The following is a 144,179-nucleotide window of genomic DNA, read 5'->3' on the forward strand; positions in this document are numbered from 1 at the left end:
GTTTGTCAACATAATTTTCAATGCTGACATTGATGCAGCCTTATAAAAATTTAGGCTGGGTCTGTGGTGTTAAACCCTGAAAAGTATGCACATTTCTGTACAAACATTTGTGAACTACTTTTCGGTGGTGTTGGGCAATGTTCCCCCTGATGGTACTCAAAAACATTCAGAGCCGAAATGGATTTGTGCAGGAAATGATGACCAAAATGCTGGTAACAGTACAATTTCTCATAGTCTGATGAACCCTCTAACATTTCATTATTAGAAAATGCAGCAGATTTCTTTAAATCAGACAACATGTTTTTTACGGTAAACAGCCTTTACAACGAAACTTTTACAACGCACTACCATTACAACGCGGTCATTACAACGCAAACCATTACAACGCATTGCACTGGGGGGTGCTCTAGGATAGGGAATACATTTAATTTTCTATCCAACACCTTCCCTGGTGTCCACGGGGACTGGAGTTGGAATATAAAATTAAACTTTTCACTATCCAGCCCCTCTAAGCGCTATGCGTTGTAAAGGTATGCGATGTAAAAACCACGTTGTAAAGGCAGGCGTTGTAATAGCCTGCGTTGTAACGTCATACATCCGTTTTTTACTGTTTCAGTGTCCCAGTCATCAGAAAATGAACTAGAGGTAATAAAATCACTTAATGAGATTTTAAATACATGATTGATTTTTTTAAGTTTGGTCAGTCCGAAAATGTTGAAATAAACCTTGTCCCGTACTATACCATTGGGTATTTGAACAGCTGTAATGTTTACTGATAACAAGTCTCTTAGTTCACAATGTGATGATGGATGTGGCTTCAGGAGGATGTTGACCTTTTGGGCGGTGGAACCTTGTTGAAGAAAGTGTCCATTGATAAGCATACTAAAAGTCAATACTATGCCTAGCTAGAAAATAAAAAAAACAATATCCCATAAATTACCCAGAGTTCAATCCAAGGTGATACCATGTATGTCTTTTCAAGAAAGAGAAGAAAGTTATTTAATTCTTGCTTGAATGGTGTTTTGGCTGGGGTCATTTCCAGCTCGCTTGGATCCAGAGAAAACATATCAAAGTTAATGAAATTGTAGGAATTGTATCGGGATTTAGTTGAAATGTTATTTTCCTCTTGACGAGGCATGTTGATGTAGACGTCTGTATTCAGTCTAATTGCAACTTGTGAATTATTCTGATTTTCAATTTGAATTTGAATGTCTGGTTCAAGTGGAACAGTTCCTTAGCATTGTTGCCTAGTCCTTCATTCCTTACAGGTGGCTCTTCAAATGTGAAGAGTCTTTCTGTTTGAACTTCTTGGATTGTAGCTAGAGGAGGGCATCTGCTACAGTGGGGTCCACTAGGCCTACTGTTTATTATCGGCCACATAGTGTGGTCTTATTAAGTCGATTTAGACAAATATTTTCTCCTTTTTTCCGGCAAGAGGCGGGAGCAGCACATTTCTTGTTCCGTGTACTGCAGGTTGTCTGTAAGAAGGTCCAAATTCCTTTTTTCTCTCTGACCAGATCAACAACTTTTGGGATCCAGACAGGTCTTGCTGTGGCTACCTTGATTTCCTCAGTGGCAATCTGCTTTAGATGGACATTGCTTTGTTTTGTCCTGGATTCATTTAGATCCTGTAAAACAGCCAAACAATCGTAGCTATCAAATGGTTGTTCAACCGCCACTGCACCTTCACAATCAAGATCTGGTACCCACATTTGTGTCCCAAAGAGGACCTCATATGAAGTGACACCCCTTAGAGAGCTTCTTGGCTGGTTGATTAATGCCCGATGTACCCCATAAAGGTGTGTGATCCAACTACCGCCCTTGCCTAATAACCTAGCTGTTAAAGATTGCTGTAAGTCCCAGTTTTTCCCTCCACAACCAGATTTCCCGCTGGATGGTTAGGATATGAGAACCGCAATGCTATGCCCATTCCTTTCATGGCCTCTTTGTAAACCCGCGAGTCAGAGTGTAACGTGCTAACTGCGTATGTACAGATAAAGACTCGCAAATCTTTAATAACGGTTCGAGCGTCAGCAGAATGCTGAGGCCATACCCATAGGAATCTCAACCATGAATCCACTGCTACCATGATAAACCTGTAAGCCCCGTCCATTTGCAAGGGGCCGCAGTGGTCCAGGTACACACATGCAAGAGGTTTGTGTGACTTTAGTAATGGCGTCAGTGCCGGGCGTACAAAGGTGGAGCCTTTCATCTTCTGGCAGATGTCACATTTCAAGACATAGTCTTTAGTTTGCTTAGTTAAACCTGGCCACCAATAGCACTGTTTCAGTAAAACAATAGTTGTTGTAACGCCTGTGTGCGCAGAGCTCAAACCCTTGTGTGCAGCTATTATTAAACCCTGCCTACGATCCATATATGGTATTACTCTATCCCTCACTCCAGGAATCTGAGCATATGGAATGTTTTGTGCATCTAACTTGTAGGAGTATTAGAGTGGACATTTTTTAGGTACTGCTGTGCTGCCTTGCCTTTGCGTGATGCGAGGACAGCTTCCATTATATCTCCATCTATTCTCATTTTTTACAGATGCTGTGCGAACAGCTCCCTTTGCTGCTTCATCAGCCAATGAATTTCCTTCAATGTGAACGCCATCATGTTGATGTCTCAGTGTATGGATCAAGTGAGTCCTCAGTAGCCCGGATTTCAATTCCGCTACCTGTTCCCATAGCATTTTGTGTTTAATTGTGCCACCTTTTGCGTCTTTAAACACATTTTTTCCCAATGCTATAGGGATTTATTGTAAGACTGTACACCGTAAAAAGAATGACACACGATTAGTGTAGGGAATTCTTGATCCGTATTTACAAATGCCAGTAAAAGTGCTTTTAATTCTGCCCACTGAGCTGTGTAGTCTCCTAGAGATTGCGTTTTTGTGCAACTAGGATGCAATTTGCCATCACACATGCGACCTTTAACGATAGCACACGCTGAAAAGTATTGCTGCTTACTTCCTATGGCCGGTTGCGCAGATCCATCAGTATAAATAATATATTCATACTGATCTAGAGGCAAGATTTCATTTGGTAGAGGATATTCTTGTTCATATTGCAGGAATGCTTGTGTTTTTAAACTTGAATAAAATCTGTATTCAACGTCTGTTGCAGTAATAGAATTAGCCCATTGTATCCATCTTGGATGTAACGCTTTCGCATTTGTGGTCCTGGCGTTTGTAATGGCTTCTAAAGCCGGTACCAGAGTTACGACAATACTGCGTTTCCCCTGAGCCAGTGCTCTTTCTCTTGCTAGAGCAGTCTGAACTGCTGTCAGGATTTTTTCTGTTGAAGTGAAACACATTCCTGCATTTGTGCACCGGTGTGATTCGTAAGCAATTGGTACAGTTTCTCTTTCATGCAAGATTAAATAAGTGTACCCGCATTGACCTGCGATTATTTGGATCACTAAGTGGCATACGTTTACACGTGTTTGTAAATGTTTGGAAGCAACAATTTCTTCCTGGAGTAATCGAAGAATATCAGTATGTTCTTGTGTCCAATCTCTGGCTGAAAAGTCAGGTTTTGTTAAGTCATAGAAAGGTTTTACCCTTTGTGTGTAATCTAAAATGTATGTCCTGCCGAAGTTTAGGAATCCAAGTATTGATTGTACATTTTTTCAAGATTTTGGAAGCTGGAGCAGCGCATAATTTTCTAAAATGTTAGCTGCCAGACTTTTGCCTTCACTTGACAGCTGATATTCCAAACATAGGACATTGAGGTGGGCTATTTTCGATCTTTTAAAGTTGAATTTGTAGCCTTCTGTGGCAAATCCTATAGTAATGGTGCTTACCTTGTTCAAGTGCCTCTCTTAGTTGTTGTCTGCCAGATAAGTATCATACACATAGGACAACACTTCTTTATCAAATTTTTGCAGTAACTATGTTATTCTTGCTGAAAATACACCTGGGCTGTTTTTATACCCTTGTGCTAGATGACAAAATTGTCGTTGGTACCCTAACGCACTGAATGCGGTCAGATACCTGCTTTCAGGATCTATATTTTGGCAGAAAAATCCATTTGAGATATCAAGTGTGTTTTTGTATTTTTTTAGCACAATGTTATTCATTAATGCGCCACTATGGGCATTTTGGACAAAAAGTGTCTTTATGCATGAGTTTAAATGTCTATAGTCTAAAACTAGACGATATGTATTTTCGGGTTTAGCGATTGGAAACAAAGGATTGTTTGTTGGAGAGGTATATTTTTCAATTACCCCCTGGTATTCAAGTTGATCTAAGATCTCCCTGACCTCTTTTTTAGCTTCTAGGTTTATTGGATTTGCCTCTGAGCTTTAGGTGAAACCTTTAACGGGATCACGTGGTAGGTTGAGTTCTCATTCCACCCTGCATGATTTTTGTAGAATTTGGGCTTCTGCCCACTCCTGTGCATCTGTATGTTTAAGGTGAACGGGAATGTGGTTGGAAAATGCAGGAAAAATTATACTTTCTCCCCTGGGGAACTCCATTACAAATGCAGGCGGCCAATTTTGTTCTGCTATCAGGGTGTCATAACCAGATGATAAGTTCTTCCAAAAAGACCTTTTACTTTCCTGGGCTTTTCCCCCTCCAACCAGAGTGTTATTTCATATAAATTATGTGGGACGCTCACCCTGGTGTCTGGTGTTTCCACTGTGATGTAATCAATCAACTCCGCTGTCACCAGAAGTTCCATCAGGTTCAGACGAGCTATTGTTACTTCTGCCGTACTGTCTAGCATTGTCAGAGCCCATTCCCCATTCAGAAGTTGTGTCCTCAAAATTCTGGGCATGTCTGATTTTCAGACCAGCAACTTTCGTTTTCTTAAATTGAGGTTTTCTATTTTGCTTATCTTCTTTTTTATAAGTAAAGTCTTGAGCACGCTGTTTGTCTCTGGACTGTGTGCGCTCCTCTCTACTTTCTGATCGTCCTTCCCTTTCGCAGCTTTTCTTCGAGCCCTGAAAGGAATGAGAGTAACGTGTATCAGTATCCTGATACCTGTCAGGTTTCCTAATGTTATTCTTATTCCTAAGGTTTTACCTCTTTTCAGAGTGCTCCTGTGGGGAGACCTACCTCGGTATTGAGATCTCCTATCTTTAGAATTTTCTTTTTTATTACCCCGCTTCTTTTTAGAAAAAGTAGGTATCTGCTTAGAAGTGTCCTTTTCGGGACTGCTCTGTAGTTGAGGTTTTAAAGCTCTTCCCTCCAAACTATCTCTGCCTTGTTCTGCATACGCAGTTTCAATTATTTCAAGTAGTTCAACCTCCTGAATTAATGGGCCGACCTCCCTTAGGCATTGGCGGATTGCCTCTGATGCTGCTTCTCCTTTATTATTAGTTAGTATTATGGCTGATACCTGGTTTTAGTTATTTAATAACTTCATCCCTAAGTTTAGGGCGAGTTCTGCTCCGTAGTCATTTTGTATTTGTTTTCATACATCTGGTATTACTGATAATGAAGAAATACCATGAGTTCCGGTATATATGGCAGCAAAAACTGTACCCCAAGAGGTTCAATCATCTAACTGTGATTTAATCCCCATAGGCAAACAGTTTGTTAACATTCTGGGTTTTTCAAATGGTGTTGTATTTGGGAATACTGCTTCTAACTGGGTTATTTCCAGAGCAACCCAGAAAGGAATTGTTCACTTTTTGTGAGCACTTTGCCCATTACCGCTTATAATGTTTGTGGAGTCATTTTAGAACTAGTTCTCTGTGTAAGAGCTGCAGTAGGTGTAATTACTGTAGGTTGGACCGCTAGTGTCCTTAAGACGAAGTGTGTCATGATTCTGTAGAGTTTTATCAACTCTTTCATTTGAACAAGCATTTCATCACATGGCATTGTGTCTATGTCTGGATGTGGTACATAGGTCGCTAATATCAGCCATATTGCTCCTAGTATTCCTAAAGGACCAAGCCTTGCTCTTGTTCTTGTTTGGGGTAGGGCGCCATTAAACCAGAAAATATGTTCCTGGAAAGTAAGCGGAATCTCAATCTCTGCAAATACGCGTTTGACACCCATTAATCGATGATCTAATGTGGAACCCCCTAATTCTGAACAATAGCGCATTATTGGTGTTACAGTCTTATACCTGTAATATACGTAGTCCCTCGTTACATCCAGGACCTTATAAGATGGCCGCCACACTCACTTTGAGCTTTGATCCATTTGCGCATGTGCCGACATTCCATTTCTGGCGCACACGCTTCTTAGTTACCGTCTATGTCGGCGTCCCATACTGAATACCACTACTTACCCCGTTGATGCCCTATCTCTTGTTTTTTACAGTTAGTCCAAGTATCAATTCGGGCGACCGGCATCGATATCTGAATGGGTTTCAACCCTTAACCCTCGATGCCTCTCTTGCTACTTAGCTTGAATTATCGAAATTGTGGTGAGTTTGCCCATATCCTCTTACCTTCACGGTGTATGGCCCGAGTACATAAATTCAATATACTCACCCATGCTTTAACCATATTGCAGGATTCATATTCATTGTTCCTGCTCCCTTTACAAGCATATCATTATTTGGTAAGCATTTCCACTTACCACCTAATGTAGGTGACAGTGTAGTCACTCTAGTCACTGCATACTGATTTACTCATGTATATCCCCATTAGGTACTCCTCCTTCTGTCCGGATATACTCTAGAAATAGATGCCTTGAGTTGACAATGTATTCCCTTGCCATACTGACACTTTCCCCTCATTAGTCCCTAGAAACGTTGTTCTGAAGAGACCCCTTATTGAGTGAGGGTCAAAACGTCATCGACACTACTAAAAGAGAGAGTCTGATTAATTCGTTATCCAATATGTACAACTCGTCCTTTTAACTTTTACCAATACCCTGTTCTCCCGCTTGTCACTTTTTACTTAGTACTCACCACGTTAGGTTTGGTCGCTTCACTACGGCTCACAAATCACTCTAATGTACAGATAATGTAAACTTTCTATTTTTTTTGTGTAAGGAAGTACATCTGTGGTAATTATTGTGACTACAGAATAACATATTCTCACTTTGGCTGAAGTGAGAACCACTTTGACTAATTGTTGTATTGGGCTTTTTGAGGAATTCTCCCATGATATTGTGTAATGTTTATACTTTGTTTCAAGTATTTCTACTGTGACCTAGTTGGGAAGGTTGGACTTAGAATTATATGCCTTTTATTAATTTGAGCGAGTTATTTCAGCTTGCATACTCTATATATATATTACCTACTGGCGGTTGCCAGTAGGTAGTTATAGTTAGGATTTTTTTCAATGCAAAATCCCAACATTCTATTGGGAATAATTTTGGCGCCGGTTGAGCAATCTGCCTGAAAATTTCCTCAAATTTGCCTCGCGGCTCTATGGCCCTTCCTTAAAGATTTGGTGCGGATTCGTCAAGCGGGGGCCAAGATAAAAGGGGGGTCCCAAAACGTGTTTTCCCCATGTTAATTTCCATAGGGCGGTCGACCTCACTTTTAGCCCGAACGGCTGAATGGATTTCCACCAAACTTGGCAAAATTGTACGGACTGGTAGCCCGATGTGCCTTTGCTATGTCTCAAGATATGTGCTCCAGTGGATTTTGAGTAATTTAGGTTCCAAAAAATATATATATCTATGGCCGCGCTCCGGTATGCGCACCGGGGAGCTCTTCGGGCGCGCTACGCGACTTGCGCACGGAAAGCTGATTGGCTCTCGGGTGTCTGTAAACATTCGAAACAGTCCGGAGCGGCCGCCATCTTGTGTCTCGGTAAGATCGAGACACAAGAGGAGGCAAAAACAAAGGGGAAAATGACCAAAAGGGGGCAGAGTAGACCCCCCTTGATCCCCTAGGTTTGATGTGGGGGCCATAAAAGGGCCCCACGGGACAAAAAACTATTTTTTTTCAATTTATGCGGGGGAGCGCCCGGTACGCGCACCGGGGAGCGGACCAAGGGGGGCGTACCATGGGGGAAAAAGAATGACAGAGTTTTTAAAAAATGTAGCCTTTTTTTATAAATTGGAGGTAGTTCTAAAAAGAACTGGTTTTTTTTCTTCTTTTTGTTGTTTTATATTTTTTTAATGTTTTGTGAACATTTTGTACTTTTTTGGCTTTTATGAACTATTTTATATTTTTTTGGTTATTTTTAGGGGGAGAAACAAAAAGCAGAGAATTCAAAATGGCTCAACTGGAGCAAAAAAAAATCATGAAAAAATTAGGGTTTTTTGGGGCAATTGTGGTTGTCACCAGCAAGGAGGATGAGCTTTATGCTCTGTTCACCACAGGAGATGGTCTTACCACAAAAAATACATGTGATTCTGAATTCCCCAAACCGTGGTTGTATGCAAGGTATCGTCTCCCTTGTCTCTGATCCCGATGGAGTGGGTTGCTTTCTTTTGGAGGTGGTGGTTGAAGATTGGGGAGGGTTACTGGCCAGTTCTCTCATCTCTGCAGCAGAGTAGTTTTTCGGATGCTTGCGCTGCATGTGTCTAATCATGGTATTATTACCAAAAGAATATTTTTTGTTTGGGTTACCCCTTGAAAGTTCCATGCCACAGATTAGGCAAGTCACCTTGGGCGCATTGACTTTCTTCTTGCCCTCTGGTATAGAAAAAAACTCCCAGACAATGTGCTGCCTTGGTTTGTATGGGGTATTGTCTTCTTGCAGCCATCTTCTCCCCTCCTCCTCTTCCTCTTCCTCCTCCTCCTCTTCTTGACCACCAATGTAATGTTGCGATGGTCCTCTTGGTGGTGGTGGCTGAGATGCTCCAGCTGCTGCTGCTATTGTAGCCATTTTAAAGTACAAAATATTTCACAAACATGTTCAAACAGGTCTTCCTCAGTCAAAGGACAAAGTCAGAATAAGGAAAAAAGGTGGGGTCTTTCATCATTTGGAAGAAAAAACTGTCCTGAACCAATGAAAAGTGTTATTTTCAGGTCACATGACCCGGGCTTTCATCATTATGAAACCAAAACTGTTCTGCACCAATAAAAAGTGTTATTTTCAGGTCACATGACCCGACGTGCTTACGCGACGCGCCCCCGGGCGCACCCGGGGTCGCGCCCCGGGTCGCGTCGCGTAAGCACGTCGGATGTTTACGTTGCGCGATCGTATTCGCTCGAGTGCTTCCGGGTGCGCTTACGCCATGCGTATCACGCGGACGCGGCTACGCGATACGTCACGATCATGTTTTCATTTGCGGCAATAACGCTAACGGGACGCTAACCGGTGCGCGCCCCGGGGCGCGTCGAATAACTGCGCTTTCCGGTGCCCACACCAGGGCGCGCACCGGGAGCGAACCAAGGTAAAAAAAATATATATATATATATATTATATAAGTATACAATATAGGATTCATTATAAAAAAATATTACATTTCAGAGGTTTGAGGCTCTATATATAGTTAGGAGTTAGAATTTAAAAAACCTTTGAAATTCACTGAAAAAACCATAGGTTTCACACCAGTTATAGTTAGGAATTAGCATTTATAAAACCTATGAAATTCACTGAAAAAACCACAGGTTTCACACCAGTTATAGTTAGGAATTAGCATTTAAAAAACCTATGAAATTCACTGAAAAAACCATAGGTTTCACACCAGTTATAGTTAGGAATTAGCATTTTACAAAACCTATTAAATTCACTGAAAAAAACATAGGTTTCACACCAGTTATAATTAGCAGGAAGTTTTACTTGCATAAAACCATTGAAATTCCCATGTTATAGTTAGTTGGACTCACTATAACTTGTCATGAGTGATGTAATATGTGATGTCATCAGCAGTGCATTGCACACGCAAGTTATAGTGAGTCCAACTAACTATAACGTGGGAATTTCAATGGTTTTATGTGAGTAAAACTTCCTGCTAACTATAACTGGTGTGAAACCTATCTTTTTTCAGTGAATTTAATAGGTTTTTTAAATGCGAATTCCTAACTATAACTGGTGTGAAACCTATGGTTTTTTCAGTGAACATATATATATATATATATATATATATATATATATATATATATATATATATATATATATATATATATATATATATATATATATATATATATATATATATATATGTGTGTGTTTTTTGTGAACATTGTATTTTTTGCTCAATGCAAAACTCAGCTCACAAGCACATATGGGTAGCTCTTGTTCTTTGAAATACTAGGACATAATAGGGCAGGGGAATTAAAACTACCTCTAAGTCAAAGGTGCAGAAAGATGCTTCTTTAAGTAGTAGTCATGTTTGCAGAATGGTGGAAAAAGGATCCTGGGCCTCCGACCAGCACTCAGGATTTCTGCTGCATAGGACTTAGAGGAGGTACCAAAAGGGCTTCTTGGCCCCCAAAGTGGCTCAGGAGTAAATTGGACTTCATCCCATCTCGTAGTCTGCCAGGAGGTGCGTTTGCAGAGTGGTGGAGAAAGTGGGGCATGTCCTCCTTACACGTTTTAGCAATCCTACTATGTTGGACTTACTGCAGTTAACAAGAGTGGTAGATGGCCCCCAACTACAACCTTGGGGGCCACCTACCCCTCCTATTACCTCCAGTAAGTCCCACACAACAGGACAGCTAAGTTCTCATAGCAGGCCACGCCCCCTTTGCCCACCACTCCGCAAACAAGCTCTCTGGCATGCTCTTGGATGGGGATTTAAGTCCCCTTCACTGCTGGGGCTCCTAAAGGGGCCAACTAGCATACGTCTTCCCTCCAGTAAGCCCCACACAGTGGGATTGCTGAAAGGTGGACAAAGGCCATGCCCCCTTGTCCCACCACTCTGCAAACACGCCTCCTGGCACGTTCTGAGTTGGTGTATAAACTCCCCTTCATTCCTAAGGGTCCCTGGAGGTTAACTAGCCCACCGAGTACCGGCAGTTAGTGCCAGACACCTGGATTGCTGAGAGTGGTCTGAGGCCACTCCCCCTTTTTACACCACTCTGCAAATGTGGCTCCTGGTGCACTGATGCTTGGGGGATGCAATCCACTTGTGTCCTGAGGTCAGTTTTACCGAGTCACAAGATGGCTGTCAACACTTCCTGGTTTGGAGTGTTGGCAGCCAATCAGAGTGAAGCTCATGCCCGGGAGGGTTCGCGACTCCTCTCCGGAACTACTGAATGGATTTACACCATTTAACAAATAGGTCACTTTCTGGACCAAGACCTACCTTTTTGCCAAATTTGGTTTAATTCCATTCAGCAGTTCGGGCTCTAGCCATGTCTAAAGTTCCTATGGAAACTAACATGGAGAAAACACGTTTTGGAACCCCACTTTTTTCTCAGCCCCCGCTTGATGAATCACCCCAAAACTTTCAAGACAAGAGCTGACTGGAAAGTCCCATTAGTTTAAAAAAAAATGTGATGATTTCTCAAACAACACCAAAGATATTGGCAAATTAAAAACACTTTTCCTATGGTAAATACATTCTAACTATAACTACCTACTGGCGACCGCCAGTAGGTAATATATATTTATATACAAACAGATATATGTGTTTGTGTGTTTATATGACTATATATTTATATATAGCATTAAAGATTAATGGGATTTACCTATTTTACAAATTTATTACATGGAGGCACTGGTAGTTATGACAACAGGTGGGAGGGGCATTGAGAGTGGGATTGGTATCTGAGGTCTATGTCAGATCACCTGGGACTTTCCAGGGTATTTCGAGGTGTGTATTGGTATATACCACTGTGCCAAGGCAAGTGGGAATGTGCATGGGCATGCAGAGCTATGTCTAGGTATTTGATGTGGTACTTTGCTTACAATTTTCTGGTATATGATGGGTTTTTAGCTGTCAAAGAGATGACTGCAACTGTGATAAATCATAGCAGTGGCCATGTTACTATAAAGACCTTTATCTGTTTTCACAACTTTTGTTTAATTCATCTAGCAGTTCGGGGTTAATCTTGCACTTATTGTAGGCTTTTCTTTTTACTTTGGTTATGTCACTTCCGGTTATGTCATATAGCCAAAGGTCATGTGACACTACTGCCTGTGATATCATCGGGGTCAATGTCCATGTCATGTCACTCCTGCTACCCTTGGCATTTCAGGGAATCAACATACACAAGCCCTTTCCACCTTCACTTCTATTTCTCACACTAGAGTAATCTGGCCGTATCTTTTCTTCTTTCAATAAATGTCACACCTACAGACCACCCTTTGACATTGAATCCCTCTACCTAACTTAAGAGACAATGGTCAGCTAAGAGGATGGGAAAAGCATGGAGGGACGCCCTTTATGACCTGTCGGCAAACTGAAAATGTCTCCACATACTCCCTTTAGAACAGTTCCCCTTCTAGTCTTAAAGATCTTATGCTGATAAACAACTGGAAAATTGTCTATATTATTAGACCATTTTTAGAATAGCAAAAGAAGAAAAACTGATAGATCACATATGTGCTCATCATATTAAAATGTGTATGCACCAATTAATCTTCTGTTTTTCAAACAAGCTATGGTGGGAATGATACAGAAATACAATACTCTATACTTTGAAGCATTGACAACAATATTTCAAGGACAGGGACTATGAATGGGTATAAAATTTGTAAGAAGTACCACACCTGCTTTTAAAACAGATGGCCTGATTTAAAGCTTGGCTGAGTAAATTACACCACTGCCCTAGTGGAAGGACCACACGCCAGATTTATGAAATTTCGCCAGGCAGGCTTTCATTTATAAAAGTATTGCCATGACTCGCTGTGACAGCAGTTCCTTTCATTGCATTGTATTCCCTGCTACGTGGGTGCATCAGCAGGATACACCCCAGTAGCACAGAGTATTCATTTTTCTTTCCAGAAGAAAATCCTGAAACAGGACTTTCTTTTTGAAAAGAAAAAATATAATGCATCTGTAATAAAGCTGGTACACTGGATGAAGTTCAACAGATGTAGATTTATTTTCAAGTCTTTTAGGTATCTGACATAATAACATCCTATCCACACAGCACCAGCAGCAACTGTCCTCTGAGAATTATCAGGACACTTGAACAAAGAACCTTTTAGAGCAGAACACAATGACTCACAGGTCATTGCACACCTTACACCTTCACACTAGAAGACCAAAGAAAAAGATCAGAAAGAAGAAAAGAGTTGAGAGAGAAAGAAAGAGAGAAATCAAGGAACAAAATAACATCCACGAAGAACATAATCATGCAGTTTCACCGGAATCTTTCCAATGTGAGAACTCCTTCGCAAATCAGGTAATACTTTGGAACGATCACTCGATTCAGAGTGAATTTTGCCATGCATGGGAGCAATTCTGTTCAATTTCCAGGTACGGCCATCTTCCAACTTAACAGCATTCTGATTATTTTTTTTTGCCACGTAAGGAGAAGAGAATTTAGAGACTCCAGCACACCTCTGCGGAAGACGTACACACACCCTGTCTCCTACTTTCACCCAAACGTGAGTGACATCGTGCCTTGCATCAAAATACTCTTTCCTTTTTGCAATCTTTAATTTTTGCCCTGCCTGCCAGGACGCAACATCAGGACCCACATCAGAGGAAACAATGCCATGAACTGGAATAGGACACACATCCACATCAACACTCCCTCTTTTGTCTCTCATTTATGCGTGGAACATCATGGTATTGGGCTTCCGCACACGATATAGCTCAAAGGGAACTTTATTTGTGGGAGAATGAGGGGTGAGATGGTAGATGGTTACTCGTTCCACCACCTCAGACTTCCAGTCTATATTTTGAGCTTTGGCTAGTTGGATGGATTCTTTTAACACTCGGTTAAACCTTTCCACCATCCCATTGGTCTTGGGTTGGTAGAGAGCGCATTGCTTCTGTTTTACCCCCTTTTTAGATAAAGACTCCTCCATCTCTTGAGACCAGTTGAACTCCATTGTCGCTAAGAAGACAGTCAGGGAATCCCTCTCTAATTCACTCCGTAGATCATTGACTTGAACAACCTTGGATGGTCCAGATGTATTAAGAAGATCAAGGGATGATGAACACAGATTTTCTTTCAACACAATACATGGCTCTCCACCAGGAATTAACATGACTCCGAGATCTGCTTTGTAAACCCAACTTATTATGCTGTCACCACTGGAAGAGATGTAGATTTTCCCAGAAGTTAGTTTATTCTTGTATTCTATGTCACCCTCGAGGTATCCAAACAACTTGATAGGTTGCCCACCATGAGAAAGCAGCATAATGTCAGGCTTGAATACCTTCACCTTACCCAATAAGGTTGAGTCATAAAAACACTTAGGCACTAGAGTTATCTTTGCCCTGGAGTCAAGGAGCATTTTAACTGGATGACCATTTATTTGGACACTTTCAATTGGATTTTTGCACTTGTTCAAAGAAGCTTGAGCCAAGACTTCTCCAAAATGTAACTCATCCGGGTCGGAGTCAGACTCATTTTGAATCCACACATCCTTCACCCGCTTGTTCTTCTTGAATTTACACACTCTTCAAGCTTTTGCTACATGACCAACTCTACCACATTTAAGACATTTAGCATTCAAAACAGGGCAGGACTTATCATTGGCCAAATGACTAGGACTATCACAGCGGTAACATTTCCCAGTAAAAGTTTTTTTAGACCATGAAGACTGAGATTCATTTTGCTTAAATGTCTTAGATTGGGACTTGTTTTGCTTAAATGTTTTTGGGCTTAGTTAAAACTTGCACTTTATCATTAGTTGTGCTAAGAGTGCCATTTTCTTTTTTCATGACTTCCACTCAAGCAAGAGAATGTTCAATGCTTTTAGCAATTAGAATGACTTCATCAAGTTTTGGATCATCCTTTTGCCACAGATCATTTTTCACCTTTTCAATTGCACAACCTAGCATAAATTGATCACGTATGCGTTCTTCAAGTGCGCCTTCAAACTTACAAGTGAAAGTCTGCTTGCGCAAATGAGTAACATAAACCTCATCGGACTCTTTAGGTTGTTGTTGACGTTTCCCAAAGTGATAACGTTTAAGGATAGTGCTGACCTTGAGGAGATAATGTTTGTCAAGTTTCATCAAGCAGATTTCAAATTCATTGAGGCTGTTGGATTCAGTGTCATCAAGGTCAGGTAGATGTTCAAAAACGTCTTGCCCGTGGGGGCCTAGGCAGTGTAAAAGTAAAGCTGACTTCCGTTCTGTTGTATCTTAGTAATGATGTCATTGTCTCATGGTCACTGTGCTCACTGGATTCCAGAGTGTGGAATCCAGGGAGCAGATCAGAGATGCACAGTTACTGAGGAAGTTGGTCCTTGAATGCTCCTGGGGTTGTTGATCAAATAAACTACTTTCCTACTACCTAAAACCACTGTCTCCAAGTCATTTCAGTGGCCACGAGGATGGGATCCAGTTAAAGAAGAAGATTTGACTTGGATTGAAGATTTCCTGATTTTAAATGAAGATCTTCCTACAAACAGAAGATTTCTCCACACAACCCCAGGAAGCCTGAACATTTATAAAAGTTTCAAGGTACCTTTATTATACGTTGTCGTTTTGAAACGAATAGACCTTTGTTTTGCACCTAATTTTGGATTTTTTTTATTGAAATTATTTAAATCCAATTTTTGAACTGTTTTTGGCATGTCTACATAACGTGTAGCATCGTAATTTTAATGCCATTTAATTACGGAGGATAGTCTTCTCCTTTATCACCTTAAAGAACTTCAATACTGTGTAAAAGATGCTGTCGTCATCACCTTGAGGATCTCAACACTGTTGTTTATTTTGAATGATGCCACCACATTAACAACTACGATTTACTTACTTCGTTTCTTCTTTTAAAAAATGCCGCTGTATTGATTCCTGTCTTCGCGCACACATCACGCTGTCACATCAGCGCGTCCAGCATCAATCATCGTGTCATCACGTTGCTGCATCATCACGTTTGACGCTCCACGTCTGACGCTTCAGTAGCGGCCATCTTGAATAACCATAGCAACTGATGCTATTTCAATCGCGCAAGCAATTCAGACGTCGGACATAAACAAACAAAGTTATTTTCACTCGTCGGACTCAATTTTCTTCGGCAAGTCTACAATTTATTACTTCTTAAAGCATAACCTAATATAATTAAACGTTTTTCAGTAAACAGTTCATCTTTATACACATTTTTCTACAAGGTGAACCTTGTACATGAGATTAACTTTAAACAACAGTGTATATTTAATGAATTAAATGCTGACAACAGTTCTTCAAGCAAATACCAGCTATTGACAACGGTGACTACATTAATTATTTTAGTTTATTATTTACAAACTACTTTGACAACGGTGACTACTTTAATTGTTTTAATTTATTATTTTCAATCCACTTACAAAGTATTATTCTAATATTTACAATTTTAATTTAGTCATTATGGATGTTTCATCTTCTGTAGTTGCTCCTCCCAAGTTCTTGCAGTCTCCTGGTCCTCCTTCTATGAATTGGGAAGATTGGTCAGAATCCTTTGAGACTTATTTAGAGGCCATAGGTGGCGATGTATTTTTACCCTCTAGAAAATTAGCATTACTTAAACACAATTTAGGCGTTGAAGGCAGAAAAGTTTTAAAAACTTTACCTGTAACAAATCGTGTTGTTTCAACGGTTATTGATAATGATGAGACAAGTGAAACTAGTGAAACCAGTTCTAATGATACAGCTATTGATGTATTTTCTGATGCTTTAAAAGCATTAGAAGAAAACTATGGGAAGAAAACGAGTATTGTAGTTGAAAGACACAAATTTTTCTCTAGAGCACAACTAGCTGGTGAAAATGTGCAACAATATGTGGCATGTTTAAGAACCTTAGCCATTACCTGTAAGTTCAAAGACCTACACGAAGAAATAATAAGAGATCAGTTTATAAATAGAATTAAAAACATCAAAATTCAAGAACGTTTACTTGAGCTAAAAAATCCATCTCTACAAAAAACTCTTGACACTGCTAGGAAAATGGAGAATACATCCCATTATGTCAAAGAGTTAAGTTCTAAAGATGAATCCAGTAATGTTAATGCTGTATCTACAGGGTATAGAAAATCTGAGTATAAAAGCGATAACAAGGAAGTTAAACCTAGTTTTTCTAAAAATAAATCTAGTGTTACCAAAAGAATTTGTTACAGATGTGGTAGTCAGAAACACACTGCTGATTTTATTAAATGTCCTGCTAGTAAAGTTACATGCATTAAATGCAAAAAAATTGGTCATTTTGCCAAATGGTGTAGAACTGGCGATTACAGTAATTGGAAGCGTTCTGTAAACCTTGTGGAATCTCATCTTGACAGTGATGAAGAAGTATTTGATGGCAATGAGAATGATATTGAAGTGATGATGTTGCAAGATGATTTTGTCAATGATATCTCAGAAGATTATTGTCCCCCTAAATGTGAAGTTCTGATAAATGATGTCTATATGATGCTCTGGGCAGATTCATGTTCGCCGTACACCATCATTGATAAAAACATGTGGGAGAATGGAAACAAGTACACCTTAATAACAGCTGATGCACGACCCAAAGGTTACTGTGGTGTTAGATTACCTGTTGTGGGCTATTTTAATGCCAAAGTAACTTTCAAAGGTAGATCATGTTCAACAAAAGTTTATGTTGTCGAACAAGGACGTGCTTTATTGAGTTGGAAAGATCTTAAAAAAATGGGTTTAGTACTTAATCCCAATCATCCTGACCAAGTAGTTTTAGCTGACGACTATCTCGAACATGTATTAGTAACTGATGAAAATTCATCTTCTAAATGGGAATCTGTTTTTCCCAAATTGTTTAGCAAGGAGCTAGGTTGTTTAACCAAATTCGAACACAAGATCATTTTAAAAGCAGACAATATTCCGTCTGTCCATAAAGTAAGAAATGTACCATTCGCTTTACGCAATCCTTTGAAGGATGAATTAAATAGATTGTGTGATGCCAAGGTAATAGAACCTATTGAAGCTTCAAATTGGCTTAGTCCCATCGTTTTGGCTTGCAAACCCAATGGAAAAATTAGGATGTGTGTGGACCTGAGGGACTTGAATAAAAATATATGGGTTGATAGATATCCGCTGCCACACATCAATGAAATGATTTCAAGCATTAAAGATGCCATGTATTTCTCGTCGATTGATTTGTCAAATGCGTACCATCAAATCAAATTACATGCTGACTCCAGGCATTTAACATCTTTCATTACACCTGAGGGTGCCTTTCAATATCTCAGAATGCCATTCGGATTGGCATCTGCATCCTCAGTTTTTCAGAGAGTCATGTGCAGTATTCTAAAGGGTGTATTGAATGTGAGAATTTTTCAAGACGATGTTCTTATTTGGGGGAAAGATGTACCTTCTCATGATCAAGCAGGTCACGGTGTGCTGCAGAAGTTACAAGATGCTGGCCTAACTGTATGTGGTGAAAAGTGCAAATTTGGAATGAAAGAAATTGATTATCTAGGTCACACTATTTCCAACGAAGGGGTTAAACCTAAAATGAAATTATTAGATGCTATTGAAAAAGCTCCCCACCCCATTAATAAGGATCAGTTACGATCATTTTTGGGACTTGCGGAATACTATTCTAAGTTTGTCCCTAACTTTGCTGACAAGGTGTATAATTTAAGATTACTAATGAAAAAAGGCGTTTCTTTTGCATGGTCAACTTTGTGTCAACAGGCTTTTGAGAACATCAAAAAAGACATTACTAAAGCTGTAGCTCTTAAACCTTATGACCCTAATCATATCTCTATAATTGTTGTGGACTCAAGTGCTTATGGTTTAGGTGCTGTCCTCATGCAAAAGCACAATGGCGCTGAACGAATTATAGCGTTTGCATCTCGCACTCTTAAGGGCGCTGAACCTTCATACTCCGTAATTGAAAAGGAGGCTTTAGCATGTTGGTGGGGCGTAGACCATTTTAAAACTTTTATTTGGGGCACTTGTTTCGAATTAAGAACAGATCACCGTCCTCTTATTGACATCTTCACAACAAAAGGTGCTTCAAGAGCCACTCCCAGAATAGCGAAATGGTTATATAGATTACAGGGGTACAATTTTCAAATAAATTATGTTCCTGGGCATAAAAACATTAATGCAGACTGCTTATCACGTCTTCCCTTGCCATGTGATAAAGATGATACCTCTGAGGATAAAGATGAATGGTTAGTTGCCAGCATCGAAGAATCTTGTAATAATGCAATCAGTGAACAAGAATGGGTTCAAGCTGTGACTGATGACACTTTACTACAACAAATCATTAATAATTTACATGTTGGAGTAGATCTGTCATCCTTGGATAAGTCCATTTTGGCCGATTTTAAGATGGTTTGGCCAGAATTATCTTTTTATGATGGCATTCTTAGGAGGGGCGACAGATTAGTTGTACCTGCACTTCTGCGTGACAAACTATTGAGTCTATTACACGAAGGACATAGTGGAATGACTAGCATGAAGAAGAGAGCTAGGAATGATTTTTGGTGGGCTGGAATGGACAAGGACATAGACAGGTGCGTTAGGAATTGTCTAGCATGTATGTCTAGTGACAAATCCCACAAATCACAAGAAACCACTATTTCGGCAACTCCTTTTCCTGAAAAGCCTTGGGATAAGGTTGCTATTGATATTTGTGGTCCATTCCATGTCAAAGGAATAGAAGATAAGTTTGCAATTGTCTTAATGGATTTTCACTCTAAATGGCCTGAAGTGGCTTTTGTAAAGGTCATCAAATCTTTCAACATTATCGAATTTTGCGAAGGCATTTTCCGAAGAGAAGGGTACCCTAGCACTATTTTATCAGATAATGGCCCGCAATTTGTAGCCGAGGAGTTTTCCGCTTATCTTAAAAAAGTGGGAGTAAAACACATTACCACCTCTGTATATAATCCTAGAGAAAATGGTTTAATAGAAAGATTCAACCGGGTGTTGAAGGAATGCATCCAACTCGCTAGCAACAATAATGATAACTGTAAGGATGCTGTCAAGGAAATGTTATGGTGTTACAGAAATACTCCCCACACAGCCACTGGAATATCTCCGTTTTCTTTGTTAAAAGGGCGTGAGGCTGGATCTAAAGTTAAACCTGTATGGATGTCTAAAAATATTTCAAAAGTGATGGATGGTAAGAACCTTGCATCTAAGGTTCGACTATATCAAAATAAATATGTTCAAAATCACAATTCAAAGATCAATCGCAAGGGCAATGCATTTAGGGTTGGTGACTGGGTACGCTCCCAATTAATGAGCAATCGGAAACCTGGTTCCTCTAAATGGTCTAAACCTAAACAGATAATCTGTGTAACCGGCAACATAGTGAAGTTAGATGATGGTAAACAGTGGAATGTAAGGAGCATTACAAGATGTAATGACCTAGAGTGCAAACAAATGAGTGGTCTGGTAGACAGTTCTCCAAAAACATCTGCGGAAAAAGGAGATGATGTACCCATTTCTATGTCTGTATCTTCTAGGCCTAAGTGTAAACCTGTTTGGATGAAGGATTACATCTGTCCTTGATTATGTATTGCTGGTATGCTTCGGTATGTAATGTGTTCTTTGTTTTTGTTGTTAGTTTTATTATTTTATAGAAAGGGAGATATGTTGTATCTTAGTAATGATGTCATTGTCTCATGGTCACTGTGCTCACTGGATTCCAGAGTGTGGAATCCAGGGAGCAGATCAGAGATGCACAGTTACTGAGGAAGTTGGTCCTTGAATGCTCCTGGGGTTGTTGATCAAATAAACTACTTTCCTACTACCTAAAACCACTGTCTCCAAGTCATTTCACGTTCTGCACTTAATGACACTCCGCACACCCTAGCGTAATTGAGGAAGACCGTCTTCCATTTTGACCAGCGGATGGAAGGCTCACCTGGATTTGATAGAAAGAAGGGTGGAGGAGTGAGATTTTGCATTTTAGCGAAATATGTGTGAGTTGCCGAAGAAAGTAGAATGATGAAAACACATTAGGAATGACTGTGTTTGAGACAGTAATTTTAATCGCGGAGGTAGATATGAAATGGTGTACCCCTCACCGTGAGGCTAAATAAGTAAAATAGGCTGTACCTGTCAGCATGTAAAAGCTGTTAAATTTGAGAAATAAATATAATCACAATTAGAAATGTATGTAGGAGACAGGCAGTATGGCAAGCTGTGCCCATCAGCATGAAATACAAGGTAAGTATAAGTAGGGTGTCATAATTGAAATGCTTTGCCCATCAGAGTAAGAAAGGGCGTGTTGAAATGTATTTAATTGCTTTGTCCATCAGCATGAGAAGAACTTGTTATAATTTTAATAAATAAAGTAACTGAGAAATAGGCTGTACCCATCAGCGTTAGATGCGTGTGGTCACAACAAAAATAAAGAATGTGTCCATGAGTGTGAAAAAATCCTCATTAAAATTTAAACAAGGCTGTGCCCATCAGCATAAAACTAGCTTGTAATATATATTTAAAAGGTGCTATGCCCATCAGCATGCAGGGGTCACTTTTCCAGAACATGAAGGAAAGTAAAACAAAGCGAGAGGAAACACCAACAATAATTTGTTTTAAACTGGATGTGGAAAGCGTAGCTGTTACTGCAGGAGCTCAATGACAAGCAACACGCTGTGCTTGAAATTGGACCGTAGTGAAGTGAAGGGGCATAGAGTCTTGTTTCGTAAATATCTCCCAGAGTTTATACAAGACTCCGGTTAGCACAGAAGCCGGTAGAAGATTAAAGAAGTTGACTCACTGCGCTGTATTTTTGAACTTGGTGAGAGCAGCATCAAGTGTTGCTTAGCAACACTCTCAGAAAGTGTAGACATGCTTCCTGAAAGACAACGTCAGGCGCTGCTTGCGTAAAGAAGCGTTAGAATTGTTGGTGTTGATCCAGCGCCCCTAATGGAAAACTGTCTCAATAACATTGCTCATCTTCACAATACTCACCATTAATCATGAATCTCTACTAAGGCCCATAAACTGAAGAGACAATTCTGAGCGACTGAATCATGTGACCTAATTAAACACACTAGTCATAAACTATTTACAAAGATATATACATCTGCAATTTATTAAACATCACCATGGTTTTTATTCTGACGTCATTTAATTAAGTCACTAAGGCGAATGGATCTAATAATGATAACTAGACCATGAATAAACAAGACCAGCTTGTCATTTCAAAAATCTAATTTTTATTAACTTTATTATATTCAAGGAAAGAGCAATCTTTATTTAGAAATCATTATTATATTAGCAATATGAAAGCATCATTCAAGGAAGGCACATTAGTCTGACATTTTTAAAGGGTAAATCATTCAGCATGAATTAAAGCAAAATAAAGTTTCCATTGCCTAAATTCTATTTCCCTAACTAAACTCACTTCACCTAAAAGAAATAATCAATAAGTCGCCTGTCCTTACGTGCACCTGTAGTCCAACAGCACGTCACTCTGGAATCGGGAAGCAAGAGCCCCCTCCTGCCTGAAGGGTCAGACTTTATACCTTTCTAACTGACTAATCTACTAAGAAAATGTCCCTTTTCATTGACAACTGCGTTCCCATTGGCTGACAAATGTCGGACCATTTATGTCATCATTGCTTTCAAACCAAGAACGGGCTCTTCTTTAGCCCTATTGTTCATAAAACTTTGCTTCCTCTGGATTGTTGCAATATCAATGTTCATCCGAGTAACAGTCTCATAGCTTACTCACATTGGTAATCCTGCCGTTTCCTGTCCTTGAGTAGAACACCATGAGCTCAATATGCACGTCTTCATTTCATAGTAATTTCTTTCAATGTGGTAAAACTTTCCACATCATATGCGTGCAAGGCTTCTCGCTGGACAGGCTTCATAAACGCCATCTTTTGCGAAGGCCCAAAAGACCTCTCAGGGAACTAGTATTTAAACAAACACAAGACAGTAATTAATTAGAGAATTGAGACCCATTCTGTTACCCACCCCTCTTCTAAATATTAACCAAGTTAATTATGTTAACTAGCTGAAGCACAAAAAGGCAGCAATATAAAAACGTTCTTCTTTTGAGGCCATCAGGATTCTCCACGAGCCTTTGCCACAGAAAAGACACAACAAAACACTTTGCACATAAATAATAAAGCACATGCCATTAATTAAACAGCCACATGTAATACTGACAAAACAAAAGACAAGGTTAGTTTATTATTTTCCACGTACTTGCAAGTGCAACATAAAAGCTTATTAATCCCGTGTGTAATGTATGCAACTTTAAAACTAAGTTGATTAGTTAATCAACCCATACCATTAGTACTATTATCATGTTATGGAAGTTTAACTTTGCGAGTTTAAATCTCACTCCATCAACTCCCTCATCTGGTGATTTTACAATCACCAAACCACACCCAAAATTTTAATGAAAAATGTTATCTATATCGACCATGCTTTGAACATCACTGTATTAGTATTTCTAAACCTTTGATTCAGCAGTCTGTCTGATACTCTCATATTGTGCTCTACGCATCTCTTCTAATTCTATCTACTTCTCTTGCTCTTCTCTGAGCTTATAAATTCTCTTCTTTTCCTTCACTTATTTCTTTCTCTTATGTATCATGCAACTAATTTTTAGTAAAAGTGTCATTACAACTATAACTATTACAGGATAAAGCATTTTACCAATGATTGAGCTACCAATCTCATGAAACTAATTTCTGATTGCTGCAAATCTTTTACTCAAACGTTCTGAAAAATCATCTTCTTCTTGGGGTTCTATTTCTGAGTGTAATTCTGTAATAATCATCTCTATGTTTTGACTCTTATCTGGGATATATGTGCAGCAATGCTGCACATGCAAAATCCCACAAACTCCTCCCTCTTTTGCTAGAAGAATGTCAAGGGCAAGACGGTTTTGCATAACCATCAAGCGCATGGCAATAAACTCTGTATCAACTAATCTAAAACCACTTGCAGTATCTGTTGACAATCTGTCCACAATTGTAGACACCTTTCGAATTTTATTTGCATTCAGAGTTATTCCTACCATAGGTATGATTGCACCAAATATGTCTCCCAAAATTTCTGTAAAACATTCCCTCTTGTATCTATTCAGGTGTTTGCCAATTTCAAATGAACCTTCTGAATTTCTGTCTATGTGAAAAATCTTTGGAAAAACTAAACCAATATAACAAGTCCCGTACCAGTGGTCAGGAATCCTGAAGTAAGCTTTATTCCCACAAACAAAATAAATTCCAGGAAAAATTGGATCTTTCCCACCTTTAAATCCCCACTCTCCAAGGATGCTATAAGTGTCTTCACATTGACTAGCTCCCACAAAATAATTATCAAATTGAGTGTTGTCTCTCCTTATGCACAATTTTCCACTAACATGGTTATCTATATGTATAGCCGATCTTCATTTCTGCCATTCAGCTTTTCATCCTCACTCTGCCAAAACTTAGACTTAGTTTGTTTCAGCATTTCATTCCTTTTGTAAATCGCTCTTCTCTCCTCAACCATGTTTAAGAGAGACTTCGCCTCTGCTCTCTATTTACATGTTAAACTGTTTCTAAATGCATATTCATATGTCAGTTCATTAGTTACTATGAAAAATTCCCTCAGCTGCTTAGCATGTTTTAGTTTATTCAAGCTATTATCAATTTTTAAATTTGCAAAAAGTTCGTCATAGTCTGAGTAATAATACTCCAGTTGTCCAGTTTTATAAAACAAACTAGCTATTACACTACAAGTAAAACCATAAGTGAGGGGCAGCATATTATATGTGACCCCTTCTGAACCAGAAGCAGGACGTTTTACACAGATAGAACAATCCTTAACATTCATCACCATAACATATTAAGTTAAAAGCCTAGAAAAGGTATTACTTGAAAAATCACCAACAGATCTATCTTGGTGGATCTCTGGTTTGTGCTCAATGACTCTAATAGTCTTACTCATTACATCATGAATAACCTGTTTAGATTCAACTTTACTAGTCATGTTAACTTTGTACATCTCCTTATCAATCCCAAATGGGAAAATGACAGCTAATATTAGCCAAACTAAAATTATTAGAATCACACAAATAGAAGACATTTTACAACATCTCCTAAAAATGGAACATCTTGAATTATTGTTAGACCTAGGCATCTTTTACTTGAGACAAGAGCCTTTCAGAAAAAACAAAAACAAAAATTTTAAATTTTAAAATCACTAAATATACCCCCCTATTTTCTTTGTTTTTTATTTTAAAATCCACTAACAGCTTTTCTTCGACCTTTCGTCTTACATCAACGTGTTTAACCAGCTAACACAATTTCTTCGAACTTGTGTCACCTAACACATTTTCTCCGACCTTATGTCACTTAACAGCCTAAACCAAATATGAAAACAATTTTAATCTTTGTCACTTGTGTCATCTACTTCTTCTTGGCTACTACTGCTAATTTCTACCACTGGTGTATTATAATGTAAGTCCACTCAGGGGACTTGTACTTCTCATTAGGTTTTAACACTCTCTTTGCTCTACTGCTAATAACTTCTATTTTCTTTCCTGCTTGACTTTTCTTTTCTAAATCACTTTTCTGACTCGAAATTTTGTCAACCTGTTCTTTTGATTTATTCACAAATTTGAATTTTAGGCCCTCATTTTCATTTGGCCAATTATCTCCTTTTCTAAAGACTTTCTTCTTAGGCTCACATTGATTGCACTCAGCTTTCCACGCTCTTTTTCTGAATTCTTTTATTTGAGATTCTTCGTCACTTTCATCAGTTTCACTGTCAGAAATCTGAATTCTAGATCTAGGTACTTCTTTACTCGGCAGCTTCACTCTGTTAGGAACATCATCCTTATAGCTGGTACTCGGTAATTCGTCTTCTTCTTCTTCTTTAATTACTTCCAAACCACCAGTTTCAGAATTTTTGTCCCTTCTTCCAGAGCTTTCAATCTGCTTTTCAAAACTCTCCTGATCTCGATTCACTTCAGACTCTTTTTTTGTTTCTTTTTCTAGTAGATTTTCTTCTTTGTCAGAATCTACTACTACAATTTCTAGATCACTTCCATTCAATGCCTCATTCGCATTTGAATCTTCCAGATGTCGACTTTCTTGTCGATCTTCAGGATCTGGATTTCTTTCAGGTTCTTCTTCAGAATCTGAATCAGTTGTTGTGTCACTTTCTTCGTCAGGATTCTCAGGTGGTGGTACTCGAATAGTATGGCTCGTATGTATCCACCTTTTCAGACCTTTACATTTGACTGCATTTGTTGTGACAAGAATTACCTGTCTTGCTTTCTGCCACCTGGGTACTAGACAATTTCTCCTCCGATGAACCTTTGTCCTCACCCAGTCTCCTGGCAAAAGATCATGAGCCTGTTCCTTGTCCCTTGTAAGTACTTCAGTTCCTACATGATGGAACACAGAAGTCACTATGTCAGACAGGTTTTTACAGTAATCCATAATTGCACTGTCATTAATGCTAAGCACTTTACCTACTGGAACAAAAGCTTGTCTCATTACTCTGCCCATCAATATTTCATGAGGGCTTAAACCAGTTTTTCTATCTGGGGTACTTATCAGAGACATTGAGACAGTGGAAGTGCATCAGTCCACTGCATTCCTGTAGCCAAGCACATTTTAGCAAGCCTATTCTTGATTGTACCATTGACTTGCTCAACAACACCTGACGCTTCTTGTCTGTAAGAACAGTGCAGCTTTTGTTTTATACCAAGTGCTTCACAAATCATTTGCAACAACCTGTTTTCAAAATGAGTGCCGCAATCTGTCTCGACCGTCACTGGAAATCCATACCTAGGTATTATCTCCCTCAAAAGTAATTTTGCCACAGTAACTGAATCATTATGGCGAGTCGGAAATGCTTCCACCCATCTTGAAAACAGACAGATGAGCACAAGGACATATCTTAGTCTATTGTGTGGAGGCATATCAATGAAATCCATTTGCAACCTGGTGAAAGGACCACCCACCCGTCCTATGGTTACCAAGCTTACAACTGTCTTCCTGTTTGGATTGATCTGTTGACAGATCAAACACCTCTGGCAAAAGGACTCTGCAATAATTCTGAATTTTGGGTTAAACCATGTCTGCCTAAAGAGCCTAACCATTGAATCTCTGCCTAAATGTCCTGGACCATGATACATTCTGGCCATGTCAGCAATCATGCAGTTTGGCATTACTGGTCTGTCATCTTTGTAAACCCAAATGCCATCTTCCTCTCGCTGTCTGCAACCTGCTTTTAACCATGTGTCTTTTTCCTCATCATCTGCCTCATCTTGTAAATCTTTTACTCCTTGCCATGTATCAACTACAGATGTTAGCATACGTGAGTTCAAAACATGTTCATCATTTTTCTCCCGATTAATGAACATATTATTTTTCGCCCAGAACTTCGCAATTTCGTCTGCGTATGCATTACCCTTTGTCATATAATCGTTACCTTTTTGATGAGCTGTACATTTTACTACAGCAATTTTCTCTGGCAACTGAATGCCATCAATCAACCTTCTGATCAATTTTGCGTTCCTGATAGGTGTTCCCGCAGAGGTTAAATAACCCCTTTGAGACCAGAGCTGGCCATAGTCATGGACTACGCCATACCCATACTGACTTTCAGTCACTATGGTAATTTTCAATCCGGTTGCACCTTCACAAGCACGAATTAAAGCAATCAATTCCGCTATTTGAGCTGAACGAATTCCTTTAAGAAGAGAGTCTTCCACCACATCTGCAACTGTACAGACAGAATATGCTGCACTCAGAACACCCTGTTCCGACCTCAAGCATGAGCCATCAACAAAGTAAAACAAAATCAGACTCAGGCAAAGGAACATCTTTTATGTCCTGTCTAGGTTTGGTGCAGTATTCTAAAACATCCAGACACTCATGATCGACATCATTCTCATTTCTGATCTCTGTCACAGTACCCTCAGGCAACAATGTGGAAGGATTTAAATTCACACATCTTGCAATGGATACATTATCTGATCCCAGAATAATGTTTTCATATTTAGTCATCTGTTAAATGTTGAGTCTTGCTTCTGGTAAGAAGAATCTCAACTGAATGGGGAACATACACTTTTACAGGAAACCCCATTATTATCACTTCACTTTGTTCCAGACTCACACTGGTTGCAGCCACTGCTTTTAAGCAACCTGGCAATGCTTTCGCAACAGGGTCAAGAACTGCTGAGAAATAAGCAATTGGCTTTGTCATTTTTCCATGCCTCTGAATCAAAACTGATAATGCACATCCTTCCCTTTCACTGCAATACAGCTCAAATTCTTTTTCGTAGTCCGCCATTCCCAATGCTGAAGCTTCACACAAACTTCTTTTTAAAAGCTCAAAAGCCTCTAATTCTGTTTCTGTTAAGGTAATTGGGTCTTTTATGTCTGCTTTTGTCAGTCTCTGTAATGGTTTCGCAATTACCAAAAAACCACTAATCCATTGACGACACTAACCTACCATTCCTAGAAACATTCTGACTTGTCTCTGTGTTTTTGGAGGTTGCATTGCTTGAATCATTTTTATTCTTTCAATCGTTACTTGTCTAATTCCTTTTGCAATTCTGTGACCAAGATATTTTACTTCCTGTTTACAAAACTGTAATTTTGCAGGTGACACTTTATGTCCCTCATCTGCCAAATGATTCAAAAGAGTAATGGTATCTGTCACACAATTGTCTCGTGTTTTTGCAGCAACAAGGAGGTCATCAATGTATTGCACTAATTTCGATTTACCAGGCAAATCTAAATTTTCCAGGGATTTCTTTAACAACAGATTAAAAATAGATGGACTCTCTGTATACCTTTGAGGGATACGACACCAAGCTAATATACACTCTTGGAACCTGAACGCAAAAATTTGTTGGCTCTCTGGATGCAATGGAACAGTAAAGAATGCATTGCTTAGATCTTTAACTGTATACCATTCTGCATCATGCGGAATCTGGTAAAGAATTACCGCCAGGTTTGGTACAACCGGGCAACATGGAACAACTATTTGATTAACCTTTCTCAGGTCCTGAACAATTCGGTAAGTTTCGTTTGGCTTTTTGATTCCCATAATCAATGAATTACATGGGCTGCTCTCAATTTCTTTCAAAACACCTTGCTTTATACATTTTTCAATTACTGGTATGACACCCTCAATTGTCTCTGCCTTCATTTTATACTGAGGAATGTTTGGATAATCCGCTCCCTGTTTCACTGTAATTTGTACTGGGTCTACATGTTTCATCAAACCCATTTCGTCTCCAGAAAAATCCCATATTTTAGAATTGACTGTTTCTTTTAATTCTACAGGTAAATCTTTTTTGTCAAAAGCAGGAAATAATTTACTTTCTTCTGCTTCAACCCTTAACATTGTTAATTTATATAGGCCATCCTCCTCTTCTGGAGTCTGATGCTCAATGCCATCAGGTGAACAATATATTTTGCAATGCATCTTACAAAGGATGTCCCTCCCTAACAAGTTTACAGGACTGCTGTCACAGACTATAAATCTGTGTTTATCTTTAAATTTGCCAATTTCAACTTTAACTGGTTCTGTTAAATCTATTTAATCTGTTGATTAGCTACGCCAACTACTTGGATTGTGTCACCAGAGAGAGGCAGGTTTTCTATTTCCACTGATCTAACAGTAGAACGGGTAGCACCAGTGTCCACAAGAAAAGTGATTTCTACATCATTCACTTTACCATTAACAAATGGACCGGACTAATCTACCTCAAGAGTGGCTCCAAGCACACACTCTTCCGCCTCTCTCAGGCACCGTCATAAGTAATCATCAGACTCATTCCCATCCTTTTCTTTCAACCAATATTGTTGGGAAACATTCGACACATTCACTCTTGGTGATCTGTTTACCTGTTCACCTCTGCAGAATCCTGTTTCAGAATTGTATCTCTGCGTATTAACACAATTTGGGAGAGGCGGTTGTGGAATCTGACTCTGCTGATTCACTAACTGTCGCTGTAGCTGTTGCTGCTGATTTATTTCATTTAACTGTCACTGTAGCTGTTGCTGCTGATTTATCTCATTCTGCATCTGTGGAATTAATGATGTATTTTTGAAATTTCTGCGCGGATTTTTACACTCATGCTTCCAGTGTCCAATTTCGCCGCAATTAAAACATGGGAGTTTCTGCTTAAGTTCCTCAATATTACCTGTTAACTTTGGTTTGTTAAAATGACCCTTAAATTTCCCTTGATTCTTGTTAACATTTTTATTTTCAAAAGTTGCAATTTGTTGTTCAGCCACTTTCACCTGTGCCCACATTGCTTTTTCTTTCAGCTTTTTCTGCTTAGCATCTATCTCATCACTGCAATATTTTGCTTTTCTCAGGATGTCATCAACTGAAAGTGATTGCCAACCAACTATTCCTGATCTGATCATTTCACCAATTTCAGGTTTCAGGCCATATACAAATCTGTATATAAAATGGCTCATATATTTCTCACTCAGCTTCTCATAACCACTGTATTGTTTAAATACCTGCAGTAATCTTTCATAGAAGGAATGTACTGATTCTTTTGGCTCCTGATTTGTTCTGTCATTTTTACCCCAATCTACTTCTTTTGTTTTTCAACCACACAATCACTTTATCATACAGGTTTGTAACATCAGGTGAAGGTGCACCTGTTACTTTATCTTGGGCAGGTTCTTCTTTGGGCCAATCTATAGACATTTTACATTCTGTCCAAAGATCTGAAGGCACGACAATGTCAAAGAACCCATCAAGATCAATCCACAGAACTTTTGAGACCTTAATACATCTCTTTACCTGTTGATACCATTCCACTGGTTTTTCTCTCAATCTGGGAAAATCATTTGTAAACAACAAAATATCCTGCCTTGTCCATGGAACATGAACATACCGTCCGCCAGTTATTTCTCTCATGGGAAACTCAGTTGCGACTTCTCCTCTTTCTCTTTTTTCTTCCTCTCTTTTCTTTGTCCATTTCACTCTCCATTTCAATAATTCACCTAGTCTTTTTAGAAACACTATTAATTCTTTTACATGAGTTATCCTTCCTGTGGTGTTCATGTTCTCAATATCCTTTTCAGAGAAATCCACCCTGTAATGTTTCTGCAAATTTTTCTGTCTACTTAAATCTACTTCTAATTCAGCAGCCATTTCTTCTAAAAGATCATGTTTGTTTTTCGTTTTCCATTGTATGCTTTTGCAAATGAACAACAATTCATCATCCTGATATAATTTTAAACTGTCAGGTCCAATGGTGCCAATAATTAATTCCTCCAAATCCGCTTTCAGTTTTGCAACATCAAGTAATTTAAATTCTGGTGGCTGTGGGGTTCGGGATGAATCTATTTTACTTATGCTCTTTTCTGGTGATCCAGAATCAGAACATGCAACAGATGGGGTTTGATCATTTGAAAAGTTTTGATTAAAAGTTAAATCTGGCATTCTTTTCTCTCGGTTAATTTCTGATAAATCTGAATAACATTTTTCAGCTACTTTCTGAATTTCTGCGTTTAAAGGGACAGTTATACCTGAATGTCTAATTTCTTTTTGATTGAAGACTGGAACAACAGGTCCAATAGTTACTGGTACCGTTACTGCTTCCATGCCTTTAGTTAACTGTTGTATTAACTCTTCTTTAGATCGGAGGTATTCTGAAATATCCTGAATATCCTCAAGTCTTCCTGTTCTTTTTATCTCTCTTGGGATTTCAGTTCCCTGAACTGGAGTTTCAGTATAATTTCTACTTTCTCCAGATGTACTAGAATTAGTTCTTGTTCCTATTCTTTCAGAAAATTTTACATTATTCGGATTTAATCTATATGGGGACTCATCATCAATTTCTCCAGGAGGAACACTTGGAGAAGTTCCTTGAGGAATTATCGGGGTAGACCATGAACAAACTGGTTGATAGGGTGGCGGGTGTTTGTCTTTGTAATATAAATCTCTTCTAAAACTGAATCTTCCGCTTCACTATCTCCAGCATTATTATTTTCTAAGCAGCATTCTTTTGACTTGTTTCCTCTCTAAATCTTGCTGGGTACAAACTATCACACATATCTGCTTTTCTCCAACGTCGCATTCTATCTTCATGAGTCTCTTGATTAATGTTCATTCTAGTGCCTCTTGTTACACCTCTGTTTTCTCGTTCTAACTCAAACATTTCATCCTCCCATTCAGCTAAAGCCTCAAATTGTGTAGGTCTGGGTTTTGGTACGAGAGACATCATTTTTTCTCTCAAGTTTTTCATTACTTTCATATTAAATGTCCCGTCTTCCGGCCAAGCCAGAACACCATCATCTTTAGTGTATTCCATCCAATTTTCTATCCAAAGGCAAGTATGATAACCAAATTCGCCTTCCATATAGGCTGCAGGTGTTTTATACTTATGAAGTAATTTTCCACCTCGCGTTTCAATTTTCTTGTCCCTTTTGAAAATATTTTTTCATTTCTGAAACCATGAAGGCTTCTTTTCATCATACATATAATAATAATAACTCATTTTAAACAAATCCGCTTAATTCAAGATCGTGAATATTTTCTTGTTGTTCCGCTATTTCAGCCAACCCGTGTGCGAAACTCACCAACAAGCCAATCAGGTTAAGTCACGTCACTACTCTGTTCGGCCAATAGAATTACTGAATTTCAGAATGAGCCAATTAGGTACAAGCCTACCAAGTCACATGAGCCAATCAGTGCGCGAATACTGTGACGTATGCTAGCCAATCATAGCGCAAACCCTGTGACGTATGCTGCCGCTGCAGCTTCACTGTCTCCGTTCCACTCCTTGAACTGACCCCTCCTTTACAAAATATTTTCACAGCGCCATATGGCTGAGATACCCGCCACCCCCTCTCAACACGATCCCAAAAGGAGGGAAACCGGAAACAGTTCTTAAAGTTTTTGGATGTGGGAGGGAGTGACCCTCCCGCGGCCGTATTTATTAAAACAAAAAATTAAACATTAAACGTTTCATGTTATGTACAATTTCATTATCACATTGCGATGTTTGGCTAATCTTAACATATTCTCTAATACAGAGGTTCTCCTAGCCGAACTAGCATCCTACAAAAAACATTCTCTATAAACATTGAAATTGTACATCCTAACGTTTAAGGGCCAACGGCAAGGTCATAACCGGTGTCAAGATCCCTAACCAGACTTACCCCTCCCACTTGGGAAGGGCGACAGCACAGAGGCTTACCTCAAGTGCAACTACTAACAATTTCCCTTGACTTGTCGGGGGCACTTAAGACTCGACGCCATTTAAAGGTCGTTCGAATACTTGTGTGTGGTATCTAGAAGGTATCGTGGACCTCCCCCCACCCCACACAACTTACCGCATCTGCCGTCGCAGATGACACTGGCCCCGGGAAATTCCTCAGGAGGGGGCTGTAACCCCTCCTACACAGGAAGGGGCCTTGACCGCCTTTCCTTGACTTCCGGCGACCCGCCCTTAGACGGGACCGCCTCCCCATTGAGGGGCCAATGGCCACCTCCCCCGAGCGCTCCCATCCGTGTTGGGTGACGCCCACTCATAGGGATCTACCAATTAGTGCTCACCGATCATGACCTTACCGCCTACCAAAACATAAATACGACGATTCTTACTCGAACCTATGACAACATTGGTCGCTACGACCGAAAGAGCATGCTTAAAATGCAACACTACATCAAGTCATTTTAATCGTAACAACCTAAACGATATTCACCATACTTTATTAAGATAGACAACAAAACTGAAACTTTCACAACCTGTAAACGAAAACAGCAAAAACATACTTAGAAAATTCACTTTATTGCACAACAACTTGCTGTCCTCAGGGGCTGGTGGGTGGGTCAAAATTGGCTCTTCGTTCTGTCCCGAGCTCACGTGTAGCGAGGAGGTGCAGCTTCGGAGCACAAGAACAAGAGGACGTCTTCTGGTCTTGCGTCTCTTTTTATCCGTCTTCAGGGCGGGCGTAAACCCGCCCCTGCCCGTCCCGTGGGCGGGGCTGGTTACGTCGGTGTCTAGGCCAGCCCACTCTAGAGCGGGAAAAAGCGCGCCCCGGCTACGCCGCTTCGGGCATACCAGCCGAGACGCGCCTCCCGCCAAAAAATGGCTTCCCGGGGGGATCGAGGCACTCCGCCATACGTTCGGGGGGACCGAGTGGTCGCCCCTTTCCATATGGCTGAGATACCCGCCACCCCCTCTCAACACGATCCCAAAAGGAGGGAAACCGGAAACAGTTCTTAAAGTTTTTGGATGTGGGAGGGAGTGACCCTCCCGCGGCCGTATTTATTAAAACAAAAAATTAAACATTAAACGTTTCATGTTATGTACAATTTCATTATCACATTGCGATGTTTGGCTAATCTTAACATATTCTCTAATACAGAGGTTCTCCTAGCCGAACTAGCATCCTACAAAAAACATTCTCTATAAACATTGAAATTGTACATCCTAACGTTTAAGGGCCAACGGCAAGGTCATAACCGGTGTCAAGATCCCTAACCAGACTTACCCCTCCCACTTGGGAAGGGCGACAGCACAGAGGCTTACCTCAAGTGCAACTACTAACAATTTCCCTTGACTTGTCGGGGGCACTTAAGACTCGACGCCATTTAAAGGTCGTTCGAATACTTGTGTGTGGTATCTAGAAGGTATCGTGGACCTCCCCCCACCCCACACAACTTACCGCATCTGCCGTCGCAGATGACACTGGCCCCGGGAAATTCCTCAGGAGGGGGCTGTAACCCCTCCTACACAGGAAGGGGCCTTGACCGCCTTTCCTTGACTTCCGGCGACCCGCCCTTAGACGGGACCGCCTCCCCATTGAGGGGCCAATGGCCACCTCCCCCGAGCGCTCCCATCCGTGTTGGGTGACGCCCACTCATAGGGATCTACCAATTAGTGCTCACCGATCATGACCTTACCGCCACAGGTCCGGATAGTTGACCGGCTATCCGGACCCCCCACAAAACTCCTACCTAAAGGTCATGTTTTAACGATTTTAACCAAGCTAGGAAGTCTCCTATGAGTAACTCATTGCCCACCCTCGACAAATGCACACCATCCCTCAAATACATACTGTCATCATTAATACAACTATGTGAGATCGAATGCAATGTCTTGGAACGGAACAACCTACTCACTTTGTTATTCAATTTTTTAACGGAATGATTCAAAGCAGGGATCGAGATAGCCCCCCGCCACACTTTTCGTGGGATCATATGAGACCACGCAATTACACACCCCGGAACTCTCCTTGCTAACCAACTTACCGTGGAAAGCATAGCTTCCAGGAGAAGTCGTCTACCGGTGGTGACTAAATCATTGCCCCCCAAATGTACTATGACTATGGACGGCGGTGACCTCATCCGCTCTAACAAACCCTCAAAGAATGCTTGAAACTGGTCAATACAGAGACCGCCCCTTCCGTGGAAGGACACTCTATACCCGTATTCACCAGGTACGTGAATCATATCACCTGCTTTGAATACGTCTGCGGCCCGTCTCACGTATGAGTGGCCTACGACCCACACCTCCTTTCTCTCAGCCGGTGATGTGTGACCGCTGGCCTGGTGTTGGGTCAACTGCACAGTCCGCCCTGCCACGCAGGCTTGCGCAACTGAAAACAAACAAAAGACAAGAAGCGTGAGTACATGATTACAGCTTCACAACATGTGCAATCGCACGTACCTCTTATAACAATTGGAGGACCAACGCCCCACACGTTTCACTTGTTCTACATTAAGACCCCTGGCTGTAGCTTCAGTGGCAGCCCCTATACGAAAGGAATGGGTCCCAAATTCACCCGGGTCCAAGCCCGCTGCGGCAATGGCCATTGCAAGCACCCGCTGAAACTGAAACCTCGTCAGCGGGGTGGCGTCTATATGCCTCAACAATGTCCCCCCCCATGATGCCACCCTTCGTGCTAGGTAATCTTCTAAGCACTGTACCGGACACATGGATGACTCGGGAATCCTGCGAATGATCGTGCAGTCCCCCCTCCCATCTTGGTCAGACTTGGACCTGGGAAAGGAGACAACCATCGCATCACCCCTGATCTGAACATGTTCCCTGCACAAGCCCCCCGATACATCCTGTTTGTTCCTTGCAACTAGCTCACTAACTCTCATAGCCCCGTGAAATGCCAGCGTAAATGCAGTCCGGAACAAACAGGCCTCGAAAGGGGACGAGCATGTGCTAGGGAGTGTGGCCAGTAACTGGGACAATCTATCAAAACCTATCGGTCGTCTTATGTCCACTCTGCGACCCTCAAGACGTTGCCACCCACGCAGCGCTTTCTGTACTGTAAAAGACGCTGTGGGGTCCAGGATGCCATGGGCCCTGGCAACAAAGGAAATGGCGGCACGATGCCTTTGGGCCGTAGCCACCGATTTCCCAGCCTTACGTAAGGACATCAGAAAAAGTACTACCCACTCTTCCTGACCCCACAGTCCCCCTCTCTCTGCCCCTAAAAAGGCTAAATAGGCCTGAAACGCCCCTTCATATGCCTTCCTTGTCCTGGGTGCTAGACTCTCTCCCACGAGGTGACGAAGTTCGGGGCACCGAGAGACCAGAGAGCTTCGGGGAAGGGTGCCGGCTCTGGGTCCGCTGAAGGAAGGAAACCCGAGAAAGCCTGCATGTGAAAACGAGACAGTGCATCAGCAGCCTGATTCAACACCCCTGGGACATGTTTAGCTCTGAATATCACGTTCAGTTGCATACAGAGTAGGACAATTTCCTTAAGCAGCCTCAAAATCAATTTACAACGGGCTGCCTGACTATTGATGCATTCTACCACGGTCATATTGTCGGACCAGAACACAACAGAATGATCTCTGAACCCTTCCGGCCAGGTTCTCAGGGCCACCAGAATGGGAAAAAGTTCCAGGAAGGCAATATTACTCGTCAGCCCTTTTTCGTGCCACCATAGGGGCCACCTTTGTGCCGACCATTTTGTGCCGAAAATGGCGCCAAAGCCTATGCTTCCTGCTGAATCTGTCCATAGCCCAAGCTCTTCGGAGGACACGGCTGGCTTGTTCCAGACGACTCGGCCATTGAAGTCCGCCAGAAATGCTAACCAAATCCGCATGTCCTGGCGAACCTCGGCCGATAACCTCGTGCGATGATGACCCTCTTTTAGGCCAACCATCGCTTGAGCAATTGAGCGGGAAAAGGGGCGAGCCATTGGGATCACCCTCAAGGCAAAGTTCAACTTTCCCACTAATTGTTGCAACTGATGTAGCGTAACCTTGGATACATGTAAACATAATTGGAGGGCTGCCCTGAATTTCAAGATTTTGCTAGCTGGTAAACGGAAACACCCCTCCCTTGAGTCCAACTCGATCCCCAAAAACTCGAGGCAAGTCGTGGGACCCATGGTTTTACCCGGTGCCAATGGTACGCCAAAATGACCCATCAACACACAGAATTCAGCTAAGGCCTGGGCACATGCGGGATTTCCGGCGGGGCCAAGGAACAAAAAGTCGTCAAGGTAATGCATTACATTTCGGTAACCCGTTTTCGTAGTGAACACCCATTGCAGGAAAGTACTGAATTGCTCAAAGTAAGCACATGATATAGAGCATCCCATTGGCATACACCTATCCATGTAGAATGACCCCTGGAACCCGAATCCTAGCAGACGCTGATCGTCTGGGTGTACCGGGAGCAACCGGAACGCTGACTCGATGTCTGATTTCGCCATCAGCGTCCCGGGCCCCAGGCGATTCAAGATGGCTACTGCCTCATCAAACGATGCGTATCGCACCGAACAAACTTCTGGGTCAATTGCTTCGTTCACCGAAAGCCCATGGGGAGCAGACAGATTATGGATCAAACGGAACTCACCTGGGTCCTTCTTGGGGACCACCCCTAACGGAGAACAAACGAAATCTGGTACCGGGGGTACACTAAACGGGCCGGCGACCCGACCCCGGCTAACCTCTTTCTGGATTTTTTCTTGCACTACAGATGTATGTTGGAAAACGGAAAGTTGGTTTTTGCACATCCCTACACCCTGAAAGTCCCCCACCGGGATGCGGAAACCATGTGTAAAACCGTTCCGCAGCACCCCGGCAGAAGTCCGATCCGGGTAGTTGCTGAGCCAGGGAATCATTGCCAGGGTATCAATCGGGGTTGGTAAAGGCGCCCCTCGGCCTAGCTTAGACCTGTTTGGCGCCTCCCTTACCCCCATTCTCACTCGATCTGGCTCTGCACGATGACTCAGGATGGGATGATCCACACGTACTACATTCGTGTTTGAATTTACACGACCCCGGAGGCCTGGTACACTTCCCCTTGTTGAAATTAAAACAGAAACCCTTTCTCCCTGTATTGCCCGCGGGCCTCGACTGGTCGTCGGTGCTCGTACTTGGTCGAAAGGGTGTCCCCACATTTTGGCGGGAGTAGTCAACAACATTGCTCCCGACCAATGGCATTCTTAACATCCCCGATTCCTTCATTTTATCCCATGTTAGAGAATCGTAACAATCCCAAGTCAAACTCTTGTTATGTTCCTTTTCTTTCCTGAACAGATGTCGTAACAAAACCAATGGTTACCCTGATACGTTGTCGAGTAACCCATAATCCGTGATTGATAAACGGGAAACTCAGGGAGCAACTCGGGCTTACGTTCCCCCAAAATCGATGTAAAAATACCCCATGCATTGCCCCAATTGCTAATGTTCTCATTTACCTTAAAGGCGGCCATCTTTGCGCGCCAAACACTCGGATGCATTAAGTCCTTCTGACTTTTCACATGCTCCACATCATAATGATCAACAAGCAAGGAAAAAATATTCACGTATTCCCCTGCCCAGATCTTTTCCTTTATGGCTAAAGGCACATGTTGTCCCAATCTCTCTCTACGAGAGGGTGCTGACTCGTCCCTTGCAATCGGCAATGGCCGCTTACCTGAACTGGACGCAGCTTCTGCCGCTTGCGGCTTGTCTATCCCCGCCAATGGCGCAGCCACTCTAGCTGCCTCTCTCTTCTCACGAAGCCCTTTTATCAGCGCCTGTGCCTCGGCAGTCGTGGCGCCATCACTACTATCCCCCAACCAAGCTGCTAGCTGTGCCGCCAGCTCGGGGGGCATGTCATCCTTGGGTGACGGGGTGACGACAACGGGGATTGGAATTCCCTCCATTGGAACTGGGGTCGGCGCCTCGAGCGGTGCGGAGGGAACCGGGGCGTCTCCTCCGGCTGGAACCCTTTTCGGTCTCTTAGGTCTACCCCCAGCCGGCGCCGGGCCCGAACCCTCCTCCCCGTCTCGCTCCGCCAACCGTTTCTTTATCTCGGACACTTCCTTGCAAAGGTTCCGCACCATCTGGTCGGTCGACATTTTCTTCAGGACTTTCTTCGGCATCTCTCCGAGGAAGTATCTGGAAGACAAAGAAAAAGATCAAAACGCTCAAAATTGGCTCTTCGTTCTGTCCCGAGCTCACGTGTAGCGAGGAGGTGCAGCTTCGGAGCACAAGAACAAGAGGACGTCTTCTGGTCTTGCGTCTCTTTTTATCCGTCTTCAGGGCGGGCGTAAACCCGCCCCTGCCCGTCCCGTGGGCGGGGCTGGTTACGTCGGTGTCTAGGCCAGCCCACTCTAGAGCGGGAAAAAGCGCGCCCCGGCTACGCCGCTTCGGGCATACCAGCCGAGACGCGCCTCCCGCCAAAAAATGGCTTCCCGGGGGGATCGAGGCACTCCGCCATACGTTCGGGGGGACCGAGTGGTCGCCCCTTTCCATATTATTTACAAATCTTTCAATGGAATACAGTTAGTAACTTCACATAAAACAAATCATTTGCCTGTTTCGCTACAATAAAAGAGATAGTTTTTCAAACAAACAAGTATCCCTTCGCGTGAAATAGACAACGCTATTTTCAAAGAATATTTAAATTAGCCTTGTTCTACCCTTCTTGCACACAAGCAATCAAACGGAAAGAATCCCTAACCATTCATACATTAAATTTTTTGTAGGACTTTAACCCGCCAAGAAAAATCCTCACTTGTCAATAAGAATAGACAACGCTACCTTACCCTTCCCTCGAGCTTAGATAAATTCTACTACTCTTTTCGCAGTGAGTTTTAAATCAGGACAGTTGTCCCTATACTCGAAAGCTAGAATTTCATAGACAATCCTCACTATACATTCAACCTATCACGGCTAAGGTCCCTAAACTTGTGCGGTACGTCCACAACACTTGTGATATATGTTATAATACCACTTTTGAAACAGAACAAATGCACAGTGTAACCTCACTTGTCACACTTAACTCTTTGCCGGCAAACCAGGAATTTTCACACTACTGGAAAAAACCTTTCGACTACTTGTAACATCTGAACAAACTTAACATGTTTTAGACATGTATCCTATGTATCATGTAGCATGTCAGTTACCATAGTAACCTGCTCTGTTACCAAGTAATTGATCCAGCACCCCTAATGTAAAACTGTCTCAATAACACTGCTCATCTTCACAATACTCACCATTAATCATGAATCTCTACTAAGGCCCATAAACTGAAAAGACAATTTTGAGCGACTGAATCATGTGACCTAATTAAACATACTAGTCATAAACTATTTACAAAGATATATACATCTGCAGTTTATTAAACATCACCATGGTTTTTATTCTGACTTCATTTAATTAAGTCACTAAGGCGAATGGATCTAATAATGAGAACTTGCCCATGAATAAACAAGACCAGCTTGTCATTTCAAAAATCTAATTTTTATTAACTTTATTATATTCAAGGAAAGAGCAATCTTTATTCAGAAATCATTATTATATTAGCAATATGAAAGCATCATTCAAGGAAGGCACATTAGTCTGACATTTTTAAAGGGTAAATCATTCAGCATGAATTAAAGCAAAATAAAGTTTCCATTGCCTAAATTCTATTTCCCTAACTAAACTCACTTCACCTAAAGAAATAATCAATAAGTCACCTGTCCTTACGTGCACCTGTAGTCCAACAGCATGTCACTCTGGAATCGGGAAGCAAGAGCCCCCTCCTGCCCGAAGGGTCAGACTTTATACCTTTCTAACTGACTAATCTACTAAGAAAATGTCACTTTTCATTGACAACTGCATTCCCATTGGCTGACAAATGTCGGACCATTTATGCATCATTTCTTTCAAACCAAGAACCGGCTCTTCTTTAGCCCTATTGTTCATAAAACTTTGCTTCCTGGGGATTGTTGCAATATCAATGTTCATCCGAGTAACAGTCTCATAGCTTCCTCACCTTGGCAATCCTGCCGTTTCCTGTCCTTGAATAGAACACCATGAGCTCAATATGCACATCTTCATTTCATAGTAATTTCTTTCACTGTGGTAAAACTTTCCACATCATATGCGTGCAAGGCTCCTCTCTGGACAGGTTTCATAAACGCCATCTTTTGCGAAGGCCCAAAAGACCTCTCAGGGAACTAGTATTTAAACAAACACAAGACAGTAATTAATTAGAGAATTGAGACCCATTCTGTTACCCACCCCTCTTCTAAATATTAACCAAGTTAATTATGTTAACTAGCTGAAGCACAAAAAGGCAGCAATATAAAAACCTTCTTCTTTTGAGGCCATCAGGATTCTCCACGAGCCTTTGCCACAGAAAAGACACAACAAAACACTTTGCACATAAATAATAAAGCACATGCCATTAATTAAACAGCCACATTTAATACTGACAAAACAAAAGACAAGGTTAGTTTATTATTTTCCACGTACTTGCAAGTGCAACATAAAAGCATATTAATCCTGCGTGTAATGTATGCAACTTTAAAAGTAAGTTGATTAGTTAATCAACCCATACCATTAGTACTATTATCATGTTAAGGAACTTTAACTTTGCGAGTTTAAATCCCGCTCCATCAGTGTCATCAAGGAATAGCCGAGAGTATGCGCGAGGCAAAATAAGCTCGAGGATTCCTCGTGAGAAAACGGTGATTAAGTAAGTCTTTACATTTTGAAACTAAATCGCTGATAAATCTTGCAGTCAGAAGAAGAAATAGTTCACAGTACCTTCGTCTTGAATGAAGATGAAACAAGCAATCTTCCGACAAGGACGTCTTGATTGAGTAGATAAAGATCAGGAAACAATGCAGCTGAGGGTTCGGCTCAGGATTATCACCAGTGTGATAAAGCTGGTACACCGGATGGAGTTTAACAGATGTAGATTTATTTAAAGTCTTTTAGGGATCTAACATAATAACGTCCAATCCACAAGCTCCAGCAACAACTGACCTGTGAGAATTCCCAGGACACTTGAACACAGAGAAAAACTCTAGAACAAAGAACCTTTTAGAGCAGCAAACAATGACACGCAGGTTATTACAGCTTCCCTCGCTAGGGGCGTTTTCTCCCATGGTGAGGGCAGCATCATAATGATTATCCAGTTCCTTACCGCCAGTAAGAAACACTAAAAAATGACAAAGTGTCTGCTCTTCCAAATTGGGTGGGCAGATCATGTAGCCATTTCCTCAATGTCCCTTACTCCCCAGGGCCGTTGGAGAGGATGAATAACACCAGAGACAGAGTATTCTCCTCCATGATTAACTGTATGGTCTGCTGCATGTATACCAGCACCGTAAAAGTATGCTTGAATAAGTAAAAATAGCAGGATTGATAAACTAATTAATTTAACATGTTTAATTACTAATTACCTTATATTTTTAACAAAGTTGTTCTTAAAATTAAAGACGAAACTTAGTATTTCTATTGACTTCATAGTAATGAGCCATAGCAATATAAAAAGAGGTGCAAAAGATTCATGTAATGTGCTATATGACTGAAACTTTCAATATATGTGCGTAACATTATTAGAAATTTATAATCCTAGGAACGATTTTATTTGAGTGATTTTTAGGAATAGTTTGCATGTAGATACTTTTTGAAATTGTGGTAGTGGGTCATAACTGGAATTGAACATTTCTGTATAAAAATCATTGGCAATATTACAATTATTGCAAAATATAAAAAAGTGTACCCCCCTACAATGGCAGGCTTAGGAACGGGGATAAGAACAACACAATGCTTTTGTTATGCTGGGCCCCAGAGCACGGATCTCTCCCCATTTAAAGAATTTACACTGGCTTCCCATTCGTCACAGAATTCAGTTCAAGGCTCTGACATTGGCCTTTAGGGCTTTACATGGCACTGGCGCACATTACATTAGGAGACGAGTGACCTTTTACATTTCTGGAAGAAATTTAAGATCGTCCCAACAACATCTGATGAGGGTGCCTAAATTGCCACGCTCTAGCGGAGGCGGTTGTTCCTTTCAAGTACTGGTAGCACATCTTTGGAATAAGCTACCTATCACAATTAGACAATTGACTGATGTATGGCTTTTTAGGAAACATCTCAAAACCTGGTTATTCCAGGAACAATTTAACCTGAGAGTCAGTCCTGAAATCGGTAGCGTTTTGTTCCTCTTAGCGCCGGGACACTCTATTGAGTAGCTGTGTGCTTTACAAATATGCAATAACATAACATAACAAAAAAGGTCATACTACCCTGATTTACTTGTCACACTGGAAAAATTGAATTGTGAAAAGGTCTGGATCAATTTAAAATTTTGTTTTCTGAGAGTTAAACATTTTTTACATCATTTGAATATGGTTTTTCTTCTATTATGATAGACAAAATGCATGCATTTGTTTAAAAACTAGACCATATCACTTCAAAATACAACATAACCCCATGATCTCTCCTGAACCTTACTCCATTCCCACAAACCCTTCATTCCACATCCCATACATTCAATACCAGAAAACTCGTGTCCACAATACACCAGTTAAATTTGATTTTGTTTTCTTCTTTCGGTGTGTAGGCCCAGACTGGACTCATCAACAGTCAATGCACGTTTCGGTGTATATCCATATATTTTCAACCACCTTCTTCAGAACAGTATTAGCTTAACCTTTATGCATGTTTCATCAGTAGAACAAACGGGGAAATTCCCTTTAGTTTATGATTTGAAAACATAAGTCCATTTATTAGTCCAGAGATCAGAAGGAATGGATGATCTCAATCACTCTAGATTTCTCGAGCTCAATGGGCGCGCACTTTTACTTCTCTTCAGAGTAACCTTCACCTCGGTTACCAACTTCAAGTCCCATACATCAAAATACAAACTGCCTTCACTTTAAATCACTGGCTGAGATCCAGCCAGTTATGAGGCATCCTACTTCTTGAGTGTTGGCAAGAGTTACCAATATTTTTCTTTTCACGCTGCATCCAAGGGCGTCCACATCTAAATCACGCTTCCAATGGCTTTCAAAGATAAAAATATTACAAGCATTCTCATATACGATATGTTTGAAACATTGCAATATGCTTGAGGTAATGTCACAAAATAGGAAATGCTAACTTTTAAAAGTATTGAAGTGCCTTTTCCTTACGCTGAATTATGTCCGGTACAGGCAATCCGGGTAGGTGATCTACTGTGGTCCTACGGCTGGACATGACTGCACAATTTGAGTTGTGAAATGAAATGAAGGTAAATTTGTAGAGTGCAAATTGCTGCCCAGAGGCGTCCAAGTGCTAGGAAGTAACAGAGGAGACCTCGTAGATTGGCTAGCAGAGAATTAGTGGGGAGAGTTGAATAGGAATGTCTTTAACTGCTTGCGGAATGAAGAGAGGTTGGGGTTGGCTTTAAGATGTAGGGGGAGAGTGTTCCAGGTCTTGGAGGCATTGTAGGAGAACGTCCTACCGCCAGTCCTAGTCTTTTTTATTCTTGGGGCCATAGCCATAAAAGTCTGGCTTGAGCGGAGGTTTCTGTTGTGTTGGTAATGGGTGACTAAGTCACGAGTAATCGTAGGACCTGTGTCCCAGAAGGCCTGATGGGCAATGCACATGGCCTTGAAGAGGATTCTCTTGTCTTAAGTGATATACCGAACTGGATGAGGCGCCGCTATGCCTGATAGAAGGAGGTCATCAAACAGCACTACTGGAGAGATTTATCGTTGTGTTTTCTTTGATAGTTAGCTATTAGCTGCACCATTGAGTGTAAATAGATGTAGTTTTTATTAGGTCCTCAAGAATTGCCATGTTGTTGAGCAACCACTAGGCAAGAAACATGTTGACCCCACAGGATGAGCATAGCTTCAACTGAACCCTCATGTCAGGGGAGCTGCCACTCTACATGTTTTTAATAAGGTAGATTACCAACCTGAATACAAATATTATTTGGAAAATCTTTTTTAACGCACTCACTGCACTTCACGGTATCTACACTTGCACGGGCCACACACCCCACACTTCATCATACGGCTAAGGAACGAAAGATCTCCGAAAAAGAGCCCCTTTTGCGGGTGCCCATCGGGTATTGCACCGCCAACCCGACGAAGAGCAGGTCCAATTGATGAAGCATGACACCTAGCTTGCTGGGTGTGTGAGGACCCTAGCTTTGCCACAGCGGGATCCCGTCTGAATCCCCCTTCCTTCTAGCACATCCACGCCACCACCATTTCCTTGTTGGTGGAAGGTCCCTTTACTTCTAATATACTAGGCACCACTTTTAGAGGAACAGCATCTACATTTGCTTAAATGAATTATTGCATAGCTTTGTGTAATGAACTTTTGTTACATTTTCCCAAATGTTGCTTTATCTGTTCTGTTTATACAACATTCTTTATTCAACAAGACATTTTTTGTAGTACTTCATTGTGTGTGAATTGGTGAGTTCTAAACCTCTCGAAATAATCCATGAAGAGAAACAAAGTAAATAAGTTCTTTGTCAACGAACCTGTGAGGACAGAATGGACATTCGTTTCTCATGAACAACATGGGAAAATATGTCGGAGTATCAATTTTGTACCTGGTGAATGGAAGAATGGTCACATGACGGTCAGACCATCGTAGGGTTTCAACTGATGTCCCAAATGGATGATTAGGAGTATAAAAAGTGAGCATAGGAGGTGGAGGGTCCCCTTCATTTTGTCATCTCTCCTTTGCCAGCTGCCTACTGGATTATCTTTACATGCCCCTTGCCTTCTTTTTTCGGATGTATGACATTACAACGCATGCTTTTACCACGCATGCTTTTACAACATAAGTATTACAACCCAAACCTTTACAATGCATAGAGCTTTGGGGTGCTGGATAGTGAATAGTTTAATTTACTATTCCAACTCCAGTCCCCGTGGACACTAGGGAAGGTGTTGGATAGTAAATTAAATCTATTCCCTATCCTAGAGCGCCCCCCATCGCAATGCGTTGTAATGTTTTGCGTTGTAATAGTTGCGTTGTAAAGGCACTGCATGGTAAAAGTTACGTTGTAAAGGATGTTTCCCTCTTTTTTCCTTTGCTGGTTGATTTGGAGAGACCAGTCCTGATCTTTCCTAATTATTCTTCCAATCCCCTTGCCCATCCCATGGACTTTTCGTTAGTGGACTTTAGCTTGATCCCTTTGCCCATGCCAGAAGAAATTTTGTTCACCATCCTTCTGCCTCTGTTGGTGGTAGGAATCTCTAACTCTGAAACATTCTCTTATGGATTCTTTTATTTAGCAATAGGTTTACTTTGACTAAATGTGAGGTTTTATACTACGAGCTGTAAGACTCTTGAGAGAGTTACTTAAAATGACAATTATATGCATCGATTTTGGATCTTTAATACGATAGCCAAAATATCTAAATGTATCTGAGTCTTTTATTATGTCTTAATGTTCTTTCTAAATGCATGATAGAGAGAGTCATATATTATTTTCAGAACACCAGGTTGTTTTGCTCTTATTCTGTGTAGCTACAGCTCTTGGTTTGTATACTTCTTGTCAGACTGAACTTCTTTAGAACGTTGGGTCTTCCAATTGCAATACACTATTTCTATAGCATGGTTCTGATGGTAGTGTATTTGAACTTGATCTCCAATTTGTGAGTTGGCTACCACATTTTGGTCCCCATTGGGTGGCCAACAGTGGCACATACTGATTCCCCCTCAGTACGACAAATAAAGGTTCATCTGAGGACCAATGCCTCTGAGCATGAATTATAGAATTTGAGTGAAGTGGCTAAGTCTGAAACGTATTGTATGGGCCGTGTGAAAAAAAAAGTGCTATCACTGTAACAGCGTCAAAGGGAGGCAATTCATGGGTAGTACATGGGCGTTCCCATGCAACCACCTATGCTTTTTTATGCAAAACTCTATCTGTCAATAACTTGAGTCTGAGTTTTGCATAAAAAAATAACACCACTTGAAAGAAGGCATCAAAAGGAGAAATATTTTCATTTCTCCTTTCTTTTCCAACTTTGTATATCTGCTGCACTGTACAGCACACATAAAAATTAGGAACAGTTTTAAAACTGGTCTAGGCATAGTATTTTGTACTAGAAGGGAACCCTACCAGTACAAAACCTACGCTAGACTCATGCTATGGCACTGGCTCTAGGGAGAGAGGAGGAGACAGCTACATCTCTGTAGATATGGGGCTCTCCTGCTCTCTCCTTATTTATTCATTTTTAAGGTTTTATATAGCGCTGGCTAGAGCCAGAGGTATCAGAGAACTTTACAAGAGCAGGAGAAATGCAAATATCAATGTAAACAATAGTTACTTGCAAAATGCAATCAAGAATATGTGAATCTCCATTGAATTAGGAGAAAGGCAAAAATCTTAGGATTCTAAGGTTATATACAGTTAAATAAAATAAGGGAGGTACAACCTAGGAGCACACAATAAAATATAACAAGGAAACATTTGTAGTGGTAAGAGGGGAGGGGTAACTGAAAGAAGGTCAAGACAAGGTATTCAAAAGCAGGGGAGAATTCCAAAAGAAACTTACAGCAATGTAGTGAGAGCTGACAGAATACATGAGACACCAAGGAGAGCAAGGGCAGGAGTAAGTAATAGGGAGAACACAGGGAAAACGAAAGGTCAACAGGTTAGCAGAAAGAAGACCGATACGGGTGATCCAAGGATAACAGGATCTGAAAGAATTATGGACTCCAGTAAATATTGAGAATATGGTTTTAGGTCTCTTTTGAAGCCAAGGTAGGAGGGGTTACATCGAAGATCCATCGGAAGGGCATTACAAATGCTAGGCGCATTTCTTGAGAAGGAGCAAATCTGGGTGGATTTCATTTTTTGTAGCGGGGGAACAAGGGGAAGAGCATTGGAGCTTCTCATCAGTCTTGCACAGCCCGCTCTTTTGAGTTTATTTGTTAAGTAAATCAGTGATTGAGAGTGAAGAGCTTTATTCGTGATAAACGCAGTCTTTTAGATGCATCTTCCTTCAATGGAGAGCCATTTAAGGGATTTGAGGGAAGGCGAGATGTGCTCAAACATTTGCAGTCGGTAATAAGCCTGGCAGCCATGTTGAGTGTGGCTCTGAGGGGGGCCAGGTGAACTTTAGGGGCTCCAGTGAGAATAGCTTTGCCATAATCAAGTTTAGAGAGGACTCGTGATTGAACTCCCACTTGAAGTCGTCTTGAGGGATGAAGGGTTTGATTTTAAAAGTTTTGTCCAGGGTGAAACCTAGGGGTTTTGCCGAGTTGGATAGAGTGAGCGAACAGTTGAGGGCGTTGAGGTTGGAGATCCAGCCTTGGATAGGGAGACGGTTGCTTATAGGGGAGAATAGAATGATTTCGATTTTCTTAGGGTTCAATTTAGGATGGTTGGAGTAAAACCAGGCTTGAATCTTGCTCAGAGTGTTGTTAAGATGAAGGACATCGCTGTGTGAATTGATTTTGTAGTATAGGCAGGTGTCATCCGCATAAAGGTGATAATTGATCCCGGCTTGTTTCAGAATAATAATAATGGGTTCCATGAAGAGGCTGAAGAGAGAGGGGGAGAGAATTGAGCCCTGGGCGATACCCAGGGAGACAGGGGTAGGACTGGAGAGGCAGGTGTTGATTTTTATTTGTTGTGTTCGGTGTTGGAGGTAGAAAGTGAACCAGTTAAGGACAGTGCCATAGAGGCCAGAGCAAGACTTGAGAGAGTCCAGTAAGGATGAATGATTGACTGTGGGGCATGGCTTAGCTGGCTGCAGAGATGGCCACCCCATCGGAGCCAGCCTGCTGCCCAGCCTCTCCTGACCCCGGTGAGTCGCGTTGTTGCAGGAGCATCCAGCGGAGGGGTAGGGGGCATGCCGCTACACCACCAGACCTGGGCCTTCCTGTTCTCTATTAGGTACCCACTGATGCCACTCGGGCCCATCACTTCCAGTTGCCTCCGCAGGCCCCACGACCAGGGTGGCGTGCTACCCGCATCTTGCCGCTGCCTTTGCCCCCACGGGCGCGGACTCCTCGCAGCACTTCTGATTTATCACCACAGGGGCTGGGGTCCATGTGGCTACCTCCTACCCACCCGCCGCCACCGCACGGCGCACCTGGCTTGCAATGCTGGCACTTCTCCACCTCTAAGGCATGTGGACCTGCAGTGCGGCCTTCATAACCCATCACCTCATGTGGTGGTGCTCACGGACCCTCATCGGCTCGTGCCTCAGTGAGTGACCCACATCTCCTTGTACTGCCACCATCTGCTTCCCGCCCCATATAGCCTCCCATGCTAGGTGCTGCTACCATTGCCTGCTGATGTTCTTTGAACTGCAGGCCTCACCTGGAGTAGCCACGCACATCTCCGCCATTTCGCCGGATGTTTCAAACTGCCGGGGGGACCGTGACTCACTGCAGCTTTCCTGTGCGAGCCTCAACCTGTGGCCCAGAACCGTTGGCCGGCTCTCCACCCTCATCAGTTTCCTTCCTAGGGCTTCTACTTGCCGCACTGCCCAATCCATCTCCCAAGGCCACAGTCTCTTCTACCACCATCTGCCTCGCCTTGTGCTGCTGCCCCACCTTTCTTGACTCTCAACGGCTCCGTCTATACAACTGTGCCTGATCATGGGGAAAGCTGACCCCAAACAACCCAAGCTTGCCTTCGATAAACGCCAGCAAACACGTCCAGATGAGCGGTCACTAACGTGCGCGAGTCAGCCCCCCATATTGATGTTGGCTCGACCAGAGAGGATGACTTGAAGGTCTTCATGCTGGATGTGAAAACCACAGTCACTGGCACTGCCACCCAACTCGATCACCTATCAGCCCGACTGGACACTGTTAAGGCCCGGGTTGACTCGCTTGAATCAGGTTGAGGCAAGAGTCTCGGATGCCAAGGACGCAGCGACACAAGACCATCACAGGTTTCTACAGATGGACAAGTTTCTTGAGTTGATCAAGAACAAGAACAAGGATTTGGAGGTGCACTCCCGTAGGAGCAACCTTCGCTTCACGGGAGTGCTCAAATCCTCCAACATCTCTAAAATGGAAGTCTTTGTGGAGCAGCTCATCCATGATCTATTTGGCGATGTTCTCTCCCCCGTTTTCATTGTTGAGCAAGCTCACCGCTCTCTTGGCCCGCGATCTGCTCCTGGCCTGCTGGTTCGCCCCATCATTGCCAAGCTGCTAAACTTTAGGGACTGAGATGCTGTTCTTCGTGCGGCCAGGGAGAAGGGGGAAATCCATCATCAGGGGAACTCCCTTGCACTTTTTCCTGACTACACAATGGCGGTGCAGAGACTCTAAAGTGCATATTTTAATGACGCCGAAGGCTGCATTGACCTATTCGAAGAAATTTGACCAGGCACAACGCTCTTCTTAATCCGGCTCCCAGGCTGTTGTCGATGGCAACCTGAGTGATAATGACTGACTCCTACCTCTGCTATTGTGTCATTGCAATCTATGCTTTCTGGTGTAATGCTGCCTTCCATGGCTGCCTTCTACTCTGCCCCAGTTACTGCATGTGTCCCTTCTCTCCACTGTTGCGCTCCTGCTCGTTGTCCATGGTCATGGGGCTACTCACCGCTCCTGCAGTACTGGCCTCCTCTTTACTTCCTCTCACCCATGACCTCCTCTAGCTCCCATTTCAGGTTTCTCGCTACACCATTTGCTTTTTTACATCTGGCCCCGGCCTCTGAGGTTCCCCCCACTGTCCTCCTGAGATCAAATTTGCTGTCCGCCATAACCCACGGCTTGGCCACCCTGTCTCAATGGCAGGGGTGTACGCCGGGCAAAACCATGCCTCCACTGGATACTTCCCTTCCCGGTCACTGAGTTTCCCTTTCCCAGTTGTGGTTCCCTCAGGTGGGTGGGGTTCTCTGGGTTTGTTACCTCCTCCCGAGGACTTGTTGTTTGTTTTACTTTCTGTTTTTCCTGTAACACGAAATCTGCTACATCACGTTTTACACTGCACTTCCCATTTTCACTGCTCATGGTCCCCATTGCACATCTGTTCCTATCTGTCATTCACTCCCCTGGCACAGTGAAATGACGGACACCACTCTTTGGATTTGGAAAGTCTGCGGTCTCAATGACCACCGCAAGGCCCGCCTGGTACATGCCCACCTTATTCGGCTAAGGTTGGCATTTGTTTTCTTCAAGCGACCCATATGCTGCCCACCACCTCCTCCAGGCTTCTCTCTAGACATTGGGGTGAAATCTACTCCTCCTTCTATTCCAACTATTCTCGTGGGGTGTCCATCCTAATGCGCAAAGAGCTCTCCTGACACACTTCTCAGGTGATCGCAGATCACAGAGGCACTTTGTCATCCTGCGCAGCACTCTTCTGACCCAACCACTGATCCTCGCGGAGCTATACGGTCCCAATTCCGATGACCCTGAATTCTTCGTGCAGGTTTGGCAGCACATTTCTTTTCTGGGTCAGGCCGCGCTCCTTAGGGCAGGGGGGGAATTTTAACATTACACTATCAGCCATTCTTGACCGCTCTGGGCCACATGCTCTCCACCCACGTGCAATCTCTCTTCTGCACTTCATACTCACCGATAACTCAATGTTTGATACGTGGTGGCACACCCGCCCCAAGGCACGTGAGGGCACATGCATGACAGGCTCCCAGGATTGCTGGTCCTGCTTGGACCTCTGGATCACTACGCTGGACGCCTTTGTGTGGCTTACCTCGGTAAAACACATGGCGCGCACCCTTTCCGACCACGCTCCCGTTCGCCTTTCTATACAACTCCCTCACTTCCTGCGGCGCATGTTATCTTGGCGGCTGCCCCCAATGCGCTCCAGTATTTGGTATTTTGTGATGAGATTCAAACCGCAATCACGAACTACTTTGACCTCAATGTTCGCTCTATCGACTCCCCTTCCACACTCTGGGAGGGTTTTAAGGTAGTGATCCAAGGGGAATGCATCTCCAAGCAATTTGGTGTGCTATGCTCTATTCGCTGCACTCTTGACAGGTTGGAGGGGGAGATCAAGGCTTTGGACTCCAAGCCTTCTCTTGGCCCTAACCCTGACACTCTTGCGAAGCTCCGGGGTACACTCACTTATTTCAATGACGAGGCCAATAGGGAGCTCTCCTTCTTGGGCAGAGAGGCGAGGGCGTGCCGCTTCGGTGAGAGGGATCGTCCTAGCAAGACTCTGCCCAATGTCATATGACAGCCCCACCCGGCCTCTCATATTACTGCACTCCAGGACAGAGGTCCGGACAGAGCTGCTTCTCCTGAGTTAGTAATGGCTCATCACACTTTATTCCCAACTCTAAACAGCTGGGGCCGTGCCCCCGAGTGACATTCTTGATCAATATTTTGATACGCTTCAGCTCCTCTGGCTGGAAAACAGCCACCAGTAATACCTCGACAAACCTTACTCCAAGGAGGAGATCCTGGCTGCCATCAACAACCTGGTGGGGGACAAGGCCCCCGGTTCTGACTGTTTGCTAGCGTCCTTTTTTAAGGCTTTTGCACCCCTTCTTCGCCCTCACCTCACTGCTATGAAGAACAAATTGTTTGAGTGCGATCAATTCCCTCCCACGCGCTGCAAGGCCTTGCTAACCCTTCTTCTGAAGCCGGACAAGCCCCTGAGCTCCGCAACTCTTATGTTCCTCTGTCTCTCATTAATACTGATGACAAGATCTTTGCTAAATTGCTAGCCTCCCACTTTTCCCTCTCATGCCACTAATCGCTCTCCCAGACCACTCCTGCTTCATCCCCGGCCGCACTACGTCACATAATCTCCAGACCATATTTTTTATAGGTAGCTAGGAAAATGGTGCCTTCCCAAACGTGTATTATTATCCCTGAGTATCATTGGATGGTGCATACAGGAAGGGGTTAACCCTAAGCCCCTTAATTAAAGACCAAAGGTCTTAAGACTATGAAGACGAGCCAGTACACACGTCTTGAAAGTATTGAAAGTATTGCAACAAAGTAAATACTCTATCTATTGATGATTCAGAAAGCACTTAGACATTACATGTGCATAACTTCTTTAATGCAATAAACAATCATCATTTGCCTTTTGTTCTTCTTTTATTCTTGAAAAATTGCCCAGCCAACACGTGCTTCGTATGGGTGAGTTACCCTAGACTTCCTCAGGGCTTACGGCAACTAATCTATTGCCATCCTCTACATAGTCCACCCCATGCTCAGGATGAGTTATATGTGTGGCCCTAGTTGGTGGAACCCCCAGTAGTCTTCTTAACACCCTGTTTTGCTGACCTTGAAGGGGAAATCGTTATGTCAATTATAATAGCACACAAAGTACAGGAACTAAACTAGATAGGGTGGACGTTAGGATTCACACAGGTGGCAAAGTTGTAGTGTAGTTCCTATTTTCCCTATAGGCCCTGCGCATTGGAATAACATAAACAGCAGTGTAGACGTAGGACTGCGGTCTTCTAGGTCTCTACTAACTATGTTAGACTTAATTTAGGTTTGCGCCAGCTAGCTCAGAGGTCACTGGAAACTTTCTTGACTGAATAGGAAGTGATCAGCTTCCCTGGCTCAGACAAGAAGGGATTCAGCTTCCGACAACCGCATAAACATGACAACTTTGCTCCTCAGAATAAGAGTCAATCTCTAGAGTCGTGTGAAACAATAGACAGCTATTTCACTCATTCAGTTGTGCAGATTTTACTTTCACCAGGATGCAGAGAATAGAGAGACGGGCGTTTTTCAATAAAAGATATTATTTATTGAGCAGTCTTCCTTCTCATGCAAGAGAAATGAATTGCCACAATTGCAAGACTTGTTATTATGAAAAGTGCGTACAGTAAAAGGAGTATTACGAAATAATACTGTTAAAGCATTGATATGGTTTCTTAGCCATAAGATGGTTAAAATGAATAAAATATATACATTCATATATACATTGGCTAACGACCTCAACTGGTGCTTCTAACTACGCCTACCCCAGTGTACCTGACCTAAGCCTAATACATGGGAGGGAGTAAGTAGCAGTTTAAGTTAAGTTGGTTTTGCCAAGAGTTTGTTTCAAGAATTCTCTCTAAGGGTTTAGTCAGCACCGTACCTCTGGAATAGAATGCAGGAGGTCTGGTATCTCCTCTCAGGACCCGATATCCCAGTTACCCGCAAGGGTAGGCTGGAAACGCCAGAGCTGGATTTTCTCAGCAGGAGCAAAGACAGCGTGTTTCTCTGCACGTCAAGGAGGAGGGGCAGCGTCCGTGGGCTTCTCGCATCTGCTGGGCTCTGCAAGGGACAGCTGTTCTGCTCCAGTATTCACCACCACCGTGTGCTTGCTTAAGGCCACGTTGGTATATTTATACCTGAAAGGTGCCAAGTTTGACGTAAGTTTTTGGACATAAGACATCAATAAAGATGTCACTAAGAACTGGTCGTTCTTACAGTGCTAGCAGGAGTTCTATTACTAATCAAAACAAAGCAAGCGGGGCTTTCCCAGGTTGCTGGGGGGTTTGAGATGTCGAAAGAACTCGGTGTGTTATCTAGGAATCTAAGGAAGTGGCTTCTGCTGTGTCATGGACTGTTATGAGCTGCAGAGACGAGTTACTGAAATATGGCTCTGATAGTTTATGCCATTATAGGGATATGTATTGATTATAGCTGTATAGGGGCATGAGGTCACAATATTGATCGGGGTCCTAGATAGAACACAACACCCACTCCACGAATTTATGTCCATCATATTACTAAAAACTAAAGCAATGAGAAGCATGTGTATTCCTACCCACCCCAAAATAAATTTTGCATTTGAAATGGTGTATATGAAATACATGGAAATGAATTGGTACTGTACGTTATCAAGCATAGTAATCATTCAAAAAAATATTGCATATGTAATCATTTGAACGATTCTGTGAAGAATTACACATGAAAAGTCTCTAAATAAAGAAAAGAAGGGCGAGACTATTCCATCACATATAAATGCAATTTGCTGTAAAATGTGCTAGAGGCTAAGGTAACATTTTGTCTCTAGATCTCCTAAAAATAGAAGCTCTGTTCTTTATGAATAGTTCTACTTTAAGCAAAGGACGTGTGCCAGGAAAAAAGGTAAATAGTTTGGAAAAATTCATTTCATGGTGAGCGGGGAAAAAATAGTTCAAAACGCTTTTCAGTAGCTTTTGTTTATCAAAGCTGAAGGCCGAATTCAGAGTTCATGGGAACGCCGTGTGCCGGAATGTTTTTCCAAAAAGTTATTGTTTCTGTTCAGGGGAGAACATCATTTCAGACAGGCTCGCAAAGAATTGGTCTATATATTTAGGGTACAGTTCGACCAAGTTTGATAATGCTGTAACTTGGCAGTTGTGAGAATGATTGCTATCATCAATTTCAGGATCAGCAATGCTCACAGAAGGTCGTACCTGGGTTATGCTGCTTTCATTTCTTGCTTCACTGCCACCACCTAGTCGTAGTGCAGGAGTCTCAACGAATGCTGTCATCAGGATTGGTAACCGCTGGGGACAACACGATGCGTGAGACGTTACTGGACTTAGCAAAGTATCGACGTCCATTTATATTGCTGATGGTAGTGCAAGACAGGTGTCTAACACGCATTCCTCTCCGCATAGCATACATCGAAGCACAGGTAAGATGCAGGTCTGCCATATAGGTCTGAAAGAAAGAAACCAGGTCATATTCAGATCTCGTAGCTGAGCTATCCCAAGGACTCTAGTTATGCGGTCCCGATAGCGGCTTGCTAGGATTGTTTCTTCCATCTTTGCCAGAGTCATGTCTGCGTTTTGGTTTGCCATATCGGAGCAGGAGAGTCAAAAATAAAATGCCTGCAACGAGTCCCAATAGTAGTGGTACGACACCAAAAATCGAATGTACAAAATTTGGAAAGATACCCAGGACCGCTTCAAATGGTGTTAACAGTCCCGAAAAAACTGTCTTAAATACATTCGAGATAGCACTGGCATTTGACATATTTAGTATTTGGCTGAGCATTTCTTTGAAATGCACCGGGCAATTTGTTGATAAAAGTGCATGTATCTCTGCCGCCGTCCTTGCAACTTGGAGATCATACGTCTCTTTTGATGACGAGATTGGCACTGTTGTCTGCAAAAGTACAGACTTCATTCTGCTTAAAGTATCAATTCGTAAAGAAGAGATATTCAAATTAGGCCAAATCGGAGTCACTGAGTCTCCAGGGCCGTTTGGATACAATGCTTGCATACAGCAAGTGACCATGGAACTCACGCTTAAGAGATATGCTTTCCCTGGCACCAAGCCACAACAGCTGTGATCCGTTATTAGAATGTAACTCCCGTTAGAAAGTTGCCTAAAGAATGGCTCTATTTGTGCTGCAGGTGTGCCATGTTGGTGGCATGAAAGGTTGTTTGAAGTACCCTCACAGGCCCCATGTAAGTTAATACCTTGGCCCAAAAGTATACCGCTTAGTGAATGTTTACACTCTTTACCACTAAGAAATACATTTTTGTTGTTGTTACTATAACATGTGTGTGTATAAGGGAATTTCCATGATGACTTAATGTATCCTTTAACCAACTTTTCATATTGGCCTGCCGGTATATATTCAAGGCAATTTTTAAATTGGAAAGTTGTTATCGGAATTTTGATAATCCCGTGTATCATCCATTCAATGACAGGTCTTTCTGATATTGTCAATGGTAATCTTTCAAGTTTTTCGATGCTCAGGATTGTATAGTCTACTCCTTTCTGTGCCAAACTGATTTGTTTATCAGTAAGGTTAAAGATAGAAAACAATGACGTTGTGTTGATTAAAAGGCATGGCACATAGCCTGAACGAAGATTTTGCAACGTCCAGCCTAGCTGTACAATAGAACGTAATTGGGACTGGCCATGTTGTAAGATTAGCAAGTCCTGGTCTATTATATCAATAGCAGATGATACAATACTGTCCAGTGAAAATATCCTGGAGGACAGAGTCATTAACCCATTGTCCACAACAGAAAGTGATTTTTCCAAATTAATACGCTCAATTTCTCGTATTTTCTCGGCTGTTTCAATTTGAGTTTCTTTCCAAGCCTCGTTGTATGCCGCATATATGCTGGTCGCTATGAAACGTTTTTGACGCTGTTTGCGTGGTCCCATAATGAAATCGCGCAAGTCAGCACCATCTTTAAGTAAAGACAAGTGTTGCTTAATTTGTACCAGTGTGGATGTTTGTAGCCATTCAAGGCAGAGTTTCCCTACACTGTATGTTGTTACTATCCCTGGATGTTGTCTCTGGGAGTATCTAGGGTCTGGTCTGGATATTTTTAACCCCTGTATTTTGTTCAGGAATCTATCTTGACAGTTGTTCGTGTCTGTAGGCCAGATTAACCACTTTTTCCAATCAGGATGTGTTCTGTTTTCGTTTAAAATTTTGGATACGTCTATCTCAATATCTGTGGTTGCATTATCAGGTATTGGCTTTGGAATAGACAGTTTGTTAAGGTCTTTAATCTTAGCTAGGCCAAGACATGTTGTTTGTTGAATTGTGTCATTCAAGAACATTATTTGTTCTGGGATCATGCAGGCTCGAAATAATGCTTCTAGGCCTTGTACCTGCCAATCTTTTGTACCCCAGATGGTTTTTGTTTCGATGTTATTTTTCCAGAAATCAAAACCAAATGTAATCATTTTTTCATAAAATGCTTCTGAATATATCAATTTAGTATTTGTCAGCATGGTTTTCGTCCCTGTTTTATCCAACAGTTTATAATAAAATATTTCTGCATTACTCGTGTTAAACCCTGAGAAGTATTGGAATTTCTCATAGAATGTTATTGAGAAAAAATTCAGTCAAAGTCATGGATTATCATGTTGAAATGAATAGCTTTTTTGATGCTGCTGGAATGGTACAATGTTATAAATTAATATCTGCAATGTACTTTTACTTTTTTCATGGCAAATCCTAATTTCCGTATATGTTCTTTTAATGTATGTGGTCTCAATAATGCACAAAAACGCAAACGTGTGATGCATGAAATTCGGCTAATTCAACCTGACATAATATGTTTCCAAGAGACACATATACCATGGGTGAAAAGACATGTATTAACAGATCTTGGATTTACCGTGCTTGCTGCTTCGCAACAATCAACTACGAATAGAGGGGTGGCTATCCTAGGCCAACGCTCTGTAAACACGATGGGGAAGGTTAAAGTAGATAGTTTTGGACGCTGGGCTATCATGGAATGTGTAATTGGTAATGTTGTGACAACGATTTGTACAGTTTACGGATCCAATGTGGATGATATTGCAGTTATAGAATATCTAAATGTAGAATTAGCCCTATGGAGCACTCCATTAATTGTACTGGGCGATTTTAATATCCATGGAAACTGAACACATGGGATCCAAACTTCTCTAGATATACAGGGAGGAAGCCCAAGGTCTTCAGGGCATTACGGCAACTATTATCCCAACATGGGTTGATTGATGGTTGGCCTGTGACCCATCCGAACGATCCCAGATATACTTATTTTTCTTCACCACATAAGAAATTTGTCCGAATAGATTATATTTTCATACCCAGATACTGGGCACAAGGATCCAATATGTCTGTTAAACCACGCATCACCTCTGATCATGCCCCAATTGCTATGGAGTTACCTATATCTAACACATATAGAACATAGAGATCCTTTACCTTTTCTTGATCATAACAGAGCTTCCACATCGTATGCGATGGTTTGGGACTGTTTTAAGGCAGGGTTACGCGGTGAAACTTCTAGCTATAGTTGAAGCGTACAAAAGAAAAGGAAAAATATAATGATAGAATTAATACAAGACTTAGCGAATGCAGAACACGACTTAATCCAAGATATTAGACTACAACGTAACAGTGAAACATCCCAAAATGAAGTTGCGAAACGTAAAGCAAAGATAAATACGATTTGGAGCCAGGATATAGCATTACAATATAAGGCGTTTCGCGCAGAAAGATATGAATATGGGGAAAATATAGGCAGATGTTTAGCACAGAGAATGCGCGGGAGACAAAATATGCAGCGCATAAATTCTTTAGATAAATAATCAGGGAACTCGTGTAGAAATACTAGAGGGGATATTACAAGTGTTTTACAAATACTATACAAATCTCTATACCCAAGAAGATTTCTCTTTTGATTTACTCAATCAGTACATAGATAATGTGGAGTTGCCCCATTTAAATTTAGCACAGCAGGAACAATTAGAGTTGCCTATTACAATTGAAGAACTCGAGATCTCATTGAAAGAATTAGCCCTCGGGAAAGCCTCTGGCCCTGACAAACTGCCATTAGAAGTCTACAAAATCCTATTTCCCATAATTAAAACAGATATGCTTGCAACCTTTCTAGAAGCTCAAAAGGGTCACCCTCCACCATCATGGGAAGATGCTAGTATAGTTATATTTCATAAAAAAGACAAACCCTCACATCTACCTGGGTCATACCGCCCTATCTCCCTCATAAATGCAGACGCAAAAATATATTCTAAAATCTTTTCCAATCGATTGAGTCAAATTGTCCCAACCTTAGTTTCCCAACAACAACACAGCTTTCTCCCAGAACGCGGCACTATTAACCATATACACCGGGTTATCGCAACATTAGACTATGCTTCTGCACATCATAAAGACGTCGGACTGGTGCTTTTAGATGCTGAAAAAGCATTTGACCGCGTGTCATGGGCATTTTTGTGGGCAGTTATGAGGAAAATGGGATTTGGTCCACAACTCATATTTTCGCTACAAATTATGTACAGGCACCCGAGTGCTAAGATCTGTATATCTGGACAAGAATCCTTGGCAGTCAATATCACCCGGGGCACACAACAGGGTTGTCCCTGCTCACCCTTATTATTTGCCATTTATATAGAACCCTTGGTAAAGGCACTAATGTCATCCTAACAAATCCAGCCCATGGCTCTGCCAGGCGGCGGTATAAAGGTGTTAGCGTATGCTGACGATATTGCAGTGGTAACTTCTGATCCGGAACCTGCACTAATTGAAATAGAAAATCTGACAGGTGTGTTCGGTAATGTATCCGGATATAAACTCAACAGCCAAAAAACCCAGGTTATATGCTCACCTGGTCTCTGTCATAATGACAGCAGGGTTACGATAGAGGCTAAATACCTAGGTATTAAAATTAGACTCATGCCACAACAGCTAGTTTCGTCAAATTGGACAGATATATTAATGTCAGTTAAAAACCAACTTGACAAAATAGAATGTCTGCATTTATCGTTAGTGGGGAGACGCAATGTTTTAAAAATGACTATCCTTCCAAAAGTGTTATATTATTTCCGAGCAATACCATTGGAAATACCCACATTAGAATTGAAAAAATTGCAATCTATAACTGATCGATTTTTATGGAGTGGGAAAGCAACACGCAGAGCATCTAAATTTATGACTTTACCAATCCTAAGAGGAGGCTGGGGAGTCCCAAACTTTACACTCTACTACTTGGCATGCCTTATGCAAAACATTAAATACTTTTCAATTGGCGGAATTCCACCCCCATGTGAAAGCCCTGATATTTTCTCTCTTTTACTAGGTCCACAATCTCGTCAAATGCTACTTCGTTTTATAGAACCCAGCTACTACAAAAGAACTAGATTCAAACTTATATTGTCCGCCTTTAAAGGATGGCGCTCTATTCGGAAGCTTATCTCACTAGGTCGTATTAATTTTCACACACCTTGCAATTCTATAGAACTCCTCCCGGCAATTTTTAGGGATCGTACTATGGACATCTGGCGGGAGAAGGGCATAATAGCTATTGATGACATGGTCAAAAATGGCATTATTGCCTCATTTCAGGAGTTAAGAGACCAATTTACCCTACCGAAACACGACTTCTTTAAGTACTTGCAAATAAGGAATTTCTTTCATACACACCCACATATTGTACCATTATGCTCTAATGAATTTATTGAAATATTAAAAAAAACAACACGCATATGGACGGTTTACAACTTTCTGTTAAATTTGCATCAGGATGATATGGATCAACAGGCATCAAAATGGTGTACGAGACTAGGCACATTAACAGTACCATTTCAAGAATCAATATTTATGGCTGATAAAATTATTCTTTCTGCCAATTTATATTCTCAACACTATAAAACTTTATTTTATCACACACCACTTAAAATGTTAAAATGGAGTAACGCATATAACGGGAAATGTTATAGGTGTCAATGTGATTTGGCAGATATTCTACATATATTTTCAGACTGTCCTATATTAAAAGCTCTCTTTATTTCTATAGAACTTTTTCTAGCACATATTACTAAATGCGATGTAAAAATCTCTAGAGAGATGATTATTTTTGGTTTGTCGAATGATGATGAATTGTTCCCAGGTTATCAAGAGAATAGATATGTCATATTCATGGCCATGGCTGTGGCTCGCCTGTGTATATCATCGATGTGGTTAAAACCTGAGGCACCTACATATGAAATGTGGCGAGCAAAATTTTATAACATCTTTAATTTGGAGTTTAACCTCTATCACATTAAATCTATTAGGAAAAAGAGAAGAGGATACAAAATCTGGCAGACTTTGATAGATTATTTGGATCAGTAGAGATCATGATTTATGTTATCTAACAATATGAAGATGCTGCCTAGATTGTATATATTAGATGTTATGACCACTTCATGATTTTACTACCTCTATGTATGTGAAATATTTGTTTATTTATTTATTTATTTATTTATTTTTTTGTATACATGACTTTGTACTGAATCAATAAAAAAATTATAAAAAGGGAATGTTATTGAACTGTTTTTAGGTGGAGTAGCGCAATGTTCCCATTGGTTATATTTCAAAACATTTCTAGGTTGGGCAGATTTATGCAAATAGTGGTCTGCATAATGTGAAAAACAGTACATCTGTTCATAATTAGATGAACCTTGTAAATAATCATGTTCTGTAAATTTTGCTGACAGCACCAAATCTGACATCATATCATTTATACTTTTAAAGTCCCAATCATCAGAGAATGTACTTGGTTTTACAAAGTCACTTAATGAAACCTTGAACTGGTGAGGATATTTCACGATCTCGACCGGGCCATATATTTCATAGTCTGTCTTGTCCCAAACTACCCCGCCGGGTATTGGAATGACTGTGACATTTACTGATGATAGCTCTCTTTTCTTGATGTGAGATGATCTGTGAGGTTTAAGAACTAAGTTGATGTTCTGACTTGCTGTGTTCATTGAACTGCAATAAATTTTCCTAAAATTAAAACTAAAATTAGGCATAGTAGGAGTATAAGTACCCCTGATACAATCCAATGCTCAATCAATGGTGCATTCAGATATGCTTCTTTGATTTGATGAAAGAGTTGTGTTGCTTTTTCTTTAAAAGTCTTTGTTTCTGGCGTTATTTCTGGTTCGCTTTGATCTTCAGAAAAGTTGTCGAAGTTGATGAAGTAGCCAGATGCAGTTCTGTTGATTGTTGGAATTGTTTTTCCCATTTGGCTTTCATTAGCACATTCTGATGCCATATCATTGTAGACTGGTGTTTCATGATGAACTGTTTCAATCTGTGTTTCAAGAGGCACAAGTTCCATGGCATTTCTGCATAGTCCTTTTTATTCACTGTAGGTTTATCAAATGTGATCAGTCTTTCAGTTTGAACCTCTTGGATACTTGCAAATTTGGGTATTCTGTTACTTCTTGGGAGTCCACTGGGCCTGCTGTTGATTATAGGCCACATGATTGTGGTTTTACCAAGTCGATTGATACAACTCTGTTCTCCATTTTACCAGCAAGGGGCGGTAGTACTACTGATCTTGTTCCGTTGATTGCTAAGACAGGTACTGCTTTTCTGTAAGAAGGCCCAAATTCCTTCTTCACCGCTATTTTCTCTCTGATCAGATCCCCAATCTTTGGAATCCAGACAGGTCTTGCTGGGGCAGGTGGTGTGTCTTCAGTGGTCGTTGGCTGCTGTTTTAACTTTATGTTGCTCAGGGCTTTTCTTGTTTCATTTAAGTCCTGTAAAACAGCCAAACGATCTTTGATATCAAAGTCTTTATTCTTGTCTTCTACCACTGAAGCAAGGCTATCTAAGTCCTGAACATGCATTCTAGTTCCGAACAATAGTTCGTACGGGCTGAAACCTTTTAGAGAATTTCTTGGCAGGTTGGTAAGACTACGTTGGACACTTATTAAATGTTTGACCCACCCATCACCCGAACCTAATTCCTTTGCTGTTATAGATTGCTTTATGTCTCGGTTTTTTCTTTCCACTACGCTATTTCCCTCAGGATGAAATGGACAAGAGAATCGCAATCCAATGCCTATGCTGGTCATGGCCTCCTTATAAGCTCGAGAGCTAAAAGCAGGACCCTGGTCAGAATGAAGCATGGCAATTGCGTATTAGCCGATAAAGACTCGCAGATCATTTATAACAGTTTTGGCGTCAGCCGAGCGCTGGGGCCACATTTTTAAAGTGAATGTAGTCTTAAACAATTAATAGGACGCTGGATTGCATGTGTAGATAGCTCTATGCTACCTTCATACAAGGCCATGGCATTACTCCGCTTGACTCGTTACTGCGGTCTCTGTCGCAGTCTGGACAGTTCTTTACAAATTTATAATGGTGCAGGCTCATCCCCGGCCACCAGTATGCTGCTTGTAATTCGGTCAGAGATTCCTTCATCTGTTTGTGCCTTGGACCCAATCCCATATGTGCGTCTGCTATTGAAAAGATTCTCTGGTTCGTGTTTGGAATTACACTATCCCCCACTCCAGGGATTCGAGCAAAAGGAACGGAGTTTGCATCAATTACGTATGCATAATTGAGTGGATAGTTCACAGGTAGTGCTGCACAGTTGCCTTTTGAAGACGTTTTTACTGCCAGCATGGTTTCCCCGTCTATGTATTTTTCTGAACGCTTTTTTGTGGCTACGGAAGCCGGTTTACTTGCTTCCGCTGTGGCTGTATTAGCCAATGAATTCCCTGCAACGTGAACGCCATCACGTCGATGACTCAAAGTGTGTATCACGTGAGTCTTTTGTAGTTCTTTCTTTAAAAGAACTACTTGTTTCCAAAGCCTCTCATGCTTGATTGTGGCACCTGTGTCATCCTTGTAATCATTTTGAACCCAGCTCTGCAAATCATTATTGTAGGAGTTGACGCAAAAATGCGAATCGCACACGATTAGTGTCGGGAATTCACCTTTGGCATTTTCAAGCGCCATCTTTAAAGATCTGATTTCAGCTCGCTGAGCCGAACATTTTCTCAGTGATTCAGTTTTTGTTATTTTCGGTCTGAATTTACCGCAGAGCCAGCGACGTTTAACAATCGCGTAGGCTGAATCGTAGGATTTATCTTCTACATTGTAATGCTGTACAAATCTGTCTGTATACATTATACAGGAGTACTTTTCTAGAGGGAGAATTTCGATTGGCAGAAGATATTCTTTTTCATATTTTAAATCATTCCGTTTTTTCATGTGCGGGGCGAAATAGTATTTCATGTCTTCTGCAGCAAGAGAATTTTCCCACTGTATCCATTTCGGATCCAGTGACACTGTAGGCAGGTTTACTGGGCTGAATAATGCCTCGAAGGCGGATTCTGCTGTAAGAACAGTGATCCTTTTCCCTTCTGCTAGTTCTCGTTCCTTTGCTATAGCAGTTTGCACGGCCTTCACAGTATTTTCTGTGATACTGAACGTTTTTTCTGCTTGTGTGTACAGATGTGATTTGTAAGCTATTGGTACCGTTTCTCCCTCATTAGAGGTCAGGTACGTGAATCCGCATCTTCCTGGGATGACTCGGATTACAAGGTTGCGTGTATTGTCACGTGTTTCTAATTTTGTTTTTGCTAACATGTCTGTTTGCAGTGATCTCAATATTTCTGTGTGTTTTTGAGTCCAGTTGATTGGTTTAAAATCAGGTTTAATTAATTTGTAGAGAGGTTTAATCCTCTCTGCGTAGTTTAGAATGTAAGTTCTTCCGAAATTCAGGAAGCCTAAAATCGATTGTAAGTTCTCCAGCGTTTTTGGTGCTTGGAGTACAGCGCACTTCTCTAAGAAGTTGTCCGCTAGACTTTTTCCTTCACTTGATAATTTGTATCCTAAAAATAAGACTGTTAGATGGGCAATTCTTGACTTTTTAAAGTTGAATTTGTAACCCTCTGCTGCGAACCCAAGTATTATGGTGTTCACTCTTTTCAAGTGAGATAGATGTCATCGACATAAGATAATGCCTCATCATCATAGATTTTTAGTAACTCTGTTACTCTGGCTGAGAATAGTCCTGGGCTGTTCTTGAATCCCTGTGGGAGCCTACAGAAATGTTTCTTTGACCCCATTATTGAGAAAGCGGTCAAGTATCTGCTTTCTGGTGCAATGTTTTGGCAAAAGAACCCATTAGATATGTCTAATGTTGTTTTGTATTTTTTGCGAACTATGTTATTCATTAGTGCCGCACTGTGCAAATTTTGTACCGCAAATGTTTTGCAACATGAGTTAAGGTGTCTGTAGTCCAAGACTAGATGATATGAATTGTCCGGTTTGGAGAAAGGAAACAAAGGATTGTTCATTTGAGAGGTGCATGTTTCAATTACCCCTTGGTATTCAAGTTGATCTAAAATCTCCCTGACCTTTTTTTTAGCTTCTTGCTTAATTGGGTACCGCCTTTGTGCAGTCGGTTGCCTTTTTAACTGGATTTTATGAGGAGGAGAGTCCTCATCCCATCCTACATGATTTTTATATAATGCTGGTGCCTGGGCTACTGCCCATTTCCTTGCATATATATATTTAGTGTGAATTGGAATGTGATCTGAGAAGGCAGGCATAATCATTTCTTCGCCATGAGGGCACTCCCTGACAAACTCTGGGGGCCAATCTTTCTCGGCTAACAGGATATCATAGCCTTTTGAGAGGTTATGCCAAAATAGACCCCTTATTCTTCTAGTCTTATCTCCCTCTATACGCAGTGTTATTTCGTATATCTTATGAGGTTCGCTAACTCTGGTGTCTGCAGTTTCTACTTGAATGTATTAATTCGTGTCCACTGTCTCCAGATGACTCATCAGGATCTTGCGAGCTATGGTGATTTCTGCTGCACTGTCTAGCATTGTCTGTGCCCACTCTCCGTTTTTCAGCTGTGTCCTCAGTATTCTCGGCATGTTTGATTACTCTAATACTGGCTACCTTCTTCCTTGGGAATTGTTATTTTTTACTTTGAGCAGGTTCCTTGTCTTTGGACTTGGTGTGCTCTTCCCTTGGGTCTGACCGGCCTCTTCTTTCCGATTTCTGCGAAAAAGATCGAGAGGGACGTGTATCAATACTTTGATATCTATCAGGCTTTTTTCAAGTTATCCCTATTTCTAAGGTTATATCTTTTCTCAGAGTGCTCCCTCTGGGGAGACTGGTGTTCTCGAGTCGGAGTTCTTTCCCTCCGTTGAGGAGACCTTCCTCTGGACTGGAAAACTTTTTCTTTGAGAGTGGATTGTTTATTTCCATCCCAGCTCTTTTTAGGAGTGTTTAGATTATTTTTAATTAATAATCTTTCAGGATTTTCGAGTAGTTGGGGTTTTACTGGTTTCCCACCCAAACTATCTCTACCTAATTCTTCATAGCATTTTTCTATAATTCTGGCAAGCTCAATTGGTTGATCTGTTATATCTGTTTCTTTCAACTTCTGGCGGATCGCCACAGATGCTGCTTCTCCTTTTATATTGGCTAGTAATATAGCTGAGACCTGCTTGAAGTCTTTCAATAATTTCATACCAAGAGTTAAAGCAGGTTCTGGACCGTATTCATTCTGAATTTGTTTTAGCACATCCGGTATTACCGCCATGGACGGAACACCATGTGTTTTTGTGTAAATGGAAGTGAAGACTGTACCCCAAGTGTCACAGTCCTCCACATGTGGTGCCACCCCCATTGAAAGCCGATAGTCAGAATTCTGTGTTTCTCAATAGGGGTAGTATTCGAAAATACTGCCTCTATTTGAGTAATTTTCTGTGCTAACCAGAAAGGAATTTGTTCCCGTGTTGCCGGAGTTTTTCCAAGACTTGATTGTATGATTTGTGGTGTAATTTTATTTGTGTTCCCCTGATGAGGGGTCAGCTGTGGAACATTAACAGCTGTTTGGACTGTTGCAGTCCGCATTACATATTGGACTAACTGTCTATGTATTTTAAACAGTAATTTTAGCTGTGTTAAAAGTTCTTCTCTTGACATTTTTTCAATGTCTGGATGTGGTGTGTAGCTGGCTAGAATCGGCCACGTTGCTCCTGGTCTACCTAGTGGACCGAGCCTGGTGATGTGATCATTATGTTTTAGGGCGCCTTTAAACCAGAGCAGGTGCTCTTGGTATTTTAATGGGATTTCAATCTCCTCGAAAGGAGCGTACTCTTCGGGTGGTTCCTCTATTTTGTAATAGTGAAACTCGTGTGTTGTAGGGTCTGCCGCTGGAAAGTTTATCCAAGAATAGAATACCTCTGTCTGCCGATATTCGTGTGCCTCTATCATGAAAATGACTGTACCACCTCGTGATGTCAGTCCATTTTCTATAAGTTTTGAAGTTATAGATTTTCTTATGTTTGCCGGGATGATAATCGCACCCGGTTCATTAATCCCTGTAACATCGGGACCCTGTTGATTTGCGTCTACTGCGACTTCATTGGTTCCGTTGTTATTGCCATTTACTGACATTGTATTAATGAAGGTTTGCAAAGCAGGTTTCCAAGCAAACAAAGATTAGGTGCACAATATTTTGGAACACTGTATCCTTCAACGTTGACTAAACCAGAAACTTTACATAGGAATCTCTTCCTACTAAGTTCCGGCGGATTTTAACCTTTCACCCACTCCAGACGTCTATTGGAGTATTTACGGGAGAAAGGGTCTGTGTGAAAAAGCACGACTGAGCTACTCTAACGTCTTGCGTTAGTTTTATCGCCTTACCAAACGTGGGGCGCCATGTAGTGTAGTTCCTATTTTCCATATAGGCCCTGTGCATTGGAATAACATAAACAGCAGTGTAGACGTAGCACTGCGGTCTTCTAGGTCTCTACTGACTATGTTAGACTTAATTTAGGTTTGCGCCAGCTAGCTCACAGGTCACTGGAAACTTTCTTGACTGAATAGGAAGTGATCAGCTTCCCTGGCTCAGACAAGAAGAGATTCAGCTTCCGACAACCGCATAAACAATTCCTCAGAATAAGAGTCAATCTCTAGAGACGTGTGAAACAATAGACAGCTATTTCACTCAGTCAGTTGTGCAGATTTTACTTTCACCAGGATGCGGAGAATAGAGAGACGGGCGTTTTTCAATAAAAGATATTATTTATTGAGCAGTCTTCCTTCTCATGCAAGAGAAATGAATTGCCACAATTGCAAGACTTGTTATTATGAAAAGTGCGTACAGTAAAAGGAGTATTACGAAATAATACTGTAAAAGCATTGATATGGTTTCTTAGCCATAAGATGGTTAAAATGAATAAAATATATACATTCATACATACATTGGCTAACGACCTCAACTGGTGCTTCTAACTACGCCTACCCCAGTGTACCTGACCTAAGCCTAATACATGGGAGGGAGTAAGTAGCAGTTTAAGTTAAGTTGGTTTTGCCAAGAGTTTGTTTCAAGAATTCTCTCTAAGGGTTTAGTCAGCACCGTACCTCTGGAATAGAATGCAGAAGGTCTGGTATCTCCTCTCAGGACCCGATATCCCAGTTACCCGCAAGGGTAGGCTGGAAACGCCGGAGCTGGATTTTCTCGGCAGGAGAAAGGACAGCGTCTTTCTCAGCGCGTCAAGGAGGAGGGGCAGCGTTTGTGGGCTTCTCGCATCTGCTGGGCTCTGCAAGGGACAGCTGTTCTGCTCCAGTATTCACCACCACTGTGTGCTTGCTTAAGACAACGTTGGTATATTTATACCTGAAAGGTGCCGAGTTTGACATACGTTTTTGGACATAAGACGTCAAGAAAGATGTCACTAAGAACCGGTCGTTCTTACAGTGCTCGCAGGAGTTCTATTACTAATCAAAACAAAGCAAGCGGGGCTTTCCCAGGTTGCTGGGGGGTTTGAGATGTCGAAAGAACTCGGTGTGTTATCTAGGAATCTAAGGAAGTGGCTTCTGCTGTGTCATGGACTGTCATGACTTGCAGAGACGAGTTACTGAAATATGGCTAGGATCGTTTATGCCATTATAGGGATATGTATTGATTATAGCCGTATAGGGGCATGAGGTCACAATGTTGATCGGGGTCCTAGATAGAACACAACAAAGTCTGAAATGTAAATACAGACTTTCTATCTATCTATCCTTATTACTGAAGCATTGCAGTTGGATTCTACACATTTAGTTTGCCAAGATTTTTTTAGATTTTTTTATCACCTGGTTTTGGACTTTTTATTGTGGGTGAGTCTCACTACTAGTGTTCACCCACAATAATCGCATGGTAAATGGACTGCACGTGTTTACCACCAGTGTCTTTCATTTAAGATAAGGCCACTGCGATGCAACAAGAGTAAGGGGCATTTGATTGGTTACTGGTGCACAGCTGTGTGCACATGTGTGTGGGCTGCATGTGGGAACCTACTATAGAGTGCAGCTATGTAACTGTCCACAGGTAGCCTGGCACAGAGGGGCCTCTGCAGGGATGTTGACCTGGAATAGGCCGTATAATATTAGTGAACACTCATAGGTAAAGTCATTATAGTTTACTGTTTTGTCTGCAGTGACACTGTATTATGCATATAGGAGAAAATCTGTTTTAGAGTGAAGTTCGTTTCCCTTATGCCTAAAACGTCCTATGAGGTATAAAGCTGGAGTAAAAAGTGTGTGCCCAGTTTAAAGATGCAATTCCAAAGCAGATATATGTGCATATATATATATGTACATTTTATGGGTCGCTTAGGATCTTTTATATTTATATTTCTCTGGCTCAGCTCAAGATCAGAGCCCAGGCATTCTGTCATCCTGCCCGGCCGAGTTAATTTCTCAGGTCCACAGCAGAGGGAACAAAGGCTTCCCCCCAAAAAGAATAATGAACACTATTCCCTCATCTCCGGAGGAGGATGAGCAGGGGAAGAAAATCTGCACCTGTTAATTAGCTGTCACACTACCAGGGCTAGGACACCCTAGACCCACTGAACAAAGGAGGAAACGTTAGCAACTGGAACCACCACAGGAGGAGGCCTCTTCTTTGAAGTTTTGGGTGGAAAGGCCCTTGCCGTGATGTCAGCGACAGGCAGATGTTATGTTATGTTATGTTATGTTACTATTTGTTTTGTAGAGCGCTCAGCTGCTCCAAAGAGCGTCCCGGCGCTAAAGATCATCACACCAAAATACCAGCAACTAACATAACGACAGATCTGACACTGTCAGAGGAGATGTGACCAGTGAATTCTGGATGGCATCAGCTTGAACTGTCCCAACATGCTGTGCAGAAGGGTTGGAATGGGGGAGGGTTGATATGACACCCTAGGATTGGCCAGGGGCCCTGGCTTATAGAACCTTCAAACCCATTTAAAACCTCTTGCACAAGCGAGGGAGAATGCTTTTTACTGGACCTGGATGTCGGAAACAATCATAGAAAACTGGAAGAACAAGTCCCTTGATGCCCTAAGAATTAGGGACTCTGCCCACAGTTTACCCTATGACCAATGGGTCTCTCCAAGGGTCAATGAGGAGGGTCACTTTATACCCCTTGAGGACCAGTTAAGGGAAGATCTGTACTTCTGCACCCCGGAAGGAGGAGAGGAGCACAAGAGACAAAGACCATCAGGAAAGCTATCGCAGGAAGCCAGTGAAACCATTTGAGCCAGCTCCCAGAAAAGTACACTGCTTTTAGGGTGGCTGCTCCCAGTGGCTAGAGCTTGCAATCAGGAGTAAAAGGAACTCAGGATTATGACCATTTAAAGTTGGTGACCATTGACCCCTGCAGAAAAGCACATAGCATGTGAGGAGCCACTGCTGTTTTCGGCAATTACATCTGGGGTAGGCCAGAGCCAAGGCCTTGGCCCAAGATCAGTTTTATCATCTGCAGGGAGGGGGCATGCATGGGCACCCCCCCCCCCATTCCACTCTTTTTCCATGGGAGCCCTCATCTCCTGAGGCCAATGCAAAGGATTCTGGGACTCCAGGCCCAACACAATTCAAATGAAGGGGAGCACTGTTGCACCTTTCCAATGGCAGTGGCTTCGCCTCCGCTCCCTGTGCCCATAACAGGGGGATGCAGGGCAGCCACTGCTCTATTACACATAGAGTGGGACAGAAAGCAGAAGACAACTGGCTTCCATGCTGGTCTCAGGAGTGCTGGACAGGTGTGGAACCAGCTGGCGCAGCCAGGATTATGCTCTTTGGTCTGCCTTCAACACAGGAAGCACCCGGATGTACGGTGGGTACGGACACCAGAAAAACTAAGCAGCCATCCCAAGCACAGCCGGACATCTGCTCCCAAATATTCACTGCACCTTGAGGGAGGGCCCCATAAGACCTTGTGGGGCTTTCTTCTTCGCATGTTTTTCTTGCTTTGTCATGGCCCCAGGATGGGAAGAGCACCACCAAAAAAGTAAATAAGTGTTGCAGGGCTGCAAGTGTTGCAGCGGACCCTGCCCTCAGAAGTAACATTTAAAAACTGACCCTATGTTTGTGGAGTCACAGAAATTTTGATTTCTCCAAAATCTTTCTCTTCAGGGAGAGCACAGTGCCTTCTAGGGGATGGTTCTAGGGCTGCAATTTATGTGGCCTGAAGATGTATGAAAAAACACAGACATGTCATGTTAATTTTTGCTGTCATTATTTCTTTATGTGGACAGTGGTTGTTAAATAATGTTAACATACTTATTCATAACGATGATTGCATTTATACATAATTGTAGTGAAATGATGGTTGTTTCTAACATGCGGTTTATTTGTCTTTTAATGTGTGGGCCATTGACAACACCAATAGGGCTAATTTATTTTTAGTCATAGCACCCTACATTGTGAAGTAGTTAGCTCTGTGATTTGTAGGCAGCTCTGTGATTTTGAGGGTCTTGATATTTTAGGGGTCAAATGTGATTGCAAATGTTATCTAAGGTATTTTTACCTGCCTTATGTATATATTTGTAAATTAAAATGTAGTATTTAGTAGTGTGTGTGTAATAAATGTACTTCTTTTTAAAGAAAAAGCACTTACTGGGAAATTATTTATTGAGTGTTATTATTGCGTGCCAGCAAACGTTGTTTACTAGCCCATACCACCTCCCCTGAGTAGGCATTGGACTGTTCTGCTTAACTACCCTGAGAGAGTCAAGTGCTACAATGAGGTGTTTGATTCCCAGTATAGTGAAATTGTGTAGCTATTACTTGCATAGGCCTCACATTCTGCAAAACAAATGACCACTTTTCTTACACAAGGTTTTCCGTGACAAATACAGCACTACTGTTCATTATAGAAAGATAATATTATTACAAACAAATACTTTTTGGAAAGATTATGTCACTATATAGAATGTTTCAGTGACACAGTTTTTCGCAGGGCTGCCTTGTAGTCTCCACAAACATTCCACACATAGCCTTTTCTATTTGACATTTAGACACACAGCTCCTCCCGCAGACATCTTGAACTGCAAGAATTGCTCTAAAGAGAGACTTAATTTTAGGTGCCAAAAGCAAGAAGCTTTCAATATTTTGACAGTTACAGTCCTGGGGGCAAATTAAATTACCATTGCTGTGCAGATACATTTCTTCTGCTCTAAAATAAGCCAATCACAACACCAAGTCTAATTTGTAACATATACAATGTTTTCTTTGTACTTCACAAGCTTAGAGGTTCCTTCTAGAAGTGAGAGGAATGATAGGAAGACTGAAGATATTTGAACAAATTATTTCTTCTTGTGAACTATTCATTTGTAGGTCTGCCTCAGCAGATCAGCTGTTGCTTACATCAACAGAAAAAGAGCATTTAAAAGGGCTATCAAGAAAGGTGCCTAGGATCCGCCCACACAGCAGTTGCCTTGAATACAGCATTGTATTTGGTAGGGTTTTTGTGTTTCAGCTGAAAAGAGTGCTGGTATTGCTCTTTTTGCCTTTTGGGAAATGTTAAGCCAGTACAGCAGGACTGAGTTGGTTATGGTGACAAGCCAATCATAAGGCTATAGGCCTGATCTTTTTATTATGTAAATTTACAATAAAGGCAGTGCGCCTGACTTATTTATTGTGAAAGTCATAAAGACAGGAAGAAGTGGATGGAGAGAAACACCATAAGAGACGAAACAGAGATTAGACGTGCAAACAAGAAACCTCAAACCCAGAAAACAGCTATTGTATTGACCTAAGGGAGTTGGCGAGAAGTGCTGCAGTTGAGGAAATGCCCCAAGGAGAAGATTAATGCAAAAACAACAGTTGATGGACAGAATGCAGAACAATGTCATACATTCACCCCAGTACAGAGATCTGGACCTGAATCCATCGTTTATTTGCTCACCACCCCACCCCAGTTCAGACATGGTCACAGGAAGATTGGCAATAGAAAGTAAAGAATCCGTTGGTGACATCCACCTTAGATGAAGGAGAGTCAACCAATGTACACATAGGCAAGTATGCCGCACAATACCATAGGAGAAACAATGTTCTGCCTGGCACCATGCTACATCCCCGGCTGCAGCACAGGAACGTTGTATTATTTCTGAGTTTGATCTCATAGAATTGTTGAAACAGTAGGGCCCTGGATAAAACCTAACACACAGGAATCAGGACTCAATTGAGTAAAGAGGAAAGTAGAAGGTCCTAAAGCTAATCAGGAAATAGTTTAAGTTGTGTTGCACAGGCACGTTAATGGCTTGTATCTCTCTTAATCTTACTCAGTTGATGGTTCCTTAACTCTTAGTGCATGCATTCACACAGCAAAAAAGATGAGAGACTCAAGGAAGTTGGGGACCTTTCTAGGGCTAAATATGGTTCAAGCCTGACACTGCCCCTTACTTTCCCTGTGCTTAAAGCCTGGGACCTCACAGGAACAGCTCCACATCATCATGACCAGATGCAGAGCAAGAATGAATATGTGAACACATAAAAAGAGGTCAATACAAAAGAGATGGAGAGTTAAATACTCAGTTAAAGAAAGATAAAGAGTACCTTGACTGAAGCTAAGAACTTACCTGGCATATAACTGTTCTTCCAAGGGTGCACCAAGGATCCTTCCTGGCATGCCTGGGAAAACTATCTGGTAAAACCTGAAGGAAAAAGTACTATGTACCTGTTAAGTGACCATGCTAAGACTGAATGTATTAGACTGTGACATTGAACAGTTCTATGTAATAGCAAATGAAAGGCTCCTAAGCATAGACCTCCCTCAATGACTGATCTGTTATATCCAGACACAATCGCAACACTACCCCAACTTTACTGGAACACAAGAGGCAGGTCACTGTACAGAGATTTTGACATGAGACAGTTAATTTGTGGTGCTTCAGGGACTGTCCTTTTATGCTGAGATAAAACAGAACATCCTATCTGAAGGAATGTATTCTATGTCCCATTTGCCCTGTAAAACAATGGGCAATTACTTGCACATCTGCCATATTAAGTCCTGAGGGAAGGTGAGGTTAACTTGAACTATACAGTTGCATAATGTGTTAGATTTACATACATTGTTACAAAGGTGCATGTTTATAGCTGGGAAGAAACCCTATGGCCTTTGGCTTGGTGACCATCTAATGTTTTGAAGCCACCTCCATTCATCTGTTAAGGTAAAAATGGAATCAGTCAAGTCAAGATGAAGAAGGAAATAACAGTGAGAGAGATGCTGTTTAGAACGTGCTCAGCAAAAAGGGAAACTATAAAGTAAACCCAGGCATGAAAGATCTCATTATGGAAGATCTTGTAGCACATCCTTTAGGGAATCTGGTGTACAAATAATAAGGACTTAATGGAAAATGTTTTTCAGAGACTTGATGAAAACCTTGTTTTCCTCTTTGCAGACCTCAGATAAGACCTACTTGAGATTAAGAGGAGGAACACAGGCTTTTGTCAATTGGTCTAGATGGTCATGAAAATGTCCGGAAATGGTATTGTTCTTTCATATGGTGTGGATAATATTAAGAGTCTATTGCTTGATGGAGAGGGGAGGTTGGCAATTTTAAAGTTTGAGGGAAATCAACTATATCTAACACGCAGGGAGTAGCCTGGAACAGTGAGATGGGGATGGAAAAGTTACATATTATGACTGCTACATTGTTTAGCAATAGCAAGGCAGATTAACATAATTTAATTTAATGTTAACGATTTAAATGTTACAACTAAGGGGGCATGGTTTGGCGCCCAGAGAATAAGGCGGCAATCCTGTTAAGCTCCGGAACCGAGGACACGCGCACAAAAATCGTCCAAAATGAAGCCAGACAGCGGTACCGGTATGTGAAGGTCCCCTGAGCTGACCGCGTACATTTCTGTGAGTTAACATACCTAAATTAAGCAGCATTTGGTGAAAGTGGCTCGGAGGGGGTTTGCGATATCGCAGCCGCCATTTTGATTGTGGAATGCGAGGCGGCAACGCATACCCTTCTTCAGTTCTGGCGAGATTATCGTAACCACAAGTGCATTTAAAACTCCACATATTATGACCTTACTATTACGTTTCTTTGCAGGCTCCTTGTATTATGGCAATTTTGTGTTATCCTTTTAAACCTGAACTAGCATTATTAACTGTGCCATTTTGGATGACACATGGGATTTTTCTCAGAGAATATGGAGGAGATATGAATAGCCTGACTATATAAACGCACTGTTGTACATATGTGGCGTCTCTAGACAACCCTTCAGTTCTCTAATTTTACCAGCATGAGCATTGTAACTGGAACATTTATATATTACATTTGAGGATAATTTGTGCCTCATTTGCAGTATAATTTACCCACCGTGGAGGATGCAGCATTCTGTGTGCATGTTGATGCCAAGTCTTCATTGGAGTCTGGTAAAACTCAAAATTACTTTTCATTACATATCTCATTTACCTGGTTCTTTGTTGTACTACTCTGAACTGATATAAGACTTTTACTTTACTGACTCAATAAATGATGGGCTGAACAAAAGGCTCTTCTTATATTGCATCCAAACCTAAACGAGTTTTTGTTAAAAACTCAAAACTTTTTTCAGAAATCTCAAAATTAGAGGATTCTTATCTTTTGAATCTGAGAGTAACAACATCATAATGAATCAAACGAGGTCTGCGCAGGGAAAGCCCAATGTAAAACGCCTAAAACAGGACCCTCCATCTCCACCCAAGCCAGGTTCTCCAGGATCCATGGATCTGCTGCTGCAAGAAATAAGAGCTCTTAAACTTCCAAAACTGTTTCCTTCATGCAGTCGCAAGTTTCAACACTCAGAAAGCAGGTTGAGGACTCAGAAAATCTTAATAGAAGAAACAACTTACTTATTTATGGTTTGAATGAAGGAGTCGAAGGATCAGACCCTATTACTTTCTTCAAATCCTTTCTCCCCAAAATCTTACACCTGCCTGAGAATACCTCTCTGAATATTCAGCGTGCCCACAGACTAGGTCAGAATTCCAGCATTTCCTCTTCTTCGCAGAGGCCTAGAGGTGTTATCCTCTACTTCTTAGAATATACAGATCTACTAAGAGTCTTAGCGGCTGCTAAGGCCATTCAGCGGATTTCATGGTCTGGATCTTCATTATTTTTTGTGCAGGATTATTCTAAAGCCACAGCAGCCAGGCGCAAAGCTTTCCTCGACATGAGATCTGATATTCGTGCAATGGGAGAAAGATACAGTCTCTTTCATCCTTGTATATTCAAAGTCACATTCAGCAACAGAATGTCTTCCTATGAAGATCCTGTCCAATTGCAAAGCTTCATCAATTCAAATAAGATGGATCACATGGACTCTTCAAGGCCTTCCTCCTCACATGTTGCTTGACTTTCTATATTCTTATATACTTGATTTCACTTCAATCTGTTTGCAGGTTCTTCAATGTTGACTGCCTAATATAATTTTAGGGTTACTTAAAGCCTTTGAAATGATGGTTACTGTTATTTAGCTTTAATGATTTCAGGTTCGCTGTTCTACTTCTTATAATATTGTTAAGCGCCTTACTAGCTTCCCTATCATTTTGTTTCTTCCTTTTATCCCTTTCCTAAAAAGTGATGTTTATAGTATGGCATGTCCCCTCCTTGGATATTCCGGTCCTTACCCGAAACTCTGCTTGTTCCATGTGGTTCCACCCACCCTCGATTTCGTGTTCCCTCATTGTAAGCATGTTTCTTGTTTTGTCTTTTGTTTTTGGTTATGTCTTAAAGTTTTCCCTCTATTTCCCCTATGGTGATCTTTGTACTTTGCTTCACCGTCACATTCATATTTTACAAGTTTATTATTAATTTTGTCTTTTGTTCTGCATATTGCAATTCATCTCTCTACTCCTTTCCTTATTCAGCTTCTCTCTTCTGATTAGTCTCTCCTATAATTTCTGTGTTTACTTAAATACTCTCAATATTTCCCAACATCTCAAATATATTTCATCTTTTCCTTTTGCTTTTCCTTTTACTTCTCCTACTGCTGTACAGTATTATTGTAAGCTCAGTTTATTCTATTGTTGACTTTTTCATTTTATTGAATTGGACTGCTACTTTTTATTGTTTCTCTCACTTTATCTTCATATCTCATGTCGCTTAAATTTGTTTCATTGAACATTAGGGGACTTAACTCTCCTAGTAAGAGACAGAAAGTGTTATCACATTTGGCTAAGTTAAATGCTGATATTGTTTTCTTACAAGAAACCCACCTTACAGAAACTGAATCGATGAAATTAAAAAGGGGTTGGGTGAGTGATGTATATTTTTCCCCAGGAGATGGTAAACGAAATGGTGTGGTGATTTTATGTCATACATCTATACCATTGGCGTTAATATTGCAAGAATCGGATGTTGATGAGAGATGGCTCATTGTTAAATTATCACTTAAGGGTGTTCAAGTTTCTCTCCTCAATGTTTATGCGCCTACTGGTGGTGACACTTCTTTCTGGCCTGCCTTAGCTAAGTATATTTCCCAATGCATTGAAGATAATTTTTTTATGGCTGGAGACTGTAACCAAGTTTTGGACCCCTTCGTAGATAGAAACTCTAAAGTGTCTTTTGTCCCCAACAAATCACATAAATCTTTTACACACACTATACATCAACATAAATTGCTGAACGCCTGGCGCATTTGTAACCCACCCACTAGAGAATATTCCCTCTATTGCTAGACCCATCACACACAATCAAGAATTTGTTATATTTTCATATAATATTTCGCAATCTCAAACACATGTAGAAATTGGCCCTATCCTCCTATTGGATCATGCACCTGTCTCAATTGGCTTTGATATACTCCCTAGAATTAACACCTCCAGAAGATGGCATTTTAATAACACGCTCCTGCTAGAGCCCAAGTTCACTGCAGCTTTTACCTCTTTTTCAACTGGTTACTTTGAGAGGAATACTATGGATTTCCTATCTTTTACAACCATTTGGGACACCTTTAAACCTTTAGCAAGAGATTTTATTTTAAGCAACGTAGCAAAGAAACGAAAAGTTGAACGTAAGATCTCTAAAGATCTCCTTCATGACATTAAAGCATTAGAACATACATATTACACATCGCACTGAGAGGACTGTTTAAAAGCCCTCATTAAGGCTCAAATGGAATTTAATAAAAAGTCAACAGAAGATGCCTCACTTTACCTATTAAAATCCAGCGTGAAATTCTACGGACTTCTGACTGTCCTCTTTGGCTTTTAACACAGCGCCCATTTATACCTCCTTACTCATTTATCTTTCTTTTTCACGCAATCCACAGTCTATTTCCACCCCATATTAAAACATACTTCCAGATTACTTGATCTCCCTTCTCAATCTAATTATGGTTCTGAAGACTCCTTTTTAAACTCAACAATATGGCATAACAAAACTTATGGATTCATCAACTATTCTCAAGAGCAGAATTCATACCCTTTACTACCCTCCTGCAGACATACAATCAACCGTCCTCCTATATACATAAGTATAACCTACTCAAAAATGCTGTACTGGAAACTTATTCTCACCCCATTACCATGCTAGATACCTCCACTAACTTAGAACACTCTTTACAACTTCAATCCCTCTTATTGATTACACCTAAAGATTCTACTATTTATACCCACTTGCAAGTTATTGATACTAACAGACAGAAAACAAAAATTTAGGAGGCTTGGGAACGTGACTTCGCTGTATGCTGGCCACTCTCACTTTGGAAAGGCATCTGGTCCAAATTATGCAAAGATTCGAGAGCAGCAAATATCACACAAACATTATTCTTTGTTTACAACCGTCTTCTATTTACACCTGCCACTTTGGGCAAGCGCTTTCAGATACTCCCGATACATGTTGGACCTGTTCTTCTCCTAATGCTGACCTTTTTGCTATGTTATTTACATGTCCACGTGTACACACTTATTGGACACAGGTATGGTCTCAGGTTAACCTAATTTACGACACTACATTTCCTTTTGCCTTTACTCATATTTTCTTAGGCAGTTTATCCTCTGTCTGTGATGGGATTTCATTTAATGTTCAGATTATTGAGTTACTATTAGCAATTGCTTTTCAACAAATCACTACCAATTTGAAAGACTTTTTGAAAATTTCATACAGAGCTTGGTGGTACAATATCTGCCACAATCATAGGTTGGACACTGCTTTGGTATACCCCCCCCCCCATATGGCTATAAAACGATCTGACTTGTGGTCACCCGTCACAACGTACATTGACGAAAGTGCTAAACGATGTTCTTTACCTAAACCTTCTCAACATGATGTTCCCAAACCTCCCTGATTTCCCTGATAGTTCCATAAATTTCTTTTTTTAATGCCCTGCAAGTACACATGTTTCATTTTAAGGGAATTTTCTTTGTCTCTCTTTTGTATTACTAGTCAAATTCCTTCATTTGCTAGGTCGTAACTTTGGAATGTGATGTTGTAAGACTTACACTGTACATTTTGTATGGTCACCTTGTTTTTCTTTTAAATATAACTATTTGAACTTTAAAAAAAAATGTACAACTAAGATTTTGTGGGCACTCCAATCTGTGAGGGAGGAGACATTAATATAGCCCCTCCACACAATGGTATTCTTATGTGAGAAGCTACCAATTCCATGCCATTTCTGTAACTTTATGGTCCATGCATACACCTTCCCAAAATGTAAGAGATTGGAGGGAACAAATATCTTGCCTCTCCTGGAAAGGATAGAAGCAAATCTACACCAGTGGCACAACTGCCACATCTCCTAGTTGGGGCACGATGCATCCATCAAAATGATAATTCCTTAAATTAGTCTACTTTTTCTTTTAGTCTATCTCAAACCTTTTAGCTCAGAAGACACACAATCAAATTCAATCCCTCTATGTTATTTTTGTTGAAGCTGGGATGAGGCAATGAATTGGTCTCATTAGAATTATCGCCATCCAAAGTGAAGAGTTTTGGTGTTGTTAAATATCACTAATTTTGGAAGGGAAGCACAACTATAATATTTGTTGGGATGGTCTGCAGAAACAGAAAAGTAGTTGTGTTTCTTAGACCACACCTTGGAGAGACGTCCGCCATGGGACACTCTTTAGCTACGTAAGAAAGAAAGAGCCTTTGCATTAGAAAAGTCTGCATTGACAATGAAACTTTGAGGGCATGGTGTGGGGTAAGATCCCATATGGAAAGAGTAAGGCACCATTTCCCTTTAATATTTGCTAGAAAATTAAGACTTTACCCGAGGTTTAGGCAAAGTATCTTTCGCACAATGAGAAGTCAATAAATGCTTTAAAATGGACAACCTATTTCAGAAAGGGTATTAAAACGGTTTTAAATTCTGGCTGCATGAATCTGAAATATGTTGATATCTTTAGGGAATTGGGTTACTGGTTGACGGGTGTGGAACCCTACTCAAGCAGCAACCACAATTCTTGTCATGCTGAAACACAAGCAAATTCTAAATGAACCTGTGCTTAATATTCTGGCACATTGCCACAAAAGCAATCAGGCTTAACTTACAGGCAATGTGTAAAGTATTTTTACAGCACTTCAAATGATAAATAAAGTCAAAATACAACACTAGAAAAATCCCACACCAATTTCGAAAAACAGAGTTAAATTTTATAAAGTATGTGTCACAAATCCAATCAGCAGAACCAGAGATATGCAATTTAAAAGATTTAAGGTATGTATAGCGCCTCAATGCGCAAAGGACCACTAGCAGTTATCTGGTCGTGAAAGACCGGTTGAAAGTCAAAAGCTCAGGCCGACCGCAATGAAGCGTGGGTTGGTTGCAGGGACCATGTTGATCCCGCTGAAAGAGTTACCTACGAAACTCTAGCATGAAGAATCCAGTTCTCGGTGGAGGAGGTAGTGAGGGGAAAGGAGACCCTTGTGGCTGGTCGTCACTGAAGTGTGAAGAGCTGGCCGATTGACCTGGGTGTTTGTTGCTGTAATGTGAAAATCCTATCAGCGTTGTGAACTATCATTGCTGGACATTCTTGTTTGCACTGACAGTGGGTTGTCGAAGCTGTAGTGTGAAGTGCAGATCTCACATTGCCAGTCATCTCAGGCAGTTGATGTAATTCAAAGAGTCAGGTTCACTAGAGCTTCACACTTGCACTGGGCGAGGATGACAAGATTTTGATCCAAACACCCAGTTGCGGTTGCAAAGAGCCCAAAACTCTTTTCTTTGGCCAGGAATTCAACTGATGCCACACCAAGGACCTGAGGGACACCTCTTGGAGGAACCCACTCCAGCAGAGGCCTCCAGGTCTCAGGAATTTCCAGTTGCAGGTCCAGTTGCCGGTCCGGATAGCAGGTCAGCTAGGCAGATGCAGGGAGGCCTCTGGAACTTGTTATTTATTCCGTCTTAGCAAGCAGGGCAGGCCTCAGGCAGCAGTACAGCAGAGGATCCTTCTTCTGTAGCATCCACCGATCTAGAAGTGTAATTAGGAGTTGGGTCTGAGGGTCCAATATTTATATTTTCAAATCTTGGAAAGGAGCGTCATTGTACAAGCTGTAGTCATCAATCAATTATTGCATTTACTAAGAACCAAGTCCCTAGGCAAGCTTGTTTTGTCATAATGTTCGGTTTCTTATTTCACAATCAAATGTTTTTCAGAAACAATAGATCCAAGAACTCATATAACAAGGAATGATCAGCCTACGCATTTCGTCCAAACTTGAAGGGTATTGTTTGAATGTAAAACAGAAGGGATGGAGTTAACAGAGAACATGTGGTTTGTTCTGTATTATTTTATTTGGAAACATTGAGAGTGGTCAATATTGACTTGTGGATTTTTCCTTTTCTTTTTTCCAGCCCTGATGATGTCCAAGTGTGGACGAAATGCATAGGCTAATGATTCTATGTTATATGAGTTCTTGGATCTATTGTTTCTGAATAAAATTTGATTGTGAAATAAAAAACTGAACATTACGACAAAACAAGCTTGCCTATGGACTTGGTTTTTAGTAAATGCAATAATTGATTGATGACTACAGCTTGTACAATGATGCTCCTTTCCAAGAGTTGAAAATGTTTTGATGACTAGGTCCGAGTGGCGGTGGGACCTGGGAGAGTTGAGCGTCACAGATACGGCACTCTGCGTTTGGAAAATTACCTGATTCATTCACCAGTGCACACATGTTGAGCCCTCATCACCTTCAGTAAGGAAATATTGTCCAATATTTATACTTGGTGCAAGTTTTGAAGTAGGAGATGTTTCTACAGGTTTCCACCCCCACAGGTGTTTAGAATTTCATGACTCCCTACCCTGGCCCCAGCATGTTTGGGGGTACAATAGACTTGTGTCTTTGTTATGTGCAAGTGGGATAGGTGTTAGCTCTTACCTCCTATCAAGTAAGAGATGTCCCATCCTGACAACAACCATCACCCCTTTGTCTCATAGTCTGAGAGCAATACACAAAGACCAAGTGCCAGTTACACCTAGTCATGTGACCGTCCTGACTCGTTCAAAAGCGGTCGCTCCTCACGCTCCCTAGCCACTTGGGTATCGTAGTGCTATATTGCTCAAGGCTGCATTGCTTTTAAAACTATTTGTGCCTGATAATTATCGTAGCGCTCTATTGCTCATCACCATCTTTGCATTGCTCGCATTGCCTTAAAAGTATTTGTGCCTGATTAGTATCGTAGCGCTCTATTGCTCATCACTATCATTGCATTGCTCGCATTGCTTGGTAAATTAATTAGTGCCTGATTGTGCCGGTGCCACTGCCCATAGCTATATTCCTCATTGTGCCCTAATCTCGTCCTGTTTCGCTTTTGTTTTTGCTGCCATTTTGTTGTTGTGCCTCCTAGCCCGTCTCTCCACCCCGCTCCCGCCTCCCAGCTGCTCCTCCCTCCCGCTGATAGTTAAGGATCGTCCCGTCTGGTGAAGCGCTGTGACCGTCCTGACTCGTTCAAAAGCGGTCGCTCCTCACGCTCCCTAGCCACTTGGGTATCGTAGCGCTATATTGCTCACGGCTGCATTGCTTTTAAAACTATTTGTGCCTGATTAATATCGTAGCGCTCTATTGCTCATCACCATCTTTGCATTGCTCGCATTGCCTTAAAAGTATTTGTGCCTGATTCGTATTGTAGCGCTCTATTGCTCATCACCATCATTGCATTGCTCGCATTGCCGTAAAAGTATTTGTGCCTGATTCGTATCGTAGCGCTCTATTGCTCATGACCTTCATTGCATTGCTCGCATTGCCTTTAAAAGTATTTGTGCCTGATTAGTATAGTAGCGCTCTATTGCTCATCACTATCATTGCATTGCTCGCATTGCTTGGGAAATTAATTAGTGCCTGATTGTGCCGGTGCCACTGCCCGTAGCTATATTCCTCATTGTGCCCCAATCTCGTCCTGTTTCACTTTTGTTTTTGCTGCCATTTTGTTGTTGTGCCTCCTAGCCCGTCTCTCCACCCCGCTCCCGCCTCCCAGCTGCTCCTCCCTCGCTCCGCCCCCCCTCCACTATCCACTTATGACGAAGGCATTTGCGCGCAGCGTTCATGCACAGCGGACGCGCCCTATACGTGCCGAAGGCGCGCCAAAGGTAAGCCCGTCTACTCCCGTCCACACCTGGACCGCGCCCAGCGCCAGACCCCCTGTTCACCGTAAAATCCAACCCACCCGCATAACGTACGACGCCGCAACCCTCTCTGCACTCAACTCCGGCCGGCTCCCAGACTGCTACCAAGCCGCCCCAGGACACACCCATGGACCCTTCACCAGCCACTCCTGCAAATTCGACTGCATCAAATCCCACACCAAATCCACTAACGCCAAACAGAACCCCGACACCAACCACCTGAAGTGCAAGCTGCTCAATACCCGCTCGGTCCACAAACACGCCACTGAACTATGGAACCTACTAGACACCACAACGCCAGACGTCGCCTTTCTTACAGAAACCTGGATGAACGCCTCATCAGAGCCCAACATCGCCATAGCCATCCCGGACGGCTACAAGATCATCCGAAAGGACCGCATCAACCAAACAGGAGGAGGCATCACCATCATCCATAGGAACACCATCCGCATCACGACCAGTTCCGATGATAACCTCAAAGCCACCGAACACCTTCACTTCCAGATGCACACCTACCCTAACACTACACTCAGAGGCACCCTCATTTACATACCCCCAGGACCCCGCACACAATTCAGCGAAGACATCGCAGACTTCATCAGCCCACACGCCCTCCCCTCCGAGGACTATATTCTACTAGGAGACTTCAACTTCCACCTGGAAAAGAACAACGACAACAACACCACCACCCTTCTGGACAACCTCGCCAATCTCGGACTCAAACAACTGGTAAACACTACGCCGGACACACGCTCAACCCAATCTTCTCCTCCAGCAAGCACATCTCCTTCAATCACACCACGGGTCTCTTTGGATGGACCACAGCTGCGTTCACTTCAACTACAAAAAGACCTCGACCCACCACCACCCACAACCAATCCCCCGCAGAAACTGGAACAAAATTACCACCGACCAGCTCCTCACATCGCTTTACCAAAACCCTCCTGCCAAATCATTAGACCCAAATCAAGCAGCCATGAACCTCACACAATGGATCACCCACAGCGCTGACAAATTAGCACCCTTGAAAAACCATCAAAACAAGCCAGGTAGCAAAAAAAAACCCTGGTTCAATGACGACCTTAAGAAATCCAAGAAGATCTGCCGCACCCTCGAGAAAGCCTGGCGAAAAAACCTAACCACTGACAACATGACCACCTTCAAGAACGCCACCCGCAAACACCACCACCTGATCCGATCCACCAAGAAATCAGTATTTAAGGATCGACTCGACAACAACGCCCACAACAGCAAGGAACTATTCAACATCGTCAAAGAGTTTACCAACCCCACTGCCGGCACCATCAACATCACTCCCTCTCAAGACCTCTGCGACTCCCTAGCCTCGTTCTTCCACAACAAAATCGCTGACATACATAACAGCTTTGGCGACCAGTCCACCCCACTTACCTCCGAACCAAAACCCCCCTCCAACAACCTTTGCGCCTGGAACCCAATCACCACTGAAGACACCATCCGCTTGATGAACTCCATCCACTCCGGATCGCCAACCGACCCATGTCCCCACCACATCTTCAACAAAGCAAACTCCCCCATCGCCCCTCATCTCCGAGATGTCATCAACTGCTCCCTCAACACCGCCACCTTCCCGGAAAGCTGGAAACATGCCGAACTCAGCGCCCTTCTGAAGAAACCCACAGCTGACCCCACCGAACTCAAAAACTACCGCCCCATTTCGCTCCTCCCATTCCCTGCCAAAGTCATTGAGAAAACCGTAAACAGTCAGCTTCCTCGAATCTAACGGCTCCCTCAACCCATCCCATCACAGTCCGGCTTCCGAGCCAAACACAGCACCGAGACCGCCCTCATCGCAGCAACAGACGACATTCGAACACTACTTGACAACGGAGAAAGAGCTGCCCTCATCTTACTGGACCTCTCCGCAGCCTTCGACACAGTCTGTCATAACACCCTTATACAACGCCTCAGCAACGTCGGAATACAAGGAAAAGCATTGGACTGGATCATCTCGTTCCTCGCCGGCAGAACCCAGAGAGTCCGCCTTCCCCCTTTCAGATCGGAGGCCACTGAAGTAATCTGCGGCGTACCACAAGGATCTTTACTCAGTCCCACTCTCTTCAACGTATACATGAGTCCCCTCACATCCATCGCATGCCAAAACAACCTCAACATCATCTCCTACGCGAACGACACCCAGCTGATCCTCTCCCTCACCAAAGACCCAAACACCGCCAAACTAAACTACACGAAGGGATGAAAGAAGTAGCCGAGTGGATGAAGAACAGCCGTTTAAAACTGAACTCCGACAAAACGGAAGTCCTCATCTTAGGATCATCCCCCACCACCTGGGACGACTCATGGTGGCCACCGGCCCTGGGCAACGCACCCAAACCAACGGAACACGCATGTAACCTGGGCTTCATCCTAGACTCCTCCCTCTCGATGACCAGACAAGTCAATGCCATCTCATCATCATGCTTCAACATACTACGTATGTTCAAAAAAATCTTCCGATGGATCCCCACCGAACCAAGAAAGACGGTCACCCAAGCACTGGTCACAAGCCGACTGGACTACGGAAACACCCTTTACGCCAGAACCACAGCCAAATTACAGAAAAAACTCCAACGCATCAGAACGCCTCAGCCAGACTCATCCTAGACATCCCCCGCCAAGCTCACATATCCGGTCACCTGAGAGACCTCCACTGGCTCCCCGTCAACAAGAGAATAGCGTTCCGTCTCCTCACCCATGCACACAAAGCCCTCTATGACCTTGGACCCAAATACCTCAACACGCGCCTGACCTTTTACACCCTCACCCGCCAACTACGATTGTCCAATCAAGCCCTCGCCGCGATTCCACGCATCCAAAGATCCACCATGGGAGGAAGATCCTTCTCCTGCTTAGCGGCCAAAACCTGGAATTCCCTCCCCACCCAACTCCGCCTTACACAGAACCACCTCTCCTTCAGAAAACAACTAAAAACTTGGATATTTGATAAGTAACGTACCCCCCTCCCTCAAGCGCCTTGAGACCCTCTGGGTGAGTAGTGCGCTATACAAATTTTAACTTGACTTGACTTGACTTGACTTGACCCAGGATACAGGCCCAGAATACAGGTTGCAGGCATCAAATGGTTAGGACAAAAGCCTTCCATCTTTCCAAAGTGGCATTTCCAGAATTGTGACTTAATATCCAATTTTACCATTAAAAATGGTTTTAAATTGCAATCCTTTAGAAACCAAAGTCAACTCTCTTTCTTCCTCTCAATTCATAGTTATCACTTATTACATGTTATACGGTAACCTGTTGTTATCCTATGGGAGGGGCAGGCCTTGCAGTAGTGGAAAAACAAATGTAAGAGTTTTTCACTACCAGGCCATGTAAAAGTTAACCGTACATGTACAACTTTTTAATTACGCTGCACCCTGCCTTCTGGGCTGTGCAAGCCTTCCTTTGAGGTGACTTATATGTATTTAATAGGGAGGTTTAGGCCTGCCAAAAGGTTTATTTCGCCAGGTCAAAACATCACTTTGAAACTGCACACTCAGGCTGCAATGGCGTGAAGCCAATGTTACCATGTCGAAAAGTGAGAGCAAGAGCACTTTAGCACTGGTTGGTGGTGGTATATTGTGCAGAGAACTAAGGCCAGCAAAAACAAAGTAGGCAAACACAGGAGAATTGAAGGCAAAACATTGGAGAAAACCACACCAAGGATGTCAGGTCTAGCAAAGAACTTAAAACAAGTGGGAAGGTCTAAGCTGAGATGAGGAAATCTTAGCCAATCCCTAATATATTGGCCATTTGAAAGCACCAGTGAAACACACAGAGATCATTGCATCAGTACATGGCTTTTAGGCTGATTCTGCTCATACTGTTATTTTACCATCTCTGCACTGAGACTGTTGGCCTTTTGCAGAGGGTAGACCGTGGTTTACGTGGCTGCTTCCTTTTGGAAGGAGTCAATTACCAGGTGATCCCAATGTGCTGAGGCGTTGTTTGAAGAGATGGGTCTGCAGCTTCTTTTGGAAGTGGAGAAGGGATGAAGCTTGCCGGATCCGTACTGACATGGAGTTCCAGGCCCCTGATGCACAGAAAGAAAAAAAATGATTTTTGAGACACTTCCCAGCTGACTGTGACCTTACAGATTGTTGTGGGTCATGCTACTAGACTACATGTTGTGGAGCATGGTCTTGCACAGATGTGAGTGGAGGGTTCCGTTTCAATAAATGAAAAGTGAATATGTGTGAATTCCCTAATTCACAATTTCTGTGTTGGCTCAGGCTGATCCACACATTTTTACATTTTATATTGCATCAAAGATCATTTTGATGTGTTCTATTATTAAAGCTGCCAAGCGGCCCTTTGTGATATGTGACACTTTTGGCACGTCCAGTTTTTTTCACCCAAGAGCAACTTGTATTCTGCAACTTATAGTATAGTTTAGCTTTGGCTCAAATACAAATTCGTGCAAATTGACATTATCTACAAAGACAGAACTGGATAAAGCTGTCACCTATGACATGGGGCCGCTACATAGCTACTTATATACATCAGATTGCTTTGCAGACCTTGCAACTTTCTGAAACATGTTCATCTTGTGAGGAGGGAGCAGAGCCTTGTACGTGATGGGGCTTTGTGCCAGGCACTTTAACTCACCGCCATGCCCCCTCTCACACCAAAATAAAAAAAATAATGCTTCTAAGCCTGCTTCCGATGTCCTGGGGACGTTTCAGTCTTCGTAAAGGACATCAGCTGTAAAGAGACTCTAAAGAATTAGCTGGAAACCTGCTAGCTGTAGTGGTTTCAAGCTAATTGTGTGCACACAGTATGATGTTGTTCCTCATCTGAAGGCCATGTGAAGGGGGTTGATATTGTGTGTGTCACTCTGTGTCCCCCAGTGAGCTGGAAAGTCTGACTTTGTAAATTTGCGTAATGTTGCTAGTTGGATTGTGTGTGCATCGTGCAACTTCATAAATCATGTGTGCATGGTGGAAACCATTCAACAGCTTGTGTGTAGATCGTGTTGCTTCACATGGTATGTGGGTATGCACGTTGCTTTTCCGATTGTGTGAGGACTTTGCTGCTTTGTGCAATAAGTGCAGCATCTGCCTAATGCACCCTGGCAGAGCTGATGAGAGTTGAAAGAAATTCCTTCCAAAGCATCCGTATCTTTAAAACCCTCCTCAGCCACAAGCTGAGAATGAGCACGCCTTTCCCACCTCAGGCATTTCTTACCCTTCCACCTCCGCTTCAGAGGCTTTCTGGCAAAATAAACCAGTCTAGCCCTGTTGACAGGTACAAATGATTCAGGAGTCTCAATCACCCCGTGCATTCTTTGAGCGGGAGCTTCATATTTCTAAGTGTAAGGCTAGATTCTCAGAGCTGAGAACTGTGATGGACTCGCGGTTATAGCTGTGAGACACCTGATCCTCCAAGAGAGGCCGGGTGCCAAAATCATCACGTACTGCTGTCCCAGTGCTGAGGACATTACCTCTAGGGCCTGCTGCTCTGCCAGACCTGTGCTTGCATTTATAAGAGAGAAGAAGTCAATATCGGACTAAGTGCAATATTACAGGATTAGCTCCTGCTGCCACACAAGGAGGAGTGATGTCATAGCTGTAAACAATCTGTCAGAATCATTCTAGGCCTGTGCTTAAGTTGAGGGGATCAGGCCAACTCTTGGTAGAACTTGAGAACATGACCGCAAGATATTGTCACATCACTTATAATAAGCCAGGGCTGAGCACTGTGCGTTATTCAATATGAGACACTTTTCCCAGACATTGTATCAATGTTAGCCTATCTTTATGTTTATTATCAGGTTTCATACATTTTAGTAGCTCATTATGTAATGGTACATTGGTGCCTCATGTCCTTATATGAACTCATTATCACATAAATGTACACCTTTATCTGAAAATCTATGAGTAAAGGATAAACGAGTAATGTGTCTTCTTGTATAGGACTTGAACCCTCAGGCATCAAAGTGCTAGCTTATTACGGGAATTCACTGATGTTTGGTTGTGATGCACACAACGTGTGCTTTTTCTGCACCGTCTTGCCAGCAAAAAGGTAATTTTGTTTTTTTGCCTGTTTTTGATTTTTATTTTGTGAGATTTTTTCCAGGTATATGGCAAGTCTTATGGTGCTTCAGATATTCCAGAGAAACGGTGCCTTCTGTAGATGCTTTTCAACATATCAGTGCATCCACTTTGCTCTGGGAAGCAAATGTGTGCCAGAATGAGTGTTTTGGCCTCTTGGATGTAATTATACATATGTCCAATTGGGATTTTTTGCATGATTACAGTTTTGTACTTGACTTTTCACTAATTTTTGAGTCAGTGTTATTACCTTCCTCTGGCGAACCATGGGAGGGTTTCCTGCCATTCTAGCTGCAGCATTCTGAGTAGGCCTGTGTGGTGAACTCTGCTCGGTTTGTGGATTTGGCAGTGTTTTCAGCACTCTGTGGAGCAAACAGAGTTCTGAAAAACTCTGCTCCAAATTTTTTCTTCGCTCACCAGCTTTAAATTGGTGAGTGTAAACGAAAAAAATCCAACACTACAGAATCTCCCAGCGAGATTTCTCAACACAGGTGGTCACGGATGATCGCGACCGCTCACGTTGAGAATCCATTCGTTCACATTAAGGAAGCTGCCGCTGAGTAGAATGTCTCTATTCGAGCAGCAGAAAGAAGCTACGCCCTCTTGTCTTTGCATGGTGCCATTCGCACTGATTTTCTAGCACAGGACTAACACCCGGTGCTAAAAATCAGCACAAACGGTGTGACCTAACGCACTCCGCTGCTTGCCGAACTCCGCATAGCACAGCAGAGTTTTTGGTCACTTCATGGAATTCCGCTGCAGAACTTCACAAACTTCGCAGAGGCCTAATTCTGTGTTGACTTTTTTTGGTCAGGCAAAAGTAAGGGATGTTGCCACAACTGTGGTGCTGTAATAGTGGATACATTTTGTGCAATATGTTTCTCCATAAGTGCATTTTACCCTTATGATGTTACTTTTACAGACACACACTTCGTCTTTCTAGTTTTCCAATCACTTACATTTGGTCAAGTGAACACAGAGCTCTTTCAGGGGCATCACACGCTCTCATAGAGTGCCTTTTACAGGTGGCTATTTCAATTACTAAACTGAGTAGTGAGGAGAGAAGAGGACAGCAGAATTGCTCACTCTATTTCTCATTTACTTATTCAAATTACAGTTTATTCGTTCTTTATTAAAACAGGGGTTATTTGTAAAAGAGGAGTGCCGGTGTGCGAAGCTCTGCTTGGGAGTCCTTAAATATCAGTGTGTCGAATACCAAGGCTGCGGAGTCTTGAATTCAACTCATGCTTTTTTAATCCATTACCAGGCCCTCCCTTACGGTTTATCTCACTCCTACAAGAGCCTGCTTTTTCCCTTTGTGTTGGTTTTCCATATTTCTCTTATTCTGTTTTCCGCTTTGTATGCTTTCCCTCTCTTGTTCTTGATTAACATCTGATGCAGAAAAAAAAGTGCTTTTCCCATATATGAGTCGTTTGTAGGGAACCAAAGTGGGATGAAAGATGTTGGTTTGTAAACTGGAGTTCAAGGCATTCAAGGAAATGTGGGTGTTTTACAGGGTAGAGGTCGAGGACTTCAGACTGATCCGAATTCTGTTGCAGATGTTGTAGCATTAAAGAAAACAACTCCTTGTCATTTTTGTAACAAAATTGGGCATAGGAAGAGGGATTGTTTGGTGAATCCAGATAGAATGATGGGAAATGGTCAGATGCAAGTAGGAACTAAAGTGCAGACGCAAAATGTACTTGTTCAACAAATGCAAGTAGCAATGCAGACACAGGTTCCAATGATGAAGGTTGAGTGGTAAGGGAATTCCATGCACAACATATATGCACGTCAAAAAACATCAACTAGACGAGAGGTTGCCATTAGTGGTCTACATTTATTTGCTTTGAGGAGGCAGTCCAAGCTGCAGTTTTATAACTTAATCTACAGTTTTTCAATTGTTTCGCCTCTTTCACAGTTTTCTAATTATATCTTTGGTTAGTAGCATGAAATTCAATATACTTAATTGAATGTTTAATATGAAAAGTCCTGCATAAATGTCGCAAAATGTAATATAAATATTAATAAAGAAAAGTACTAACACTCGGATAGTGATAGATTAAGGTGAATATCAGAGCATTTTAAAAGCAATCATGGCATTTATTTCAACAGCTCTATATGAAGAGAGATTTAAATTACATTTTAAATCAGTTACTGATGTTCACTTTTTGTCATAACATAGCATGCTAATAAATAAATACTAATATTCTAAATGTAAGTCATATTCATCATATGATATATTGAACCACTGTAAAAGTCTTACTCTAACACACATGACACCAGAAGTTGATTATGATGAACAATGTAACTGTGTTGTCACTGATGATGTTGTTCCTGATGTTGTAGGTCACTGGATAGTTGAAACTGGAACACAATGGCACATAACTAGTCATACCACAGATTCTGTAACCAACAATTCCAATTATGCACTTATTGATCTTTTCATGTACAAATATTTTCACCAAAAGATTTTTTTTTTGCTTCTGCTACAGTGTTTTAAGCTTTTAATAAAATGAATCTACTATGGACTGTAATAAAAAGTGCAATCATGTTTGGAAGGCAAAATATTTTAAAAACTAGCAATGTAAGATAAAACGTGATTTAAATAAAAAAAGGAAGCCAAGTAGATGACCAGTGGCCATTTTATAAGTGCATGGAGCAATTGTTGCAAGTCTTTCCTCTTTTGAAATTTCTTGTGTACATTTGTCCAATCAAGTAGAGGTAAGTAACCCAGAGAAAGAAAAAATAGCTGCTGTTTAAATCACTCAAGTGGTTTTGAATACCATTTTCCAGAAGAATCATTTTTTTTGGGGTGAATATGTGATATCTGTGTGAAATAGTGAAAGCAGGTAGGGATGGGGCAAGGTTACAATGACTCTCCCAGTTTGTTTCATTGTTCCCATAGACCCCACTGGCTGCCTGACTGGTCACATGACATGGGTGATGTAATTAAAAAGAATGGACTTACATTTGAAATCCAAGCAATAACTCTGCTTGTGTTTCAAATATATGATGCTTGACAGTTGATATTGTATCAATGTCATCAATGATGTCATATAACATGTAATGAGCGATGTAATATGTAAGCTCATAAGCAGTGCATGGGGGAGACACACATTATCAATGAACTATGACTGGAAAATGTTGGTGTTTTTAGGCATTCGTTTTTAATTCAATTCAGCACGTATTGCGTTGTTTTCACAGTTGTTTTCTATTAGCCAATATTTATCCATACTGGAAATTTTACATTGATCTGTCAAGTAGGGGACGAAAAAAAGAGGGGATCCCCATGCGTTTTATCAATACAATTTTCCATGGTACCTTCAGACACAGCTACAGCCAAAGCAACAGAATAGATTTACACCAAATTTGGTAGAAAGCTAGACCTGTATATAGAAAATTTGCTTTTTGTGATGTGGTGTAAATGTTTTCAGTAGTGCTCTGAGAGATGAAGGTTTATATTTTATAGCTATATAGTAACATGGTACCTTTGCAGTACTCCCTTAGTACTACTGCAGTTTTGCAAGGTCAAAACGCGTGATCTCATTGGCTGGCTATAGCATGAAGTGAAATTTGTGTCCGCCATTTTATGACTTGGGGAATCAGTCCCCGTGTCATAGAACACAAATAAAAATAAGGAATGAGTGGGCAGAATAGTGTAACAAAGGTTAAATTGGCCCTAGCTATCCACTGCTTACTACCTCAAATATAATCTTTTAATCAAATGGGGGAGAAAGAAGCTATGATCCATTCAGCTTACATGCAATAATCGGGTAGTCAGAGGAGAATGGATACCTTTTCCTGTTTTTACCAGGGTCTGGGGGTCTTTCTGTCTAAAAAAAACCTCATACATGTAATGCTCGTGATTGCGGTATATCTTGAATATCGCTTTTGTCTACTACGTGAGCAGCAGCATCATCGGGTCTTATCTGTGCTTACCTCCACCAGGAGGGAGACCTACTGGGTACTCGCAGTAATGATCAGGAATAGTGGTAGTGAAAGTGAAGTGAACTTAAAATTGCCTCCTTGCCCCTAGGTTGAATTTATTCTGTCAGGGGTGGGGCAAATATCACTCATGGCATGTTCTATGACATAATTGATAACATCAATTCGACATTTGAAATGATATAATTGATGACAACACTGTGTACGGCGAGGGCATGAGTTATAGTTACAATAGTGACCTAAAACTGATGATTTTTTGTTGTTTTTTGAGTTTAAAATATAAAGTTTCAACTGACATTTTCACAATACTATAATGTATCTATAATTTAAGCTTTGTCTTTTTTTCAGTTTATCAGTATATATATATATATTTTTTTTTCACACAATTCCTCCAGGCTGGAGGAACAAACGGGTCGCACTCCACAGGTTGTTTTTCAATTTTTGTTTATTTTTTTTACATCTTCTTAGATTTTCAGCAAAGGCAGATGTTAAGATCAACGAGTTTTGGTATGTCCAAATACCTTGCTCACGATCAACTGACCACTTGGCCCCCCCTACCTAATGTAGTTCATAATACATCACATCACTTCCTGTTTGAGGGATGGTCAGTGCCACTATGCTTTATGGGAGATGTTGTTTTTATTATTTATGCAGTTCTATTTCGCTCATTATTGTTCTTTTCACTGATTACTCACTGATTACTCACTGATTACTCACATTTTTACTTAAGCAGGTTGTTGTATATTTGATGACCTCTAGGTGTTAAGTAATTCCCTCTAATGGGACGATTTTACAAAAAACATCGTAAACCAACGTAGCTATGGGATTTTCCTTCATTCCCAGCTACACCTGTTTAACGATGGGATGGTGGGAGAAGGAGGTGCCGTGAAAGAGCAGTAATGAAGAACTATTAATAAAGTCATTAGTTGGACAAGATATATTGATGACTTGCTAATCATTTGGGATGGTAGTAAAGAAGAATTCCTTGAATACTTTGAGATCATGAACAATAGTATACCACATTTAAAATTTAGTTATGCGATAAGCAATGAGCGAATAGTATTCCTGGACAAAGAGATCTATGTAAGGGAGAACCAAATTCAGACCACACTACGTCGCAAATGTACTGCAACTAATGCCACCTTAGAAGCCACAAGCTTCCACCAACAATCCCTCATCTCAAGTATCCCCTATGGGGAATTTCTGAGGATTCATCGAATCTGTAGTGAAAATGATGAATGGTTCAAACACAGTGCTGCAACCACTGACAGGTTCAAAAGGCGGAAATATAACAAAGGGGTAATACAAAAATGCTGGGACAGAACAAATCAGAAAACTAGAGGAGAGTGTCTAGTAAAAAAACAGAAGGAATATCTCAGTGAATCAGAGCCTATACGGATGATTATGGATTTCTCAAACGAAAGCAAGGAAATAACTAACATTTTGAAACGTAATTGGAAAATCTTACAGCTGGATGAGACAGCCGAAAGTATCATGGGAAACCATCCAACAATTACGTATAGAAGAGCAAAAAATCGGAAGGACCATTTGATCCACAGTCATTTAAAAAAAAAAAAGAGGTATGGTTAAAAACAACTGGATTTGTAAAATGTTATGCATGCAAGGCGTGCCAAATAGCAAAACCAACAAAGAAGGTGCAAATGGCAAACAAAAAATCATGGGAAATCAGAGAACTAATCACTTGCAAAACAACACACGTAGTATACGTAGTGGAATGCCCGTGTCCCATGCGATATGTGGGCAGTACTGTGTGTGAATTAAAAAAGCGAATTCAGGAGCATGTTTGAGCTACCATCCATCAGTACAGAGCAAACGCGGTAGCCAAGCACATGGAACAATATCACCAAAGTGATTGGAATCAATTAAAATTCTTTTGTCCCCAAAAAAGAGCAAGGAGGGGACAGAGAAAGACTTCTAAGACAGAAAGAGTTGCGCCATATCCTGAACCTCAGAAACCTTACCCCGAATGGGTTAAATCTGTCGGAAGAACTTTATATACATTTATAAATACTTTGCTTCTTTTAATGAACTTTTGCTAAATATTGTATTTAATGAATTAAGAAACCCATTATGGAAAAGGAACATTGAAGAATGTGAAATGATAATTGAAAAATTGAGTGATAATTCAGTATACGTTAGCGGGTTGGAACTTCTAGGAGTGCAACACACTTTTCATGAATATTAACATGGATAAGCCATTGTGGGAATGTACCTTTGAAAGGCAATGAGATTGTTTGAAAAATGAATATGATAATGTAATCCCACTAGAGGGAACCTATTTGCCATAATCCTATTGTGAAAAACGCCTGGGTTTACGATGCTTTTACAATGGTAAAGAAATTGTTTGAAAAGTGTAACACATGACGATAGAATCCCACTAGAGGGAACATATTGTTAAAACCTGACAGTGGCTAAATATGCCTTGGTTTACGATGTGTTTTGTAAAATCGTCCCATTAGAGGGAATTACTTAACACCTAGAGGTCATCAAATATACAACAGCCTGCTTAAGTAAAAATGTGAGTAATCAGTGAAAAGTACAATAATGAGCGAAATAGAACTGCATAAATAATAAAAACTACATCTCCCATAAAGCATAGTGGCACTGACCATCCCCCAAACAGGAAGTGATGTGATATACATATATGCAGAACAAACTCCAAAGCCACTTCCAATCATGCAGACCGGCGAAGCAGGAGACGGACCACAGGATCTGGTGAAGTTGTTTATTTCAATTTCTTTCAGGTGAAAAAACAGCAACGGCACTACTGAGCCCTTGTTCACATGCGGAAAGCTTCAACCATGTTGTATTTTTAAATGCTTTTAGAGTGCCCACCTCCAAAACATTACAATGCCGGTCATGTGACCAATAGACACTGAAAAAATACTGTCATACATTTTCTCTTATTCAAGTTCATAATGCCACAATCTTAATCTGTATGGAAACTGGTTCAGACCACTAGAAGGCAATTATAACAGCATAAATGCATATATTACCCAACCATATCCGTTTCAATACAGAAATTATAATTTATCAAAGGATAAATCCTAAACCTCTTTAAAAAAAGGTCAACCAAGATGATTTTAAATAAATCATCCACATTATGATGTTCAGACAGTCATAGATGGTAGATGTAATCTTAGTACAGTGCAAATTCTTATACATACCAAACAACGTATATGGTTGTAGAGCAGAACTGTGCAAAAAACTAGTGCAAATCTAATCTAAAGTGCTAACCGTATGATAAATGTTAAATATAAACATTAATAACAATAAAAATAGGTAAAACCCACTTTCATCATTAAGATCCCATAAATAACAAAGTTTCATCATTACAGTTACAAAAAGTATTTAAAAAAGTGGAGAGCAATGTATAGATGAAAGCAAAAACTTATTATACCTCTCTATTTACATTCCTAAAAAATTCTTTTCATCTGTATAAGCAGCTGAGGGAGTAATTCATAATATAGTGACTAGCGGGAAAATCATGGAACGTCAATCATAAGAAATCATTAAGAGGAAGAACGACAATTACATTTTCATATTCTATGTTTTCTCATGGCATAGTATTCTATCATGGATGTATATTTGTATCTAAAAAGATTAAAAAATACTGAAAAAATTAATATAAAAAACATACATGGATAAAACATGAAAAAATGGCAGAGATTGAAGTTAAACAGGGAACAGGATCTTTATAGAAAAGTGTGCATATCTTCTGTATTATTCAACCCGTTAGGCCATTTACTGTCGAATTCCAAAATCATAGTGGTTTCAAGTTGTCTTAAATTATGTTCTCCATTGCCACCTCTACAGGATTTCGAAATTACCCCTACTACATAATATTTCAGACAGGCTAGATCATTATTGTGAAATCTTTTAATATGTCACGGTACAGGATAGGCTGGATCATTGTGTAAAATTGCCCTGAGATGCTGAAGATTCCTGACGTGCACCTGTAGCTTGGTACTCCCGATGTAGTTCAAGCCACAGGTGCACGACAAGACATAAACAGCATGATCCATCTTGCAATGAAAACTACCAGAGATGGCTATATCTTGAGAGCTGAACGGTGTTTGATAATGAGTTTTGTTGATTCCAAATTTACATGCTCCCCACGTGGAGCATTTGTGAAAACCTTGTGCTGGCTGTAGCCACATAGTGTTATGTCTGATTTCAGGACTGCATTTATCCAAAGCAGACCCCATACTTTTAGCTCTTCTGAATGTAATTAAGGGGGAGCTGGGTAATTTACATCCCAGTACCACATCTGTTAGCACTATGGGCCAATTTTTCCTTATTATAGTCCTGATTTTGCTTTCCTCATTACTGAAAGCAGTAACTAACCTCGGACATTCTTTGTTTTCAATGTTGTTATTGGTAATCAAACTCATGTTGGAATTCTCAGTATCATTAGATTCTGAAAGAAATAAACTTTCTCTGGGTCGCAAGTTAGCTTTAGCTATAGCCTGATTTAGACTGCCTTCAGAGTAGCCACGTCTTTTCAATATAGCCTTCATGTCATTCAAACAAGATTCAAAATCACTGGTGGTACTACAAATTCTCTTGAGTCTTAAAATTTCTCCATAGGGAATGCTATTTATGGTATGCTTGGGGTGTAGGCTGGTGGCGTGTAGGGTCGTATTACCCGCGGTGGGTTTTCTGAAAAGAGTAGTTTCAATTCTGGCTTCTTTAATGTAAATTTTCACATCTAGAAATTCAATTTCTCTCTTACTAATATGAGATGTGAAATTCAAGTTGAGGGCATTGTCATTGATTTCTTTCACAAAGAGAGAAGCCTCATTTTCATCTGCCATAAAATAAAAAATATTGTAGATATAAGAAAGATATTTTACCATCTTTTCATTAACCCAGACCCGAAGTTCCTTATTGAGGACCTGTTCCTTCCACCTGTCAAAGTGTAGACACGCGTAGCTGAGGGAGAAACAGGATACCATCACCACACCTCTGAGTTGTTTAAATAGCTCATTTCCGAACAGAAAATAATTATTGTGGAGACACCATTCAATGAGACTTATTATGACCTTATTGTGTTCATAGTACTCAATTGATCTTTTTCCAAGAAAGTGTTCAACAGCTGTCAACCCTTGGCTATGATTTATGCTGGTATATAAAGACTCTACGTCTAAAGTTATTAACAACATGTCATCATTCCATTCCTGATCTTTTAATTTTTACAAACAGTCACTGGTATCTCTAACATAACTTGGTAAACTTTTCACCATATCCTGCAGGAAAAAATCGATGTATTGACCGACATGTTCACTGGCGCTCTTGATGGCCGAAATGATCTGTCTTCCTGGTGTAGGGACTATACCTTTGTTAACTTTAGGAATTAGATAAAGCACTGGAAGGACAGGGAATTAATTGTTCATAAATTTAAATTCCTCCAATAAAATTAAACCTTCTCCCCGCCATTATGATAACAGTTTAAGTAGATTCTCTTTTGCCTTTGCATATTCTTTATGTGTCGTCTTTTCATAGCAATTTATATCAGCCAGTTGTCTATTGGCTTCAATTATGTAACCTTTCTTGGGCCAGATGACCAAATTGCCACCTTTGTCTGAGCTCTTTATCACAATATTAGTGTTCTCGTTCAGTTTCTTGATGAGATTGTTGTAATCCATTTGTTTAAGATTGTTTTTCTTTTTTCTACCGCTAGAGTTTTTATAGAGTTGTTTGATATCGTTAATCACACAGTCATGGAAAGTGTAAACAGCATCCTTTGTCATTAGCAGAATAAAGTTTGATTTCATTTTGAAAGGAGTTATACCAGCACCTTTTTGTAGCATATTGATTTTATTGAGTCTGGATTGCGTATTTGAATCAATATCTGGCTGCAAAGGTTGCGAATCAGTGGCAGCCACAAGGTCATGCATAGTTAAGAGAGTAGGAACATCCGAGGATCTGTTTCAGAAGATTTTTTAATATTTGTAATGTAAAGAATTTTTTTAATTGTAATTTTCTAATGAAACAGAAAACATCTATGCGTGTTGATGCATAGTTGAAAGGTGGTTTAGGGCAAAAATTCAGTCTGAGAGACAAAAGTTGCTCTTCTGCTTTAGTCAAAGCTGTATCTGACAAGTTGATAATGGAATTGTCTTCAATTATTGTTTCCTTTCCCACATCGGTTTCTTTATCTTTTTTTGTTGTTTTTTATTTATGCTGTCTTCTTCTTTCTCGTCTCCTTTTGTTCCTGCGCTTCTTGCAGCATTCCTTTGTCTCAGTCTCAATGTTTGTAGTGTCTCTTCTACTAAAAAATCTAACTCTTCTTCCAAATGTAATATTGGCGTTATTTGTGTATCTAAATCGAAACTCGAGTCACTAGTCAGAGATTCAGTTTCTGTACTGCACATATCCTCATTGGTAAGCATGGGCGGAAAATCCGTTACGCTCGCGGATTTTGCGGATTTTCGGGAAATCCGCAATCCGCGAGATTTGCGAATTTCCCGCAAAATCCGCAAATCCGCGAGCAGCGGATTTTGCTCGCGCTGCTCGCACTGTTCGCGTGAGTTCGCGCCCCGCGAATAAGTGCAAAATTGCAGAAATACGATCTTAGCAAAACTGAAAGTAACTACTTACCAGGTTCAAAAGTTCAGGCACATCATTAGTAGCCATTTCCTGTAGTGCTTCCTGAGGGGCCCCTCCAGAGTTCAGTTGCCAGTTGAAACTATTATGTGACCCTGCTCTGAACCTCAGAATAGTTACACATATGCCACAAAGGTCCTGAATTACAGCTAAGGGAGACAAGCAGGAGCCAGGCTGGAAGTTAAAATCCATTAATCAGCCCCTAATTCATTATTGTCAGTTGGGGCAGGGCAGGTGTTGTAACTAATTTTGCAACAATGAAAGCACTTAGCAAGTGCAAAAGATCACTAATCAGGGCGCACTAAGGAAGCAGGTGCCAGCTAAAAAAATATTCTGTGACACATTAATCAGCCCCAAATTAATTCAGGTCACTTGAGGCAGGGAAGGTGTGCTTTGCTTTGCCGAAAATAATGTACACTGGACAACCAGAGGGTGTGGTGATGAAACAGAGGGTGGCATGGGTGGGCCAGAGGGTGGCATGAGTAGTCAGAGAGTGGCAGTGGTGACAGAGAGTGGCAGTGATGAAGAAGAGTGTCCCAAACAGGCTTGACACGTAGAAACAACAAGTTCGCAAAACTTGCGACCCGACAGGTAAGTTCGCAAATTGCGAAATTGTAAAAACCCTCGCGAACTGGCAGAAACACGGGCGAACACAAAAAAAAAAAAAATCCGCAAATTCGCGGGAATTCGCGGATTTTGCGGATTGCGAATCCGCAAATCCGCAAAATTCGCGGATTGCCAATCCGCAAAATCCGCTCATGCTTACTCATTGGTCATACACATTCCTTTCGCTGGTGCTGCAATTTGCGGAGTTGTTTTATTGTTGCCTTTCTCACTATATTGTTGCCTCTTTATGGTGTTATATTTGCGCGCAAAAGTGAAGATTTGGCTGTTGTTATAGTCCGCCTGATCTCTTGAGTACTTATGAACTTTTCTGATCTTTATTTTATCTTCCTGTTTTTTTTAACCTTTCAGCCATTGTTTCTTTCAGATTTTTTGTCATCTCAGTTTCATCAAATTTGCAAATCTCCATATTCAATCTCTCAATTTCTTTTAAAACTTCTACACAGGGGGGGCGTGGCCAAGATGGCGGGGTGAGCGGACGCTTCTTCCCGCAGCTCCTCCGGCCCGACTAGGCACGAGCCCTTTTTCATTAGCTTCTCTCCCCCTGCTGAAGCTCAGCGGCTGAGAGACGGGCGGCGGAGACCTTGGGGCACGCATTGATGCTACTTTGGCCCCGATCGCTCCGGTGGAAGCACGTTAAAAGACCGATTGCAGGACGGCGGAGCGCCTTGAAGGGGGAGCAGGTCGGGGCGCTGTCCGGATGCCTCGGCTGGAGACTGGTGCTGATACCTAGCGATCTGGATTGAAGCTCGCCCCGGTGCTCGACGGGGATCGCCAGAGGGATAACGGCTGTGTGCCTTCACTGCGCGGGGACCCTGCCGTGTGATAGTGTTGGTGCTTAGACTTGCGGTTGTGGCCTCTCATGTGGTGCGGTCCCCGGCCCGGTGGCCAGTTGGCGACATGCTTAGGATCGGAGCCAGATCTACTGTTTCTCCTCTCTAGCCGGATGGCCTTGGTTTGAACTTTCCTCCATACGCCTGGCTTCTGGAGTGGCCCTGGTGGCATCGCCGGGCCTTGACTATCTACCCGGCCCTGCCCAACCGCCATCTTGTCTTCGCGGCGACGGTGACGAGGCCTCCTTCAGTGTCGCCTGAGGTCGTCTCCTGCGCCTCTGCTTTTGAACAGCTCTCCCTTGCTGCGGAACGCACCAGCCGGGGTTCCCCTAGCAGGGGTCCCTGTTGAAATCTCGACTGAGCACTGAACGGCTCTCTGTGCCTAGACTGGCCCGCCATTTTGTCATCTGTGGCGCAGATCCCCTATCTGGCCGGAGGGTCCTTCTTGAGGGCCTCTGCCGAATGTGGGAAACTCATCGAGGGCCGAGCCTGCTGGAGGTGGCCGACGCCAGTGCTCCTGCTTCAGTTGAGTGCGACAGAGTACGGGACACGAATGTCCGGGAAAGGAGGATCGAGGAAGGGGGATCGCACCCTCCCGGACATGCTTAGCAGAGCCCAGCAACAGCGGGACAGGGCGCAACCATCTCCGGACTCTTCCCAGGCCGCTGCGGACCCGACCGGGGGCGAGCCCCCCGTCACGAGGTCCTTCATGGAGGACCTGTTCAGCTCGCTCAAAGCGGACTTCCAGACGCTGAAGCAGGAGGTGGCCAGTGAAGTACGCGAGGTTCGCAGGGAGGTGGAGGGCCTCGGTGAGCGAATGGAGACGGTGGAGGCGGCGGCCCAGAGCCGGGATGAAGAGATTGCCCATTTGCAACAGGACGTTCTCCGTCTCAGGGAGCAACATGTGGAACTCCAAGCCCATAACGAGGACCTGGAGAACAGGTCGAGGCGGAACAATATACGGGTACGGGGTGTACCGTCTGCAGATGAGGGGACAGACCTGGTGGGCTATTTGCAGGACTTGTTCCGGGAGATTCTGGGAGAGGCCGCAGACTTTCCGATCCGCATCGACAGGGCCCACAGAGTCGGCCGTCAGCGTCAGTCGGCGGCACCTCCGCCGGACATCTTGGCCTACCTCCCTGACTTCCCGATGAAGGAGCGCATCATGTCCGAGGCCCGCAGGAAACAACCATTGATGTTCCGAGAGCGACCTGTGGCACTGTATCAGGACCTGTCTGCCATCACATTGCAGAAGCGCAGGTCCATTAAGATTGCGACTGATTTCCTGCGCGAGCAAGAGACACCGTACTCCTGGTGGCATCCTTTTCGTTTGATATTCCGGTGGAACGGGGTGCTGCACCAGCTGCGCTCCTTGCAGGACGTTTGCGGCGTCTTGGGGGTAAACAGACATAATATCGAGTCCAAAATATCGATTGGACAAAATATCGAGTAAAAAATATAGACTGGACAAAATATAGACTAGACAAAATATAGACAACAAAAATATCGACTAATATCGACTAGAATAGCCAAAATATCGAATCAAAAATATAGACTAGACATAATATAGACTAGAAAAAATATAGACAACAAAAATATCGGAAATAAGGTAAGTTATTAATATTTAATAATATTTGAGTAATATAAATCTGTAGCGGGTTGTGGGTTTATAGGGGAATAGGGTGGGAAGTAATTTAATTATAAATAATTAATTATGTAAATTTAATGTAATTGTTACTTAAATAATAATTGGTAATTAATTAAAATATAATAATTAATTAATTAAAAGTGATTAATTGATAAATAATTAATTTTTAGTAATTTATTTTCTGTAGCGGGTTGTGTGTTTATAGGGGAATAGGGTGGGAAGTAATTTAATTATAATTAATTAATTATGTAAATGTAATCTAATTGTTAAATAAATAATAATTGGTAAATAATTAAAATATAATTGGTAAATAATTTAAAATAAATAATTGATAAATAATTATTTTTTTTTAATTTATTTTCTGTAGCGGGTTGTGTGTTTATAGGGTTCAGGGTCAGTTTTCAGTTTTTGGGTAAAGGGGTATTTTTAGGGTTCAGGGTCAGTTTTCAGTTTTTGGGTAAAGGGGTATTTTTAGGGTTCAGAGTCAGTTTTCAGTTTTTGGGTAAAGGGGTATTTTTAGGGCTCAGGGTCAGTTTTCAGTTTTTGGGTAAAGGGGTATTTTTAGGGTTCAGGGTCAGTTTTGGGTTTTTGGGGTACAGGGATATTTTTAGGGTTCAGGGTCAGTTTTGGGTTTTTGGGGTACAGGCGTACGCTTTCTCTACTGTAGCACCCACTGGAGTGGGAATAGTAATTTTTACCCCTACGCTATCCAACGATCTCTGTAATGTAGCACCCACTGGAGTGGTTACATTAAATTTAAACCTTTTGCTATGCCACGGTAAATATATTCTATATGTTTTATTAATAACATGTATTTATATATATGTATTATTATTATTAATTTTTAAATTTACATTAATTATGTAATAATGTTACATTTATTTAATAATTTTAACGATGTTTATATTAAATATATGTAATATTATAATAGTTTTAACTTATTTTAAAGACATAAAAAAATCGATATTTTGACAGTCTATATTTTTAACACTCGATATTTTAAAGTCGATATTTTTGTACTTACCTTAGTGAAGATAGAAAGTCGATATTATGTCCCTCGATATTTTGTCATCGATATTTTGGGAACTCGATATTTTGGTAGTAGATATTATTTCAGTGATCCGTCTTGGGGCTCACGGCTGCTAAGGAGGATGGAGCAACACCGACCTGGAGGCGCTCAGATAGAGGAGGACGGCGGCGGTCGGTGAGAAGGAGATCGGCGGCGAGCGCTGGGCGGCCTGACTCGCCCACCATCAGAGCAGACATGGCCAGTGCCCTGAGAGAAGCGGCCAGGGACTCGGCCGCCTCGAACGGTGTGGCCTTGACGGCCTAGACTCACTCCGGGGGGAGATGGACACAGCTTCTTCGGTGCCAGGTTCGGGGGTCGGAGGGAGGGTCGGGGGGGAGCGGGGGAAGCGAGTGGCCGGACGTCCACTTTTGGTACTTTCTGCAGACTTGTCCGTTTTGGGACTTGACTGGGACAATGGGTTGTTTGCGTTTGAGTTGGATTTTGGCTACTTGCCATTGGTTTGTCTGGGGTGGGGTTGGGAGTTGTTATGGGGTTGGGAAGGTACCGTCCGATGTTTCCTGTGCTCACGCTTGGTCCCATTTTGCCTGTCCTGCGCTGCTGCCCTGCGCCCCTCCCCCTCCGGTTGCCTGCCCGCGACATAGCGTCTCCGGACTCTGGGAGATATGTCGTCCCTGAAGGTGGTGACCCTTAATGTTAAGGGTCTGAATAACCCTGTAAAGCGTAGGGCGATTTTGTCTCTACTGGAGGGGACACAAGCTGATATATGCCTCCTACAAGAAACCCACTTGCTGCCCTGTGACTGCCATAGAATGCGCTCTGCCAGGTTTCCCACCCAGTTTTTCTCCTCTGCTGCGTCCAAGACTGCGGGGGTGGCTATTCTGCTAGCGAGCTCCGTCAAGGGGGAGGTGTTGTATAAATTTGCTGAACAGAAGGGGAGGCTTTTGGCATACCGCCTCCGTCTGGGGGGCACATCGTTTACTATTGGCTCCTTATATAGCCCGAATGACCATCAAGAACGCTTTTTAGATTCGGTGCTGGTGGATGTCACTGCCTCTCCTGATCGTCATGTTATCCTTGGGGGTGATTTGAATATAGTCTTCGATTCTGCATTAGATAGGTCAGCGCAGCGATTCCCGCAGACTGGGGAACTTTCACAGGCCGGGAAGGCCCGAATCGCCGACATGGATCTGCATGACCTTTGGCGCACCCTCCACCCTACAGATAGGGATTACTCCTATTATTCGCATGCGCACCGGACCTACGCACGGTTGGACTACTTTTTAGTTAGTGGGCCGATGCGTGCCGCTGCTACGGCGGCGGACATTGGGGTCCTGACACTGTCTGATCATGCGCCGGTCGTGGGCACGTTTGCGTGGCCGGCGACCTCCCCCTCTCGGGGGGTGTGGCTCCTTAGGGACACCCTTCTGCACAAGAAAACAGTTGTAAAACATATAGGGGAGGCCATACGGGACTACCAGGCACACAACAGTAACTCAGACACCTCATTGGCGACACAGTGGGCGGCGCTGAAGGCGGTTCTCAGGGGGGAATTCATCTCCATCTCCTCGGCAGAAAACAGGGAGCGGCAGCGGAAGAGGGAGGAGCTGACTTCCCAGGTCCGGGAGCTCGAACAGGTCCACCGCCGTACGGGTGCTCCGAGGGTTTGGCGGCAGTTGAAGGCTGCCAGGAAGCTCCTGTCGGCGCTGGACATGGATCGGGCGGAATACGCAGCGTTACGTCTGAAACATGCATTTTACACAGGGGGGGATAGGTGTGGCAAACTCTTGGCACACAGGCTCCGTGTCGCGCAACAGTGTAACGTAGTGAAGGAACTCCTGGGCACGGACGGGGTGGCTGTCTCGAGTGATGCGGCGGTGGCGGAAGCCTTTTGTGGTTTCTATGAGGCGCTATACACCGGGGAGCCCTCCTCGCCACGGGAAGCCGTGGAATATCTGGAATCAGTGACCCTTCCGGCGCTGGATCCCGCTCAGGGGGAATATCTTGAGCGCGATATCCACGTTGAGGAGGTGATTTCCGCGATAGCCAGACTTAAGCATGGGAAAGCCCCGGTCCCGGACGGTTACACGTCCCTGTTTTATAAAACCTTTTGCCCGGTTGTGGCCCCTATCCTCGCCCGGCTGTTTAACTCTTTCTCTGAATCGGGAGCCATCCCACCGGATCTCCTGAGAGCGACGGTTTCAGTGATCCCGAAGCCTGGGAAGGATCGGGCCTTATGTGGCTCATATAGGCCTATCTCGCTCCTGAATGTCGACCTCAAGTTGTACACGGGGATTCTGGCGTCCAGGCTGGCCCTGCACCTCCCGGGTCTGGTTGAGGTCGACCAGGCTGGCTTTGTGCCCGGCAGACAAACTGTCGACAATACTAAGCGAGTGACGCACATTCTGGAGAAGGCTTCACGGATCCCGGGCAAGCGGATGCTGCTGGCGGTGGATGCCGAGAAAGCTTTCAACAGGGTTCACTGGCATTACCTCGAGCAGGTCCTCAAGAAACTGGGCATCGGTGATAAATTCTGCACGATGATTTTCAATTGTTACAGGTACCCTTCAGCGGCGGTGAGGGTCAATGGGTGCAGCTCCCGTAGTTTTGCAATCGAGCGCGGCACGAGGCAAGGGTGCCCTCTCTCCCCACTCCTCTTTGCTCTTTACATGGAGCAGTTCGCCCAGAGGATCCGCCAAAACCCGGACGCGATCGGGATTAAGATGGGGCAGTATGTTCACACGGTCAGCCTCTATGCGGATGATGTCCTGCTGACCCTGGACAACCCCAGGAGGTCCCTTCCCGCCTGCATCCACGAGTTAGATGCTTTCTCACGTGTGGCCGGTTTCAAAATGAACATGGGCAAGTCGGTGGCGTTAGATGTGTCTCTGGCTGCGGATACCAGACGGGACCTTCAGCGGCTCTTTCCCATGCAGTGGTCGTCGACTCTGGTGCCATACCTGGGGATTCTGCTGGCGCCGACGTTGCCAGCGATGGTAATGGCTAATTACACCTCTCTTATTAAGAAGATCAAGGAGGAGCTTGGCCGCTGGAGCAAGAGCCTTTTGTCTTGGCTTGGCAGGATTGCTGCGGTCAAGATGACAGTCCTGCCCCAGACCCTATATCTTTTCCGAGCCTTGCCGCTCCAGCCTCCAGTGGGCTGGATCAGGCAGACGCAAGCTGATATTGCACGCTTTGTCTGGCAAGGCCGCAAGCCGCGGATGAAGAGGGTTCTTTCCGCGCTTACCCCGGAGGCGGGGGGCCTTGGTATTCCGGACCTTCGGAAATATTTTCAGGCGGCACAGCTGCGATACCTTGTGGAGTGGAGCAGGTGGGAATCTGATAAGCACTGGCTCTTTCAGGACCAGGCGGTGGCAGGGCGTACCCTCCAGGAAGTTCCATTCTTGCGCCGAGTTCACCGCCCCCCCCAACCTTTATGCTTCCTTTGTTACGGGGGTTCCCCTGAGGGTGTGGGACGCGGTTTGCGAGGCTCGGGAGCTCACCACGTTCCCCTTGCCCTTTACGCCCATAGTGGATAATCCTGATTTCTCCCCGGGGATGGAGCCGGGCGCTTTCTCCCATTGGAGGACGGCGGGCTGCCGAGCGCTCTTTCAGATTTATGGGTCGGAGGGAGTGGTCCCCTTTCAGCACCTTCAACAGGAGTTTCGCCTGACAGAGTCGGATAGACTGCGATACATGCAGGTCCGGCACTGGGCGCTCCAACCCCAGGTGCGGGACACCGCTGATTGTCAGATAACACCATATGAGCGGGGGCTGGTGACCCGCGCCTCTGATGCTAAACTGATCACTGACCTCTACAAGTTCTTACAGCCCCCTCCGTTTCACTACTATAATCCGGGCAGGGAACGATGGCACAGGGAATTGGGCAGGACACTTAGCCACAAGGAGTGGGACCAGATTGCACACCGCGCGAGACACTCAGCGTATCACACTGGCCTCACTGAGACATTCACCAAGGTGTCCACATACTGGTATTACACCCCAGAGAGACTGCACGAGATGAACAGGCATATCGAGAAGGAGTGCTGGAGAGGTTGTGGTCAGGTGGGGACCCTTTCACATGTTCTCTGGGATTGCCCCTTGTTGGCCGCATATTGGAAGGAGGTTCTCGATGAGGTTGATATGCATTTTGAAATTGAATTGCCGCGCTTTCCGGCGTATATATTGCTGGGCCTTCCTAATGGCCTGATGTATCCGCTGAAGTCCCGTAGGGGCAGGCAAATCGCGATAGCGCTGGGCTCAGCAGTTCAGAACATCCTAATCCACTGGCGCAGCACCACGGTCCCCTCCATCACTGGCTGGTTGCACAGGCTCTGGCATGTGCTGGGCATGGAAAAATTGTCCCTCACGGTAGCAGGGGAGATAGACCAATTTGACGAGCTGTGGCAACCCTTTCGTGCGCTATTAACTACCGAATTTAGGGAGCTCACCTGTCCGAGGTACCTCAGGCTCCTAAGGTTGACGCCACCGGTGATTCCAGCAGACTAAGAGGGGTGGCAGGGCTGGGCTCCTGGGTGGGGGGCGGCGGGGGGGCAGGTAGGGTTACTAGCGGTGCATTGGACGGGGGGTGGGGGGGAGTTGGGATGTTTGGGGGGGATTCTGGGGGATGGTGGGTTGGGTTCCTTACGTTATTGCTCCTTATTCTTTTATGCTCAGACTGATGGTGTTGACTATGCTCAGACTAGACTATATTTCGCTTTTTTCATTTGCTGTTGCTTCCTTTTCCACAGCGGACTAGTCCACCGTCGCACTCGCATTGTATGCTCATTTCCTTCGCTATGATGTATGTAACCCTAACCTCTTGTTCCCTCTCCCTATGTTTTTGTCTTAATAAAATGCTTTAAACCTAAAACTTCTACACAATCTATAGCAGGGTATTTTATAAGGATATGCACCAAGTTCATCGACGCTGCAAGGTCGCTTTGCCCCCATTCCTTTAGCATCAAGGAATTTGGTTTGTTGAAGCTGGGTGCCAGTAGAATGCGTAAACCTCTCGGGACACGCCCTGCCTCTGCATACTTTGTCAAGGAATAGTTTTCCCACCATTTAGTAATTTCCAATCTTTTATTTTTCTCCAACTGTTTCATCAACGCTTTCACGTCGGTCACTTCATTCCCGTTGTCTTTACTCTGAACTTTATTTAAACCAGCTGTGACGGCGGGTATGGTTCCGAATAGCTCCTCAGCCGCCACCTCTCTTGCGCGAGCAGTTTCCGCTGACATGCTGATTTCACCCGAAAAGTTACACAAGAAAAGCTGCTTGAAAATCGTAGCAGCTCCGATCTTAGTATCACCGATCCAAGTACCTCCCCACCTATGCACTGCCAATGAATCACCGTGTAGCACAGAAGACAATCCTCGACAGGTCCTCCGACCCGGTCGCTGCTCGTCTTTGCTGCTTCGCTATTCAGCATCTTCTGGCCGCAATAGGGGGCGTTTGCCACAGTTCCAACAAGGATTTCCAGCAAGGTGGTTTGAAAGGCAAAATGCCAACTTGCAGGGAGGGGGGCCGTTACCGGAAGCAAACCGACCTTTAACTGATGAATTTTTGTTGTTTTTTTAGTTTAAAATATAACGTTTTAACTAACATTTTCACAATACTATAATGTATCTATAATTTAATCTTTGTCTTTTTTCTGTTTATCAGTATATATATATATATATATATATATATATATATATATATATATATATATATATATATATTGCTGGAGCAAAATTTCCTCACCAAAGAAGACACCGCACACTACTTTAAGTAACGCTGGTTTGTTTATTTTCCTGTAGGTTTCCCGACCTACGCGTTTCGGACTGCTAGGAGTCCCTGTTCACGGTTTACAAACATTTGTCCTTTCTCTATGTTGCAAATTTATACTGTCAAATCCATTGAGCAAATTATGATGTATTATGGGAACAGTAGGCAAACATTGTCGTGCTAATTTTCTTAGCATAAACACTGTGTTAGGTCGCTGCTGTTTGGCGCAAATGCATTCCATTTACACATGAGGTTGAACCTTGTTGTTTGCATGTATATCAGCGTTGAGTAATGGCTATGTGCCTATGAAATGCAAATTCATAGGCGCTTAGCCATTATATTCTTGACTCAGAATAATTAATGTCAAGACATGACTTCAATAAATAACCCTAACGGATAATTGGTTATCAACGTACTCAAATCATCATAATCTGCTCAATGGATTTAACAGTATAAATTGGCAACCAGCGTTACTTAAAGTGGTGTACGGTGTCTTCTTTAGTGAAGAAATTTTGCTCCAGCAATTTACAGCGAGGCTGTCCCAATCCTCGCCGCCAGCACCGGCTTCTAGTCGCTCCCCCCGCTTGGGACATTTGCTCATAATATATATATATATATATCTATATATATCCATATATGCAGAACAAACTCCAAAGCCACTTCCAATCATGCAGACCGGCGTAGCAGGAGACGGACCAGGGGATCTGATAAAGTTGTTTATTTGAAATTTCTTTCAGGTGAAAAAAAAGCAACGACACGTTTCAGGCTCGAGAGCCCTTGTTCACATGCGGAAAGCTTCAACCATGTTGTATTTTTAAATGCTTTTAGAGTGCCCGCCTCCAAACCATTACAATGCCGGCCATGTGACCAATAGGGGAAACATCACTTACAACGCATTTATTACAACGCACTACCATTACAACGCAACCATTACAACGCAAACCATTACAACGCATTGCGCTGGGGGGCACTCTAGGATAGGGAATATATTTAATTTACTATCCAACACCTTCCCTACTATCCACGGGGACTGGAGTTGGAATAGTAAATTAAATAAATCACTATCCAGCGCTTAAAAGCACTATGCGTTGTAGTGGTATGCGATGTAAAAACCGCGTTGTAACAGCAGGCGTTGTAATAGCCTGCGTTGTAACGACACCAATCCGACCAATAGACACTAAAAAAATACTGTCATACATTTTCTCTTATTCAAGTTCATAATGCCACAATCCTAATCTGTATGGAAACTGGTTCAGACCACTAGAAGGCAATTATAACAGCATAAATGCATATATTACCCAACCATATCCAACTATATATATATTCACTGAAAAAAACATAGGTTTCACACCAGTTATAGTTACCTGGAAATTTTACTGACATAAAACCATTGAAATTCCACGTTATAGTTAGTTGGACTCACTATAACTTGCGCGCCTGTAATACACTGCTGATGACGTCACATATTACATCACTCATGAAATGGTCAGTGACATCACTCATGACATCACTGATGACACCATCCAGTGAATGTGTGTCTTTCTGAAAAATAAATATGTTTTCTATATGTATATGTAAAGGTCGATGGAAGAAAAATTTTTTAAATAAGTGTCTTAATGGATGTTTTAAAAAAAAATTGATTGGTTAACTGGCTTATTAAGTGTATCTTAGTAAATACATATATTAGCGAGTATTGTTTAAATATTTAAATGTTTGTATCAGTGTTTCACTTTGTGTATAAGTGGCTGCATGGGTTGGTGAGTAGCTACATGTGTGTGTATATGTGTTATTAGATTTTTTTTGTATCAGTATGAGCGTCTGTATGGTTTGGTGGGGGTGTTACTTAGCACATAGATGCATCAAAGACTGACTCACTGTTTGTATGTGTTTTGAAGACAGCATATGTGCAGGACTGTATGGGTGGAACAGTGTGTATATGTGTGTGTTAGTGAGTGAATGACTGTCTCACTAGTGTCTTTATGAGTAAATGCATATGTTTTAATCTAGTATATGTGAGTATTGATGTATATAAGTGAGTATATGTGAGAGTGAGAGATTGAAAGAGTTCCTGTTTAAATAAGTATGTGTTTCTATAAGTGATTGTTTAAGAGACTAAGTATGTGTAGGTTTCCTTAGAAGTAAGGTGCTAGTGTGTATATAGCTGTATATGCAAATAAATAGATGTTCAATAGTTTATTTGCATGTGTGAGTATTTGTGTGAGTAACTTTTGGAAGACTGTCTGTGTGTTAACGGATGTAAAGGTGTCTCACTACATATGATAAGTGAGTATAGTATGAATGACTATATAGAACTGTTGGTGAATGAGTGGATGTGTATATAAATGGTGGAATTACTGAATTGGTTGTTGTAACTGGTATAGGTATCTCCACTTTTTTGTAAATGTTAGTTTCTATTTTTGAATATGTGTTTCAAGGGTTACATTACACTGAAAGGAGGTCTGTCACTCTGTCACAAGGATGGAGTCATCAGTGATGTCATGAGTGATGTCACTGACCATGTCATGAGTGATGTAATATGTGCGTCATCAGCAGGTCATTGCAGGCGCGCAAGTTATAGTGAGTCCGACTAACTATAACGTGGAATTTCAATGGTTTTATGTCAGTAAAATTTCCAGGTAACTATAACTGGTGTGAAACCTACGGTTTTTTCAGTGAATTTATTAGGTTTTTTAAATGCTAATTCCTAACTATAACTGGTGTGAAACGTATGGTTTTTTCAGTGAATTTCATAGGTTTTTTAAATGCAAATTCCTAACTATAAGTCTCACTTTATAAGTAAGACTGTTAACGCTCTAGTTGTTATTTAGAACACTCTGGTACATTCTATAATTGGGCTATAGTTGGGCTACATATGGCTGATATTTGGGCTACATTTGTTTTTTTTTGTCTCTGGTGGCCATCTTTGGGCTACATTGGGTTACATTGGGCTACATTTGAGCTACATTTGGGCTCTAACATATATGTAGCCCAATGTAGCACAATATATATTTTTTTGAAAGTTAATTTTCGTAAAAACCACTTGTGTATAGCAAAGGCACATCGGGCTACCAGTCCCTACAATTTTTCCCATTTATTTTTTTATTTTATTATTATTATTTTTTTGCCTTGGAGCGCTCCCGGTGCGCGCCCCAGTGAGCGCCCCGGAGAGCATACTCATTTGAAGTGCCCCGTGCGCGAACCGGGAAGCATCCCGTTAGCGGCAATGTCGCGAACGAAAACATGATCGTGACGTATCGCGTAGCCGCGTCCGCGTGATACCCATGGCGTAAACGCACCCGGAAGCATTCGACGAGCTTACGCGACGCGCCCCTGGGCGCGCCCCGGGACGCGCTCCGGGGCGTGTAGCGTAAGCGTGTCGGGTCATGTGACCTGAAAATAACACTTTTGATTGGTTCACAACAGTTTTGTTTTCCAAATGATGAAAGACCCCACCTTTTTTCCTCATTTTCACTTTGTTGTTTGAGTAAAGAAGACCTGCATTATGTGAGAAATGGCTTCAGTAGTAGCAGCTGCAGGTGCATCTGGACCACCACCACCTCCACCACCAACACAAGGACCACCACAAGACCACATTGGTGGTAATGAAGAAGAGGAGGACGAAGAGGAGCAGGAGGAGAGGCAATATCTGCCTGAGGACAATCCCCCATACAAACCCAAAGAACATTTTATTTAGGAGTTTTTCAAAATGCCAAGGGGTGCCAAAAAAGTAAATGCAGCAAAGGTGACTTGCCTCATCTGTGACCAAGAACTATCAAGAGGGAACCCAAACAAAAAATATTCGTTTGGGAACCACACGATGATAAGGCACATGCAGAGGAAGCACCCAAACAATTATTCAAGAGCAGAAGTCAGGCAACTGACCAAGAACCCTCCCCAACCTTCTACTTCCAGCACCTCCAACCAACCCACTCCATCGGGTGAAGAGGCTAGGGAGATGGTCCCTAATGTCCAAACCAAGTTTTCCAAATTTAAATTCGTTTGCATATATTGCAACAAAACGATCTCATATGGTGAGCAGAGCATCACTTTACTGAATCGAGCTGCAGACAACCATCACTGCAGCAAGCAACCTTAATTTTTTTCTATTTTTTTGCTCCAGTTGAGCTGTTTGCAATTCCCTGTCTTTTGTTTCACCCCAGAAAAACTACAAAAAATATTTAAAATTGTTCTGAAAATCCCCCCAAAAAAATGTTCCAAAAAACAAAAAAAAACACCAAAACAACAAAAAGAAAAAAAAAAGTTCTTTTGAGAACTACCTCCAATTTATATGAAAATGCTACATTTTTTAAAAACTGTCTTTTTTTTCCCCATTGGTACGCTCCCCGGTGTGCGTACCGGGCACTCCCCCCACGAAAATCGAAAAAAAAAAAAAAATTCTACCCCGCGGGGCCCTTTTATGACCCCCACATCAAACCTAGAGGGTCAGGGGGGGTCTACCCCTGCCCCCTTATGGTCATTTCGCCCTTTGTTTTTGCCACCTCTTGTGTCTCGATCATACCGAGACACAAGATGGCGGCCGCTACGGACTGTTTGGAATGTTTACAGTCACCCGAGAGCCAATCAGCTTTCTGTGCGCAAGTCGCGTGGCACGCCCGGAGCGCGTACCGGGGCGCGCTTATAGATATATGTATTTTTTTTAACCTAAATTACTCAAAATCCACTGAAGCACATATCTTGAGACATAGCAAAGGCACATCGGGCTACCAGTCCCTACAATTTTGCCAAGTTTGGTGGAAATCCATTCAGCCGTTCGGGCTAAAAGTGAGGTCGACCGCCCTATGGAAATTAACATGGGGAAAACGTGTTTTGGAACCCCCCTTTTATCTCGGCCCCAGCTTGACGCATCCCCCCCAAACTTTCAGGGAAGGACCGGAGCTCGACGAGGCCATTTTGAGGAAATTTTCAGGCAGATTTGTCAACCGGCGCCAAAGTTATTCCAAATAGAATTTTAAGATTTAACATTGAAAAAAATCTTAACTATAACTACCTACTGGCGACCGCCAGTAGGTAATATATATATATATATTTATATATATATATATATATATATATATATTTATATATAAATATTGATATGCATATATCCACTACATGCACACACGCACCATTTGAGAAATCTTCGCAAAACTTTCCTAAAAAAGTTCATCCACCTCAGCTACTTCCTTGACAATTGCGAGATGGTCCATCAAGTGATGGCTGAGAAAAAAGGGAGCCCCAAAATGCAATTTCTGAAGAAATTTTTGTAAAGCACTGCAGCCCAAATATCTGAATTGAATTACATTGAATATGGCAGAAAGCTAGATCTGTTCAGTAGGTTTGTGAAATTAAGGTAAAAAATGTATGTTTTTCTGCACCGTTAGACTGAAATTTAAAAAATGCAAGCCTTTTGATTGGCTGAGGGGGCTTTGCAGAGCATGAGAAGAAATATTGTGGTAGCCATGACAGGTCTCAAGAGCTTAGTTCCCTTGTCCTGAAAAGATTTTTCTAAAGAGACAGAGGGGCAGAGTAGGACTACTCTGGCCACCAAGTCAGTGGAGAGGGGGCCCTGAGGGACTTCCATGGTCCCAAATGTATGTTTTTGTTTTATTTGTCACACAATCCTACTGGATCCGATGGTACCAGCAAAAAATTAAAAAAGAATGAAGAATGCATTTTTATGCTTTTTATCAGTGATGTCTTCAGTGAAGAAACTGACCATATCATGAGTGATGTAATATGTGTGGCCATAAGCAATGCATTGTGGGGGCGCAAGATATAGTTAGCTCAGCTAACTTGCTGAATTGCTCTGGTTTGGTACAAGAAAAATGTCAGCCTAACTATAATATCACTGTAACCTTTGTTTTTTCTGATGAATTTCTATGGTTTTTAAAGTAGTATTCACGTTTGCAGAGTGGTGGAGAAAGTGGGCGGGCCACTGACCATATCTCAAGGATTTTGCTGTGTAGGACTTACAAGAGGTACCAGGAGGGCTTCTTGGCTTCCAAGGTGCATCCGGAGTAAATTGGACTTCAACCCCTAACCAGAAGTGCACCAGGAGCTGTGTTGGCAGGATGGTGGAGATAGGGGGCATGGCCTCCAAACGGTTTGCCGCCATTATCCCGCATTTTTTATCCCGCGGACTTTCAGTCCGCAAACCATTATCCCGCAAGGTCATTGACCTCGCATACCATTATCCCGCATTTTTTCAAAACGCATGTGCATTTATCACGCATGCCTTTACAACGAATTACGTTTTAAAGGCATGTATGGTAAATGCATTTGCGTTGTGAAAACCACGATGACGAGAGAGGTAAGTGGGTAGGGGTTAATTTTTTCGTGGGTTAGTGATTGTGTAGTGTAGTGTTGTGTAGTGTAGTGTTGTGTTAGTGTAGTGTAGAATTGTGGTTGTAGTTTACTGTAGGGTCATGCTGGGGGAAGTGTTATAAGGTTTAGGGTTGTGTTATAGTATTTGCATAGTGTAGGGTCATGCTGGGGGTAGTGTTTTAGGGTTTAGGGTAGTGTTGTAGTGTTTGTGTAGTGTAGGGTCATGCTGGGGGTAGTGTTTTAGGGTTTAGGGTAGTGTTGTACTGTTTGTGTAGTGTAGAGTCATGCTGGGGGTAGTGTTTTAGCGTTTAGGGTAGTGTTGTAGTGTTTGTGTAGTGTAGGGTCATGCTGGGGTTGTGTTTTAGGTTTAAGGGTAGTGTTGTAGTGTTTGCGTAGTGTAGGGTCATGCTGGGGTAGTGTTTTAGGGTTTAGGGAAGTGTTGTAGTGTTTGCGTAGTGTAGGGTCATGCTTGGGTTAGTGTTTTAGGGTTTAGGGTAGTGTTGTAGTGTTTGCGTAGTGTAGGGTCATGCTAGGGGTAGTGTTCTAGGGTTTAGGGTAGTGTTGTAGTGTTTGCGTAGTGTAGGGTCATGCTGGGGTGTAGTGTTATAGGGTTTTGGGTAGTGTTGTAGTGTAGGGTCATGCAGGGGTAGTGTTTTAGGGTTTAGGGTAGTGTTGTAGTGTTTGTGTAGTGTAGGGTCATGCTGGGGTGTAGTGGTTTAGGGTTTAGGGTAGTGTTGTAGTGTTTGTGTAGTGTAGGGTCATGCTGGGGTGTAGTGGTTTAGGGTTTGGGTAGTGTTGTAGTGTAGGGTCATGCTGGGGGTAGTGTTTTAGGGTTAAGGGGGTGTAGTGGTGTAGTGTAGTATTGTAGTGTTTGTGTAGGGTCATGCTGGGGGTAGTGTATTAAGGTACTGTTGTAGTTGTGTAGGGAAGTAAAGTGCTTTATAGTAGTGTTGGAGGTTGTGCTGGGTATTACATTAGAGTGTAGGGTAGTGTAGGGTAGGGTAGTCTACTTTTACTTACCTTTACAACTTTTACAACAAGTATACCTTTACCATGCATGCCTTTTCGTTGTAAAGGCATGTGTGCTAAAGGCATATTCGTTCTAAAAGTTTTCGTTCTTTTATTTTGCGGCCTAATAGTACATGCGGGAATATTTTTGTGGACTGATGGTATGCGTACTGATGGTATGCGGGATAACGTCATATATTTCTCCAAACACCTCTTAGCAATCCCACTGTGTGGAACTTTCTGGAGGTAACAGGAGGAGTAGTTAGCCCCTAAGTACATCCTTTGGGGCCAAATACCCCTTCTGTTGCCTCCAGTAAGTCCCACACAGCAGGATTGCTGAGAACTTGTCAGATGCAGGCCTGAGCATAGTTTGTGGAGTTTCGCTAAGTGAAAGAAAACTCCACAGAGTTCCCCAAGTGGTGAGGTGCAGTGCAGACTGATGTACGCACTGTTCTTCCTGCCGCTTCTTCCTTCTACCCGAGCTGCAGCTTGCGCTCGCCAACTTACCGTTCAGGAGTGCGAGCACAGAAAAAACTCCACTGCACTGCACTACACCGAGCACAGTTTTCTGCACTCTGCGAGCTCCAAAAAGCACAGAGTGCAGAAAACTCGGCAAACTCCACAAAAGGAGCGGAGTTCATGGCCCAGGCCTAGTCAGAGGCCATAGTGTCTTTCTCCACCACTCTACAAATGCACCTCTGGGTACACTAGTAGTAGGGGGATGTAGTCCCCTTGGCTCCAGTGGGTTCTTGGGGGCAAACAAGCCCTTCTGTTACCTCCAGTAAGATCCACCCAGCTGCATTGCGCAGAGGTAATTAGAGTGAGTGAGTGAGTGAGTGAGTGAGTGAGTGAGTTGCTCTATGGAAGAGTGAGTGGGTGTGTGAGTACTGTCATGGGTCTGTGATTTGGTATATGAGTGGGAATATATGAAGTTACAACACAAAGAATTACAACGCATGCTTTTACGCACAGTTTTTACATCACAACTGCCATTACATTGCATGATTTTACAACACCTGTCATTACAACGCAATTTAAAAACTCCCATTACAACACATTCCATTGCAACGAATAATACTTTTAGGGCAACGGTAGGGTAAGTGTTGGATAGTGTAGGGGAAAAATTACTATTCCCACTCCAGTGCGTGCAACAGTAGGGTAAGTGTTGGATAGTGAAGGGGTAAAAATTACTACTCCCAATCCAGTGAGTGCAACAGTAGGGAAAGTGTTGGATAGTGTAGAAGTAAAAATTATTATTCCCATCTACCCCAAAACCCATTCCCACCCTAAAACTAATAAAATCACCATTACTTACCTTATAATGCATTGTAATGGCATGCGTTGTAATAGCAGTGCGATGTAATGACTGTGTTGTAATGGATGTTTCCCTATGATTGGATGTGTGGGTGTGCAAGTGGGTGTATGAGCGGATGCATGGGGGTGTGAGTGGTTCTGTGAATGAAGTCATCAGTGATGGCACTAACCATGTCATAATGAGTTATGTAATAGATGAGGTCATAAGCAGTGCAATACTGGAGGCGCATGCTAACGTTAGCTCAGGTAACTATAATCGTTGAATTTCTATGGTTTTGTACGAGTGAAATCTGAGCCTAATTATGACATTCCTGTAACCTTTGTTTTCTCAGTGACTTTTTAAAGTGTTTTGAATTCTATTTCCTAACTTCCCTGTTACCTTTATTTTTAGAAGTGAATTTCTGTGCTTTTTAAGGTCGAGCATCAGCGTGCATGCGTTGTCTGCAAGCCCGGCTGTAAACACTCCCCGGAGTGTAATTACACGTGATGCTTCCAATTGGTTCAGAATCCCATCCATCTTATTTCCTTGCCACTTGTTGGCCGGTGCTCCCGATACACCGTTTTACGTCAGGAGCACTGGCCAACTACAGTTTCCTTCCACTGTAGTCCTTTATCCTTTTCTTTGGGACTACTTTTTTTTTTACAAGCACCCCATACGGTGCTTTAACATAATGGCAGCAGTGCCACTTTCTATAGAGGCAGGTCATCAAAGAAATGGGTGTAGACGCTATTAAAATAAAAGGGCGGAATGGGGGGCGTGGCTTGCGCGCCGCTTCAGCATGGCGGTCCGCGCTTGAGCTCTGTGGCAAGAGGCTCCCGGCCGGCTATTTCTCCGCTCCGCAGCTGCCCTTGTGAGCGGAAACAGTGGTATTCAGCAGCGGAATATGCAGGGGACGGAATGACGGTGTTTTCTTGCTGTTTCTGTCACAGGCTGCATGATTTCTGCCTCAGGCGTCCGAGACGCTCATTCTCTTCACGGATGGCCGCCATTTCCTGCTCCTGACGCACTTGGCTGTTCTCCTCAGGAATGCTGTCGTGGATACATTATTGCAGCTCGTGGGGTCTGTCCTGGCAGTTTCTGCTCTGATGCTTACATTTGGTAACATTTTTTCCTTTTTTATGCTCTTTTCCTGCTACTTGGCTGGCAATTCACTTGGCCTCGCGCTGTTCTCTCTCAGGGCAGTTCTATTATACTAGTGTGGTATTTTTCGCAAGAACTCTTTGCTGAACCCTCCTGCACTACTTGTAGTTATCTAACTCAGTAACTACCTATCTACCTGGCATGTAAGTCCGCCGCTATTCTCTCCTTTGCGCCTATTGAGCTCAGTGTGCTATATCTGTACTTTTTTGGACTTCAGTCTGCGCACTTTTTTCATTCAAGTGGTTATTTATTGTTTCTCAGCGGCTACTCCTTCATGGCTGCCAATATTGGTCGTTCCTTGAATACCAAAGACTCTAAAGATGTTGGCACGTCGCTGAAAAGGCTTAAGTCGGTGTCTCCTACGCCTGAGTCTACTCATTCAGATTCTACTTCCACGCTGGACACCATACTGGCACGCCTAAATGAGGTGCATGATATTGCACAGTCCACAAAAACTAACACAGACTTACTGCAAGTGGAGGTATCTGCTATCAGGAATGACTTTAAAGCCCTCTCTCTTCGTGTTTCGACTGCGGAATCACGGATTAGTTCTGCGGAGGATGGTATGCACAAACACTCCAGATCCCTTAACCACTTGGAGCGCTCAATGGCGGCATTGCGCAGAGATCTTACTGAGCAGGAGGATCGTAATCGTAGATCTAACCTACGCATTTTTGGCCTGCCGGAAGATTCGGAGAAGTCATCTTCATCTATGATAGAGTTCTTATCTCATTGGATTCCAGACACCTTACAAATCTCATTTCACAGAGAGTTTGAGATAGAAAGAGCACATCGTGTTCCAACGTTTCGGTCTAAAGCGGCAACCCAGCCAAGAGCAATCATCTTTAAGCCTTTGCGTCATCAGCATACTGAACAGATTCTCTCTCATATGCGCAAAGCTAAACAAGTTCTTTGGGATGGTCATCGTATCTCAATTTCTCAAGACTTTGCCAGAGATACTGTCATAAGAAGAAAGGGTTTCCTTAATCTTCGTAAACGTCTCTCTGAAATGGGCATTCCTTTTTCGTTTTCTGGTCCATCGAAGTTCCGCATTACTTATAAAGGTCGTTCTAGAATTTTCGATGAACCGGCTGACTTATCTACATTCCTGGACAACCAGCTGGAGATAGAGATGGAGATTCAGAAGGCGACTTCACAGTCTGCTAGTGCCTCGGGCACTTGATGTGTTTTCTTATTTTTCCTGGCTGTATTTTCTTGTTGCTCTGGTTCTCTTCTCTCTCATGTTGAGTTTATTTATCGATTTTACCTTCCAAGGCTGTTGCTAGACTTTTTCTGATTTTTTTTTTTCTGTTCTTCTGATATCCGTAAGGGTTTTTGTTCTCTTCTTCTTCTTTCTTTTCCTTTTCTCTGCTTCTATCTATTCTCTCTTTTTTTAGTTAGGTTTTCTCCATTTCTGCCGCTCTTCTGACCTTTACCTTCGGTCATTGTTTATCTCAAGTTCTGTTTGCGCTCTCTTTTTCCTTTCTTTCCTATCTACTTTCACTTCAGATATCTGTTGTTCTTATCTACAGGTAGTGTTTGTTCACGTACGATGTCTCTATTTCTCGAATATGCATTTTGACCTTCATTAATTTCTCTACTATTTCTGGTTACCTCTTGCATTGGTTATTTTCAATCCAGTTTCTCAGATTGTATGCATTCCTTTACCTATGTATTTTTGATATTAGACTGCTAACTATAAGTGTTTATGCAAGCTTTCCTAGTTCAGTATTGCCTATTTACATTTTTCTAGTTGTTTTGGATTGCTACTTGTGTTAGTTCTTCATCACTATTTTCCTGTTTCTGCTTGCTATGGTTTCCTTTAGGTCACTGTTATTTTGAATCACTCTTCTTTTTTCATGACGTTTCTATCTTCATATTTCTTTTGTTTTTTTTTCATATGTGTAGTTTTTCTCTCTTTCTTTTATCTCTCTATTTCACTATCTTGCCTTCTTGTTACCTATGTATCTCCTCTTCAGGGATATATTGTTTTATATACAGTTATAGTTGGTTTATTCACTATATTGCTATTTTTCGAATATGCATTTTGAACGTCACCCATTTACCTATTGTTCATGAGTTACCCTATGCTTTTGTTGGTTCTCATTAGTTTCTCTGCTAGTTTTCAATACTATTGATTAGTCTATTTATTTTCAATTGCTGCCGTTCTGTGATTATTCAATTACATTTGTTATGTTAAGCTTAATTGTATTATCTTGACGTTTTTGCGTTGCTACTTCTGTTTGTTCCCAAGTCCTCTATTACTGCTATCAGCTTAATATTTTTTTTTTGGGGCTATTGATATCACTCAATTTTCCTCCTGGTGCGGGTCCCTCATCTGCCCTCTTCCACGTTCTCCTTAGTATGATGTTGGTCTCTTTTAGACCTTCCCTCCTGCTTCTTATCTCCCTCTTTTCTTTTCTCTTTTCTTTTCTTCTCCCTTTCTCTTTTTCTTGGATTCCCCAAATGAACCCTCCCACAGTGTTTCTTTTGCCTGAAGATTGGCTCCTTGTAGTTCTGTCGTTGGTCATGTTTCTGTCACCCTTGTTGTCGTTTTTTGATTTTTATGTTTTTCCATGCCGGGGTTGAATGTATTGTCCCTTAATGTTAAGGGGTTAAATCATCCGGTGAAGAGGTCAAAAATTTTAGATTATTGTAAATCCCTATCGTCTGATGTGGTTCTTTTTCAAGAGACCAAGGTCACTAACAAAGAAGCGTTGTTTTTGAGGAAGGAATGGGTTTCGGATGTTGGTTGTTCTGATGCCCTGGGTAAACGAAATGGAGTTATTACATTAATCTCCAAGAATTCTGGTTTATCGCTACTTTCTTCCGAGCATGACTCTGACGGTCGTTGGTTGTTATCTAAATTGTCGGATGGCCAGCATGAGCTGTATGTGATGAATATTTATGCACCTAATATTGATGATCCATCATTTTGGAAATCGGTTACCAAAAAACTAAATGACACCCCGCACTCTGGCAATCTTATTGTTGGGGGTGATTTTAATTTACCAATGGACCCTCTTTTAGATAGGAATTCTGCATTCCAGTTTCGTCCTCCTAAATCCCACAAACAAATGCTTAACATGTGCTCCATTACTCATCTTCAAGACATTTGGCGTCTTCATAACCCCACTGGTAGTGATTTCTCTTTCTTTTCTTCGCCTCACTCTTCCTTCTCTCGTATTGACTATCTCTTAGTTCATTCTTCTCTTGTTTCATCTTCTTCTTCTCCGCTTATACATCCTATTTTAATCTCTGATCATGCTGCGGTCACTTTTACTTTATCATCGTTTGCCCCTAAATCACGCGCTCGCTCGTGGAGATTGAATACCGAAGTTTTACATGATTCTTCTCAGGTTGATGAATTCTCTAAAGCTATAGATACCTTTTTTCGTGAGAACGAAGGCTCTGTCTCTTCCCCAATTGTTCTATGGGACTCCTTTAAATGTACTTTCTGTGGCCAGGTCATTAAATGTATGTCCAAACGTAATTCGGATATTAAAAAAGAACTTACAGACTTGTCATCTGCTATAAAGGCTTTGGAAGCGTCCTTCAGGCATTCTAAGGATCCCACTTGTTTACAGCAAATAAAGTTACTTAAATACAAATATAATACCATTGTTACTAAAAGAGCCTATATTGGGGTACAAGCTCAAAAATCGAAGAAGTTGTTGTTAAAAAATCGAGCTGGGAAAATCTTGGCTGCTACATTAAAATTTCAGGACTTCTCTTTTAAATCCTCGCAGATCTCTTCTATTACTGACCACACCGGTTCTAAAAAATTCCAAACACATGACATACTTGAAGTTTTTCGTGATTTTTATAATAAACTGTATACTCCTTCTAATCAGTCCTCTTTTGACCAGTGTCAAGCTTTTTTAAAATCGGTTCCGATTCAGTCGGTTTCTGATGCTGATCGCTCTTTTTTAAATAAACCTATATCCCCCGACGAAATTGAGTTTGCGATTAAAGCTACTCGGTCTGGTAAAGCTCCAGGCCCTGATGGGTATCCAATCTTATTTTATAAAACTTTTCTTCCTACACTTGTCCCCAAATTAAAATCTGTCTTTGACTCTTTTATTGAAGGTGGGTCTGTATCTGGCACGGCCGCTGAGGCTACTATAGTAGTGATCCCGAAGGAGGGGAAAGATCATTCGGATCCTAAAAATTTCCGACCTATCTCTCTCCTTAACATGGAAGCAAAGATTTTTGCTAAAATCCTGGCCAAAAGACTAGAATCCTTTGTCCCTCTTCTTGTTCATTCTTCCCAAACTGGTTTTGTGAAAGGCCGTCTTGCGCGTGACAATATACGCACTTTCTGTCATGTTCTCGGGGCTGCCAAACGCTCTTCACTTCCTGCCGCGGCCTTGGCCCTTGATGCGGAAAAGGCTTTCGACAAGGTCTCTTGGCCGTTTCTGCGTGCTGTTTTATGCGCGCACAATCTTGGCGACTCTTTCATTAATATGATTATGTCCTTATATTCTCAACCCAAAGCTAACATTAGAGTTAATGGTGCTACGTCTTCTTTTTTCAATCTTAGTCAGGGCACTCGACAGGGTTGTCCCTTATCCCCGCTCTTATTTTTATTATCCATTGATCCTCTTCTTCGTTTGATTGACCTACATCCTGATATCAAGGGTTTCTCCTTTGGCCCTAACTGTATTAAAACTGCTGCATACGCAGATGATGTTCTTATTTTTTCAGACGACATTGCTCTGGCAATCCCGGCTATTTCTAACATCATTTCCTTATTCTCTTCGGTTTCGGGGTATACCCTAAATAAAGACAAGACTGAAATGTTCCCTTTGAATGCCTATTGTTTCCCCGCGCATATGGGATCAGCGGGTTTTAAGTGGCAGTCTACACACTTGAAATACTTAGGAATTTATTTTTGTTCTACTCTGTCTGCCACTATTGCCTATAATGAATCTCAGACTATACTTAAAGTGCGTCGTCTTTTGGATACATGGTCTCCGAAACATATTTCTTGGTGGGGCCGCCTCCAAACTCTCAAAATGATGATCACGCCGATTATTAATTTTGTTTCCTCCATGCTGCTGATTAAATTGTCAGATTCCTTTTTTCACGAAATCGATATTCTGACTTCTAAATTTTTGTGGAATGACAAACGTGCTCGACTTGCATATAAATTTTTACGTCGTCCTTGTGATATGGGTGGTTGTAATTTTCCTGATTGGGAGAAATATCAGATTGCTTTTTTAGCGTCTCAAGGTGCTTTATGGTTTTCTCCACCATCCCTGCATGTTCCTTCTTGGCTGCTCATAGAACAGCATTTAGCATCTCCTTTGACTACTGCCTCTTTTTGCACTACATCCACTTTGCATTTCCTATTTTCCCGGTCTATCATTCTTGATACAATTGCGGCGGTCAGGAAAATTAACAAGAAGGTGGCAATTCCGTTGCATAAAAGCAGGTGGACATCTATTTGGCGGAATTCCAAATTTAAGCTTCTCATTTCTCCCACCCTAATCTCCTATTGGGCAGGCAAAGGAATCTCTCTTGTTAAACATCTCTATGGCGCTTCTGATGAGCCATTACCCTTCTCTACCTTGGCTCAGAAGCATTCCTTAACGAATCTTGATTTTTATACTTTTCTTAAAATTAAGGTGGCCATTGCCAAAGTTCGTCTTCATCCTACTTCTTCTACCATTTCACTTTTTCATATTTGGGTCAAATCGGGTCATGTTGCTTCCAAAATTTATAAATTTCTGTCCTCTACTTCACTCCCCGACCAGACGGTTGCTCATCAAAAGTGGTTACATCACTTTGATCCTGCCGTTACAGAGCATATTTCCTCTGAAACTTGGCAATTAATTGGTAAATCTTCTCTTCGTAATAAAATCGCGCCTTCTTTAATGCAGTCTAAGTTTTTTTCTATTAACCTCCTCCATTGGACGCCTGTACGTCTTCACTCACTTAACCTTAAAGTGGACAACCTATGCTGGAGCTGTGGCCTGATGGTAGGCGATTTTCCTCATATGTTTTTTCATTGTTCCTTGCTTCAACCTTTTTGGAACCTCATTCAGAAACATCTCTCTCTTATCTTTGGTATTGAGCTCCAACTTTCCTTCCCCGTAATTTTATTAGGCCCACTGGCTGCCCCTACTCCTCTCCCTTTAGATCCATTGGAGCTACAGTTGTTGGATCTTCTCCTGACTGTAGCGGTGAAAATTATTCTTATGGAGTGGAAATCCTTTGCATCGGTTTCCTATCATACGTGGTGGGCTTGGGTCTCCTTTTTACGCAGTGCACACACTTCGGTTGATCAAGCTCACCTCTCTCCATCGATCTCTAGTGGGGTTTGGAAAGCGTTGGATGATTATATGGAATTGTCTTCCAAAGGGTTGGTTCCTCAGTTTCCTTTTGATGTGTCTGTCTAATTGTTGTCTGCTATTTGGTCTCTAGGCTGGGTTAGTCATGTGGGAATCCTTCTCTTCTCTTTTTTCCTTTCTCTCCTTCCTGTCTTCTTTTCCTACTCATCCTCTTTTTGCTCTTTATCTTTTCTCCTCTCTTCTTTTTTCTTTCTGTTTCCTTCCCTATCCCCTTCTCCACATTTTGATAGTGATACGTCTGTTTTAATGCCTTGATAGAGGCTTTTACTTACTGAAATCTATATCCCTCACAGGCTAATGCTCCTTATATATATATGATTTCTTGGTTTTAATATCAATTTTAGCCCTTTGCATATCTCTATTGCATCGATTGTATCACTTATATTGTCTTTTGTATTCATTATTCTTACCATTATTCTCATCAATAAAATTTTCTTGAAATCAAAAAAAAATAAAATAAAAGGGCGGAATGAGGCGCTTGTAAAAAATAAACAGATACTTTTCACTCGGTCTGCACATACTGAATGAGCAAGTCTCTGTGCCTTCCTCTCGCTGTGTTGCTCAGGAGCATTGCAACACCCTTCCTAGACTGATGCGCCATCCAGTGCTGCCGCAGAAGAGTGCACTTTGGCTTTGGAAGGGCTCAGGATCATCTCTGCGGCCTAGGGAGAGAATTGAAGCGGCGCGTGCATGGCTCCATTATTAGGAATGGAGCAGGGTCTCCTGTATATTTTACTATATTTAAAATTATTTATTTGATTCTAGGAAAGTAATTTTGTTGCAGCATGCTTGCTGCCTGGGGAAAACGTTTGAAGTGCGCCTGCATGGAAAGGAGCACAATGCATTACAATTTAAGCAGTCTCAGATTACAAATTAGAGGCGTGAATGGGGTGTGAAACATCATCGGACTTTTACTTTAGTAATTCATAATGTCAAGAAAGCAGTCTAGAGGCAGGTATGTGGCCGATCCATTGATGTTTTTTTCCTTTTTTTACACGTCGCATCTGCACAAAAAGATGCTAAAGCGGGCATTGTATGAGTGCTGTGTTTGATCAATGTTGCTCTGCACAGCTGTGCTAATCAGAGTGGGTACATGTTAAAAGCAGACACGATATTGATGCCGTCTTTCAACAATGATGCTCCACATAAATGTGTGAGCCCTGGTATGAAGAATGCAGGAGTAGACCTGATGGCGGTGTTGAGAGTTACTAAGCATTACTGTGAAGGATCAGCAGTGGGTTATGTGGACGCATCCCTAATTCTGGCAGGTTTGTTTACATGTGTGGTACATGTCAAAGTAAGTGCAACCTTCATGTTGTATGTGATTTGTTTTGCTCAGCATACCAGTCATGTAAGACTCACAGTTCCCAAAAAAGGACACTTTTGGCCACTAAACGATTATTTACTGAATGCGCAAAGGGTCCTTTGCCAAACTTTTAAATGTAGGTACCCGAAGTTGCTAGCAGTTAATGATCTTGTTTCTTTTACTCTAAGTACTGTGTTTCCGGAGTGGTATTTTCAATCAAATCTACTATTCAGGCCAATTGTTAAAAAAGAAATCCATTAATTTTGCTAATTGCCCATGATTTCTGTTCATGTAGTTTGACCTTAAAACATGGAAATTTTACAAAAGTGTTTCTGTTACAAGATCTTGCACAAGAGCATAGAAACTCTCCCATTTATGAATGTCAGGGAGAATTCAATAAAGGATGCCACTAAATGAATTCATTTCCAAGCATGATAGGGCTCATGCTGTGTATCGTGTGAGTGTCAAAAAGTAATACTTCCCTCCCGTAAAACCATACCACCTCCTGATGTTTTACCTCCTTAGGTGTGGCATGCGGTAATTCGGGGTGCAAGTTTCAAAAAGTAATACTTTCCTCCCTAAAAAAATACCACCTCCTGCTGTTTTACCGCCCAACTTTATGTGTGGCATGATGTAATTAGGGGTGCGAGTTTCGAAAAGTAATACTTCCATCCCGAAAAACATACCACCTCCTGCTGTTTTACCTCCCAATTTTAAGTGTGACATGCAGTAATTAGTAATAACATGAAGGAACAGTTTTACCACATTGCGAAACACCTTTTCATCAAAAAATTTAAACGTTGACCTAATGGCATTGTAAACAACAATGCCTGTTATTATTGCAGGTTTTTTAAACATATAAATGAAAGGCATTGTCATTTACAATGCCAATAGTTTACAATCTCGCAAATGTGAGACCTAGTGCATTGCAAATGCTTGTTTAACTAGTAGTCGCATTTGCAGAGTGGTGGAGAAAGGGTGCGAGCCTCCAAACAGCTCTCAAGAATCCCTCTGTGTCAGACTGACTGGAGGTAACAGGAGGGCTTCTTGGCCCTCAAAGACCCTCAGCATCCAAGAGGACTTCATCCCACAATCAGTAATGTGACAGGAAGAGCATTTGCAGAGTGAAGGAGAAATCGTGCTGTGTGGGACTTACTGGAGGAAATAGGAGGTCTTGTTGGCCACCGATAACCCTTAGCATCCAAGGAGACTTTATCCCCCAACCAGTAGTGCACCAAGGGGCGCGTTTGCAGAGTGGTGGAGTAAGGAGGCAGGGCATCTGATGACCTCTCAGCAAACCTGCTATGTGGAATTTACTGGAGGTAACAGGTGGAGTAGTTGGCCCCCATGGACCCTCAGGTGGCCAAGGGTACTGAATCCCTCAATTAGTACTGTGCCAGGAGCGTTCGCAGAATGGTGGTAAAAGGGGGTGGGGCATCCATGATTTGTTGAGCCAGCTATTCTTTTTAATAGTTTTATTAGGGGAGGGGGATCGCATGCCCCCTTTCCCAGGGGCTGATTTCAGCCCAAGGGACCCCATCCCCCGGGGTCAGGCCTTGAAATAGTGGAGGGGGGCCACCCAGCCCCTCTTCCAGGCTGATTTTGGACTGGGAACCCCATCCCCGAGAGCCTTTCCTTCTTTAAATTTATTTTTGTTTTTTAGGGGAGGGGACCCCATTGCCTCACTCCTTTGGCCGATTTTTGGCCTCGGAAACCCCACCACCCATTTCCCGGCCATTTAGAGATGGGTAGGGGTTTGTGCAGCCCCTGCCCTGGGCTGAATCCGGCCCCAAGGACCCCATCCCCCAGGACCATCTTAAAGTGGGTACATCCAGGTCATCCACTCTCCGCTGGGACCAAAAGGAGAGCCTGAAGGCCCCCGCAGTCCCTGCTGGCTCCCCACCTCCTGCAGGAGCCAGCATTGTATTCACACACAGGTAGCTGCTGGAAAGGCAGCTCCCTGTCTTAAAGCAGTTCTGCTCCTCTTCCAACAAGCAGGAGCATTTTTAATGCACTCGCTTGCTGGAACAGGAGCGTTTGCTATGGCCTGGAGGGAGTGTTGAAGCTCTTGCTAAGCCACAGCAAACAGCAATATCCTGTGGGTGGATTGTGGACTTTTCAGAGTCTTTGGAGGTTGGAGCAGTGCATATTTTCCTAAAAAGATTCGCTGCCAGGCTTTTTTCTTCACTTGAGAGCTCATATACTAAAAATAGAAAATTTAGTTGAGCAATTTTCGATTTTTTAAAGTTAAATTTGTAGCTCACAGTGGCCGAATCACAAAATTGTGCTGTTCACCCTGTTCAAGTGCTCCAATAACTCATCGTCCATCAGATAAATATAATCTACGTAGGAAAATGCCTCTTCATCACACTTTTGAAGTATCTCTGTTACTGTCGCTGAGAACAACCCGGCGATAGTCTTATACCCTTGGGGCATTCTAAAGAATTGGAGTTGAGCGCCTAGAGCCAAAAATGCCATCAAATATCTGCTTTCAGGCACTATATTTTGGCAGAAAAATCACTTTGAGATATCTAGTGTTGTTTTGTATTTCTTCCCCACAATGTTATTCATTAAAGCGGCATCTGTGTGTTTTGTACTGCAAATGTTTTTGTGCATGTGTTCAAATGCCATAGTCTAGAACCAGATGGTATGAATTTTTGGGTTTCATTACAGGAAACAAAGGATTATTCATGGAAAGGTGCATTTCTCAATCACACTCTGGTATTCAAGTTGATCAAAAATCTCTCTGACTTGTTTCTTTGTTTCATGTTTTATTGGGTACTGCCTCTGTGGTGTAGAGTATTTTTAACTGGGATTTCATGGTGAGGTGACTCAGCATCCCACCCTACATGATTGCGGTATATTGTAGGTGCTAGCGCTACAGATTTTATTTTCTATCAGAGGGCTCCTGTTGCTTTAATATTTTTTAATGTTTGTTGTCCCATTTTTTTTTAGAAGAATCGGGTGCTTGCTTTGAGTTTTTCTTTGCCGGATTACTCATCACTTATGGCTTCAAAGGTCTAGCTCTTTGATAAGTTTAGGCGATTCTCGTGCCTGTTGTGCAGGAGCGCATTCCCTCAAGCTTTGGTGTATAGCCACAACTGCTGCCTCCCCTTTTATGTTGGCTAACATTGTTGTTGATACCTGGGCAAAATTGTCAACCAATTTCATCCCTAGGTCCAGGGCAGGTTGTGTCCCATACTCATTCTGTATTTATTTCAATACTTCTGGTGTAACCGCTATTGAGAGGGTAACATGAGTCCAGGTGTAATGGCAGCGAAAACTGTACCCCAAGTGGTACAATTCTCTGTTGGGGAGCTATCCCCATTGGTAAGGAAATTGTCAGTATTCTGTGTTTTCTTGTGGGCCTCTGTGTGGAAAAACTCCCTCTAGCTGTGCTATTTTCTGCACTATCCAAGAATGCCATGTGCTCACATTTAGTGGGCATTCTTCCCATAATCGCGTTCATCATTTGTGTTTTTTTTTTGTTGCAATCCTTTGTACTTGACCAGCTTGAGTGATCCTTGTAGGTTGAATTGTAAGTGTTCACATTACAAACTGTGTAAGATTTCTGTAGAGTTTTATTATCTATTTGTAAAGTGGACATAATTTTCCTGTTGACAGTGTATCAATCTCTAGATATTGGCTATTTTGAATTACCTATATCAAGAAATGAGCAGTGTACTACTGCGGCAGGTGGTTTTAATCAATTTAGTGCTTGAAAGTCCTGTGGCAATTGCACGCTCTAAATAAGCAACGAAAAGTACAAATAAAATATGGGGAACTTAACACTATCAATGTAGAAGTGCTCGCTTTGGGTCACATTGATAGGGATGGAGGGACCACTGTCAGAGCATAACCCTTGGTTCCTGTGTGGATTGCAGTAGTGAGACTTGCCTGAGGGTTGGGTGTTGAGAGGTCAGCTAGTTGTAAGAGGGGACTGGGTAGGAAAGGGGTGCTAACAACCTTGCCAAAGACCACAGTTCACTCCTGTGGAAATACTTTTCCGATTCTGCCCGCAGGTATAGGTTTTCTAAAAGGAAGGCATATAGGGTATGTTGTGAACATACAGTGTGGTGAGGAAATCCTGGGTACACGTTGTCAAGGTGGCAATGTTTGGTGGGCTTACTCTTTGTCAAGATGAGCTATTACTAATCTGTAGGTCTGAATGTTAATATTTCAATGCTTAAAAACAACATGAGCAACCCTTAAACCCAAGGGTACCAGGAGTACGTCAATCTCTCCCAACAATGTCCCAAGAGGTATCATTTAGAAAATCAATCTGCATAATTTAAATATTATTATAGATCTGTGCATTTTAAAGGTAAACGAATTAAAAAAAAGAATATGGCCAATGGGTATCCATGTGGTTAACTTTAAATATTTTTGTATTTTTTAAACATATATGTATAAGTACATGATTTATGGCAGCATCAGATATATAAACAAGAGTGCTTGATGTGCAAAGTGAATTCACAGTGCTCATGAAATTGAAGTGAATGACGCAAAGTGGTATAAAGATAATGGCAAACAGTAACAATAATCCAATATTGTTAATTAAAAGTAAAAGAATAGAAGTGTTCATTTATGCCTGATTGCACAATAAATGTAATTTTCAGCCAGAAAACTGTTGTCAACATTTTGTCCTTTTTACTATTTAACAGGCTATCATCATGACAAAAGGAGCAGAGCAAACGTGAATGGTGCCTGAACAATACAAAGGATCAAAAAACCAAGTAGGAGGCAAACTTAATTAAAACAAACAATGGCCCAGTTATTGAAATTGTGGAACAAAGGGTCATATCATAGAGAACCTGTAAAAATGGCAATTAGTATTGTATAGAAAGAATCAAGGGGAATTGAATGAACGGCACAATCAGGAGCCGAAAGGAATGCACAATTAATGTAGCCTCGGAGTGAATATATATCTACACTCACAAGGTTTTGATGAGTTTCACAAGTACCTGGAGAGGAGAGGAAGAGAAAAGAAAGAAACATGGAACCATAAATTAGTCAAATTAGGAAAAGTTGACAAAGAGCTGTATGGGTACAGGTATAAGCAGGGCTTTAAGTGGGATGAAAAAACAGGGGGGTCTCGCAAAGGGGCGTGGTCAAAGTAATTAGGGGCATGGCTTAAAAAATAAGCTAAATATCTGTGCTTAGCATAGTGTGCCACCCGACTTGTATTTTGCTGTTTCTGCCATTGCTTCCAGATATGATACAACAAGTAACATACCTACAACAAGTCACAACTATTGGCTTTGTCAATGGTTGTTAGTTGCATAAGATAAATAAGCAGCAACTATGGCTTCGTTGTAAGTAATTTTGAAAAAGCTGCCACTTACAGCCCTGGTGACACCACGACAATGTTGCTGCTCAAATAGAGATGGGAAATCCAGAGAGAAAATTGCTCTGTTTAAAGGATTTCCCTTCCCCTACAATGCTCACCTGGCATGACGTCATGCTGTAACTTCTCCACTAGTGAGAAGTGAGCAGTGTGAGCAGCGCCCTTCGATGTGTTTGCTGTTACTGCAGTTTAAGAAAAAAATGGACAGCCTGTGCCAGGGCATGAAACAGAGCCTGATAGGGACCCATTTTGAGGCCTCCTTTAAAAAACTACTGGTGCTCAGCACCAGTGAGACCCGGCCCACTTAAAACCCTGGGTATAAGCCTGGGGTTTACTCATATTTCACTATAAGGAAAACTGGCCTCAAAAGTGGTTCAGTACAACATGTTAGTGATTTAGGCTGAAAAGGTAAGGAAAGACAAGGCCAAGGATGCGCTATTCTCAAGACGAAAACTTCTTAAAATGGAGGCCAAAGTCTAATGGGGCAGAAAAGGTAAGAGCATGCCTGTGGGAAAACTCCCCTAACAGGGAGAGCAGCACCGTCACTAATACTCGAGAATTTGCATCAGTCAAGAAAGTACAGAGGAGGGGTTTAAATGCCATAGGCGCTGTGACATTGTGTATCCGATGCGTGTACTAGCTAGACCACGCATTGCGCTATGCAGGAAGCAAACGAAGCAAAGATTTGAGGGAGAAACCGATCAAGTCATGATGTATAGCGGTGTAAATGCCATCGGCGCCATGATGTTGTGCATCCAAAATGTGAAAAGGTTAGAACGCATGTCACTCTGTGCAGGGCACAAGTCCTAAAAAAGAAGTGAGGGACTAACCGAGTTAATCAGAATGCAAGTAGCATCATGACGAATGACAGCAAGGTTCGTGACATTGCGGCACGTGACATCACAAGAAGCTGCATCATAAGAAGTGACATCAGATCTTAAGCCCTTACATATATGTTTAATGTGTCTTATGAGTACATTGGAGAATATTTCGAGTATATAGGGAAACCCTCCTGATTTAGGCAGAAAATTCACACTTTTGTAAGATACACATGAAACAGTGTTGCCTTTTGTCAGCGTAAACTTCCTCTACCCATAGTGCTTTAAAAGACAAAATAGTGGTACTTAAATTATTTAAACGCCTCCTCATGTGCAATAAGCAATATATAAATTACAGGCAAAGACCAACACATCTGACATTCTTACAGTGAATGCTTATCTTGTAAACAGGGACTGAACAAAGTGAAAAGCTGCCTCTCTTAAGTATGTGTGAAGTGCTAACAAAGTGTGAGCCTTTGTTACCCCTCTGCTGCATTTGTATCTAGGTGTGAGGCTCCTGACTGCTGCCAGCCAGGGACTCCAACAAAAAGAGTTCAGATGACCCCTCAAATTTGGCCTTTGTTATGGGCCCAGCATAGGGCCCATAACAAAAACAAAAAACAAAACAAAACAAAAAACCGGGGCAGGTATCATAGACATAGACGTAGGACTGGCCCATGGCTTCAAGTGGGATGGAAAAACGGGCAGGGGGTCTCTCAAGGGCAGTGGCCGATGTAATTAAGGGCGTGGCTTAAAACACATAAGCCAAAGAAATCTGTACTTAGCATAGCGTCCTGCCCGAAAAATGTGCTGCTTCTGAAATTGTATCCAGGTAAATTATATAACGAGTAACATCACACCTAGAACAAGCCTGGACTATTGGCTTTGTATTTGATTGTTAGCTACATAAGAGAAAAAAGCAACAACTGTGGCTTCGCTGTACATAACATTGAGAATGCCTCAGTTCTGGAATGAAGAGACTGTGAAAGAACTATAAGGGTCTCTTTGAAAGCAGTGAAGGGTGGTACTGCTGCAGCAGTAAGCTTTTTTTCTGTGAGGGCAAAAGTGGAGAGCCCAATAGAGACCCGTCTCAGGATGAGAGAAGTAAAGCAGTCGCATGAGACACTATTTAAAAACCAGGATATTTATCTGTTTAACCCAGACACTATGCAAAAACTGGGACAATTCTTTATTTTGGAGCAAAGTGTCGTGACACCGGGACACTGATCCATAAACCGGGATCGTCCGAGGTAAACCGGAACGTCTGGTCACCCTGGCCCAGCAGGAGTCTGAAATAAGAAAGCCCCCTCCCCGCCTGCACGTCAAAGCAGACAACAAAATGTAGGTGCTGCTGAATGTGTCTCGGTGTTTGAAAATGACACCGGGACGACTCCAGCATATTTTTTAGTGGGGCCCACCTTCTTGCCAGGGTGGACGGCGTCCACCCTGTGAAAATAGTGGGTGGACGCCGTCCGCCCGTTTGTACCCCCAACTCATTCCCTAACTCTGTGCAGGAAACAGACGGGGCAGGACGTCGATGGAAAAAGCAGAGGGAGCTGTGGTGTACAGCGGCCGGTGTAGGTTAAACTGGTGAGCGTACCTTTGTATATATGAGAATACGGCCTGACTAGACAAAAAAGAAATGAAAAAATGAGGTGTGTTAGGATTTATCTTGTAGATAAGACCGTTGCAATATTAACTCATATTCACAAAACTGAAAACAACAAAATGAATAAGGAAAAGATGAATCCATTGTAGAAATGTTTGGGCTATCTCTGATGGGAGGGCTTACAATCTACAAAGGAGAATGTAACCGATGAAAAAGTGACAATATATCTAATGAGACAGATTGTGCTCTTGAGGCGGAAGCCGAGAGCTTTTTACTTGTGTATTTAACTTCTTTTAAAAACAAAACTTCTTTGTCATTTTAACTTGTGTGCACTTGCCTTTGGCTTCACTGCTTTCCTGCGCAGCCGAGTGATCGCTGCCGCAGCCCTCCCAAGCTTCTCCCGCCGCCAGCTCGGTGAAGACCGAGGCCACGCCCCCTTGCGAGGCCACGCCCCCAACGCCACCCTTCATAAGCGCTGATTGCTAGCGCTCACTGCTCAGACAGATTGTGCTCTTGAGGCGGAAGCCGAGAGCTTTTTACTTGTGTATTTAACTTCTTTTAAAAACAAAACTTCTTTGTCACTTTAACTTGTGTGCACTTGCCTTTGGCTTCACTGCTTTCCTGCGCAGCCGAGTGATCGCTGCCGCAGCCCTCCCAAGCTTTTCCCGCCGCCAGCTCGGCGAAGACCGAGGCCACGCCCCCTTGCGAGGCCACGCCCCCAACACCACCCTCCTACGCCCTATAATAATGTGCATCTTTCGGACGTGCAGCGGACGAGCGCAGCGGGCGCGCCGCCTGCGCGCCGAAGGCGCGCCAAAGGCGAGCCCGTCTGCGCCCGTCCGCGCCAGTACGGGCCCTAGGGCGCGCCACGCCGACCATCTTATCTCGTATTCCCCTCAATCCCTCAGAGATCTGCAAAACCCCACTACCTCCTTGCCCCCATCGGCTATCCACCAGATACGCACTGCCGGTATCATGCACTCCGACCGACCCCACCTAAGCGGTAGCACTCCACCAGCTACGCATAATACGAATGCCACGACCATTAGAGTGTTATACTTAAACACTCGCTCTCTGGTTAAACACTCTGAGGATATCTTCATTCTGCTATCTAACACCAACCCGGACATGCTCCTACTCATGGAAACATGGCTAAACTCTGAGTCTCTCCCGGATATTTTGGCCGCCCTCCCCCCTGACTACTACATCCTTCATGCCGACCGCCCTGGTGATCGCCCCGGGGGGGCGGCAGCCATCATATCCAAACGCCTGAACTCTGTCTCTTCCTATTCCCTCCCCATTCCGCAGGTGGACAATCTACTTATCAGTGTGCAAACTGATACCGGTATCCTCACCCTTCTACTTCTGTACCGGCCTCCCCACCCTATGCCATCTTTCTCCACCACCCTGAGCGAACAGCTGTCCAGCCTTCTAACATTGCACTCCAGTTTCGCCCTTCTCGGCGACCTAAATTACTGGTTTAGCGATGTCAATGCCGGCTCCCATGCCATAGAGCTCGTTGAGACTCTCAACAGCCTGAATCTCACCCAACAGGTCACCCAACCCACCCACAACAAGGGTCATATCTTGGACCAGATTTGGACCTGTAACCTGGCTATCTCCACACCAGACGTCTCTCCATGCGTCTGGTCTGACCACAGCCTAGTCGACACCTCCATCATTGTAGCCGGTCAGATCCCCGCTCCTATGATGGCTGGGGGCTCCTCACGGAAATGGAACACATACGATTCTCAGGGCTTCCTCACTGCCCTGGCTGACACCCGTCCATCCTTCCTCCCCTCTAACGACATTGACGGATTGGAACACGACCTCAGTTCCTGGCTCGAATCAGCCAGTGACCTTTTCGCCCCCCTGGTCAAATTCCCCAGCACTAGGCACCGCAACTCCCACAGGTGGTTTTCTGGTGATCTTAAGCTCCTAAAAATAAAAACTCTGCAGTCAGAGCGCACCTGGAGACGTGACTACTCTGACCAAGCTCGACAGTCCTACTTAGCTGCGCGTAAAGAATATAAAGCTGCCATCAGCTTAGCCAAAATGGAACACTTCTCTAACAGGATCTCGTCGGCAGCTGATAAATCCAAAGAGGTGTTCAGAGTCATGTACGAACTTACTACTGACGATAGGACTCTCCCAGCCCAGACTCCCACCCAGGAGGCCTGTGACACACTCAACTCGTTTTTCTTGGACAAAATCATAAAGATCAAAAACTCCATTCCTCCTTCTCCCTTATCACCCCTACAGGTTTCTTGCCCTAACAATTCCTTAACCTTTTCTTCCTTTCCGCTCCTTGACCCCACCTCCTTGGCAGAGTTAGCAACCAGGGTGAAATCAGGCTCCCCGATGGACTGCTGCCCGCCATCAGTCCTGAGGAGTATATGCCTGCACTTACCAGACTGTATCCTACCATTACTCAATGGGGCACTCAGCAGTGGCACCGTCCCAACTCCCTTTAAGGAGGCTATCTTAGTGCCCCTCCTCAAAAAACCTGGAGCCAACCCCGCGGAGCCCTCAAACTACCGCCCCATCTCCCTCCTCCCGTACTTCTCAAAATTGATGGAGGCACACGTCACTCGGTGCCTGTCTAATTTTATTGAATCATCCCACCATCTTGAGCCTAATCAAGCTGGCTTTAGACCTGCCCACTCCACGGAGCACATCATCCTGGCAGTCTTGGACACACTCAGGAGCAGCGCGGACGCGGGCTCTCCCCAAGCCCTCGTCCTCCTGGACCTCTCGGCCGCGTTCGACACGGTGGACCACGACATCCTCCTCCACCGTGTCGAGCAGGTTGGTATCCAGGGCGCTGCGCTTGACTGGGTCAAGTCATTCCTCACCGGGAGAACACAGGCGGTTCGCCGGGGACCTTACACCGCCACTAAGGCACCCACGCATTGTGGAGTCCCCCAGGGCTCCTCCCTCTCGCCGCTCCTGTTCAATTTATACCTCCGGCCCCTGATCAAATCTCTTAAAAAATGGGACATTGTCACCTTCAATTACGCCGATGACTTGCAGATCATCCTCCCGCTCAACTCACCTCACGCAATTAACACCTTTCACGCAGTTATGATTCACATCCAAGGTTGGATGAACCAGAACCAGCTGAAGCTGAACCTCGGGAAGACTGAGCTCCTCCTCCCGGGACTCAGTCACGCTCACTGGGGCCCACAGTTCTGGCCGTCGGAGTTAGGTCCCCCCCCAATCCCAGCGAAAACGGTAAAGAGCCTGGGTGTGACCATCGATGCTGAGCTCTCTCTCAGAACACAGGTGGGAGCTGTAATATCCTCCTGCATGTATCAGCTCCGTAAGATCCGAAAAGTTCACCCCCTACTTCCCTCTGCTGCACTCACCCAAGTTGTGATCTCACTTGTGCTCTCCCGTCTGGATTTCTCCAATTCAATCTACCATGGCCTTCCATCATCCCTGACTCACCGTCTCCAGGTTGTCCAGAACCAAGCGGCCCGTCTAATCTTCAACATCCCCAGATGGCAATCTGCCAAACCTTTGCTTCATAGCCTCCATTGGCTCCCTGTAGCCCAAAGGGCGGCCTTCAAGGTGGCTTGTCTCACCTTCAAGACCCTCCACGGTTCCAGCCCTGAGTTTATAACATCTCTCATCCATCCCTACTGTCCTCAGCGTGACCTCTGCTCGGCCCATCGTCAACTACTTACCACCTCCAGAATCAAAACTAAGAAATTCGGCGGTCTGCGCTTCTCTTATCTAGCCCCTGCACTCTGGAACCCCCTCCCTCTCTCCATCAAAACCTCATCCTCTCTTTTGAACTTTAGGAAAGTACTCAAAACTCACCTCTTCCCTCCCCTTTGTTAGACCCCCGCTACTTTGCTTTTCCCTCACTCACTCTGTCTCTTAGCGCCAGGAAGCTTCGGCGTCAGTGCGCTCTACAAATGACACCTAAGATAAGAATGAAAAAAGCTATAGAATTAATCATCACAAGGTGAACTCATACTAAAATTTAAAAATTGCAGTGGGTATCCACAGAAAAAGGGCGCTCAGCAAGTTCAGGGTCTGTAGAGTTATAAATACAGTGGTGCTCTGGGAAGAGGAAGTGGTTACCTACATCCACAAACAGTTCTACAAAGGTAAAACCTCAAACAAGAAAATACCCTCCCGAGCACTCAAAATTGTTCAGCAAAATATTACAAAGTCACAAAACGTTTCAAGTCTTGATTAGCGCACACTCCAAGTTCAAGTCCAAAATCAAATCCAGGATTATCTTCCAAATATTTATTTCTTTGGCGTACAAATCAGTCCAATAATCAGCACGATTCTTCACAGTTATGCAGCCAACACATGTTTCGTCATGATTATTTGATCATTCATTGACTTCCTCAGGGCTGCAACCCAAATATTAATAACATAAGTAAAGGGGATCCTACTGTAGTCATTAACACTCACCAGTTAGCCAAGTGTTTAAAGGGTAGTAGAGTAAGAATGCCCCATTGAAAACTAGATAAAATTTGAAAAGAAAAGAGATGGAAACTTTCACCATCTACCTGTTTCACCTCATGCGTGGGAGTTTACCTTATATCCCATGAACACGGTTAAAAAGAATCTATTAAGAAAGTAATACTATATTTCACCTATTTCAGCACCATCCTCATGTTCCAATTAAGCTTCCTTGTATGGTTGTATCCAAATCTGTAATTGTAATATACACCAATATATCAGATTCTCAAATTCCAACCACATAATATCAGACCATGTACCAAATCTTGAACAATTATAAGCGTTCTATTGTCACCACTTGACAGTTTTATCACTAATGCTCCATTTGAGTCTATAAGTACCTGATATATACAATATAGTTAACATTAGTTCAAAGTGAGTTCCAGTCTTGTCTTTTCCGAATAACAATGTGTTTATCTATGATAACAAATGGTATAGACAATGCCTCGGTACTGCGATGGGTTCCAGATTTGCTCCGTCTTTTGCCAACCTCTTCATCGGGTGGTTTGAGGCGGAGTGGATCTGGGGCCGTCGAGGTCTGAGGTGGGTGGACTTCATCTATTATTGGGGTCGTTTTATAGATGACTGCTTGATGATTTGGACAGGGACCCTTGATGATTTACATGCATTTTTTAATTATTTGAATGATAACGATGTTAATTTGAGATTTACCACCCAATATAGTCATGAGAAAATATCTTTTCTCGACATTGAATTATATGCCCAGGATGATAAACTTTGCTCCAGGATGTATAGGATAGAGTCAAACTGTAATTCTGTACTCCATGCAACAAGCTGCCACCCGCAGAGCCCGATAAATTCGATACCCTATGGTGAAATGGTTAGGGCACGTAGGAATTGCTCAGTGGACACAGAATTCCTTTGGAATATCCAAGACATGGCTAATCGATTTGAAGCCAGGGGTTATAATTGTAAGGTGATTGAGAAGGCAAGGAAAAGGGTGTATGGATTACAACGTACTCATACTTTGGCACCAAGGAAGGAAGTAACGGAAGAAAAAGACATTACAAAAAGTACGCCTTGTGACCAATTATGACACTGAGAGCCATAAATTGTATTCTGTATTAAAGAGGCACTGGCACTTGTTGAAGGCAGATAAGGATCTTCTACCTTTTATTAACGATAGACCTAGTGTTACTCTTAGGAAAGGTAAAACACTTTCCAATGATTTGAGTCCGAGTTACCGTACCAGGTTACCCAACATTTGGTTGATGAGCCCTACCATGGGCTTTCACAAATGTGGTCGATGCAGTCTGTGCAGGTGGGCACAGAAGAAGGTGGCTAACTTTAGCTACAATGGTTCAGAAAGATTTGAGATTAAGACCTTTATTACGTGTGATACCACGTTTGTTGTTTACATAATAGAATGCTCCTGTGGTAAAATCTATGTCGGGAGCACCATTCGTAGACTACGCAATAGAATGGTGGAACATTTTAGAGCATGGAAAAATGGGGATACTAGGTACCCCATTGCAGCTCACTCTGTACAAAATTTTTACAAAATGGAACAACACAAATTCAGTTACTTTGGCATTGATCATGTAACGCAAGACCCAAGAGGGAGTAATAGACTCTTGAAGCTCAGACGTAGGGAGGTGATCTGGTTAATGAAATTAAGAGCGGTTGAGGATGGAATGAACATTGATAACGAGTACCAATTCTTCCTGGGTCAAGAATGATTTATATTGATGACAACTAGTTTCATGTGAATATGTATACTGTTAATGTATCATTGTATATATTGTGTTCTTTTAAATATCAAGTATGTACTGTTTTGCTTATACTGTACAGACTATAATTAGTTTTCTTATACTGCAATTTATTCTGTATATTTCTTTGTGATGTAAATATGGTTATATTCAAGATGTTGAGGGATGTACACTCTGATTACTACCTCTCTAATGACCATTTATATGATACAAAGCTAGTAATTTATATTCAATTATATTTCGCCTTTAAAGTGACTTAAATACTAATTGTTTTCACGCAACTGGGAATACCATCACGTCACCTTATACCCACTCAGGACTTTCACACAATCTCTCGTATATTTCAATGTATAACTGGAGTATATTCTCTTCCCTTTTCTCTCTCTTGCATGCCACACTCAGCTATTTTTATAGTTATCTTTGAACTTCAAACAAGGTAAACGAGCCTAATATATTGCACCTTACAAGATGGCGCCTGGATTTTGAAGTTCTAGGAAATTGGATACTCGCTGGAATCTAAATAGTTCGTTTTTCCGCTTTCGTAACTTTACTAAGTGAGGCAGCATGGTGTATTTAAATGAACATTAGAGAGATGTGTTACCAGATATTTGATGCGCGATCTCACCACTCCCGTGATCGAGTTTTGCCACTTACTGCAATTTTTGTTACTTCGGTAGTATATTAGTCTAGAATGTTTACCCGAGAGTGGTGGTATGAAATATTAGTTCCGCGATCTCACTAGGCTCCTCGGAGTTATATTTGCACATTACAAAATGGCGCTGAACTGTATACTTAAATAGGAAGTTCAAGATGTCGCCCATGCGAAACGCCGTACCAGACACGCGAAGATACTTGCGGTGAATTTTGGTGAGTGTTGAATCCCAGTTACCGTATCTAGGCAATTGGGTTAGTAGCCTACGTAATAGTAATAGCGTTGTCCTGGATCATATTATTATTTTTACAGGATACGTATTTGGAAAAACAATAATTTTGTACTTACGTGGCCATAAATGATTTGGGACACTTTGGATGCAATAACTGGAAGTATTAGGAGAGCGGACAAGAAATTGGTGGATTTTGGTGAGTGTTTAATCCTAGTTACCTTATCAAGGGTCTTAGGTTAGTAGCCTACGTAATACTAATAGAGAGTTCATATCCTGGATCATATTATTTTCACAGGATAGTATTTATGTGGCCATTAAAGTATTTGAACATTTGGATGCAACAACTGGAAGTATTAGGAGAGTGGACAAGAAAGGGGGGGTGAGTAGGATGCTATTTAATTTAGTGAATGGAATATTAGATTTTGAGAGTGAAGTGTTGAACCGAATCGTTTTCTTTTTACAGATTTGAACCTTATAATTCTAACATTGTGGAAATGATGTACTAATAATTACACAATCGTTATTCGGAAAAGACAAGACTGGAACTCACTTTGAACTAATGTTAACTATATTGTATATATCAGGTACTTATAGACTCAAATGGAGCATTAGTGATAAAACTGTCAAGTGGTGACAATAGAACGCTTATAATTGTTCAAGATTTGGTACAAGGTTTGATATTATGTGGTTGGAATTTGAGAATCCGATATATTGGTGTATATTACAATTACAGATTTGGATACAACCATACAAGGAAGCTTAATTGGAACATGAGGATGGTGCTGAAATAGGTGAAATATATTATTACTTTCTTAATAGATTCTATTTAACCGTGTTCATGGGATATAAGGTAAACTCCCACGCATGAGGTGAAACAGGTAGATGGTGAAAGTTTCCATCTCTTTTCTTTTCAAATTTTATCTAGTTTTCAATGGGGCCTTCTTACTCTACTACCCTTTAAACACTCGGCTAACTGGTCAGTGTTAATGACTATAGTAGGATCCCCTTTACTTATGTTATTATTATTTGGGTTGCAGCCCTGAGGAAGTCAATGAATGATCAAATAATCATGACGAAACACGTGTTGGCTGCATAACTGTGAAGAATCGTGCTGATTATTGGACTGATTTGTACGCCAAAGAAATAAACATTTGGAAGATAATCCTGGATTTGAT

Source organism: Lissotriton vulgaris, chromosome 11 (assembly GCF_964263255.1).
Source record: "Lissotriton vulgaris chromosome 11, aLisVul1.2, whole genome shotgun sequence".
In the NCBI taxonomy this organism is placed as follows: domain Eukaryota; kingdom Metazoa; phylum Chordata; class Amphibia; order Caudata; family Salamandridae; genus Lissotriton; species Lissotriton vulgaris.